Below are 126,810 nucleotides of genomic sequence, written 5' to 3'. Positions count from 1 at the left end.
TAGGTGCATTTTAAACATCATACACATGTATTAGTAATACCGTGCAGCAGTAAATTGAATTGTGCTAAACATTACAATTTTTATTTCATAAATCAAAATGATCAAGAACAAGTCCTTTCTAGTATAAATACGATTTCTTATACACAAAACGAAGAGCCATGCAAGCTTGTACTTGTAATACCTTAGGTAGTTTTATTTTCTAACAAACAGACAGACTAGTCCGTTGTGCGCGTTAGTATCAGGTATATGTATGAAAAAGTCAAAAACAACTTAATGGTTTTCATGTTCTGACATTCCACATGATTACACTGGATTTGCTAATTTAATTTGGTTATTCGATAAAATTGTTTTCACTAATATGAAACAATTGTGTACCAACTCAAAAAAGAAATACTTCAAAGGCTAAATAATGTTACTTTACAAATCTTTTCTTTAAAAGAAGAACTATCTATCTATTTCAGGTATTTATAAAAATGATAAATCTGCAAAAAATACAGTTTGATAAATTTCTAATATTGTAATGTGAAATAGTATACGTATTTCTGATGTAAGGATCTATATTTTTGATAAAGAAAGGACGGAACAAAATTGTTGCAAAATTTGATCATCGTTGAAAGCTTAAACCGTTTCTTCTTGTTAGTCAATCGCTTCTTGTCGGTCATTCTGTCCCATTTCAGAGTCCTTTTCCATACATTTTTTTCGTTATGGATTGGCGAATTGATTTCAAACTTCCATTGTAGCTTCATAATGATGCCTACAGATAATATGAGTTGGCTTTCGTTATTTTTAATCAAAATGTATTTAATATTACGTAATTAATGTTTAAATGTGACTCTTATTTTCGGTCGGGCTTGTGCAGGACTCGATCAGTGCTCATTGCAATAAAAGCGAAATAGGAGATGAATTCCATTACATACTTAGCTGTAACTCGTTGCAGCAAGAACGCATTCTATGTTTATCAAATACTTGTATCAAAATAAATAATGCTATTACAGTCAAACTTCGTTATCTCAAACTAGATCGCTTTGTTTAAAAACTTCGAGATATCCGAGTATTCGAGATATCAAGGGTAAATACTTAAAAAAATAAGTGGTTAGGACTTACAAATCACTTTGACGTATCTATTGATTCGAGATATCAATGTTCGAGATATCGAAGATCAACTGTAGTTTTGAATTTATAATGTCTAGAACATAACATTTTTCTTTAATGAAATTACGTGCTTTTATTAGAAAAATAAAAAAAAAATGCTCCCCTGGTTAGAACCCCCCATACTTCATATTTGTATTAACGAGTCAAAGTTTATCTTGTACATGTTTTATATTCTCTCTCTCTCTCTCTCTCTCTCTCTCTCTCTCTCTCTCTCTCTCTCTCTCTCTCTCTCTCTCTCTCTCTCTCTCTCTCTCTCTTTTACGTATGCGATGCTGTGACGTTTATAAGTAAGAAATATCAAATAATGTATCATTGATTGTATTCTCTGTGTACCATTGTACAATGGTGTTGAGATTGAAATAAGTGAAGGCGAAAACAGAAGAGGGGACTGCATTGTTCAGATTCTACCCTAATGGACACAAACGAACTCAAATGGACGTAAAGATTTTGAAGAAATTAATTTTAAAACGACTTGTTTTATTACATGTACTGATCGGGTTCGTCGTTTAAAAAAACGACAGTTGTTTTAATTTTTTTTAGGGGGGGGGGGGGGGGGAGTGGTGTTGGTTTTGGACAAGTACTGTTTATGCAATACTCCCAGAATGCTTGTTTTTACAGGCTTTAATACTGTTTCAAGTATTATGAATTTCTGGATATATTATTTTAAAGGGGCATGGTCACGATTTTCGTCAAAAATTATTTTTTCGATTTTAATGTTTACGATGCTTCAATAAGGCATTTTTAACATGCAACCAAAATTTGAATGTCATTCATTGAGTTATAATGGAGTTACAGAGCTTACAGTTCTTCGCTATGTAAACAAAGCTTTTGTTTACATTTTGAATGTTGAAGTAAAAATCCCAGTTTTAGAACCTTAAATGGATGTGTTAAACCTTAGGAGGTGTTTCTTAATGCTTAAAATGAATAATATAATAGACAAATCAGTTTGAAAAAGATTTTTTACTGGTATATTGAACCTAAGTAAACAAAAACAGGACACGAGCATTGTTTACATGACAAAGAATTGTGAGCTCAGTATCTTGCTTATAACTCTATGATTGGCTCTCAAACATTTGAACATTTGAAAATCATTTCTAAAACATTATAAAAATAAAAACAGAAAAATAAAATTTGACCAAAATCGTGCCCACGCCCCTTTAAAGAACAATTCTATTTTTATGTTTTGATTAAAACTTATATCGCACAATATCTTGTACTATAATTATATACTAAACCAACTGCATAACACTATAGGTATAAATATCCCACGATCTATAGAATTTTATGTCCATGTATAACAAATTCGTGGTTAATATAAATGGAGATGATTGAATGCAATTTATGATGCAGTACATTGCGTGCGTACTTAGCAAAAAGATTTATCACGGGAGATATCATGCAATATCGATCTCCATGACTGCATATACTGTATATGTGTGACCATGTACTACCAAAAAATAGTAACAGCCATTTTGTAGCGTAGGGGATTTCGTGGTGAAAAATCAGGTTTTCATCTCAGGTTTTAGCCAACTGGACTACGGTGTTCGACAATGTTATAAATAATTTTAACAATTTTATTACATGTACGACGTGTTTCAAATTTTCATAAGACACGTGAATTTAAAAAAAAAAATCGCATTCCTTTACTTTTCGTTATTTCATAACGTTGAACTTTTCATACATTGTACTTCACTTCAATTAAAAATAAATTGGTATATGTAAACGTTTTTTTTGTTACCTATATGTATGTATCTATATAAAATCTATATTGGCTTATGCGTGTCATTATCTACATGTATAATGAATCACTCTTTTATTGAACATATGAAGATAATTCTCTGATTTTTCTTTCATACTGACTCCGAATCTTTGTTAATACATATATAAGCCTAATGCGCGAGGGTGTAGCAACCCTTTTGTTTTGTTTCCGCAGTTCAAATATTAGCATGCAGGCACGTAGCATCGTTTTTGAAAGTGGGGGGGCCAGACCCATCCAAAAAATCTTGACAAGCAAAAAAAACAAAAAACAATAAAAATAAAAAATTTAAAGTTTCCAAAAATCTTCAAAATCCTAATCCGGGGGGGGGGGGGGGGGGGGGGGGGGAGGGGGGTAGACTCAACTTTACTTCAAATAAAAAAATTTCCCTACCAAAATTTTTTTCCCTTCAAATCATGGGGGGGGGGGGGGGTTACCTTCAATTTGACTACTCATTTCCTAATTTTCATAAATTTTTTTTACTAACTTCCAAAAAAGTGGGGGGGCCAACTCCATTATAATTCATTTTTTTATATGTAAATTTTAAAAAATTTGTTGCTGCGAGAAAAAGTGGGGGGGGGCCAGGCCCCCCCTGGCCCCCCTGATGCTACGTGCCTGAGCATGTACTGATATTTGTCCAATGAACCAATAAATGGTGAATCCATCTTTGCGACCAAAAAACAACAATATAAGATTTGTATACTCAGATTGCAATTAAGTAAATGATTTTGGCGACATGCATGTGAAAGCCTCCATTAACTATCGATCATCTAAAAGTTCCTCTGATTAATCATCATTCCGTGTCGTAGGGTGTCCTTTGCAACTGTTTTGCAGCAAGTAAACACGACGCCTTTGATTTACTGTAAATGGACTGCACTTTCGCAAATTTGATAAACATCAAACTTTACTAGGAACATAATTTTGCAAGCTTAATGGGAACAGTTATTTGATTTTGTTTTTCATTACTTAACACCAGCCATATACTTGTAAAGAACGTAAAAGTTGCTTTTCCTTTTTCTTTTCTTTTTATTTTTATAGGGGGGTTTTATTTACTATCGGCTTTCGGAAAGATACAGTTTTTTGTCTTTAAGGAAGAACAACACAATCCTAATTAGAGTGCACATAGAATGTAGTTAGCTGTTTAACTGTGCACTCTTGTACAATTCATGCTAATAGGTGCATATATCAAATATTAGAAAACAAAAATGTATACCAAAGCTAAGCAAATACATAACTCCATGAATTCACAAATGAAAGCGCTGGTAAATAAATCAAGGGTTGAACATTTTGATTCTTGTCACATTCAGTTTCAGTTTTCAAATTACGCGTCCACTTATTTCTAGAGATTTCAGTATGGTCAAGTTCATAGATGATTTTATTTTACGTCCCATTCACACTTTCTCAGAGGACGTTAACGGACGTCTAACGAATAAAAGTGAAATAGCAGTGACAAAACGCAATCGGTTGATTGTCCATTAATAAGAGTAAATCCGATCGGTGTTGAGGATCCCAGATCAGTGACAAAACTGATCAATCGCAACTTCTCGGGCCTTTCCGAGCCTGCCGGAAAGCCCCGAGAATTTGCGATTGCAAAACGGATAACACCGAATCGTTTACAGGAAACGTTCCGTGAAAAGGACGGTCAACGAAAGCCCCGCCGTTTGAATAACGCATGAGATGGTTTTCAAATGACAGACTAACGGTTGAGAACCATTCCGGTTAATCCTTTTACCGGTCGGTAATTGTCCTTTTGTGATTCGGGCCCAACGGACATATGAACGGACGTCAAGGAAAACAGACTGGTCAAGAACAGGAAGAGATCCACATGGGTTCCGTACATGTACAAACGCACGAAAACGCACGACTACCGTACGCGTTTTAAATTACGATACTTTAAGCTGAAATTCTAGTCTATTGATGTACTTACAAGAGCTCTGAACGTGCTCAAAACTTTCGTTTGAATGGATGAACTTCATCAGTCTTCCCATAAATTGAACTTATTTGAAAAATAAGAAAAGAACAAAAAACAAATGCAAAAGAAGACATGCGTTTAGAAAATGTTGCCATCTGTTTGACGAACTTTTGTCGATGAGATGTAACTAAACCTTATCAACCACCCACATTGATGAAACGTGCAAAAATAATACATGTGCGTTTACTCAATCATTTTTTGAGCAGGTTTATGTTAATTTCGTCAATCCGAGTACATTTATCAATATTATTTTGAAAATGTTTAAAAAATTGCAGAGGAACTGACATCTGTACATGACATAAATAGCTAATTCAGTGTTAATTGATACAGGAAAAAAGCCATTCCTTAAAATAAGCTCTTTTTCAAGTTTATTGACAGGCACTTTTTGTCAAATAAAAAAAAAATACAGGAAACGACATTTACTGTCGATAGACATCAAAGTAGAAGTACCCGGATGTGGTAGCGGGCAAACAATTCAGTTAACTCTGAACTGTTCTAGTCGACTTCCCGAGGTCATTCCTACGTAAATAAATTCTCCCTTGAACCAATTAGAATTGGGCCGTGATCAAGTTCAAGGTAATTAAATACGGGAATTGTTCAAAGCATCAGTTGACTGTCCTTTTGTGTAATAAAATACACCTCTTTTTTATTATGTAATTTTATTTTTACAAATCTATCGTAAATCCTCTTCGGACTTAAATGAACTGGATCACCCCAGCCGTATTTGATCACCTCACAATACTCAAAGAACGTTCCTTATACCTTGAATAGTATTTTAAGTTTTTTAACGTCGACAAAAAACTCAAACCTTTTTTTTTTAAATTTACATATGCACGTGCATTTATTTACCGATGGTCCTAATTCTGCATCATTGTCAATACATTTAGAATGACTGATGGATTGTGATTCAGCAAGCCTATGCTTCAGAAAGGTCTGCTATTTACATCCATTGTTCATTATCCATCTTTCATTAACCGTAACGCACTCTATTTAATTTTGAACCCTGACAACAGAATAGGCCATAAGAGTGGCATCGATTAAAAACACTGTTTCAAACTGTGATGATTTTCGCTTTGCATTATTAACCAGAGTAAACAAAACGATGTGAGGGAGACAGATAGCAGCTTTAAAAGCATTTTTAGTTTAGTTTTTTTTTTTAATTTGAATTAAACTCGCGCCATTGTGGGTGTTGACTTGATATTTCTTCGTTCGTACGGCCAAGTATTTCGTATGAACGACGAAGTATCTCGTAATTTCTACTTCGTAATGCTTTATAACAACTCGTTATCTCGTAATAGCGACTTAAGTCGTACGCAGGTCTTTTGTGCGACTTACGACTTATTATTTCGTAAGTTCGACATAGTTAAAAATGTAGTATTAATATGCAAGCAATGTACGCTTCCGCAACGGAAAAACATCTCGTTTTTCTCTTAGTATTTCAGTATACAGCAGAATGATTTTTTAAAACTCAGAATAAAAAAGAATCATGTTTGGATTAACAAAATACATGTAATCTGATCAAATTGTACCTTCGTGATAAAGAAGATTGCGGAACAAGATAGCGCAACAGCCTTTTGGTTTATTCGCAAAATACAGCTCATTCCCATTAACATCTATTTTGAATAATACGATGATTTTGCAAAACCACAATTTTTAACTTTATTCAGTCTGAATACTTTAACAAACACAAGGAAAAAATCTTTTGCCTTAAGTTTTGGTGGTATCGAACCCTCAACCTAAAAAGGCTATTTCTATAAGGTTACCCAAGAGTCTGGTACTCTAAACACTGAAGCATTTCAGTCACGATAAAATTCTTTTAATTATATCAATATTAAATGTGACTTTTGACGCAAACTTACGAACTTGACTGTATTATTTTCTTGAAACATTAAATTGTTGGGATACACAATGATATTTCTAATATATAGTAGAGGATACAAAATGATATTTCTAATGTATAGTGGGTCATAACTCCAAGTTTGTAGATTGAAATTGGTTCGGTTTACACTAAACCTTAATTAGACAGTGACAATTATATAAAGCACAGACCTACTCTATAAGAGAGACATTGATGTTCTAAAAAACAAAATGACATTAATTGAAGATTTTGGAACGTACTCACCAGGTTATTCATTATATTCCAAGAACTAGCACAGAACCTATTTATTAAGAATTAAATATCGATGTTGTGTTAAAAATGTACATCGTTTGAAAGAAATTTTAAGATTTGTTAATATTTTTATTTTTTCATTTCTTATCAATCTTAATGAAGGTATTTTAGCCGTCGTACACCATCTTCTTTACAGTTAGATTGTGTACCCCCAAAAATGCCACTAGTGGTATTATATTCAATATTTAATGCGAACAAGGTGTCATTTTGAAATTTAAATGTTCAGCAACTTATCCCTACGCATGGTTTTGAAATTAAACATTACATCACTATAAGCTATGACCAGATTTAGAAAAATAAAGTATTTATTATATTTCGTACATCAACTCATCGCCATATTGGGATATGGTTAGGGATACTACGATGCTTAAAACTTAACATTACGTACACAAACACCCGGTCAATACCACCCACAATTCTGAAGACTAGAGGAAAGGAGTTGTCTCTCTTTAGTTTGGTATTTGAGACATCAATGCAATTTGCCATATCCGTTTTGAATATATACCAGCACGTTCCCAATTGAAAAATGCGAGGAAAATGGTTTAAGCTAGTGACCGAAGTTTTCTCTTGAGATAGAGTAAAATAGCTATATATAATAGCTATATAAAGAGGTGAACGTAAAAATTCTATATATATACCGTATGACCAGCAAGGTCAGGAAACGTTATAGAAACGGAACAGACATATTTCTGGGAATCAATTACTTGGACATCTATTTCATTATTGTCTCTGGACAGAGGCCATAGATTTCTGTCAAACCTTATTTTGTCGTCTCTATACACACGCTTTGATTTTAAGTAATATGTAAGTGGTGTCATTTGGGGAAGTGGTATGGAACATTGTAAGAGTTGCTCTCTTATGGAACGCCTCAACTGCCTTATGTAGATAATCTCCATAATATGATGATACTTCAACATTACATGATGGTACTTTAACATTACGTGCTGATACTTCAACATTACATGATGGTACTTTAACATTACGTGCTGATACTTCAACATTACATGATGGTACTTTAACATTACGTGCTGATACTTCAACATTACATGATGGTACTTTAACATTACGTGCTGATACTTCAACATTACATGATGGTACTTTAACATTACGTGCTGATACTTCAACATTACATGATGGTACTTTAACATTACGTGCTGATACTTCACTATGCGGTGGTTCTAAAAATAGGGAGGCGTCGCCTCGGGATCGAAATACGCTAAAACTCAAAACAATGTCTGTAGAGGTATAGAGTATGCTGTAAAGTTTTTAAGACTGGGCTGTTTCTCTGTTTCAGATAGGACTAAGGTCCATTGAGACTAATTTAGATCTAGATACCATCATGTAATGTTGAAGTAACATCATGTAATGTTGAAGTATCAGCACGTAATGTTAAAGTACCATCATGTAATGTTGAAGTATCAGCACGTAATGTTAAAGTACCATCATGTAATGTTGAAGCATCAGCACGTAATGTTAAAGTACCATCATGTTATGTGGAAGTATTAGCACGTAACGTTAAAGTACCATCATGTAATGTTGAAGTATCAGCATATTATGGGGATTATCTACATAAGGCAGTTGAGGCGTTCCATACTCTCTGCTTTGGGCGGTATTCATTTATTCCAGCGCTATTTTAGAGTTTTGCAACATCACTGACGTTTTGTATGACATGTGCGAACCAAACCACTTCGACATAAAAAAAAAAATACCATGGAATTGGTCATTTCAATGTTATATGAGTACTCAGGTTGCGTTGTTTTAGCGTTGGAACAACAATGTTTCCAAAAGTGGAACTACATGTACATTAAAAGTCGATAGAGTGTGAGATCTACATGTGAGAAAGATCATGATCATTGATGGCATCGAAAAAAACCCCGTTAAATGACCACGAAATCAAATCCAAACTAATAAAAATCAAAGTACCGAAGTACTGAGTTGATTTTATCGAGTGTTATTTATTTAAAAATCAACGATATGTTATTTTGCACGACAAGTAGTATCTAATCTGTATTTGAATTACGCACACATTTATAATATGAATTTTCGGATTTTTTCGACAAGAATTTCAAGAAAACCCTATATGAATTATATGTTGTGTTGTATTTAAAGATAGAATTTATTCCATCAAATTATGTATCAATAATCGAAATATTTCTAAAAAATTGTAAGAATCCAAGCAATATTGAACTCTAGGCTCGTTCAACCAGACGCTCGGCTGGCTTTGTTAATCTCCAACAAGCAAGAGAGAGTTTGTCGAAGATTTACGGAAACAGCTGAGCGTCTGGTTGAACGAGACTACGCTGAACTCTGGCGTAGGAATACATACAACTACAAAATAATAAATTGTTCGAACTGTTTAAAATCTGACTATTTTCAGGGTATCTATACATAAGTTTCCGTGAAAAAACAATGCTTCAGCATACATTACATCTTTTCAGCGGTGATGATTTGTGCATAGGTCCAAACACTGTTTCAGTTTTGGTTTGCCTGCGTAACTGCATAGGAGAGTTGATGAAAATCAACTCCCAAAAATAGAAATCAAGGCTATGAGGAAAAAGTTTGGCAAAACAAAATATTTTATTTTGCCATGTTCTAAGAAAACTATAATTACTTAAAATGCCGCCCCCCCCCCCCCCCCCAAAAAAAAAATTAAACCATCTTCGCAAGTCAAGGGTTTTCGGTCCATTCAGAACAGGACCAAAACCATTGACTTGAATCTAATACAATATTTCAAGAATTTCAACTTTACAACCAATTTTTTATTTTAATTTTACTATTTTTTTTATTTATATAATGCAAATTGATATCACGATGAAAGAAGACAGAAAGACAAACAGACAGAAAGAAAGAAGGAAGAGAGCATTAAATACTTCTTTTGTTAAAGAGGATCTTTAGGAGCTCAACCACTTGGGCATATCAATAATCGTAACATACTATGCACACTTCCCATTTTCGCGTCTCGTCTGTCTAAGGTAATTGCTTCCTCAATGAGTCGATGATTGGTGACCTGATGTTGTCATCACAAAGAACTTGATGGCGGACGCATTGAAGGAAATACTTCCCCCCTGAATATCATTTATTTCATTGCAAATTAAAAATATTATACATTTATTATGTATAACCTTCTTGAAATTATGGTAATTTAAACATGAAGTGTATCCAAACATTCATTGAATAATTGGATTTTCTTATGAACGTGATGGAGATATCATTTACAAATCATATGGCATTGTGTATATCTAATTAGTTAGCTAAGTAAAACACGTACATCTGAAATCTCAGATCAAATAAAGTAATGCAATGTTCATCTCAATGATTAACTTAGTCCAATCATGTTTTGTGGCTTAATACAATTTAGACAGACACTAATTCCGAGAGGAAAAATCTAATTTCCTTCTTACCTTAATCCGGCAATCACAAAGTTAGCCAGTCAAAAGAATATAAAATGGATTCTGCTATCATACTCCAGACGATTCAATCAGATGTCTTTTTTTTTAAATCACTGAGTATGGTTGGGGATTTTAAGGAAATTTATCATTCATGGATATCGGTGTGTGGTCTATTGAAGAAAGCAGTCAAATATATAACAATCCAGCGTTGATTTTTATATTCACCAATGGTGTGCCGTAATCAAATACGGATGAGGCTTGCACAGAAGTCTAACTTCCTGACAATTATTTCGTAAATGGAAGAATACTGTTCAAACGCTCCCTGTAACTGAACATCATCGGCTTTATATGTTGCTGCTATATACGATTCCATCGATGCCTTAACTAGCTAGAAAGTCTATTTTTACTTTAATACCTAGTCTTTTTACCCTTCGACGTAAGCCGGCGACATTCATTTCAAAGTCAATACTGAGAAGTTTATGGCCCGAGTTTCCTCTTTATCCTACTTTCTATTTTAGAGATCTCTTGTATCCTGAGCCCAAATTTGTCCAACTGTCAACCTTTCTCTTATTTTTAGCTTCATGTTGGGAACTAATTTTGTCTTTTGCTTTAATAAGTGGAAACCACTTTTGGCGCTCTCTCTCTCTCTCTCTCTCTCTCTCTCTCTCTCTCTCTCTCTTATTTTTAGCTTCATATTGGGAACTAATTTTGTCTTTGCTTTTAATAAGTGGAAACCACTTTTGGCGCTCTCTCTCTCTCTCTCTCTCTCTCTCTCTCTCTCTCTCTCTCTCTCTCTCTCTCTCTCTCTCTTATTTTTAGCTCATGTTGGGAACTAATTTTGTCTTTGCTTTTAATAAGTGGAAACCACTTTTGGCGCTCTCTCTCTCTCTCTCTCTCTCTCTCTCTCTCTCTCTCTCTCTCTCTCTCTCTCGCTCTCATTGTCATCAGTGATATATATCCATGTTGTTGTTTTCTGCACACTCAGCAAAATTATTTTTTGGTTTCTACGGAAATTTTCCAAATAAAAATGTTTCAATAGACACTTTATCTTTTCTAGCATTCATCTTTTATTTTATATAAAACGTTCAGAGTAAAACCACCTACTGACGTTTGCAAAACATCTTTTGAATTGATTTATCTTTTATGAACCATCCCATTTCGTGGGACGCAATTTCCTTTTCAATTAAAGCTCATTTTTGTAAATTATTACAATAGTTTACTCCTCATTCTAGCATTCGTTTCCAATCTTTTTTTTTTCATTTATTTCACATTACAGATCTTTGGTATATAGGTTACAAATGCAACATGTTCATACAAAACATGAATTTGATATAAACGCAATTTTTCGGCCTACATACACGTAGACATATTCCTTTGTTTGAAAGACTGGGTAAATTAATTTCTATACGTGTATAAATGCAACATTTGTAAGCCCGCTATCGTTCATAAAGGGAAGAATGGCGATAAAGGGCCAATTCCTAGCACGATAATTGCTGCTAAATAAAACCATTTCTGTAATCAAAAGCGGGTAAAATGACCTCTGAAGAGTGCAAGGTCCCTAGAGTTTGCCTAGTGCTTTGTCATGTTGTAAATTAATTTTTTGAAAATACTAGGTGGATGTAAATACAAAATTCACAACATGACAAAATGTAAATTTTGTATTTACACCCATCTATAGTAAATTCAAAATTTACAACACGACAGCTCTCTCTCAGTCATTTATGACGTCATCAATGCACTCATTTTAAGGCAGACTATAAGGTAACTTAACTGGTGGTCCGAACCTCTTCCTCTCTAAAACCTAAAACTTATTAAATTGACATAGTAATTTAACTCAAAAAAGGCCTCGGACCATTTTCCACTCCCCCTTATCAAAATCAAAAAAATTCATCAATGACGGAGAAAAGCATTATTTCTGTGTCTGCGCATGAAAATGATTCCGTATATTCCAAGTACACTGTAAGTAAATATACAGCGTGGTCTCATAAAATGTGAAGGAACTTTTTAAATTAGTATCCCGAAATCGATTGAAGGCGGCAGATCGATTATTGGGTGAACCAACTAGCCATTCTCGTGTCAGTTGCATCTAATTTTCATGTTTCAAACTTCGCAACGCGGTGAGGGGGTTCCATTTCCGGAGGCGGGGGTCCGAATAGAGAACCAATTTATTAGGCCTGTTAACGTCAGATAATTCAATTCTGGGAAATTGGACCAGGCCTAGCCGATTCTTTCCTGTTTTTAGCTAGACTCATGTTAAATGTTGCAAATTAATGCTTAGTACAGATTGCATAAATCACTACACTGTACGAGACTTTCGATACCAAATAAGAAAACAAATTATATATTGGGACTGCAGCATTTTTTAAGAAATTACAGTCCACTTTAACGAGGCTAGAAGATCAACATATTTGACATGAGCATGATTTGTTTAGCTACACACCATCGATAGTAAAAATAAAACTATATAATTTAGTTTGAAATTTGAATATTTTACAATATGTCTATACAGAGCTCTTCTTTTTGTGGAGATTAATATAGTCTAAAAATGGCTGTGACCATCTAGCCCTCTTGATTTAACTGTTCTTAAATTAAATTGATAGAAAGTCGATCTATACGCTGAATAAGAAAGGTAACTCTAAATTAAACATTTGCTAGATACACGACCATAAACCATCATTATGTATCATAGTAAAATACTGATTGAACGGATATTATCTTTAAAAAAATTAGATACATTTGGGGACCGCAAACTGTTGCCGAAATAACAGCAGATCAAAAAGTATTCGTACAAAATTCGAACGATCTAAAGCGATCGTTGACTTGTGCGATGTTAACGCATTAAATCTTGTGATATATCTTGCGTCTATATATATGCGACCGTTGTAAGCGAGTGTTGTAAGATAATGCGATATGATCGCACTAGTGATCAGGCTTCGGGGCAACCAACGCTGAGATTTTCTCAAACCTGAGTATTTCTCGCCAAACTGTGCCACCAAATAATTTTTTTTCTCAAACTCAGGCTTGTCTTTGAGTTTTTTTCTCAAATTTTTTTCTCAAACGTGTGTGCCACCAATGTTTTCTCAAACTCCTTTGAGAAAAAAAATTGAGATTTCTCAGAAAATCTTGAAAGTGCATTGCGATAATTTGGATCGCATTCAATCGCATCCGAATTGTGTGCATGCCCACTATTTTAGCAGACTTGATGCAACCACTAAAACGGATGCATATGCTACGAATGAGAGACATCGTGCAACGTACATGTGACATGCATGCGAGGCCTCGTGCGAAGCTAAAAAAATCCGATCGCAAAGTTTTGTAAAGTGCTCATGCACCGATTGTGAAAGGGCCTTTACCAAAACTATAACATTTTAAAATTGATTGAAAGTCATACGCATGACGTTTGTAAATATTTCTTTTTATAGTAAGATACTTTTCTCTACAATTATGACAAATCTTATTATCATTATAATCGAGGCGATTTTATTACTTTAAAATGAAAAATATTTTTTTTGGCCATGCAGGTGCCTGTGATTGGTTGACGTATTAATACAAATGGAAATTATTTCCCAACTGTGTGCTCGTTGTTCTAGATTTTTCTTGAAAATCATGATAGATAATTTTCATTTGATTTGTAAACATATCTACGGATTACCGTATTTCTTTCCCATCTATTAAAGTTAATTTTAAGAAAATAGAAATTCATGTATTTTGATACAAATCGGTCGAAACGAATTGCGATTAACCGATTAGCAATTCTGCAATCGATCGCCATTCCTATAATTATTACATGTACTTCTAAAATGTTTTTCACAACTAAGACTTTGATTTTTAATATTATTTCTTATATTTTCTACACAAAACAATGAATCCAAGAGAGCATTAAGAATTTTCTTCACACTTCTGTGTCCAATTTCAAAAGACGTATACCTGATTTTGAATTTCGTCCTGGCAGAAACCGGAAACTGAAAACGAACAACTAAGAGATGAGCCGATTAGGGCGGATAATCCAATAATCTGTTATGTTTATATCTGAGCATGCGTTTATCTACATGTACTTACAACCTAGAGATATCATATTGGTATCTTTGTCAATAGCATCAGAAGGAATTATAGAGAAAAGCTGAATTTTAATTTTGAGCATCCCTATCTGTATTCAAATTTTGCTTTAAAATGCATTTTTGAAATAGTCCGGTTTTCCGTAGTGTGAATTTCACAGCGGAAGAAAAAATGGTATTATCTTTGAATGTCAATTTCTTGACATCTAATTTGTTTCAGATTGATATAGGGTATTTGATTATAGTTCAACGACCTCGCAAAATATCCCAGCCGTTACACTTGACAAATAGTTACATCGTTTTAGCAACATGCAATTTGCAATTTCTACGTTTCTCGGAGGAATGGCCTTGATATGATATTCAGCATAACAAAAAACCTATTAATAAGCAATTTTTGTTGAGCAATTTTTTTTTATTCTCATCTCTTTCTTCTTTCTCAATGCAATACCAGTTTTGAAAACATCCGTTGCATTTTAAAAAGAGCCACAAATAATTTCGAACAACGTAAGTTAAAATTCAAAGAAAGTTCTAAAGTTTTTGAATCCTTGAACTGATTGCATACAGCATGAAATTATTTAGTGTGTGTGTGTGTGTTAGTGTGGGTTTCTACAGCGATTAGTTTAGGTAAAATATATATATATGTATGATACGGCGTGTGTATGTGTCTACGGACCCATATTCTAACTGACTACAAAAACAACATACGACTAGTAACGATTTAAAATAACTGTATGTAGCCAATTTAGTTTTAGTCGAGTCCATAATTAGTGAGAAAAAGACTCAAATACAACACATCTGGACTTTTCACTGGGTTCAATGATCAAAATGAATTAATAAGCGATGCTTCGATATATAGTACTCTTTTGAGACACCCGCTATAAGGTAAGGGTTAGTGAACCTAGATCGAAATGAGAGAATTGTGTTAAAATGGTGTTTGTTGGAGAACAAACATGCACGTACAGCATGGTAATTATTCTTCGATGATTTATTTAGAATTAATTCTCTTTTCTCTTCATATATAACTATTTATCCGGCATTTATTTTTATGCTGAGCAATTTCAATCTTTTCAAAAATACGAACCAGTGGCACAAATATTATAGTTATTTTTTTGCTGACAAACATTTATTACTAAAACAAGATGAAATTTGCAAAGTATCGTTTTTTATAGTCAGTGTCGCTATAATGGAGTATTTTCTTCTTCCACTCTATCACTGCATTTGTGTGATTGTTACACTGATAGGTCCACTGCTCTCAGTTGAAAAGAGCTGACTTTGCATCGCAGAGCGGCGGTCCATCAAAAACTAAGGGTCCCGTGTCGACAAAGTCTGCAGAGGCACGATAATTGGTCCCCTTTATCTGGAGACATTGTCAGCAGCATAGATTATTCAAAAACAGACCATCCATCTAAATGTACCGGCATTTACGACTTGCACATAAGCGGCAATTATGACGTCTGCTTTAATCAAATGATATTCACCAAACCAGATGAGATAACATGTATTTTACAGAAAGCAATCAAAGAAGAAGATCCGACAAAACACAAAACGAAAAAGAAGCAACAATTAACCTAACAAACAAACAAAAGAAAAGAATACAAAGTAACCTTATTTGATTTATTTCGCCAAAAAAAAGAAAGAAAAATAGATGAAAAAAAAAAAACGAAAAAAAACCCAACAAATCCAAAAAAACCAAAAAAAAAACAAAAGAAAAAACGTAATTAAATAAACGTCTTTCATGAATGCATAATTCATACTTAGGACTTTTGGTGTATCATTATGTAAAATGACGTAAATATTTTTGCTAATGAATACTAGTATGTAAATTAAAAAAAAACCTTCAAAAACTCAATTTAAAAATGAAGAGTGTTATTAAAATTGACAACAAAAGATATCAATTCTAATGCACAAAAGAGGGACGCTTCAGTGATGAAGACCTTTTCCGTACTCCAGTTTCTCAAGTTCTTAAAGTTCCGCCTCATGTACTGTAAAACTTTTTTTCAGTATGTAAATACTCAGCAAAATTTCTTTGTATTTATGCACCCTTAAATATAGAATAATTTGAAAAATCAAAAATAAAATGATAAAAAATATTGTAAAAGATATGTCTTCTTAAAATAGTGCGGAAAAGACAATACCGATTGAAAACAATCACCCGTGACGAAAACCTCTTTACAAGTTATATTACAGCACGTGCTTTTTTTTCATGGCAACTCTTTGCAATTGATATTGTAGTCTATATAAAGAGTCGCGAATGTAAAACACTTAAAATGGGAAGAATGGCCATACATGTAAGTGAGGAACGAGTCATAACGGTTGAAATGCTGGTGTTTGGATTATTCTCATAACAGGATGTAATCTCTTTTAATTTACTGCCAATTTCGTCTTCGACATTGTTCTAAATATTTGGCAAACCGTATAAAAAAAATTAAGATACATGTAATTTTCATCTGCTACAAATGACACGTTTTTGTTTCTTCCACCGGCAACCCAGAACAATCAACCTTCCTTCTGCGTAACAGTATCCCCATAACGAAAGTTAATTCAATGATATTCCAGCGCGAGTTAATGACCTGTTATAGCTTAATATCACTGCAATAAATATTGAACAAACTTGGGAATAAATATTTTTCTTTAAAGCCTTATACGATATTTCAAAATGCATTTCATTACAATGGACATACATCCTGACATTTGGTAAAGTCTTGTTTCAGTGACGTCTTCAAACTCCATGAGATAATTTGTCATTCAACCATTCGTCGCGCAATAAATATTGAATAGTCTTTTATTGATACACTCGTCTGATAAAAATCCCAGTCAAATGACAAGCCTTTTCTCTGGTATGAAAGGACATAAAAGTCTACGCATGGTTAATCATTGAAGCATAGCACAATCTTGGGAGTTCTTGTAATGTCAGAATCATAAAAAGAACAGTGTTGTGTCAATAACACTGTGGTAAATTTTTGTTAATCCATTTGCGTAAATACATGTTCATTGAAAATTCAAAAGTTTTCTAAGAAAACAACTGATACAGGCATAAATTATTCAGATACTTTCATCTCCATGACAGATGAGAAATATAAATGGGCTTCACAGTCTAGGCTTTGCAATTACTTTTTCACTGAATCTTGCTATGTAGATAGGTACGTAATTTAACCATAAGCCTAATATTAACTAACACATGTACGCATTTGACTACTTTTATTAGACTTGTTGTCAAAAAGCGATTCAGGGTGGAATAAGCCAACAATTTTAATTAACATATTACAAACAGTTAACTATACTGGAGACAACGGCCATGCAATTACACAGCGCTCTCGTTGTCTTCCTGTGCTTCGGCGGATTCGTTCATCCCCAGACACCTGCTGATCTGAGCCGACTTCTGGTCACCATATTTGATGGGTACAACAATAGGATCCGCCCCATTCAAAACCAGACGGAGCCGATCCTTCTTGACATCAGTATGTACCTGTTCAGCATCAACGAGGTGGACGAAGTCGAAAAAAAACTTGTGACCACCGGGTATCTTGAGGTGAGATGGACAGATGGTCTCTTAAAGTGGGACCCGGATCTCTGGAACCGTACCATTTATCTCACCGTGCCTCAGGTATACTTTTTCATGTTTGTACTGTAGAAAATTAAGGTGGACATTTCCATGTTGTGGCGTATTGTTTATCGAAATAAACAATAAAACCAAGTGTAATTATATACATGTAGTTTCTTTCAAAACATTGTCACCTAATATGGTTATGCAGTAGTTAGAGGGTTTACTACGAATCTACGAGCCTTGAGTCCGAATTCCGCTGGGGGTTTTACAATCTTTACCTCTCAAAATATTTTTAAAAGCTATTTTTTGGTTAACTATAGTAAAATTTGAAAATCTAAACCGGTGAACGTATTTCAGTTATAATGTACTTTAATCCACATTAATATCGACAACTTCCGAACATCAATTCTAAAATTTGCTCTGTATAGGTTTTGAAATGTTCAACATTCACTACTTTTGGTTACAAAATTAGTTGATAAAATATAAAGAAGTGCAAGCGTTGGATTTAAAATTGCCATCCCAATTCAAAACTTTTACTGAATTTTAACTACGCTATTTCTTAGTATAGGAAGGAAATCGTTTAATTTAAAAAATTTACCATTTAAGATTAAATAACCAACAAACTTCATTCCTTCTTTATAGCGGTTCTGCATTTATATCACCATGAAAACGCGGTTAACTTTCCAGAGTAATCATAATGTACATGTGATTTCTTCTTTCTGACCTTAAAGTATTTCTATTCAATCAATTTAGGATAGTATTTGGAAGCCAGACTTGGTTCTGAAAAATGGTTTTACCAGATTTGAAGAAATGGGAGAAAGCTTTAACTATGTTTTTTTGGCCAATGACGGCTCCGTTATCTGGAAACCGTACGAGGTGTTTGAAACTCGCTGTTCCATTGACATCACTTACTTTCCCTACGACACACAAGTATGCAAAATAACATTCATAGTCTGGACCTATACCGTCTCAGAAGTGGACATTGAAAGTACATCCTATGGGATAGAATTCTACGAATACGAGGAAAATAGTGTTTGGTCTATAATAAAGACAGACTCTTTCCTGAAAACATTATCTAGTGAATCCGAAGTTTCCTTTACCATTACTTTACAGAGAAAGCCTCGATATTACATCATCAACATAATTCTACCAATCGTCTGCCTTGGCTTTATGGGTGTACTGGCGTTTGTGGTACCCGCAGATGCAGGGGAGAAAATGTCGTACTCGGTGACTGTATTTTTATCATTCGCGGTATTCCTGACCATAATCAGCGCTCAATTACCGGTGAATTCAGAAACTTCGTCTTTTCTAAGCCTGTATCTTATTTTTCAAATGATTTTAGGTGCACTTGTCCTCGTCATGTCGTCAGTCCAATTACGACTGCATCACAGGAAAAGCAACCAAAATATCTCCAGATTCTTCGTTGGTGCTGTCATGGCTGAGCGCTGTTTGAGATGTCGTAGGAAATGCCATCATTCAAGAAAAGTGCAGACATGCTTTGTTGAAAAATACGTTGAAAATGAAATGCTACATGAAAGCGGAATCGAGTGGCATGACGTCACATCCGCAATCGATTTCTTTTGCTTCTGGATATTCCTGATCGTAAATACAGCTGCGACCATAACGCTTTTTCTGGTCATTTCAAGACCTTAGTTAACTGATAATCTTAATCCTCAGAAAATCGTTCAAATTACACTGATGTGACGAGACCTTTTCACAAAACACCTATTTAGAACGTGTCTTTGACAATTACCATGGTGTGATGTTTAACAACAAATTAAGCAGCGATTCTTGTCATACAGAGATCAATTATAATATGGAAAGTACATGACTTGTATATTCGATTTGCTTGAAATAATGTGTGGGTTTTTGGTTTTTTTTTACATGTATTTAGATGTAAGTTATAAATTTTAAAATTCATATCATTTTCCTGTTCTATTCACATTTGAACAACTTGGCATAAAAATAGTCAATATCTTGCCGAGATTAGATTTTTGGCGACACAGTGGCGTTGGATATCACATGCTTTATTATATAATGAATGTAACCTACATTTTCAGTAATAATGTAATATACAAACAACCCACTCAATTAAGAAGTACTTTTAGATTTTAGATGCACTTTTTTCAGACGCAATCGATTGCGATCCAAATTATTGCAATGCAACGCACGAACATTAGTACAAACGTTTACAACGTTTCGTGTACTCGTAAGAGCGATGTACGATTTATAAAGATCGTAAGATGAATCGCAGCTGTTTAAGCGTGTTTTGTGCAACAACGAGACTGTTGCTTAACCTGTCTGATGTAATCTTGCAACGTTTTACTGTCATTGCAAGAATTATCGGTTTCAATGTCCATGCTTTGCCACTAGTATATACTGGATAAATGGTAATTTTCGCCCCGTAATATTATTCGCTTCTACTTACGGTTTTGCCTCGTCTTGAATTTCCCCCAGAAATGTTGCGGTAAAAGAGAGATAATATGAGACACTTGAATTCGCCAAGTCTTAATACACTAACTGACCAAAGGATCGAAATGAGCGGAAAAAAAACCGGGGGTGAATAGCTCACTTATACAATATTCACTGTTATAAGCATATCTGTTTCAGGCCTAATTGGCCTTGATTTTGGTTGTTGCTTTTGTAATCTTCTTGGGTGGGTACCCTATCTTGCATTCAACTATTTCTAAAGAGCTTTGGAAACGGGCGGTATATATACACCCTCTGAATCATACGAGCAATCGTTAGATGAAGCGCATGATCGAACGAGCTCCGCTCATCTTGTCGCATTGGTACACGTTCAATCATCCGATCATCTGGTCTTTCGTGCGATTCTATTGCATTATCTTACAACACTCGCTTTCATTGTACAACAGTCGCATAGACGAAAGATATATCGCAAGATTCAATGCGTTTACATCGCGCAACGGTCGCTCTGAATCCTGCGAGTTTCGTTCGAGTACTTTTTCATATGCATTGATTTTGGCAACACTTTATGAACAATATCTAATATTTTCGGTCGCACGAATATTTTGTCGTTTCTGCTCATGCGCCAATTGTGAAAGGGGCTTAATAAAACTAATATAGATTGTCAAGCACCAAACAAATATCTTTTAGTACAGTCTTTTTTATTGTCGTGTATCAGCACTTGATGTTTTATTTCCTTACATTATGCGCAAATGAAATTTACTCTCTCTCCCTCTCTGGTTAAATAATTAAGAATAATTATTAGCGAATAAATTCTCTCTCTCTCTCTCTCTCTCTCTCTCTCTCTCTCTCTCTCTCTCTCTCTCTCTCTCTCTCTCAGCATTTTCTTTAAAAAGAATTTTCTACATGAAAAAAAAATCAAAATTATTAGTCCCTAATAACATGTACAAATAAAACATGCGGTTGCCTATAGCGCATACATAACAAATCCATTGTATGACTGTTATTCTACATTATTATCATTTTCAATGATAACCTGACTGAACTAATACAATTACAGTTGAACTTGTCTTCTACTGATATCTCCAATACAATAGAAATGTCAAAGTGGTTTACGAGTATCAGCTTCTTTTCTTAAAGTATTTTACCCTTGATATTTTGAATTCTTAGATACTCGAAATTTTTAAACAGTCCTGTCTAGTTCGAGATAACAAAGTTTGACTGTACTTGATTATGTTTACTAGATGATGAATTTTTTTCTGTTCAGTATCAATATGTTTAACATGGTATAAAAGGAATACATGTATGAATCAAATGTATGCATGAACATTTTCAAGTAAATCAAAATCAAACTTGTTCAATTTAACAAAAGTAACACATGTATATGAAAATAAAAGTATTTGAATGAAAAAATTTCATGCATGTATGTAGATCAGGAAAATAATAAATCATTCAGTCTTTGGTTCCTGTTTCCTCTTGGACTTAATCCACTTGATGGCTTTGAATAATGATCCCAGAATAGGTAGGCCAATGGGTAGGAAAAGAGGAATATAGATGGCAAATCTGTTCAAGAACAAAAATTCTTGTACAAATATCTGAATACCCAAGTTCATGTTCCTCTCGTTTCATCAGTGCCTAATGATATGTCAGTCATAAAACCAGTGGGGATTTATCCGGTCCCAAATAGTTTGGGAACAAATTAACTGGTTACAGGAACAAATTATCAGAAGAGTGGCAGTGTGTTGATCATTTAATCTTTATCTCGGCTTACCTGTCATGGTTGAACACTCTTTATGGCATTCAATCATTTAAATTATTGATGATTTGTAAAAGTTCCTTGATCAATAGGTTATATTTGTTTTGTAAAAAATCAACAACATGAGGTCCCCCCCCCCAATTCTGATCTGTTTGCATTAAATTAACTTTTTTTTGGTGGTTTTTGTGCCTACCAAGAGCTGGAAACTGAATCTGATACATACTTTTGATCTTCTGGAAAATACAGCAGTTCTAGGAGGGACGGATCGAAGAAAGCTTTCTCTGCAATGAAATGAGAGTTAGAATAAGATTCAATATATAGATACAGTAATGGAAAGAAAAGCATACACAAGATACATGTAAATAATGACAGAGCAATACATATCCATGTATATAAAACCTTCCAAACCCTATACATCGTGTACTAACTTTCAATGCATTAGGTTTTTTTGTGTGGTGAGGGAATTGTATGTACAGATTGGGTGTAAAAAAAATTATACTAAAGCTACAACAATGTTATTGATTCAGGGTAACAGGCAGCAGCATGTACCGTATTTTAAATAAATGTACATTGTCAGAAACCCATAACCAGTCATATTCTCAACAAATGTGGGCAAACTTATTGAATTTTTAAAGTTTTCATGAATATTTATCATTCTCAATCCACAAATAGAAGAGTTAATCTCTTGGGTTCTTAGAGATGAAAAACCAACCCAGATATAACTTTTTTTTTTAAAGTGCAAGCAACACTGCAATGGATTAGATTTCATTCATGGAAGTGTGCCAATTCAAAAAGGGGCATGAATTATTCACGATTCAACTTATTTTGTGGACAATTTTCTAATTTAAGATTTGTTCACTTACAGTATAATCAAAATTCAAAGTCACCAGCATATAACATGAATAAATGTATAGATATTTATAATATCTAGAATGTCAAGGAATGAATTATTATCCACTTCTGGATAAAACTGGGCAAAGCCTGATAGAAATATGCACCTGATGAGGCCAGGGCCTTCCGGGACTGGGTAAAAGCCCGGGCTATCTGCCCACTGGACAGGTGTCTGTGGGCCTCTTTTATCCCAGTCACTGCATTTTCCACCTGTATGAAATAAAACTAGATCCATAGATTACAGAGATAATAAAGCAGAAGTGTGAGAATGAATGGTTGGTTAATACCATATTAGGCATATATCCGTTTTTTTTCGCGCGTCACAAAATTTGCGAAAATAAGGAAAATGTGTAGCATTTTTAATTTGCGCCAGTCATTTTTTGCGATTTAAATAGTTTTTTATAGAAAATAATACAGAATATAATTTCAGTGTATTCAATAATTTGCGAATTAAAAGACATCGCGAAAATAAAGCGTAAATATACGGATATACGGTATAATGCAATGCATGTGCAAAAAAACAAAAAACAAAATATCATTTATGAAGGGATTACTCTTGACCAAAAGAGAAACATTAAAAATAAATAGAGGGACTTCAATAAAATTTGTCCATCATAAAAAAATTTAAAACAACCTTTGAAATTTTTGAAAAATTGATGTCATTAACAAAGTATAATTCCAAATAATTTATTAAATAAACACAAATGATATAAATTGTGGGAAGACCTGCAATAGGAAATTCTCGGGCCTTTCTGGCAGAGCTCGGACAAGCACCTCGAATGTATAAACAATATCATATGTTAGATATCAAGATCTATTTAATATAAGTATCGGCTAGACAGCCTTGTATGTCGCTTCTTCATTATATTTTAGGGTATATCATTGACTTTAATGAAGTCTAACTCACATTTCAACAGATCGTAAAATGTGTTGCGTTTATATCAAGTTTTATAAAAAGGGGGGGGTTGTCATGGATGATTATGTAATACTGTAAATTCCTTATTTTACGCGAGTACTTAATTCTGCAATTCCGCTGTTTTGTATCAAATCACAAGAATATAAAATCGCGATCACCAATTTTTTGTTATAATTTCGCTTCTCGCGATTTTACGCGGAAATTAATTCCTCGCATTTAATTAGGAATCTACAGTACATTCAGTGTTTTATGGATGACTATGTAAAACATTCAGTGTTTTTTTGGAGCTCCGCAGGAGACCCAAGAAGCTGCAATTAGGGAGACCTGCTGTCCTATGTCATCCTGTATGACAATATTGCTGATTCCTTCCAGGAGCGCGGTCAGGGACTGCAGTGTGGATATAGACGTGGCCAAGTTCTCCAGACATTTCTTCCTCAGCCAATTATCCAGCTCCTGGTCAACACAGAAAAATCTGACTTCAAATTATCTTCATGTTTATCATACAGATGGCCAGTTTAAAATGACTATAATTTCACAAATTTTATTCACTGAGGGAACAGATTTATAAACAATAACACAGTTTGTGACTTCTCTACTCTGAAAGACAAACCAAAACGGCAAAATTTTACCCTTAAAAATTATCAAATTTTTACATTCCAACATACAAGTACTCGGTCAAACACACACTAACAGTTAAGATTTTCATAAAGACATTGCCACAACCAGTTAGGGGGATCACTGCATGACACATATCGATTTATCATGATGTCTCAAAGGAGGGATGTGACATTCAAAAATACAGCTTCAGCTTCAGTTTTCATTGACGAGATAAACATAATTTTGTGGACTAAAATTGGTTTCTAAGCAGATCCATATTTAACGCATACATAAAGATCTGCAGATCTTCTTACCCATTCTCTAATTACGTCATTTCCTACTTCTCTGACTTGTAGGTCTTTCTTGACCTGTAAAATGAGAAAATTTCTTGATTATAATCACTTCATCTACAACAAAGTGAGTATATTGAGGAAGGTGCAGCACGCCCTCATAAGAGAGCATGCTTCTAAATTTGCGTCAGATTATGAGTCAGATTAATATCAATACACAGCATTTGACCTTAATCCTGACTTTTAATATAGTCAACCCCTATACTCTATCCCCTCCAACTCAACAAACTGGAAACTCTACGAAAATAATACATGTGTACTCTAAACACAATAAAATGTTGCTCTTCAACTTAAAAATATTATGATGGATTAATGGCAATTTACCTCTGTGGGAGTTATCTCTATTGTTAAAGGATCAAAGTTCCTTAAGTAAAATGTACCTGAATGTTGAAGTCCATGAGGAGTCTGAGTTGAGTTAGGAACACCTCCATCAAAGTCTTCATGTCTACCGTCACTCTGACAGGGAGGCTGGAGTTGGGAGGGGGTGAGGGCAGGTTCTGGACCACAATCCCTCCCCACTGGGGGCTCAAAAAGGAGTTGGTCTTCACCTTCTCACCTTTTAATCAGAGACATGTGGGGGAAATTAGCAAAATATGTATATCTTTACATGTAGGTATTGGAAACAACAATTTTCATGAGAGGAATTTGCATTTAGACTCAATATTTATTTTAATTGAAAAATCCAGTTATATGTTTACTTGTAAACTGGTACTGATTATAAAAGTGCTCTTAAGTTAACTTTAATAATCAATGTAAAATATTTATTAAACTTTTACCATTTTTAAGGACAATGTGTAAAGGGTGCTGGTCCCTGCTAGGTACGTATACAATGAAGTTCAGCATGGGATTATTGGAGGCATGTGACCCTGAAAAAGTAGCAATGGTAATACGTATGAAACTGCCACTTTGAATTTGTAAAAAGATTGTTTGATACACAAAAAATTTGATGTTCTATCATACATGAAATACATGTGTTATTGCGGATTAAGTAAATACTGTGAATTCAGGTGTTGCTCCCTTTCTCTCACCTAGATTGGCTTCCAAAGGATTAATGGTGTGTGGTAAATCTGTCTCCTCATAGTAGAAACCTGAGTTCTTTTTGTCCTTGTGTGGTTTTCTTCTGAGGCCGGTGAAAAATAACATCTACAGTGTAAAGACGAGGGTTGATCTTATTCTGAATTTGTCTGCTTGTATATACTTAACAGATCACCTGATGCCTAGACTTTTATAGTTATCTGAAAATAGCTACATACCGGTACAACTTGAAATATCTACCGGTACTCATAGTTGACCTGTGTCTAGATATCTAGACTGAAGATATTAATAAATATCTGACCTGTGACTAGATATCTAGACTTAAGATATTTATAAATATCTGACCTGTGACTAGATATCTAGACTAAAGATATCTATAAATATCTGACCTGTGACTTGATATCTAGACTGAAGATATCTATAAATATCTGACCTGTGACTTGATATCTAGATTGAAGATATCTATAAATATCTGACCTGTGACTTGATATCTAGATTGATGTAGTCTGAGAGCTGCTTGACCATAGGACTCAGGTAAGCTAAAAAAAAGAAGAAGAAGATATGCAGGACTGCCTGGTCTATGAAAACATAAATTAAAAGAATTTCTGATGCAAATATAGCAAAATATTAGGAGGGTTGTCTGGATGGTATAAATAAATATAATGCAAAATTGAACAAAAATCTGTAAGATCTTCAATACCTTATGCTATAACAAAGATTGAATAATCTATGAAAATAGATTCACATCATAACTTACAACTGGTAATTTTCACAATGATCTAATTTTTGTAGGTTTTTTTTACAATCACTTTTTCATCGCAAAATATCCAATTTGCAGAAATTATATCCGGTATTATTTGCTATAAGCAAAGTTATATATTTTTGCAAATTTTGTGACACGTGAAAAAATGGATATACACTATTTAGTGTGTTATATGAATTGTAAATTTCAGTGTGTTAAATGTACCTTCCACTGCCTCCTTGATTGACCAATCAATATCCAGGATATCAGGCTGGGGGTTCACTAAGGTGAACAATATGTCATAGCCTTGGTGATAGCTAAGAGATCTCATACTTGCTTTATCCTGTCAATTCAACATCAAATTCAAATTTGAAATAAAATGTGTCAATTAATATCCAACATGTACATGTAAGATCCATGAATTCGTCCGTTTTAAAAATTCCCATCACACAAAATGACATAATTTCAATTCAAATCTGTTGTTACTCAAAATAACTAAAACCAAACCTAACAGAAATACATGTACAATGAACAGTAAAAGCAAATTAACAGATGGCCAAAGTTTCTTACGAAAACAAAATTAAACAAAAAAGCTACAAGATGACCAAATAATTGGTAAATAGCTGCAGTATTATGCAAAAGTATTCATTATCAAATGGGTTAAGGTAGTTCATGATTCATAATCTGTAAACCTGTGATATACATGTATCAGTAAAGTTAACATTTCTATATTGATGACAAAAATGCATTTGTGTTAGAAACACATCTTAATCATACCTTTGGTTCTCTGGCACCCAGAAAATTCTGAAAGGACTTCAGCAATGCATCCTCTCTGACCAACACATTATGAAGGATCTCTGTGACCTCAGCTGAAACTGTCTTCAGATCTGAAAGTTACATGTACCGGTATAAACAAATTATGAAAATGGCTGCCATGCATTGTAAAAAATACTAAAATAATATTCATGAGAGAGAGAGAGAGAGAGAGAGAGAGAGAGAGAGAGAGAGAGAGAGAGAGAGTCTTGAGTACCTCTTTTTCCAGCTGGTAGATATACTGCCCTGTAGTTCCCAATGGTTGTCTGTTTAACCACTGCATTGTTTACAGGCATCAAAACAATCAGGTATTTGTTGACAGAAGACTCCTCCCCATGGAAATATTCATCAAGTGCTAAAATGCCCAAAAAAGTATCATGTTACTGTAGATTCCTGATTAAACATGAGAGATTAATATCCATGTAAAATTGCGAGAAGCACCATTCAAAGATTTTAAAATTTCGCTTTCGTTTTTCTGCAAGAACTGTTGTAAAGAAAGAATTTTAATGCAAAAATAGTAAGACATCGTGAAAATGAAAAATAACTTCAAAAATATCACTGTCTGTGACTGACAATATCAACATGACCAACGAAAGTCTTTAAAAAATATTAATGATTTGTATTGATAGAGAACAGTTAAATTTTTCAGTTATCAATACAATTAGCTAAATATAAGATTATTAAATTCACAATCAGTGCTTGCGCTACCTGCTAATGTTTTCAGTGAAGTAACGTCACTTGATTGTTGTTCTGCTGCCTGTCGGACTGCCACACGGTACTTTGGGAAAATAGCTCCAACTTTCCTGTCATCAGCTACACATATTTTTGAAAACAGAATTTAAAATATTTTACAAGTTTTCAAATTAATTAGTCCTTCACAAGTCCGACAATTAAAAAACAATTATCAATTTGATATAGATCTGCATGGTTTGGCTTATCATTTTATTTTCACTTTTAGAAAGTATGTTTTGCAACATAAAGACGTCATCATTTATTTTTACCTAAGTTTGCCTTCAATAGCTTGGACAAATCTGTCAGATCTTTGTCGGTCCATGACTTCTCCAAATTAACCACATCAATGTCAATAGTAAACTGAAACTGAATTAGAAATCTTGTCATTCTAGAAGTAATTAAGACTTCACAGAAAAAAAAACTTTCATTCTGTAGTGTACCAATTTTTTTTATAAAATAAACAATAAAATCAACACCATATCAATTTTAGTTGACAAAAGATCAGAATATTGACCTACCGTAATAATTTTTTAAAACAATCATTTGAATCTTACAGAGTCTAGTTCATGTACCTGTAGCAAAGTTTAGTTACCTTAGTATTCGATAGGTCCGCTATATCTGAGTAGGGCAGATTGACCCGGTACACCTCTGTTGTTTTCCACCACAATGGTATTCCAATTATGAGACATATGAACCCAAAACTCAGTGCTGCTGTATGCTGAATAGATTTATCTAAAAAAAAAAAAAATTAAATCTGACAATCATTAGCTTGCTCCCTAAGTTCTTACGTTCTAATCATAGGCACCTGTTTCTATGATAAAGTTTTGCCCATAGTACAATCCATATAATAAGAAAATGTAGAGTACCATAGGCGCTCCCCATCTAAATCAGAGTATCAGTTAGATATTAATACATGAACCATAAAGGCAAAAGGCACGCAAGTGATGCAACTACTGCATTTTGGTCAATTTAATCTCGGCTGGGAAAGGTCGTACTCCACGTAATTTGGAGTTAGATACATTGTTTTATTATCACACTATTAGGCTTCAGCGCTGAAACAAGTATCTGTGGCTATGGTGGTTCTATAAATATAATTTGGCCTAACTGATCAATTATTGATCAGATGTTCTCGACTTCCTTTCTTTAAAATCTTTCTTCATATAATAAACCTTCATGTTAGAAGATATTGTTTTTGTAATATAAGCATATCTTGCATCATATCAAATCATCTATATTGCAAGCAAAGTGGAAATACATATACCCTTTTCTTCTGATGCTTCTTCACCCGGCATGTCGATTTATCGGAAATAAACAAAAGCATTTATCTATCTTCTAAACTGGAGAGTTCTCATTGAAAATAGGATCGGGTTTGTATGCATTGTATACATTGTATGAAAAACAATATTTGATAGTAAAATTGCTCTATAACTAAGAAATGAGTGAATGATAACATTTTGTGTCATTTTACGAATCAATTTAGATTTCTTACTTTTACTTTGAGTGGACGCGGCTATAAAATTTTATGACTTTGCTTGTTTTGGTTTTGAAACGACCCCTAGAGTTGTGTGTTTTGTATATAGTTCAAGAGAATGGCCTCGACTACAGTGTCCAGATTCCGAGAACTTGGAAAGAAAATTGTTGCAGTCGGAAGAAATTATAAGTACGATGCTTTTTTAAAACACTTCTTATCATTTTTTTTTTTACATTTGAATACACGCCCTCCACCAGGTCATAATATGGCATGTTTGGAATCCCGAATCCGATCTGAAAAGAGTTCGGTCTTGAGATTCAAACTTACATCTACATGTTCGAAGTTTTTCAACAAACGAACTCTGGCAGAAGTTTGTCCTGTAGTTAAATAGGCAATACAATATAGCATTGAATCATGATTTTTTGAAGTATACACTCTCATAACTGCAACGGTGTGTGCATACAAATTGAGTAACGCGCGCTAGCGCGTTCTGAAAATTTGTATGCACACACCGCTGCAGTTATGAGAGTGTATACTTCAAAAAATCATGATTCAATGCTTATATTTACATTTCTTAACTTCTTGCCTTGTCTGCAAATGTGATTCATACCTTAAAATTCCTATCTTATCCGAAGGGTAAGTTAATATTAATGGAAGAGCCACAGTAACAGCCGCAAGCGTAAACTTTGATTTTCGCTTGTGACGTTGCAGTTTACAGCGTTTAACGTGTGTGACGTCATAATAAAACTCGTCAATTTGACCTTTGACTTCTTGTTGCATTTAGAGGCATTTGAAGATCACAGAATTTAATGGAAAAACACAGTAGAATGTAAATATAGCGCTTTAAACATCTTCACGAAGCTTTTGCTTACAAATAAAAAAGAAAAAATGAAATATGCAATGAAAATACGACATTTTCAGTGCGGGATACAGCTTATGTCGTTTGCTCTTATGATTAGATGTTAGGGCTTAGTACACCCCAATTATTCAACTATTTATTAAAATATGTCTTTTGGATTTGAGTGAAAGAATCTCGACGGGATATGTGACATTCAATTAATCACGGTGAACTATTCCGAACTCCACCAGAATGGCCCGAAAAGTTGTGCTTGGCATTCAATAACCAATCAGTTGGAAGGTTGGGGGAAAACGCGTTATGACTTTGTCACCTTAAACCATAAAAAACAAAATCATATTTAATGATACATACAGTACACACATTTATAAAGCTTTGTATCCATGTATTTTATTAAGGAATCTTCTTCATTGACATTTGGACTGCAATTAGAGGTGGATTCGTCTTCTTCTTTTTTAAGCCGGAGATACTTTGAAGTGAACCCCTACCCTCTCTTAAAAACGTTTTTAAAAGATCAAGTATGTAATTAAACAAACAAACAATTCCTTAGTGACAATCTGAGGGGATGGATGGAGATGGGAGGGGGTCTTTATCTTGGTAAATTAAAATTTCAAAAGTGCAGTGCCTTTCATATGTAATACTTTCCGATATTCATTTATTCTTTGTTTTAGCATAAATACACACATCTAAACGATAAATGAAAATTGTGATTATTATTCAGAAGTACATGTCAGTTCGTAATTTTTAAATAGTAATCCAACTTCTCTATTATTTTACATATTTTATTTTAAATACCAAACAATGTCTTAATTCGTGCTTTTGTCAATTATTAGATGTACTGATAGATTCATATTATTAAAGATCTCCCCTGTCTCCCTCAGGGAACATGCCGCTGAGCTAGGGAACGCCGTCCCGACAAAACCTATCCTCTTCCTGAAGCCCACCACCTCCTACGTCACCCAGGGACAAAACATTAAGGTACATGTACACAGACAGTTGTCGGTTACTTATGACAGAGCTTAAAAATGATGGACAATGTCCAAATGAAGAATAACGTGGAAATTATGTTTTCTCTTCTAATCCTTTTAACAATGCTCAACTTTTGGCTCAGTTTTAAACTGAAATCATTTAATATGATTTTACTTTTCACTGATTCAATTTATATTTACATGTATATCATTATATAATTGCATATGAATAAACTTCAAATATGCAATGTGATTTGAATAACCATGAAGCTATCTCAGCTCATACACTAAGAAGTTTGTTGATTAAATTATCATTTTTTTTTCATCGTAACAGATTCCACCAAACTGCAAGTCTCTCCACCATGAGGTAGAACTCGGCATTGTGATCGGTAAAACTGGGAGCCATATCACAGAGGACCGAGCCGCAGACCACATCGGGGGCTACGTCCTTGCCCTAGATATGACCGCTAGGGATCTACAGGTAGGTCAGCACGTGTTGTGATAAAGCTTATGTAAGTAATCACATTTTGGAGACGCGATTCAAGAAAGGATAATTAATGTCAATGAATCAGATTGCAGTAGAGGTAGACGAAGAGGTCCGAATTGCTGAACTATTGTTTATATGAATATTCATGAGATATTCTGCAAAGAAATGTAGCATTGAAAGGAACCTGAATGTTAAAATTCTTCATCTTTCTGTTATTGCATTGATCACTGAATGTTTTTAACTTCAAGAAAAGTAAATCGAACGTACATGTACTACATGAATTCCTTTCGAGATTGTTAACGATAAGGTTCTTTTTTTTTAATAATGCTACATGAACACGTATCAATGAAAAAACCCATCTCTTTTTTTTTGTCATTTTCAGGACGAGGCTAAGAAAAAAGGTCACCCATGGACCCTAGCCAAAGGTTTTGACACTTCCTGTCCTATAGGTGACCTAATTTCCAAAGACAAACTACCGAATCCAGAAAATGTTCAGCTGTGGCTAAAGGTCAACGGTCAAACCAAACAAGATGGCAACACCAAAGACATGATCTTCAACATACCCTTTTTGATAAGTTATATTAGCAAGTATTTTACGTTGGAGGAAGGTGACGTCATTTTGACTGGTACGCCCTCAGGTGTAGGGCCAGTGGACAAAGGGGATGTAATCGATGCCGGGATTGGAGATGTTTCTTCCTTTAGATTTCAAGTTGAATAAAATTAAATTTTAGAATTTTGTGAGTTTGTGTTATAAGCATCAAAATTGTTAGAATCGAATAAAGATGTATTTTATATATCAAAGGTCTTACGTGTATATTGAATATTTTGTATGGTATTGATTTGGTCAACGTACACCAAATGAGTGTTAATTTTTTGTGTACGCAGGGAATCAATTTGATTTGTTTTTGTAAGGTTATATTCGTTTACATTAGATTAACTGCATGATCATATCACAGAAAGTCATATATAGTTATAGATACATTATATTAAAGAAGACTTCTGAATTTATTAACGCTTTTTAGTAGAGACCTTCCATTTTGACACAAATAATTATTTTTTACGTCATCTACGGATATTATAAAATTATTTGCAACGACATTTTAAAATTTTTCAAAATACTTTAATTATCTGGAACAATTATACTCATGTAGACAAAATATATGTTTTGTTCGTTATCAATCATTCTGTTAAATTTCTGTGAAATTTAGGTTATACATGTACATGTTTTGTAGTTTAAGGTTCTTCGATCCTCAGCATCAAAGTAATTTTTTTATCATAAAAATGTTATTTTTCTTTCAAACTTTATAAATGAAATGAAATAAAATGAAATTTTTGGATGGCATCCATTCGTTTTGCAAAAATATTGCAAATTTGCCTACGATAGATATTTTTAAAAGCATTCAATGCTTATATTTATATTTTCATACTGATGTCTATTTGTATGAAATATTATGTATCGCAGCTATATAGCCATTATTTACGCTCTTAGTCTTAACATGTCATAAATTTGCGACAAAAAATATAGTGCCAGAAACCTTGTGGAGAAAAATCTTTTTTAGGAGTAGATATAAATTAATGATTGTTTTTAAAAGTACATATCAAATTGGTTATGTAAGATTCAAAGTTTCATTTAATCTTACAATAATGAACATACTCAAAACACGTGGAGACGTTTATATTTGTGCTCATGGCGCACGAATTAACAAAGTGTATTCATAAAAAATTGAACGTCGCAGATTTCCAATGCAAACATAAGAGGAAATATACACTGATAAATGAATAAATGTAATAAATAATAATGGAATAAATAAACAAGTTGGGTTTGAAAAAAAGTAACGTTGCATCGATGGCTCGAACTCTTTACCAACATGTAATTGAATAGTAGTTCTCCGTGGATCCACTACTCCAAGCATGTAGTTGAGTGAGATATGGTAATACTAACACTATCTAGAATACTAATTAAATTGTCCGTATAAAAAGTCAGATTTATGGTACGAATAAAAGAAAAAAAATATGTATAAAAAACGTTTAACGACATCGCTTACATTAGCAATATTCATAAAAATCACTTTTAATTAATGCACACTCTAATGGAAACATGGTCATTTAATAGTTTATGGATTTATTTTTTAATCTTAAGCTATTAAATTGACGAAAGCTTTTTATTTTAAAGTAACCATTAAGTAGAGTACTCTTGATGTTAAACATGATACTATTTACAACTGATTGGCTATATAAAGAGAAAGTGTAGCGGACAGTTCATTTAGTCTTCTTCTGCAGTTTGATTATGAGTATCCACTGTGCAATCCTGTTGCTCATCGCAGCCGTTGCTGGAGTATCAGCTGCAAGCAACCTTAACGAAGACAAACAATTGGTCGATCGGGTAAGTAAATTTTGACCAATTTCAACTCTTATATTGATCACAATGGTTTTTAAAAACATAAAAATCTACTTTTAACATTTCATTTCAGAGTGAAATTCCGCCCCCCGGAAGTTGTTGTAAGTATATTTTTTTTAAAAACAGTAGGGTGATTTAACCATGCATCGGACACATACCTTGGATCGGACAACTTTGTTTATAAAAAATACAAATAAAACCATTATAACAAGAGCTTGGACTTTGGGTAGTTGTGTTAATCGGCGATGTGACGTAGGTCTGTCTATTTCATTGCTTGCCATTCAGTCATGGCTCTTTGAAATCAACAGGATTTGGCTGGCTGTTGAGCGAAGACTACACAATCGGTGTACATTTCGCTTGAAACCAGCATCATTTTAACTTGTTTTGACGCAAAAATGGATAGTTACATCCTACTGAAAGTCCAAGGCCTTGTTAAAATGGTTCTAAATGTGCATGCGCTCATATGTTGTTTCGTATATTCCTGAATTAGAACAAATGAACTTTATCATTATTAAGAATTTGACAGTCACATTGTCAAAGAAATAACAATATAGACATCGTAAAATGACATCAAATACGCCATTATTGAAAATTTAGTTACGAAGATTTTACACTAAAGCATTATTTGAATGTTGTGCGTTTGATTGTGAATTAGTGAAAATGCACTCTCTGTGTAACATAATTAGAAAGAAGTAAGTTTTGAAACAAAATTTGATTAAAATAAGTCCAAGAAATTTGAACAATTAATGTCAAGGTCATTATTGCACCATATGTTCATTTCACCATGGATCGGACGCAAATTAACCATGCATCGGACAGTTTTCCCTGCATGATTTCTTCTAATAATATGGAGATTATGTGCCCATTCCTTGTGATATACTCTAAATGTGAAGTAAAATAAAAATTTAAAAAATAATTGAAACAAACATTTTCCTCAAACCACTTAAAAATCGAGTTTTACGGACACACCCTTTTAAGTCCAAAGTTCCTGTAGGAGCTGGCAAGATAAAGAACCCCTTATGATAAATATTCCTTTAAACAAAAGCACCAGTCTAAATTCCTATATGTAGATTTGAGGATTTACATTAAAAGAAATATGAATAGCAATTGAATAAATTAATATTTCCGAACATTTGTATTTTTGCATTAAAACCAGAAAATGTTGTTATTTTTAATCTCTACTGCACTGCTATAGCTGTCCGATGCTTGGTAAATATTGTCCGATCCATGGTGAAATAGTTCAACGCTTCATTAATTTGCTTTATTTTCTACATTTTTAACAATTTCACAATTTTTTCTCCAATAATTAAGCAAGGGGAAAACCTGTAACTTTTAAAACAAGTTTTATTTATATTTGGACGATATTTGATGCGTGAACAAAGGGAAAAATCCAAAGGTGTCCGATGCATGGTGAAATCACCCTACTAGTCTTAATAAAAGAACAAAACAACCCCCTTCCTTATGATAAACTCTTAGAAAAATTCCTTTGGAAATGATAATTTTTATCCAAAAAATAAAACCGGAATTTAAATCCAAACAATATCATTGCGGGATGAAATTTTTCAAAATTCAAAAATCACTCTAGCTTTAGATGATGTGCCTCTTTTAAATAGTAACACAATACAATTGGAGTTATCCTTTAAAACAAAGGGCGTTCTGTCTCTAACTAAAAAAAAACCCCGTTTTGATCGTATGCCGATTTCATTTTACAATTTCGTATTTAAATCTATATTTAATATATATTTATGCAAATGTACATCTACATTGTTTTATAACCATTACAAAAATCTACGTCAAATTGTGACCAGGCCCCACTGACGGCAACTTTCCTCAAGTCAATACCAGCCCTCAAGTCTGAGGGGTGTATTCGTTTGCTACCTCCAGAACTGGTCCCGAATATCTCCAGCAGATCTCCATTGACTACCTGCTATTTGGAAAGTAGACAATGTAGATCTACCGGATATCTCCATATTGCAAACGAGAAAATAAGGATTACTCTTGCAGTTCTCCAATCGACCAAACGAATACACCCTGAGCATTTTTGACCTCAAATATATGCATTTTTCCTAAAATGATTTAAGTTGAGAACTGCGTTGAATGAATGATAAAAAGAGAAATTGGTGACGGTGGGGGCAGATAAGGAAGACGAACAATAAAAAATATTTGCAGAATGAAATATAATATTTGAACTTTTATGAAGCACCGTGTAGTGGAAATGTCTGCCTGTATGGTGGGATTTGTCACGTGGACGGAGACCGCCCTGTCTGCTACTGCACAATTATGTCGGACACGTGTGCGGCATCAAACTAGGTAATGATTTCTATATACTAGTATATTAAATTTTCATTCTGCAGTCTTAGACTAAAGTCACTGTCTTTTTGTTTTGTCTTGTGATGTAAAACATCGAAAAAATGAAATGCTTTTTAAAATGTGTCTCTATATTATGTTGATGATTTCATATTTCGAGTGTACTTTTATGAAAAAATTGTAATTTTATAAATGGTTGAAATTTGGACTTAATCAAGTCTAAAAATGCTTCATGATCCAGAGAGCAGATATCATGTACCTAAACTCATGGTCGTTTTGTCAAATCTTTTATATCCTGCGTTAGATTTGGTCATGTTTTCATTCCACTTTATATATTATCATATTAATATCAAATTCTCAGTATATACCAGTATCATTTAACATGATTTAACATATAACATGTATGAAATATGCTATGAAACTAATAGTATTTGTAGTACATAAGAGACCATGCCATGACCTTACACCATGAACGAATAGTTACATGTATCTAAAAGCTATGATTAAAAATATTTTTACAGATCATTCTTGCAAGACACACGCCTGTGTCTTTCTCAAATCGTTTGAGAGTGGAAGAAGCCTGGGACAATGGATCCTGCACGAAACTGTAAGTTGTAAACACAGACAATGTTTCCATTTGATTTAATTCATTGATATTGAATAAAGAAATTATTTTGTTGGAACCCGACTACGTTGCATCCAATAGAATCATGATTCAAGACTGTTTGATGTTATTACACCATCACGTAAAGTTGTACCATTTATACCACTACTGTAATTATAAAGAAACAGACACAATCAATTGATATCTCTTTGTTCTGTCGCTCGCATCTTCTTGGGCCTCTCCGACAGAGCTCGGTAAAACAGTCGGACTCTGCCGAAAATGCCCGAGAAAATGCAATTGATAAAAATACTTGTCAGAAATGTGGCATTCTTACGAAATATAAACTGTGAGTTACGTCCTAAATATCTCGATCGGTATGGTGCTGGTTTTGAAAGACAGGGGACCCGGGTTCAAATCCAGCAGATGTATTAAATGTCTCTATTACATATTTTTGTGATTGAATGGTTCAATTTTAGAATCATTTTTTTTTTTTGGTTAGCATTATGTGGCGTCGAACCAGTTGATTGCTAAGTTACCAAGAGGAGGAAAGACCGTACTGACAACGGGTGAAATTTACTGGGGTGAGTGCTAGCAGGGTATTTCTTTTAAAGTTATATTTACTAGTGTTATATTTGCCAAATCACGGATGTTTAAGACTTCACCCTTTTTTATTTGCCCGTACACAGTTGCACTTATAGAAAATTAAGTTCGCCAACTAAGAATGAAAGAAAATGGATAAAAAAATGAATAGGGAACATTTTCCCGTTACACAGTACAGATTTCCGCTAGTTATAAATTTTACATTAGTGAAATGGCGATGACATTTACAGCTTCTTACCTTTGTAGGTTACAAAAAGCACAATCTTTTCTTCCGTGTGATGTTCTACAATGCATTACAATATGTACCAATCCAGGCAGACAAAGTGATAGTAATTCTACAACGTCCCTACGCCGAGCCCCAGGTCCTGAGAACTTTGGAAAGACCCCAGTTTAAGAACCATGTCGTATCAAATCAGTTCTGTATAGAGCTGCCCAAAACCGGAGACCCCAAGTTTGCAGTAAGCTCTCTCTCTCTCTCTCTCTCTCTCTCTCTCTCTCTCTCTCTCTCTCTACTTAAGAAAATACATATACACACATAATAATTTTAGAATTAATAACTTTTCTAACAGATTTAATTGTAAAACATTCGGAATAAAATATTTTACCTATTCTTGTCTGAGAAGGATAAGTATGATGAATAATTTAAATCATCTTAACTTAGATATAATCATTCATTTAGTCAAGAATTCGGTTTTCAAATACACAATGAAATAGATGTAAATTATATCTGAGGCGTGGATCTAGATTTTCATTCCGGGGTGTATTGGGGGGGGGGGCAAAGCCTATTTTCCCTACAGCCCTACCCTTTCTTCATACGTACATGTCAAAAAAAACCCATCCTACATGTTTATAAAACTAGATTGATCAATTTCTTGCAGATATCTTTCAAAATTATTTGTGCCTCTACGAAGTGTGCAAAAGCTGTCGATTACCAGGACATTACCCAGATTTCCCTGATGGGGGTCACCATACAGGAAACCACATCCGGGTGCAGTCATTGAAAGTGTTTATGGTTGCTTGATGTCTTAATCCAATAAATGAGAATACAAAGTACTTTGTGTTGAATTTTTGTGTGTTGTGTTGTGTCGTGTTGTAAGAGTCAGGACAAGGAAAGAAATTGGGGAGGGGGTGGTGGGGGTGTCGAAGGGGAATTGAACTTGAATCTAATGTGTAAATTTGATGTGCAATGATATATATATAAGGCGATTTCGATACGACAGTATTGAGAGAAAAAGTGTAATTTCCAATAACTAGGTCATAAAATACAACAAACTGAAAACATAGGATTAGAAATCGTTAATCACAAACTGACAAAGTGACAAGTTAAACATTCCAAAAACGCAACGACCCTAAATAAATACAATATAAAGAGAAAGAAATAATCCTCAATAAAAAAGGCTAGGGAATTTCGTATGTTGTATACATGTACATAAAAAAAAATGCTGTCAAAAACAAATCAATTTTAAAGTATTTTACTCGGTATATTTGGCAAAAAAGGTATCAAATTGCTTAAGCCTTTTACGTCATTTATGCACAGAAGAACAAATCAGTTCTCTTGTGCTTTCTATTTCCGGTCTGATGGTATTTTCTGATCATAAAATATCCAAGTGTTTTGGAATGATGAAAATATTACAGGAAAGGTAACTGATGAGGAACCACAATGGTTGCCATTTTTGCCATAGCTCACATTATTTACCGTCTTCCTTATAAAGAGTTGATATAATTTACAGTCTCCGGGTTGTGCACTTCCTGTGCATTATGATTGGTAGAATATAGTTACATGACGTGAAAATTTACATTTATTACATTGGTTGAAATACTGCTCGGCACAAGGGGGATAATTTTTTTTACGTACGACTTAACAATTTTCGTAGTTTTCAAATCTTAAAAAGTGAGAAAACGGAGAAAAAAAGATGAAAATAAAAATTGCTATAAATGAAATTCAGTCTTTAATTTTTCAGAACAACTAGTTGATAGCAATATTCTATAATATCTATTGAAATAATTTGTTCTTTTCTTTTTGGGTTGTTTAATATGCAAATGTAAAAAAATGTATAATTTTGATACGGCATGGCTAAAAACAAGTTTGCATAATTATTAGATATAGGATAAAACTCATATCAGTAAAACATATGTTGAGTGCAGTGGTATTAACTTTGATTTTACTAAAATAATACGATCCTTCCTTATTAGGTATCTTTTTTTACTCTCAACTAACAAGCACGTTATACACATTTCTCAATTTTAGGCACGCACGCTTAAAAGTGACATATCAAAAGATTCCACACACCATGGCATATACAGGAACACGACATTTAATATACGTGTATATAAAAAAATTGAATTTCCTTTAATAACTTATTGCTGTTAAGATCGAGTTTGCTCTAAATACGGTAAGTTTTTTTTTAAACACTGAACTTGTAATAAACTTCATATAGTAAATAAGTAATCATATCGTAAATACAATGTAAGTAATGCAGTTTCACTGCATTGAATTATGGGGGGAAATGACCAGAAGTAATATACATGTAACGACTTTCAGTTTGTTATCCCTGAAAGGGTTTTATCACCTCATGGGAAGAATGAGATTGTAGAGAAATACTAGTATGCTTAACATTGCGAATGCTTACTAAGTGAACATATTTTGAACAGAAAGTTTTTGGTATTAAATGCATTCTCACATGCACTGTCTTGGCTCCTGTATCTGCTCATGATGCTACGACTGTACACATACTGAACACACGACCCTTAATGCCGTGAAAAGAACATTTTTGAGGGAAAATTATCCAACTGCAAGTAGTTACTAAACCAATTACATGTATATCCCAATACAATATTCTTATTCTTTTTTTAATAGCTTGATTCCAATTGCAAAATTTATCTTTATTTATGCACAGCAGATTAAGAAAAAATAAACCCTTTTAATATCCAATTAGTCCTTTTCTAGCTCTTTTGATGTCACCGGTTGAAAATAAGAAATCTTGAAAAGATATTCATTCTGGCTTCAATTCGATTCAAATTAATATTTCATTAATTAAACAAATGTATCATTCACCAGTTAATCGGCTGTATAACCTTCACATATAATTATTCTTTTCATTGAATGACATTTCTTTAAGCCTAAGCTGCACTCTTCAGCTGAATGTCCTAGCTATTGATTCCAAAAAATACCAATCACCATTTTATTTACAAGTAATTTCGTCTTTGATTTGACAAAGGCGAAAAAGTTGCCTTTTTTCATTAAGGTCGGTTCCCTTTTTGGTTATTGCGAAGTGCAAAGCTTAAAGATGAGTGCATGCATATTCTTGCTTGCCCCATTCTTGCTTGCCTGTTACATACAGTTTTCGCGTACGCCATTGCCGAGTACGCAATTCGTTTTGTGATCAGCATTCCATGCGCAATTCTTACATTTTGTACCTTCAAACTAGAATTTATATAAAAAAGAAATGTTTCTGAGTGCTTTTTTGCACAGATGTTTTATTGTTATATTTTTTAATTATGTATATAATCCAATTTTCTATACATCTCTTATAGAAATGATATTCGAGTATAAAAACACGATGGCATCACTACTAACATTTAGTAAGTGCTTTTATTAATTACATGCTTGATTATCAGTTTTGATTGCTAATGTAAATAATTTACCTCATAATTGCTAAAATGCAGATCAACAGTAATCTTAATAGGATCGCCTTTTAAATTACAACGTATATTGATACTAATTACTAATGTAAATACAAAAATATATTTATTAAAAAAAAATATTCATAAATTAAAGTAATTACCCCGCAAACTTTTACATCGATAAAAGCATTTGTTTTTAAATAAAATCGATAAAAATATAAGTTTTGTTTCAACTCTCTTTATAAACTTATCATACTATCAGAAGAGGTCGACCAACGTAAACATGCGGAATTTTATTTTCGTTTTAGCTTTTTTCCATTTAGCTTTTGCAGAGTTAAGCTCTGTCGATATTGAAAAAGTTTTGCAGAGACGAGAATACGGAGAGGCATGCGGTATGTTATTCTTTTTTTTTTTTTAAAGAGAGAGTCAATTCGTGAAACTAATTAATGAGATTGTTCGGTCAACAAATTAACCGTCAGATCTACCTTTAATTTCTAGATATGATTTTTTTTAAAGCTATAAACGTTTATTTAGTGAAGAAAATCCTCCATGTAGTTCAGCTTTAAAGTCTGATTTTTCCCTTTATATATTTTTGACAGAGATCTTCATTTCAATGAGGTAGACAAAGTAGAAAATATGGCCACGTCCATCCGGCCCCCTTAAATCAAATTTATTTTCTCATTAACGTCATTAACGATATGATATATGATGGATCTTTTACATTTAGGTGAATGTGACAGGGTTCCGGATTTCTGCGGTGGGAAAGGCCTGTGTCTCAACACCCACAACCCACGACTCACTCACTGTCAGTGTGAGAGAGGGTCTTTTGGGCGCCACTGTGAATTTAATGGTACGAATTCATGAACAGTGAACATTTTACAACGTAACCAAACCACGTGCCTTTAACAAAATTTCTGTGCGAAAATTATGGAAGTCCCTTAACAAGGCCTCAAGATACTGCATATACAATTTTACACTTTAATTATATGTACTTTTTATTCACAGAAAATTTACGTCCATTAAACTAAAAGTAAATTCTATTGCTTTATATAAAATTTGGACACTCCGTGGACAGCTGGCTGCAATGAAAAGCAGAAAACGGAAATATTCCAATAATTAACTCTTAATAAATGATTCAAAATATTCGAGCAAGTAAAAGGAAAGATCTTTGGCAACTTTAGAACCGACAAGTTTGATCAAATTCCCTTAGCATGTTATTTGATTTACATAATTATATCTAGTTAAAAGCTTTATTTTCATTGCTAGATGATTGCTTGGGACACAACCCATCTTGTTTTTTCTTCAGTAGAATGCACGGACCACACACAATAAATGAGCACAGCGTAAGACTTAACAAAAAAATATTAAGATAATGATGATGGTTTTTTTTATAGAATCTAAAATGGTTAAAATGTCTCTTTTTCTTTTTTTATTTTCATCAGGGAGCTTTTAGTGTTGAGACCGCAAAAGATGGAGTATTCATAGGAAGAACAAACCCCGTAATGATATGTAAGCCAGTTTACTCTAATAGACAACCAATATATTAGTTTCTAGTATTGCCTATAGGTTTAATCTTTAATACAAATCTATGCAGATTTTCTAAACTTTCGAAAGGCGCAGTTAGATGAATATCGATGTCTACTTGAAGTAGTTTTGATTCTTTTTTTTTCTTAGTTAAACCACGTCGCTTGATCTTGACTTACATAATGGCGGCCAATGTCCATGATTACGAGCCGCAGATCGTCTTCTGGAAACCGCACGATTTTGATACGATGGAAATCATGTTCAGAGGTTGCAGAGATAGAGCAGACGGAGTCTGCGCGTTTGAGAACGAGGCTGAATGTTCCCGACTCAGTGAACAAGACCGCCAGGATCGCTGGTGCACAGAGAAAAAGTTCGTTCATTACGCCTACTACCCACACGATTACGCCAACAAAAAGAGAGTTGTCTGTATTGATGTGAGCCCGCAGGGAGAAAGACGTTTTATGGAAGTGAGTGTACAGTATTATTTTTAACGATGAATAAATCAAAAGTTGACATAAAAGAATGTAAGATCTGCTATAATTATGTATATGAAAAGACTTTAAAGTGGCATTAGAATGGTTCAATTCTTAAACATCGTTAAATTTAGTTTTTTACGTATCGAACCCTTCTTTTCAGTTTGGTGTCAGAACCAAGTGCAACAACCCAAGGGGCTGTAACCTTCACGGCACGGGGTCAACCAGTATCAAGTTTTCCTTGAAGCTTGAGCTCGGAACATGTCAATATTTTGAGCATTAGATATGTACAAAAAATGTGTGAAAAAATATCAGAATAAATGATTAAAAACCAAAACAGGATCCGTGTATTATTAAGGAGGCATCTGATTGGTCAACAAATTACCCATCAGATTTTCCTCAAAATTTGTGATATGATTTTTTAGCTATAAACTACATGTATTCTCTATATTGTTATACAAAATTATACAATTATTTCTGTTTTTGGGGTCAATACGATGATTTAGCTACCCGAGAAGTACAATATTTATCAAGCCGGATGCGGAAGTATTAATTGTTTTAATATATGATTCAGCGACGAATTGATACAGACATATCAAATTAAATGTTTTAGTTTGAAGACATAACCGAACAAATTGATAAACGCAATATTTCATTGGATGATCTATTGTCGAATGTAGAGAAAATCAATGTTATATTGACCTCTTAGATCACGTGCAGGTGAATATATTAACATTCTATTTTTTTCTATATAGTTGGATATGAGCCAATCAGAGCTAGAAATCAGATTCATTTTAACAAGAGCTTGGACTTTGGGTAGTTGTGTCAAACAACAATGTGACATAGGCCTGGCCATTTCATTGAAGACCACTCAGCCATGGCTCTTTGAAATCAACAAGATTTGTCTGGGTTTTAAGCTAAGACTACGCAATCGATGCATATTTCGCTTGAAACCGACGCAAGGAATAGATAAATACGCCCTATTGAAAGTCCAAGGTCTTGTTAAAATGGTTCTAATCAATCATATAATAAAATATAATATCGTCTAAAATGGCCATGACGATGCATTTTTACATATCATGAATTGTCACATTGATTGGAGTGGATCACGCACACATATACATTCGACTGAAACTCTCTCACATCCACAAAACTTCAATTGTAGTGTTATAGTCGAAAGAGTTCTAATTTAACTTTATAGCGAATCGTGTTATTGGTGGTAAAGTTGTCCGCTTTTAACTAAAGTGGAAATTTTGTTTAATCCACGAAAATCGATGTCCTCGAAAAGTGATTGAGGTGGTATGGGACACCTGTCGATATTGGCGTGAATAAAAGTACATCATAGTCAAAAAATTTTCACAGTTTTAGAATTTCCAGTTTATACACTATTTGACCAAAAACATAATTTTAAATTTTTTTTGGAAAGGTCAAAAACGTGAAAGGCCCAAAGGGATTCGAACTCATTCCTTACAGATTTGTAATCAACGCTCTAACTCAATGCACTACGCTCTTGGAAAACAAATTCGAAAAAGAAATAAAATGAAATTATACATTATACATACCATAAGGTTTTTACTTTTGTTCAATTAAAAACCACGTTCGCTTGTCAGAACTAAAATTCAACAGAATGATATCTAGTAACTATGATTTCATTGGGTAAGATGTAATGAATTTTTAAACTGCTCGTTTTGAAGCATTTTAGTATAAAAGTATGATATTCTACAAAAAAAAAAGAAGAGATAATTTAAGTTATATCATTACCGTATAGAAGTTATCTCCCCTGGAACTTGTAATGCCTGTATTCGAATTCTATGTTACAGAAAAACTTTTTTTTAACAACAGAACGACCCGTCCATTTCATGCTCATCGGATGATAAAAACCGGTAACATATTATACCGTACATTCGTGGGTTATTTTCGCGTGTCACAAAATTTTCGTAAATGGGGAAAATGTGTAGCACTTTTCATTTTGCGTGAGTCATTTCTTGCGATTTTCGAAGTGTCTTATAGTAAATGTGCAGGATATAGTGTCTACGTATTCAGTAAAATTAGATCATCGCGAAAACTGCCGGATATACAGTAGTTTAGTTCCTATCTTTGTCCGTTTATACCTCATAGCTCATATGTTAGCTCGAATAGTTGAATCATTTTAACAAGACCTTGGACTTTCGGTAGGACATAACTATCTATATCTTGCGTCAAAAAGTTAAAAGTGAGGCTGGGTTTCAAGTAAAATATGCACTTATTGCAAAGTCTTGGCTCAAAAGCCAGACAAATCGTGTTGATTTCAATGAGCCATTGCTAAGTGGCCAGTAATAAAATAGACAGGCCTACGTCATATTACTTTTTGACACAAACTACCCAAAGTCCAAGCTCTAGTTAAAATAGTTCTACTTTATATTTAGTTCAATTCAATGAAACAATAAATATTCTTTTTATGTGTTTCATGCGGTTTCATGGATGAATGTACCAAGCATTTCAGTAAAATACACGAAACTGCGGGTTATTATAAACAATAAGCATTTTAGTCTCTTTTTATACGTATAAAGTAAGTATATAAGTACGTTCTTTATTGTTATTGTCAATGAGCACGTTAATTACACCGAAGAAACAAAATATACATGTATATATGGTTGCTATAACTTCTTGTAAGTCTGAAGTCAGTCCGAGCAGTTCGTGCTCTCAAAGTTGTTAAAGTTTTGATTGATTACGAAGTAATATATTATACCTAGTCAATGTCAAATTTGTGAAACAGGACACCAGTAAATGTAACCATTATTTCCACAGATGTTTTAATTAACTTCTGTCAACAAAGCAAAACAACAAACTAGCAAATAAAGCTCCCAAAACGGGAAACACCCAAGATTTCAACACCGAGTGTGAACGAAAGACCACTTCTTCTGATTTATTATACTGCATCTATCAATAAATACAAAACGACAGATGGAACTCAATCATCTTAAATATATTAATTAAGGTTTCTCCACCCTCGATGTTTTTATGGTTTAATCTGTGTAATTTTTGTTTAAGTTTGATGATTAATATGCAAACAATCAAATTAAAGTTAAATATTGGTATGTTGCAAATATTTTGTTCATGCTGTAGGAGCTAACACAAGTACACTCTCAGGACAGTTTAAGCAACGACTGCTCTCTTATCAAACATCACATTTATTTTAACTAATTTCGATATAATAAAGCAATTCTTAAAAGAAATTAATCGCAATCCTTTATTTTAAGTATTTTAACATTTTAAGGCCATTTAAAATTGCCAGTATGAAAGCTATCACATTTACAGTGCATTTTGATACGATTTTTCAACCATGAATAAGTACAGTTTAGCAACATAAAACGTCTATAACTTTTGAAATAATGGTTCAAACTCACTGAAAATTGGTACATTTGTAATTCATTATATATCCTATCGAAATCTGCAAAGAAATGTTTACCTTGCCAGGTAAAAAATTATGAATTGTGGTCTCTGTCAAGTTTGCCTATATACGGTTTTATCAGTTTTTCATTGAATTCAGCGATTTCAACTCAAACTACTCTCTATGAATTGTTAAACATTGGTGTCATTTCACTTTACATAGCTTAAAATGTGTTAAACACAAGTATAAATCAAGAAATATTGGCAAAACTATGCACCACATAACACTATTATTATAACCGATAACGGTAAAATATTCCGGATTGCTCACAATGACGTCACACGACAATCGAAAGACCTTAAATGAAATCACTGATTTTATTGATGTATATACGTTTAATTTGAATCAGACATTCAAATGATGGTACATGTACAGAAACAAACTCTGAATGTTAAAATGGCAAAAAAAAGAAGATTTTTTATGTTCGACTAAACAATGCTACTGTCCTTTCTGATATATTTCATTTTATCAAATAAAATATATCAGAAAGGACACTACTATTAAATCTTTCATTACTCATTTCATATATTTTATCCGTTCTGTAAGTTTATAATGTTACTAACGCAGCGCAATTATACATGCATACATACCATCAATTATCAGATGACATTGTAAATATAGCAGGGACTTTAAATCATATACCGATATTATGGATATTAATGGATAATGGATAAGAGATATTAATGACTAGATCGTATCTTAATAACTTGCGTATAATTATTCAGAGAGAGAAAAAATTGAATCCAGATAAACACTAAGATATTCAATTAAAGATAAATGTTTTTATTTATGCTAACTTGTTATTTTCTTGAAATAAATATTAAAATCAATTAACTGCATTAGGGAACATCAATATAACTTAGTGGTAACAGACAAAGTCCATGTTTTATTATCGTTCCGAGGGTTGAGATGATGGTGTACTTGATCCCATGCCTCGTTTTGATGCTTCCTCTTTCAGCTGCATCAGAGTCGGAATATTTTTCACAAAACGAAGAAATTTCCAAAAGGTCGACAGAAACGTGTAATAGTGAGTTGTCTTTTTTTTTTTTAAGTTTTCCATAACAATAACGTTCTATTCTCATTTGTGTAATTTTTACATAGGCTTGATACATACTAGTGCATTGCCTCTCTTTCTAGTCCTAGCATTGAGCTTAAGATCTAGTTTTCACAAGTTATAGATGCAGGGATATTGTCATGTTGTAAATTTTGAATTTACTGGGTGGTTGTAAATACAAAATTTTGCAACATGACAACCCATATTTTTAAGAACAAACCACAAACTATTGTGCTTTTAAATTTTGAACAATATCTTAAACTGGCTATTTTAAAATCAGTTTGATATACATCAAAGAACGAGTCATGAATTTGTGTATTTTTCATCTTTAACTTATTTTGCCTAGCTCTTTTGACCCTAAATTTTTTAGAATTACTTATGTATTGCAAATTCTGTATCAGTGTTTCTATTACCAATGATCACCAGACAGCAGTGTTGGTTAAGTATGTTTTACAAAATTAACCATATTCTCATTTTTCCAAAATTTTTCTTTTCTGATGAGTTGTCAATAAATATATCTGTAGGTGTGTGCGCTCGATATCCCTATTTCTGCCATGGGAGGGGGCTGTGTGTTGATGGAAATACTACTTGGACGGTACAATGTTTATGCGACGGCCATTACTGGGGGAGGAGATGCCAGTTCAACTGTAAGACACATCAAGCACATGTATTCATCGATATCGTATATTGCGCTGTAAATTTGTTTATTATACTGTCAAATTAACCTACTGATTTATTCACATATTTGTTAAAAGAAACAAAAACCTTTACTTTGAAATTATGTGTACAGTTTTAATTTTGTTTAAATTTAACAGCTACATAACTAATGAGATTGATGTGCAAGGAAAAACGTGACAAGTTTCTTTGATATTTTTTAATATTGATACGATATGAATTTTTGAAAATATGATCAAGTATTTAAATAATGTATATATAATATTCTGAACTGTAACAGGGTTCTTTTAATATTTCTAAACATATGTTTTTCTACTATTTTCTTTAAGCTGAATGTGAACATTATGACAATGAAGAATGTTTTTTCAAGAAAATAATCGGAAAACATTCCCTATTCAACGTGAGTTTGATAGACCTAAGCATTGTTTTGTAGACTAATAATGTCCAATGTAATAAATAAATGTCATTGACTGAAAATGTCCAATGTAATAATGTCATTAATTGAAAATATCCAATGTAATAATGTCATTAACTGAAATTATCCAATGTAATAATGTCATTAACTGGAAATATCCAATGTAATAATGGCATTGACTGAAAATGTCCAATGTAATAATGTCATTGACTGAAAATGTTCAATGTAATAATGTCATTGACTGAAAGTTTTCAATGTAATAATGGCATTGACTAAAAATGTCCAGTGTAATAATGTCATTGACTAAAAATGTCCAGTGTAATAATGCCATTAACTGGAAAAGCCCAATAAAGTAACGACATTGACTGAAAATCTTCAGTACCAGTAACACCGCCTTACTAACATGATTTGATATGAATTTGCAGAATAAGATTTGGTTTCCAGACAATACGAAGCAAGGAGCAGTAATTACAATGGAAAGCAAGAATGTAGCAATAAGTACGTATAAAAAGCTTATCATTTAAAAATGATGAAGTATAAATAGAGTGTTATTTTGTCTAAATTGATATTAAAAAAACCCTCTTACTACATTGTATATAATTATCTCCTATCAAACAAGAAGCACTTCTACTAAAAAAAGACTAAAAAAATTTCAAAAGAGATTTAATACGTATGAAGAAAAAAATGAAAAAGGACATTCTGGCATTTTATTTAACTTATGTCATATAAAAATACATTATCTGTATATTTGAACACTGGTAATACTGTTTCGAATTTTGATAAGTTATTTGCTTCTAAGCATAAAAGAGTTTCAGTCTTTAAAATTGTGCGCCCACAAATTGACTGCAGAACTGTCAAACTTTTTTGCGTAGTGCTTCTTTAAATCGCCCTATCTAACACTAATCTGTCATGTTGTAAATTTTACATATACTGCCACCCGGTAAATTCAAAATTTAAAAAAAAATGGCAATAGATACAAAGTTTACAACTTGACAGGAATCTGACTCTTACAGAGGACAATTATCGCCTGGTGTTGTCCTACTCGATGTCGGTGTGGGAGACCGATTACAAAACCCGCCATCCGGTCTTTAAGTCTCCGCGAGAGTTCGACGCCATTGAGATCAAGACGAGACTTTGTGGAAACGTGGGCCAGACCCCGCCATGCTGGGGAGATAACTCCGGACCACACTGTTCAGCTCCCCCGGACAGCAGGCCGTGTGTCTGGGCCTCGCACCTCGTGTACGCTTATCACGTGACGGACGCGTACTCCGACGACTGGCAGAGAACGACGTGTATAGATGTCAGCCCTAAATGTCAACACAGGCACTATTTTCAGGTGGGCGGTTTTCATTGACCTTAAACGAGCTTTTTTCGCATTTTAAAGGAAATAACCTGGATCTCGCAAAATACGCGAAATTTTTTTTGTATGGATTTAGTTTTGAATATTTGTTATTCTATACATGTATTTACTTATCTGTTTATTTTGTTTTTAGTTTTGAATATTCATAATTCTATTCACCTGTCTTTCTGTATACTTTTGCTATTTTAGTTTGGTCTGAAAGCCAAATGCAACAACAAGAATGGTTGTAACACTAGGTGGAATAACTCTTGGACCAAGGGCACAACGCTGTATCATTTCAGTGTGAAGGTCGAACCTGGAACGTGCCAAGACAGGGAAGGAAATCATTAAAATGTTCAGATGCTTTTGCCAAATTAAAGTATGTGAATCAATAATGGTTTTCAATTTTTTTCATGTTGCCTTTTTTATAATTAGAACCATTTTAACAAGGCCTTGGACTTTCAGTAGGACGTAACTATCTATTTCTTGCATCAAAACAAGTAGAAAATGACGCTGGTTTCAAGTGAAATACAAACGGATTGCGTAGTTTAAGCTCAAAAGCTAGACAATTCTTGTTGATTTCAAAGAGCAATGGCTGAGTTGCCAGCAATGAAATAGACAGACCTATGTCACAATGCTGTTTGACACCAACTACCCAAAACCCAAGCTCTTGTTAAAATGGTTCCATTAAAACTGAATAAACTTTAAACAACTTTATCGGATTTTTAATCTTTAAACAGAGAAAAGACGAACAACAACAAACACCAACGGGGATAATTGCAACAAAAAAATCACATTTTCATTATACATATGTAATGAAAATTGTTATCTGTGAAATACAGCTACAATTTTTTCTAATATAGAACCGTTTTAGCTAGAGCTTGGCGTTGATCAGTACGTGACAAACTCCGATTTGATGAAGGTGGGGTCTACTTGGTTAATTAACCGTCCAGTCATTGGCTGACAGATGTGAATACAGTGATACGCAATTGACTTTATCCAGGGCTGTCTATTTTAGTTGAAACAGCGTCATTTTTACACAACCGAGGAGTTCTTGTATAAGGGGGGGGGGGGCTTTCCGATTTTGACAGTCTATGAATATTAATGAGCTTCTTTTAGCGAATTAGAATAAAGAAGGTAAATATTTGACAGCTTGTTTTGATGAGCAAACTAGATAGTAACATCCCATCGAAAATCCAAGCTTTTGTGAAAACGGTTCTACATGTACATAAACTAAAATATTCGTTTTTTGGCTACAACAAATTATCTGTTAATGCATTGTCTGAAAAAGCAGTTGCAGAGCTTAGAAGATTGACTTTTTAGCTCACCTGAGCCAAAGGCTCAAGTGAGCTTTTCTGATCACAATTTGTCCGTTGTCTGTCGTCGTTGTCGTCGTCGTTGTAAACTTTTCACATTTTCATCTTCTTCTCAAGAGCCACTGGGCAGATTTCAACCAAATTTGGCACAAAGCACCACTAGGTGAAGGGGATTCAAGTTTGTTCAAATGAAGGGCCACGCCCTTTTTAAAGGGGAGATAATTGAGAATTATTGAAAATTTGTTGGTATTTTTCAAAAATCTTCTTCTCAAAAACTATTAGGCCGGTAAAGCTTAAACTTGTGTGGAGGCATCATCAGGTAGTGTAGATTCAAGTTTGTTCAAATCATGGTCCCAGGGATTAGGGTGGGGCCACCATTGGGGGATCAAGTTTTACATAGGAATATATAGAGAAAATCTTTAAAAATCTTCTTCTCAAAAACTATCAGGTCAGAAAGACTCAGATTAAAATGGGAGCATCCTCATGTAGTGTAGATTCAAGTTTGTTCAAATCATGGTCCCCGGGGGTAGGGTGGGGCCACAATTGGGGGATCAAGTTTTACAGAGGAATATATAGAGAAAATCTTTAAAAATCTTCTTCTCAAAAACTGTTAGGCCAGAAAAGCTCAAATTAAAATGGAAGCATCCTCAGGAAGTGTAGATTCAAGTTTGTTCAAAGCATGGTCCCCGGGGGTAGGATGGGGCCGCAATTGGGGGACAAGTTTTACATAGGAATATATAGAGAAAATCTTTAAAAAATTTTCTTCTCAAAAACTATAAGGCCAGGAAAGCTCAACTTTGAGTGGAGGCATCATCAGGTAGTGTAGATTCAAGTTTGTTCAAATCATGGTCCCCAGGGTTAGGATGGGGCCACAATTGGGGGATCAAGTTTTACATAGGAATATATAGAGAAAATCTTTAAAAATCTTCTTCTTAAAAACTATCAGGCCAGAAAAGCTCAAATTTGAGTGGAAGCATCTTCATGTAGTGTAGATTCAAGTTTGTTCAAATCATGGTCCCCGGGGGTAGGGTGGGGCCACAATTGGGGGATCAAGTTTTACAGAGGAATATATAGAGAAAATCTTTAAAAATCTTCTTCTCAAAAACTATTAGGCCAGAAAAACTCAAATTAAAATGGAAGCATCCTCAGGAAGTGTTGATTCAAGTTTGTTCAAATCATGGTCCCCGGGGGTAGGGTGGGGCCACAATTGGGGGATCAAGTTTTACAATCTTTAAAAATATTCTGGGAAAGTTTTCGGTCCAAAACTCAGTACTTAGTGTGAAAGCACAGGTTATGAGATTAAAGGTAGATTTAAGTTTGATGAAACCATGATTCCCTAGAGAATAGTGGGGCCACGAAATGGGGAGGGGGGGGGGTTATAGGAATAGAGAAAAATCTTCTTACAGGTACAACAACAAAAGGGGCTTGGTATTTACCAAAAAATAACAGGTGTATAAAAATTGGCAGATTTTCATATATTTTTTTTAGCAAGATCTACTGTACTCAGTTGTCAAGATATTTTGATACTGTAATGCTAATTTGATCAGAATTAAGGCAATTGTTGTTCAGGTGAGCGATGTGGCCCCTGGGCCTCTTGTCCTGTTAGTCTTACATATCATGCAAGTATAAACTGGTATTCAATCCTTCAATGTCTATTACTACCTAGAAATAAACTCATTATGAATTATACAAAATTTAATTTCAAGACTACCGTGACATGATCTAATATTTCCTATTTTTATAACAGTCTTTGGATATGTAAGTTTTATAAATGTATGAATATTAGTATATGATGTGTTAGCCCATCGTTTAGTTCTGCTTCTAACCTAGTTCATATAAAATGACTAAGTCCGATTTGGTGTTGAACAGCGATTTACGTGTAATTTTTACAAGCAACTCTCAGTCTCTTTGCTTCTCGGTATCAAATCTCTTCTAGCATCTATTAACATGGGTTAACTTTACATACTTTCATGTTCACAAAGAGAGAACAATTCAGATTGGTTCACCGGCCATATGGTATTATCGCAAATAGTTACATTACAATTATTAACAATTAACATTCCACACTGGGCATTCATTATATATGTTTAACCTACAGCAACATTTATATACATGTAGATTAGACCCGCGGCCGATTCCTCCCCGATTCATTTGAACACCATATGGTCTGTTTGACCAACACAAACTAACTACTCATCATAATAAAATTCAGGCTCTAAACGTAATTAACTTAAAGCTGCTTGGTCCGATTTTATATCAAATTTTATGCACGCTTTTAAACGATGGCTATGCTTAGTATATGTATAATAATAGACATTGCAGTAGTTTTACCCGTCAATTATGCCAAATTTCAGTGAAGAAAAATACGTACAAAATTTGCTAACAAAACAAACGACATTAAAAGGTACCGCGTTATTTCGCCTCATGTTAAATTTCACCCCTGACGACGAGACGGGTATGGTTGTATTACGACTTTGACATCGCTCTAAATAAAGGTCGAAATGATCAGACATATTACAAATAAACATGTGTACGTTTTGTTCGCTAATATTTCCAAAGTCTGCTTTCTTTGCAATCGATGCATAGCATGCGGTTTGAATAACCCCAATCATTCGGGGGACGAAATCAAGCGGTTTCCTTTTCTAAACATTTCCGTGATGCATTTTGGTTTGTTTTTTCGTTTGCCCAAAGAGAATTTTTTTTTATTTACTTTGAATATTTTTAACTTTGAAAGGAGACTGATTCTGCTGGTGTAAATAGGAGAAAGTCCAAAACTTTCTAAGATAAATGATTTGTATGAAAAAAAATTTGATACTGTAATTACAAAAAAATCGGACCAAGCAGCTTTAATTTCAGCCTCCAAATCCTGACTTTTAAACTGATGATAATTTTAGCAAATTGTTGATAATTAGATTTAATATTCAAATTATGGTTCATCGCCTTTTCAAGTACATTGACTCATCTACACATATTTAACAATACGGCCAAGACAGCTATCTGGTTACAGATGTTTCTACGTCACAGAACTTTTTGATATTGTACCTCAAGACGGCAAAAAATCTTTGTTTTTTCAAACAGCTATATCTAATTAATGCATATATAATTAATGGATAAACTAATCCTAATAAGCCATCCTTACACATGCTGTTAATTAAATTAATACACCAACATTGTTCCAAAAAATTTATTTTATTTTATAGAAAATATCACAGCAAAAAATCAATAAATTTTTTACATGTTTTATAAATACAACAGTACAGCTAAAGTACATTATATTTAGAATACTGGCTAAAGTATAATATGCGGTATAAAGATCACTCCGTGGATCCTGGATTTCTTACGTACGGGATTTGAACACGATATAATTATCACAATACGCTGTTAATTAATGTCAGAAAACTGGATTCTCGTCCTTTTCAAGGTCGCAACTCAAAATTGATATAGACCAAATAGTACCTCACGGGAACAGATAGTTGAACATTGGATGTAGAAATACAATGTTCATTTCCTGAAAAAAAAATGATAAGAAATTGTTCAGTTCATTTCATTTTTTTTTTAAGAAATACGTTTTATCTAAAGTATCCAAATTCAATGCAGATATGGTTTATTCACGTTTAAAAATTAATTTTTGATATTAAAATATGAAAATAATCAGAGAGGAACTACCATCCAATTCTCCGAAAAAATAAAAATGATGAGAGATATATATCATTGAATCAAATTACACAATAATACCCTCAGAACAATACGAAAAAAAAAAATAGATAGTATCCACAAAATCCTCTTATTAAATAATTTCTATCTTTTCGATTTCTGAAATTCTAATATCAATAGTAGTGTGATTTTTTCTAAACGTAAAATAAATTACCCCTGTATGGCTTAGTAGAAATGCCGTCCTCTATAACCTCATAGTTGGCAAACCTCTCGGGATAGTTGCTGACGAAACAGTTGGATGGGTTCTGACTTTGGAATTGGACATCGAGCTCCGTCGATGGATTGGGTAGGTTCCACTGAATTCGCCCTTTAATGCAGTCTGCAGGTACGAACAAGGTTTCTCCATTGTTGACCTCGACTTCAGCCCTTCATATACGAGAGAAATATCAGTAAATTAGATAAACGATTAGGTTTTTTAAAAAATAAAATCAGAAAATTTTACAAATTTCGGATATATCAAACAAAATTATTTTTTTTCATAATTTATTTTCTTGTTTAATAAGGGCATAGAGGTATTAAATATTACAATACACATCTAAACATAAATGTTCTTGCGTTACATTCACGAAAAAAATAATTCAAATATTTTACCTGATGGTTCTGATATCGTTGCAAAACAAAGTTGCAACATTTCTTCGGGCCTCTGCAACAAAAACAACCACCGTTAAGAGAAGTAATGCCTGGAGTTTGTTGGCCATTTTGTCGTTCTTTACTGTTCCGATCGTTAGTGTCGCAATGTGTGAAGCTTTGCCATATATATATACACCACTGAATCATTGAGTACCTACGTTTTCGCCTAAAGTGATGTAAACTTATTGCGAAGACGAGGATCTGGGTCAAAAGAGGTACCCCACAGGGTTCTGTCGTATAGACTGCCCATTATCATCATTGAATTCTTTTGATTCCAATGAAATTTTTTTCTTGAATTCATATTTAATTCAGATTTGATGGTATAAAAAAATAATTGTAAGTGACTAACTCTTAATTATTAAATCACATTTGAACACACATAATTTTAAGATAACCCCCTTTGTTGAAAGAAACAAATTATTCGTTGCTTGGTGTTTTATCGGTGTGATCTTTTTGTAAAGTATAGGAAGGAAAACAATAAGGAGGTTTTCCCGTCCTTGTATCAAGTGATGCGTGATGCACTTTGATGTGACCTACTTGATGTTTAAGAGAGTGACGCACTAGTTTCCGAAGATGTCCGAAGATGACCGATCGAGCCATATAAGGAAATCTTCATTTGACCGTTATACTATCCCCAAAGGATATTTTTTTTTTAAAGAAGGGGGTTCATAGCGTCCAGAAACTGTATATTTCCGGTCTTATGCTAGACAGGATTGTTTGATAAATTCTAGACGGATGACTCAAAACCAATTATTAATTATGTATCAATAACTATTATAAGGTATTTTTTTTCAATAAAATTCTCTCTTTCTTCTAGTTCTTCTTCAAGCAAAACCATTTTATCGTTATATCGTGTTAGTACCTAATTAATTCAACTGCTATACGATTGTTTACTCCCAAATATAGATAAAAATATAGCAATTTAATAGATAAACAGAAAAGTTCTGAGGAAAGAGCCCCCCCCCCCCCCCCCCCGCACCATTAAAAAGAAAGAGGATCATACGTAAAGTGATTAATTGTGATCATTTTTGCTGTTGTTGTTGTCATAGTACTGAGATTAAACCTTAAAACGGCATATACATTGATACTCTGTGATAACGATAGAGAGAGGAAGGGGATACATGATGAATCAAGATTTCTGTGGGGTTTTTAATACCACAAGTCCTTCAACTCTTTTCAAAAGCTTGTCGACCACAAACTCTTTATCGTCATCCTTCAGTCATATTTATTTTATTTAAGGCGTATACTTAATTATATGGAGAGAGAGAGAGAGAGAGAGAGAGAGAGAGAGAGAGAGAGAGAGAGAGAGAGAGAGAGAGAGAGAGAAGAGAGAGAGAGAGAGAGAGAGAGAGAGAGAGAGAGAGAGAGAGAGAGAGAGAGATTGGTTTGCATTATATTTCATTGCAATTTGATAAAATGTCATCGAGATCAAACGCTTTGATATTCCAATCCCAGCAAAACATAAAAAAATTTTTCTCTCAACACATACCAAATACATGGATAATATAAAGACGCGACAAGTCACAGTCATAGAAAATCAGAAAATGAAAGCACAAAACATAGGTACTTAAAAATATAGTAACAATGAAACATCGTGTTTAAAAGCTTCGTGAATTGTCACTTAGTGTTCTTTTGTATGACACAGATATAAGATAAACGAAATATTGGATTTATCTTGAATTGTAATATAGAGCACTCTGCTTGTGGTATTTGATGTGGTAAAATCATTTGTTTGACGACAGTTGTTAAAGTGTGCATAATATATAGCCTAGTGTGTTCTATACACATTTTTAGTTATGAAATTAAACGTTATTTTGATTTATGCATTCAAAACTGCTATAAACAAAACTCTGTCAAAGAATTCTCTCTCTCTCTCTCTCCTTTTTTTGAGAGAGGTTGAGAGGTTGATGAGGAGGGAGGAATGGGGAGAATAAGACACCTACTATTGGACGTGACTCGGTGGTCTTCCCTGGGACATAAATAAAAGATTAAAATTGCATGGTTCCCTACATTTTAAACTGGCTTTTTATTCATGTTTTACTTTAGTTAGTCGCTCCGACTAAACGCAGTCGAATTTTTTGATATATATTTACATGTACATGAAATGAGTATTTTCCTCTCTATTTCTTAAGAAATCCGGTTTTGATTCATAGCTGTATAAAAACTGACAGAGCTCCATTTCTAATCAGATTATCGATCGGTTGAAACCTTTAACAACCTAAATAATCATTATGATGTCATACTCAAATTGCTACATGTACCTTCATATCCCGCATGAATCACCAATGAAAAATTTTATTGTTTAAATAATTTACATTCCAAAAGTTCTGATGGTTCGATCATATTTTCATATTAATTCTATTTATTATCTATTTATTGATTTTTTTTCTGGCAATTCCCTCTTAATTACTTTTACATGCTGATATAGATATCAAACGATCTCAAATTTACTTTTTTTGCGACCAAACTCTGAAATATTTGGTCTTATTTCTTAGGAAATGTTCGTAATTGAAATACTTCAATGAGAAACATTTATTCTTTTTTTATATATATTTTAAAGAAATTCAATAAAAAAACCACATTTTATAGAATCTGCATAACTGAGAAAGACTCAATATCATAAATTTGAAATATTAAAAAAAAAAAACACGCTCACACTCAAATTTCTTTATTCGAAAGTGAACACAATTAAACTAAAACAGATGATCGTTGAACAGATAATGGCTAAATCAAATGTGACTACGTTTCATAATTGGGGTAGCATTTCCTTTCTTCTTTTATCTGTGGAGGCAAAAACAGATTCCTTTAGCTGACACGGCTAATTTCGTTCATTATTATCAAGAAAAAAAACCCTGAAGCATAACAACACATACCTTCTCTCCCGACATAGTTTGTCTTCCTTGTAGCTTTCCCAAAAGGCAGGTGCAAAAACAATTAACTCTGCACGAAAAAATCATTTCCGAGCTAAGCATCCCGTAAGCTTTAAAAATCAACATCATTAACAGGTACTTAACTTTCAAATTTCTGTTTTCAATCAAATTATCGGTCCATCGCTAACAAGCATAACTCTGCGAGCCGTGTATAATTTGAAGCAGCATGAAATAGTTCTAAGATTGTGGTGATTGATTCATACAGATATATGTCAAGCTTTCACTTATCTTTTTTTTTTATTGAATATTTGATAAGCCAAGATTCAGTTTTACAGATGATATATGTACCGTTTTCTTTTAAAAATTGTAAATCGCGTGTCACCTTCAGCCAGCGCATGTGTGTTTGCATACGTTGCATTCGGTCCAACTTCTGGCGAAATTTTTAATTATCGTAGTTTGACAAGAATACAATTTCTCAATAAGCTGAAGAATTTTTTTCTAAACTCCTCATCTACATATCTATAATCTTTTCATTCACCGCCGTGTCATTCAGGTGAAAAAAAAAGAGTTTGAACTATCAAACGCTTTACTGATATGTGTCGGCTGATACGACCAGCAAGACCGTACAGATGCAGAAATCTGGAATAAATTTAAAAAGTCAATTTGCATTAGTTTAAACGCTCACTGCGCGTGTGCGGTATTTTGTCGCTTTTTTCTTCAACGATAGCATGATATTTGAAGTATTTCATCAACGTACTACAATAAACGATGTTTTTTTAATTCTATGTACATTCACATGTAAGTAAAAATGCATAACGGGTCACTTTGGCAGGTGTAAAATGTTGCCATTTTTATTGATAAATTACTATACTCTGTCCCGAGTTTTTGCTTCCACCACTTTTTGCATGATATTTCAATAATAGTAAATACCTTTGTGCTCAAACTACGTTCATCCATTAATATAAAAAATGTCCAGATTATCTGTTTTGAAACGCCCCCTCTACCCTTCAGGTTTCAATTCACATCCCGAAATTGAAAGTCTACGGAGATTTTGCATTGCAACAGCCATTAATAAGCCCGGATGATAACGTTAAAAAATTGCGCGATGTATTCCGAGTGTATTCCGAATGGAGAAAAGATGTAAACATTCCCCATTATAAATCTCCGTAAGGAATCTGTTTTCGTTCCTGTGAATTTTTCTGAGTGGAAAGGGATAATTGTTCAGTGAAGATATCTTGGATAAATTCCCTTTTAACGATTTCAACTGTATTTCTTTCACAGGTACATATGTAATTTTATTAAAAATCATCAAAAAGCGATGGAAGCAATAACTTGGGACAGACTATAGTATTGCATTTAATTCCAGCGGCAGCCACAACAAATCTTGCGATTTTGATATGTTTAAAAATAGTATAGTATGATGTATAGTATACAATAGCTTAATTTTGGCGACTTCAATTTTGACGGGTTTTAAATCAGTCAAAATTATTGGAGCTAACCAAGTTAACTCAGTAAATGGTTGTAAGGTGGTATAGTAAATGTAATGGTATAAATGGTTGACTGCAATTCCACTTTGATACAGTAACTACAGTAAAATGTTAAATAAGAATTATGGGACACGTAAATATACATTCTCTCTCAAACTTTAAAAAAATGTCAACATTTTCTTTTAAAAATTCTACAAAAATTAGCTCAGTTTTTTTTTCATTTATTACTAGTTTTTCAGTCAGCAAATTGTTGTATCATTTAAAAAGACGCTACGTGTACAAGAGACCTCAACATTTATATAGCAAAAGATGTAAAATCTGGTAAATGCTTGAGTAGTCAGTGATTTAAACACGTAATCCAAAAATAAAAGCAAGTGCACGCGCTCTTGCCGTTGCTGTCAGCATGGTTTTGGTTCATTTTTTTTTAAACAGAAAAAGGAGAAAAAGCTAGACACCGGCAGTGGTTCTAACAAGTATAGAATCGAATTTAGATTTTGCCGAAATGTAAAACACGAAATTCCACTCCCCGTTACAACGTTTCGAAACTATTCAGTTATGTAACAGAGTTATGAGTGAATTACGATATCTGCACCGTACTTGATAGTTTTTGTTCTCTCTCCTCTCACTCTCATCGCAGACCTATCTGTCTATAATTAAATGAGTGAAATAAATTTATGGCTTCCCTTTCGACATCTGGTTGGTTTTTACACGCTTGTCCGAAATGCTGCATTAATCAGAAAACTATCCGAGCTAGGCAGCAATTGCAACAATATATTATTCCAAAGGCATTTAATTTTACGATGAATATATATCCTTCAAAAACATACGATTCGTATCAGATTTTGGTTTCTTATAATAAAGATGATAAATGTTTGTAAAAAAAAGTAAAAAAAGAATGTATAAAATTCTTCTTCCTTATTAATATTAGATTAATTCTTAACTTTTCAAATAATGGTCTTCTTAATTTCACCGACTAATATCAACAATTTGAAAACAAAATATCCACTAAACTTCGCATGTAAAAAATAGATGGAGGGAATTAAGTTTTTAAAAAAAATGCATATATGAAATGCCTACTTTTTTATAGTATATTAAATGACCACAATATGCAATATTAGACGGTTATGAATCATATATTATAAAAAAAAAAATAAAAGTTTTTGATTACCAAGCTAAATACGAGACGAGAGCGTAATGAACAAGGATTGTTTGCCGAATCAATATAAATGAGTAAATATTCCGTTGTGTGGGAGAAGTCTACATTCCTAAATACTCGTCTACGCCTGTATGCTTCCCTCTGTTTCTTAGACACAAAACCCCATTGGCATGACACGTGTATCTTTGTTAATTAACCTGCTCTCAATCCCATTGCCAAGTCTGGGCGGAATGACATGCTGGGTTTCATGTTATAGTTTGGGACCATCTAGAGTTCCAGCTAGCCACTTAGCTTTATGATGATAAGTATTTTCCACCGATTTTCTTAAAAATGGACGGTTTTTTTTTCCAATTCGTTTGCAAAGATTTTGCCAACTGAAGGTTTGGATTTATTTTTGCTTTGATTATTGCATCAAAGCGGTCAAACTCAAGGAGAAAAAACTATGAAAAAGATATAACTATGTTGATATCTTTATTAAAGCTAATTTATATGTACATATAAATAATTCTCTGGAAAAGCGATAGCGGATGAAATTCTGTATGTGCCAGCGATCGGCAGCTATTCAGCCTCTAGGGTACGCACAGCGTTCATTGCAGCCGCAGCATTCTGAAAAAAAAAATGTTCATTTGAATTTTAAATCTGAATAAATCAATTCAAATTAAACTATACTAAAAACTATAATCTATACTACTATATTAAAATAATAGACTCGAATTTTTAGTCTTTAATACCGAGAAATCGGAAGAATACTGTCTTTTGTTTTATATATTTTAAACATCTTTGGTACTTGAAGATTACCAATTTGTTTTTATTTTTTCTCAGTTAAGCTTCGCTCATTAATAATCAACGAAAATTCCTCAAAAAATCCCGGAAATCACCTGGATTTTTTGGATTTTACAATCTTGCACTTGCGCAATACATTCACACTAACGGGATCTTTAGTTTATATTTGTTTCCACAATATCACATCTGCCTGAATAAACTCAGAAATGATAATACAAATACGGGTAAATTTTCATTGGACTTTTGCTATATATTTTGTTCATATAAATTAATGATTTCTTATGAGAGAAAGTATAAAATAACAAATATACATTTCAACTAAGCATTTACTTTCATCTTCGTGATGACAAAAAATATTTGATTACATGCAAAAATGTTACATTATATTTGTTAGGAGAGTGAAGATAGAATATGTTTTATCGTTAAAATGAATAATGTTCTACAGACCCAGTTTTACAAAGAATATACATGTACGTTGGTGAAAAGGTGTTGAGTTCTTCCATTCTATGGATTAAAATTTTTAGTTGAAAGGTATTTGCAGTCTCAAAAAGGTTTGTTGTGATGTATTTGACTGTTATTTTCAAGGCAACATCATTCATTAACTTTCTCCAAAATCGTTCCAGAGCGATTCTGCAATTTTCTGCTACTTTACGGGTATAAGTAAGGGAGGGGCTTTTCCCGAGACACAGTTAGGTTATTCAAACTAAGGAAAGTGTAGTGAAATTAATAGCATTATTGTAGGCTTATAGCTTTGTTATGTAAATGTCAACAATAAGGTGTATCGATGTACCTATTTCTAAATGTCCGATATGCAATGTCAACCCGTGCACGCACGGGTCAAAGTCTAGTAATAATTAAAAAAAAGATACTAGTATAGAAGAAGATTTCAGTAAAAATTTATCAATTTCCCAAGAGGAAATGTAGTTTTGATGTGTAGAAGTAATAATAATTCGCCTTTGTTTGTTTGTTCGGTTTTTTTTTGTAAAAGTCTATTCCCAGCCACCGGCTTATTTTGGACAAGAATATCTTAATTCTTTTGCTTTGAACTTAACCATCAATAGGCAGATTGTAAAGGAAACAGTCTGACTCATGCGCATTGTGGAAATATTTACAGGGATTTCGATTCATCAATATTTACTTTTTTTCAATGAAAACATAGCTCTCGACTTTGTATGTACAATGATATTAATATCATGAGAAAACGTTTAGGGAGGAGTAAAGTTTTTATAATGGAACTGTTTGAGCCACGTTCTTAATTTGTAAAATTTAAATATAAAACCTTCATTTTTAATAAAGTTCCATTTAACCATCTACTGCTTTGTAAAAAAAAAAATAATAATCATGATATTAAAGTTTACGATAAATGTTGCGAATTATCATATTTGTAACTGAACTAAAAAAAAGATTCTAGTAACAGATATACATATAGGTGATGCAGAAACAAACAACATTCCGCTGTCGTCACTTGCATGCTTCTTGCTTGACGTAAAATGTTGGCATGTTCAAAGAGAAAGTGAAAACGACAGTTACGACTTTCATAAAACTTCTAAACTTCCTAACGCAAAATTTGTGAAGTTTGAAATGAAGTAAAAAGAAAAACCAGCGTCCTTATCTCACGAGAAACACTTCGAGAACAAGAATAGTGATTGATTACAGGGTCTGGATGCAAGGCATAAAAGTTCAAGGTAGAAGAGCTGCTTAGTTTGTTGTTGTTCTGCCAGCACATTACGAGATTTTTACTCACTCCGCTTTTCTGCGACTCGGGAAATAAATATCGGAGTAAGCATCACGGAAACGAAGCTTTAGTCTATGGGTACATATACATTTCCTTGCCTTCGTCACTATTTGTTCGTTTATGTTGCGATATAATTTGTTTTGACAACTTTGTTGCTTACCAACGAAAACAGGTTTCCTGGCAAACCAACAGTCGTTGGATATTGATAAAAATCGCAGTACGTCACACGACTCGCATTTTCTGGATAGAGATCTATCAGTCACATGATATCAAAAGCGCCAGAAGCAAATCTGGTCAACTTATTTTCTTCAAATATATATCTAACTTAACGTTTCCGCAATTACATATTTTTGCTTGGCTTAAAAACAAGATACATACATAAGGAAAAAAAACACCTCTCACTCCATCCCGCTAATGACCAGTTTGATGTGTTTGTACATTGCTAAAAGTAACAGGTTTGATAAGATAAGGGTATATTTTTTCTGAGCTATTTTCCCGTACTATAAAGAAGTAGTCTTGCGGTGATCAGCATATGAAAGTATTTCATATTTATCTCGATCTGACGTCGATGAAGCCAGTTGCTTTTTCCCCCCTGTATAGATCTGGTTTGCTGATTATAAAACAGATGAATGACCACTTGCAGCGCTGTTCAATTTTCAGATACATCTGAAAGCTATATTTACACGTGATAAAAAGATATCAGAATTAGTGAAAAGTAGAGCCGGGCTTCCAGAAATCACGGAACTTATCCTTTTTATTTTGATTTCAAACAGAATGCCATCGATATTATAACGGTGTGCTTTCGTGGCTGCTAAGATTGTTAAAAGGGTTAAACGCAGAAATATTCTATCTAACTGTTTTATCATTGTTTAATGTGAATAAAATTAGAACTATCGTAAACGATCCTTTCCTCGATTTCTATTATCTACAGAATCATGAAACTATGTTTCCTTTGAAGACAAACCACACACGCAAGCGCTGAAAATTTAATGTTTTACATCATTAAAACAAACCCTTTTTAAAGGTTTACTAGTATTTGGAAACAATTTGAAGAATGTGACGCTCAATTGCAATGGTATGACATTTTGTAGTTTAAGTAGATTATAATTGTTTTATTTTCTTTCCAAGAACGAATACTACTTTCCAAATGAATTTTTAATAATGTACGAAATTATGAAAAGTATATTGAAAACATGCGTCTGTTGATCAAACATGGTTTTTAATACTGCTTTCTGTTACAAGATTTTTTTTTCAAAAATTACTTGAGAGAGAGAGAGAGAGAGAGAGAGAGAGAGAGAGAGAGAGAGAGAGAGAAATAGAGAGAGAGACTTACTTACTTCACACTAAACTTCTTTCGTCAAAGACCTGCAGATTCCTTATAGTTTTTCAAATCACAGCAGTCCAAAAATATAAAACATATCTATATCCCAACTATAGCCATATATATAAGCAAGCTAAGTTTTTACAGAAAAATGTAATATACAAAGTATAACTATGGAACTGTACAACAGTCTATTTGATGTGGTATTCTAGCATAGTAGAATATTTGCTTTCATCCTCTCCGAAGTTTGCGTTTAACGTAACTTTTTTGTCCTTTCCGCGATACTGATTAAGATTACACGTGCCTTCGAAAACGGGACCGCCTTTGTTCTCCAGGTGGGTCCATTCGTCATCAACGACCACCGCCACCTGTTTAGCGTGGGGTATCAGGACCCGCCATTTGACGTGGGTCAGTTTAGTAGACTCGCAGAGGTTCAACGGCTCATACAGGTAGCAGCCATCCTTCCATTGCACATATTGTTTCGGAAAGGGAAAACATGGGTTTAATGTTTTGGTGCAGTGAATTAGGTAGTTGTAAACGTTCGGCAATGACTTGCTTGGGTCTGACAACGGGAGGGCGTAAATCTGAAGCTTGTACCAACCCGGTGAGGGAAAGTGGAGGAGGAGCTGAACGACTCCATCCTTGATCTGAGTGAAAACAAATTCCGAGTAGTCCTTTTCATCCTTGCAAGACTGAAGTTGGTGAGTAACCTTGATAGGTCCTCGGTGTTTCATCTTAATTTCGTAATGATTGTCTCTAGCCGTAATAACGGGGTCGGTATGTGACTGAACGCTTAGTCCCAGCTCGTTAAACCGTTCTTGGGGACCAAGGTAGCCCTCTGGCATCTCTGGCTGAGGATCACAGCTCATCCTGATTCGCAGACCAATTTGTTGTAAGAAAATAATTTAGCAAGAAAGAGGAGCACACAGAGAAATGCGGAAGCGAATTCTGATGGAAATCTGCTTAGCGTTGTCGCGTTAAATACTATGGCAACTGCCTACGATGTTGGAAGTATTATTCACCAATGAAAATTCTTCGCTATTCTGGTGTTGCAGTTTCTGGAGATACTATAAATATAAATAAAGTATGATTCCCAGCATCAAGCATTTGATGAGAAGAATAATAATCAAATTCAATCAAAGTGCATTCTTTGCTTGTATCATAAGGTTCACTGTCGAATATGTTGGTTTTTTTCTGATGTGGCTGCAATTGCAATCAAAATATCCCGAATTTCTTTGAAGAGAGAAAGGCACAGATGGAACACTAATCTGTTCAATTAAAATAAGACGTCTTTGTTGAACGATTTGTAATCTTAGAACATGGAATGGTTAATTCAGAGGGTTATTTACTTTTTTTTCTTCTCTTTTTTAACACACAGTGATGATTCTTGTTCTTACAGAAGAAAGGTATTTTATGCCTATGTGCACAGCTTCAGATTGCTGAACAATTACCATTCATACCAATCTGTTGCATGCCGTTTCCACCAGGAAAAAAAAACCTGCGAATGATTGTGGCAAGACATTCTTTAAAATCCACACATATTTTCAAGCAAAGAAACAAACAAAAAATAGACCCCGCAAACACAAATCTGTGTAGTATTCCAATGAGTTTAATAAGTTGTAGAAAGTTGCATGTTCGGTCCGTATGATATTTAGCAATTCATAAGAGATGAAAACCAGAGACGATGTAGAAAATATCCAAAAAGGTACTTTAGTGTGATTTATTCATTCAGTTACTCAAAACAAAATGCAATGCATGTATGATTTGTAAAAAAAAAAATACAGTAAAAATGCATTTTTGTTTCTTCTCAAAATGATCAGCTTTTAAATGGGTTATTTAATAACTCTGCACATAAAACAGATAGCATCAAAAATGTGTGTTTCTTCTGACTTCTTGCACAGCAAATCTTATTAGTGTGTCAAGTCATGTCAAATCTGCACCTTTGGATATTAAAAAAGTATATATCATTCAAAATTGTATTAAATAACAAAAGCCGTATAACTGTAACTCGTTAAAACAAAGTCTTTGTTTTGGGCATCGTCTTGACACTTTGAAATTTTCTGGTGTGCAAGAGAAACAAGCGCTGAATTCCCTAGGACTGATGCAAATGCGTACAGGAACCATGTACTAGTGCTTCAAACTGTCAAAATGGTATCGATCAATCATTTGAAAAACTTCTCAATTAAAACATGATCTTTTAAAGGCCTTTGACATATATTTGGTCCCTGTAGTGATAAATAGTAATGCCCCCTTAGTAAATGGGAATTCAGTCCATCACAGGTAAACTTCCAGACCAAGTCATCGTCGAAGACCCGCGGCCAGTCTGGCTTACCTTTACTGAAGGTCAAAAAGCTTATGTAAGACTGGTCGTATGTTTCTGACGATTTGTAGGTGAATTATTGCACAATGGATAAGTTACATTGTCATAGGACTCACCACCAAGTAGCCACATGGGATTTGACCTTAGTTTGTCGTCCTTACCGTTACTGCCTTAATATATATAGGACCAATGAAACACACGGTCGTTATTAGCATTTCATTCAACTGAGCAGTTTCATGTATATTACATGTACATTATCAATTTTTAAAGAATTTATTATCTTTAAATAAGTTAACATTGTTTTATTTATTAAATTGCGTGATGAACAAGCGCTATATTTGATGTTAATTATGAACAACTTTTTTTTTAAGAAAACCTCTTTTGATAATTCTTTACAAAAATATTGCTGCCTTTTGAGGACCGTTGATTTGATATCTCAACTTTGGTTCATGTACTATCCTGTTAGCAGTACTAGTGTACTAGTATTAATGCTAAAGTACATTTTGACCCCTTGAAATAGAAAAGTACGGGAATCTCCTTAAGCCCTGAAACACACAGTGTAAGCGTAAGACAATACACTAATTAATTATGTCAATCAGCGCTTGCACTTTTGTAAACACACAGAAAGTAAGAGAGGAGATGAGAGAGTGATTAATCATCCTGTTATATGCACATCTTGTGGTATTTTATCACAAAATACTTACTTGGTGCATCAAAACATTTCTCTCCAGCGAGGATCTGACAATTCTTGTACCTCAGCTTATCCTCTGAAAATCTCGACGTGTAACTGTCAGTTATGGGTGGTGTGTACTGGAGCAGCCGTCATTTTGGGCATCCGAATCCTGATGGATTCACTAGCTAGCCCTTTTATCATTGTCATCTACGTTCCAGAAAATCAACGAAACAAAAATACCAACAAATAAAACCGTACCATCTATTAGGAGCATGGATCTTGTATCTGCTCTCAAACATAATGTGTATTGTTGTGTATTGCATAATGTGTAAATATGCAAGATACGAGCACAAAATTTAGGGAAAGAAACAATCGAACAAAAATGTACGGATTTCTTTTCTCATGGATGCGTTATATTTCTGACATCAACATATCGTTTTAGCTGATCACATTGGTTTCTCACACATTTTTCGTAATTTGAAGACTGTCCACTAAACTTCAGACAAAACTGACGATAAAACTTTTCAACTTTTTTGGTCGTTGTTGGTTTTAATTATATCTCTATGAATTGAAAGAAAAGTGGTAATTCTGGTCTATACAAAGAGTGAGAGAAAGGATATAGTACGTACATACGCGAAATAAAGGTTTATTGGCATCAAGCAATAGGAATTCTAATGAGACTGATGGTATTTACATAAATCATATTGTCAGCTTAAATTGTTTTTCATGACGAAAAAACTATCTAAAACAATAAACAGCTAGCAAGTAAACCAATATTAATCAGATTGGTCTTATTACCAGTATTCTGACTTAACTTTTAAATAAGTATATAGTAACAAAACAATGTTTTGCTCTAGTATCATAATTACCTGCAATGCAAAACACCTCTCTGGGAAAAAGAACTACAACTCTAACATTTAAATATTCCCTTATTACCAAAACGAACAAGGAGTACCCACGTGTCAGTTTTTAAAGTTAAACAAACTATAAAATTCTATTGCATAGTTAGGGATTATGCGTACGATAGCCATAAAAATTTGATTGGGGTCATATATTTTATGGTTGGTCAACAAGGAACTGCGTCTGGTATGCTTTTGGCTCTGGCTGGGATAAGGTTAAACCAAAGTCGGATTCACTCCCCGTACACCCAAAAACCATGATAAATGTCACGTATGTATCAATTTCAAAAGGAGACAGTAGCAGATTTTATGTATAAAGCGTACTTATTGACATTTGGTGTCGATATCTCTCCAATAAAGCAAATAAAGTCTTACTAACTTTAATTCAAGAAAAAAAACCCCACTTTTGATGTTATCTCTGACAACCTGTTTAGAGCACGTGCACTATAACAGGTACAAGTAACATGTTAAGATAAGATTGGTCATTGTGCATGCATCAATATAACATCAACATAGACTTGCATAATGAGCATTACCTAAGACTACACCCCATCTTGCTTAAACTGTGAACGATTTAAAGAAAAAGTTAATAAAGCTAGTCAAGAAACACTTCTCTTGAAATGGTGCAAACTCCGATCGATTAGATTTTATAATGAATAGTAAAATTGTCTTTTGATACAATCGCTAATGAAAAGACCCAAAAAGGCTGATAATAAAATGTTTAAGCCTCCTGTTTAATATGGTATTTTGGGTTACATAAACAAACAGTTATTATTATCAGTTGACATGCACTGTAAAATGTGAAATACCGAACTGAAAGAGATGAATAAAAACTGCTATTACCTACCTTTGAGGTGGCTACCTGTAAAGCATGATATGTGTTCATCGTTAACCAGTTTCAAACACTGGATAATATAACAGATATAGTTAAGAGCAATATCCCTGAAGTAAAAAGAAATATATAGTATTTTAATTTTCCTTAATGAAATCTTTTTTGTTATATAATCCTTTGTCATTTTCAGCTTGGATCCAAGATAAACCACTTTTAAATTTATAATACAAGCCAATAAGTTACCTTTAAGTGTCCATTCTTAAAAAATAATGGATATAAAACTGATCATTTTTAAATATAATGGACAGCGACGGGTTAAACTTGTTGGACGGCTACAGGCATGCTGGTAACAAAATAAGACATTACATTTGCCACTAAAGAAACAAATTTATATGGGAGTGACATATGTGGGAGTGGCAACGAAACCTCAAAAGAAACTTTGAAATGCTAGTAAATTATCCCCTGTTGTAATTTGCAACTCCATTTTGTAGAACCGAGATTATTCCAATTGATCCTATAAATTTACATGTACGTGTGATCACAATTCACAACGTAGATTTAAAAGTACTCTCATCATATGAAATTCTAAAGTTAAAGAAATCTTTCAATTATCCAGACCACAGCCTTTCTGAAAAAGGTTTATGTTAAATGAAAGAAAATAAAATAAACTTTGCCTTTCCACCTCCTCTTCATTCCTAAAAAAAAATTTGCATACAACCCTGTTAAGGAATTTTGTTTTAGTTTGGCATAATCACTTTTATCAAAAAATGCTGTTATCTGTCACAAAATATCCAACCTCCATATCCAGAATATCAAACGGTGTCAGTATTTGCAGTACTTAATAAATTCCTTAATTTTTGTGTAAAAAATACGCTTTCCCCAACATAGAAAGAAATTTTGGTGTTGCTTAGTTTAAGAGTGAAGGAATATGAAATTGTTTAAGTCAGCTTTTTATCTATGCTATATAAGACTGGTTTAACTGTTACAATTAAAAAAAGATATTGATCGTCTTTGTTTCGAGGTTTACTAATTCAGTCTTAGAACAAAAGACTTATTGTTTTAAACTGTTTATTCCGTAAAACAAAACAAAAATGAAGACATTTTTCTGTTTATAACATTTACATAATTAACCATAAAAAAGAGTGAGAAATAAAATCTACCAGATACATGTAGATAAACACATATATCTGAACACATATACATGTATATCGTTAATTTAAACAGTTCATATTAATGCCAAATCACACGACGATCGATTAAAGGGATGATTTGAATACATAAACAATCATAATAGCAGCTGTCACTCGAATAAAATATCAATTAAAGTCTTAATATTTAAACTATTTAAGTATTTTTTTCAAGAAAAAAGGTTCAAAAGCATATTTTTTATGCATAAATCAAATTTATTTAAAAAAAAAAGCAGTTTAAACTACAGTCAAATTGTGCCCCCTCCCCGGAAAAACCCCCAATCAAAACCTAAGGAAATTTGAAAATAAAACGATAACTTACTTTATTGTGTATATTCCTATTGGCCTTCAATGAAATTTTGCATACTTAGTCTTTCCTTTTAGATTGTAAACTTGTTTTTTCCTCGTCTAAATGTACTGCATGTTAGCTTGGTAGCTAACAATTAATGATATCTGTATTACTGCATGTATGTACATAGATATATGTTTTATTATCGTGCTCTCAAAACAGCATAAACTTTCCACCTTCTATTTGTCATTTCCGATTATTCCTTAAACACTTTTAAACGTGCAAACCAACTACCAATTTCATGATTTAACCAAAAAGTTAGTTGACCTATTAAATACAAATTACTAGTTTAGCAGTGCATTTATACTGAACAGTTTTTGTATTTTGATTATAAGACCGAGAAAATCTTGATTGCAGAGAAAATGGTATTATACTGTTGTTTATTATTATTTTCTCTGGTAAATACAAAAATATCTTAATAGCAATGGGCCAAAAAAAAATCCTAATAAAAATAAATTTGACAGTATATTGGATATGCAATGTAATTGAGTGCACCACCAGAGTTACAGTTAAATCGTTGGGGAATTCGATTAACAAAGAAAAATACGTAATTTCAGAATTTCACCCAACAAATGATCTTCAAGTATGTGTAAAGAATAAACAGTTTTATAAAACATTTTTCATGAATGACGAATGTTCAAATAAATTATGAATACCTATCCTGAAATCTATTGACCAACATCTCCGTCCGTATTATGGGATGAGCATACATTCAATGAATCCCACATTGGTTCTAAAGTTCTAATCTTTGACTAACGTATGCTGACGTTTGAAGGTGCATTTATTTTAAAAGTGGTGATAATCAGACAGATGAACAAGAATGTTATCTTGAAGTCATTCAAACTTTGTTTAGAGGATTATTTCTTCTACAAACCATTTTCACTATCCCTCAGGAGAAGAAGTGCGTAATGAGAGTTATTCCTTAACGCTCGGAAGTCTTCAATATGTCTGAATAAAATTATGGGAAAAAATATCATGTTGAAAAGTTTTAAGCATGCGGATCTTCTGGTTAATTTGTTGACACCAAGCCTCCTTGATTTAATTAGTTTGAATCTTTTTTGCATGCAAAATCAAAACAAAACGTAGAAAGAAGTCATTTCCATTCCCTTATAAACATGTCTTGTCACCCACCCACACGCAAACACATTTGACCTGTGGAAGCGTAAGGTACAAGAAGAGCAAATAAACTGAAAAGAGATATCCATTTTACACCTTCTTTTTATTATTAAATTCTTGCGTTGTTTCTGAAAATTCACCTTCTTTTTACAATTTTATTTCAATGTCTGCCAAAAAAAAAAAAGAAAGAAAAGAAAACACACCTGCCTTGGAAGTTTTTTTTAGAATTCTACCAGAATCGATTTGCATTGCATTTACAGTAAATGTACAGAAAATGTACGTCACTTTTCCTATTCAATCTATAACTTACTGGGAATCGAGTAGGGAACAACACACGAATATACGTTCATTTAAATTCATACATAAGAATACAATTCTTACTCGTAAGTTTTGCAAGACGTCGTGTGCAAGTTCGTTTAACAAAATGTAAATAGATCAATACCAATGCAAACTGATTGATAATATTCTTATATATGTAACCATCTAACTGAATTTGACCTTTGTACTATATCATTTCAATTTCTGTTTTTCTTATTAAATAAATATGGAAATATTTGATAGCATGTTATTTATCGAACCAAGCTTTTTTTTTTTTTTTTACCTTTTTATCAAAAATATCAACTATTGTAATAATTATTCTTATCATTCATATTTTGTCTTACAGAATTAAAGAAAATATACTTCCAAGGAGTTGAAACCATTTGATGAATGGCCAATGTCTATTTTTAACCCTAGAATCTATTCAAAGTATTTATAAGAGGATCACGTAGACTTTCCTTATCTTAAAAGTAAATATTGATAAAGTTGTAAATGTATACACATACAGATGCCTTACTTTGGTTTGTAAGGGTCGCATGCACTAAGTTAAGAACATTTGTATTTTTTCTGTGTTTAGACACTGTTATGACGCCATCATTTTGTAACGACCATCTACAAACTTTCCTTTGGTAGTACGATATTAGTGAGCTAACCATCGGTATAACATTATATTTAACGTACATGTAAGACTGGTACTATGCAGATGTCCTTAAACATTCGACTGTCTCAGGTTAATCAACACAGAAATTTAAAGACAGCAAGTTCTGTACGAAAAAAATATTAGCTTTCGGGTTCTTTTGGGCCTCCAACTATTTGATTTTTATTCACTCAGAAGTATTTCGACAGACATTATAATATATATATTTAATCAGACCCCCTTCGTCGCAAAAATTTACAAATTACTCAACTCAGAGGCTGTGTGTTACCTTGAGGAAAATTGGTAACGGCAAAACCTGATCTGATATGAGAATAATAGTATATTTTTTTTAACTTTATAACATCTTATCAAAAAAACTTTCTTTTTGCTGCTTCGACAAAATTACATTTCATTTTAGTTTCAATGCAATGTAGGTCTACTCTGAAAAGAAACACAGGAGAAATCCGCTTTGAAATTATTTTTAAATTGACTTTAACACCCTTTAATCAGAAGCAGGGTACCATAAAAATGTTAAGTTTATCACCATATCATTAGAAGCATTTTTTCGTCATTTTTTTCAAAATCTTCTTAACTTTTTTTTTTCTTTATGACAAATTTTACAGCATGCTTGAATCGTCTATTTAATATATCATTCAATATGTATATTTTAAAACTATGTTTCGGCATAAATTGTGTTATAAAACAAACTTCAAAAATAGACAATTTAATGTTCTGGGATTGCAATAGTTGCATATTAGTTTATTTCACAAACTCTACCAGATAAAGAATGTGTACATATTTGATATAAAAAATATAACAAAACAAAAACTTTTTTTCTGATTTTCTTGAAATCCGTTAATCTATGGTGACCTGTCATTCATATAAGTTGTCCTTAGTGCTTTCTAGTCAAAAATTGATGAGTAGTAACCATTTTTTTTCTCATAAAAATGCAAATGCCAGTTGGAAATTTTTTTATTATTTCTTAAATTGTCATCAGTCACATATCTGCCTTAAATTGTATATAGATCTGATGATTGATTTGTAGACCACAAAGTCTACGTAAGGCTTCTTTCATCACACAATTTAAAATGAAATAAATATTTCAAAGGTCTTTTGAAAATTATCGCCATAACAATACAAGTGTTTCTCTTCATTGCTATGATATGTAAAAATATCCTCTCAAATGTAATTTTCATTATTGAGAGATGTTTAAGCAAGTTCACAGAATGTAAATAGTTTTAAAGAGGATTAGTAAAATTGAAATTAATAAAGGGTATTTACATTTTTTCCCTTTAAGAGAGCTCGATAGTCATGGCCATGTTAAGACTCTTTAGATCTTTTAAAAGAAGGGCTCTTTATAAAACTAAAAGAAAAATACCCAAACTTGAAAGTGAAATATATGGATTTTTCATTTACTAAATAAAAGTTTATATTCTAAAAAATTATTCTCCTTTTTTTATTGGTATAACATGCAAATAATACTTCTTCAATTTAGCAGCTTTCTTATTGATAACAAAATGGTAGGTAAAAAAGACTTATAACTTTAATAAACATTGAGTGGAATTTTAAAACACTTGACACTTCAGAATTTGAAGAGACAATCTCGTCCAGCCAAGTGATATATTTCTAAAAACTTTACTAGCCCCCTGAGAAACCAGATTGACCAGACATACACACAACAAACAGTTTTGTCAAATTGTCTCTAACGGCAAGTTTTTTTTTTTTTTATATTAGACGGATAGCTTTTGCAATGTAATAAAATGTTCTGTTGACAGATAGCTTATTGTAAATTTTAATCTACTACACAATCTTTTTGTCAACTTTGTAAAATGTATCCAAACAAACTACCCTATGCTCATGAATTTTTGGTAAATTTTCATCTCATAAAGGTCTTAGAATTTCTTTCCATGTGTGTTTTTTTGCTCCAATTTTTCAAATTACAAGAGATCATGAATTTTTAAACTTTTATCAAACACATAAAACAAGTAGCTAGCCATTTAAGTTCGAAGAAAAAGATCGACTAGAAATACAAAATATACCATTATGAATTGTAAAGAGCAAGGAAAATGAATATATTTCATACAATATATATCATGATGAATTGTAAAGAGCGAGGAAAATGAACACTTTTCATACAATATATATCATGATGAATTGTAAAGAGCGAGGAAAATGAATAATTTTCATATACCTAAATCATTGCAAAATTGATATAGACAGTAGCATTTTACAACAGCTGCAGATTACAAATAGCTTATTAAACATCAATCATGTTATCATATGTATCCTGCACGGAGTTCTAGAATATAAAAGATAGGGGTTGATCTGTATAGTTTTAGGACATTTTATTACGTCATTAAGGTTATATTTTTTTAAAAGAGGAGAATGTTTATTTACTCTTGGAAGCAAATACAGACATAAATAAATTAAAACAGAGTTGTCGAATAGGGACGTTCATAAAAGATTTTTATAATTCTTCACTGAGGAAACACCCAGCTACCATACTCTGGAAACTGATAACCGCTTTTATAATAACTGGTATCATTTAATCCCCCTATTAAATAGGCATCGTAAATCTTGAGATATCCCAACACCCCCGCAATATTTGAAATGTTTCGTCGAAGGTCAAATAAAATCCTTGGCGGGGAGGCCTTTTGTAATACCGATTTGTTATATTAGAATGGTGATTCTTTTTCAAAATTGGCAGGCACTTCGATTCTTTTGACATTAAAATTAATTTCACAGAAAAATTTATCGAACGCGTGTATTTTGATTCAATTAGTGGTACATTGTTTAATCACTTCTGATAAGAGGGAATTGATTTGAACACATAAAGAGCAACAGTTTGGGTTTGTTTGTTCTCCAATGAAAATATCAAACACACATTGAAGCCCCTCCCACTTAACCGTATAAGGGAATTTCGGCCGGAAATGTTAGATACAGAGTATAAATACCGATAGTCTCGTTTGAATAGTATGTAACTCGTGAATTACACGAAAGAAATAGTATTTTTGCCAGTATTATAAACATAACGATGAAATTCTGGAAATTGTCTCTTGTTATTATTGCATGCCTGCAAGTCACTTTGTCCTCGAAATCATGGAAAAAACTTAGGGCCATTAAAAGACATGAAGGATTTCGAGTTTCTTGCTGTTATATTGACATCTTCTGCTCTGAAGTATGTATAGAAAAAGGAGAACGACCAACTTACAAGAGAAGTATTCCTGGAAGAACGTCCCAAGTTCAAAGAAGAAAGACTCAAGATGAAATTCGAGAAAACAGCAGAAAATTACTGAACTTGATGCAAAACGCAAAAGAATTTCGACGAGTTTGGAAAAAGTGGTATGTTTTATTAATTTTTATTTTTATTAATTAAGCTTGTTTGATTTCATTTCTGTTTAAAATTCTTTTCCTTTTTAAATTGTCTTAATTTTGATTTGATGTGCAAAGTTCTTAAATTTATATACAGAAATAAAAAAAAATGCTATCAAAATTAAATAAGTAATTAACTTTTGTGCAGATGTAATTTAAGTGTTTAGAATTTTCTTACTTAAAAATGCATACCAGAATGCATTTTGTTACGATGTCATTACATGTGTATGTGTAGTATTTTGTGTGTCAGCATACGTTTTACATAACCAGTATGTGATAAAGTGCTGGTTATTGTCTTTCTTTACAAGCTTACCAAGTTGATCCCTTTGGGCAATAGTTAGAACGAGTTTATAAGTCATTTGCATTATTTTACAAGTGATCTAGAGTATTTTTATTTTTAAAAATATCTAACAAATGTAAAATATATTGCTGAAGTCTGCAGTATAAATAGGTAACATTTCGTAACACGTTGAAAGATAATAAACTCGAATTGATGTAATCATAGCTAAAAATATAAAACGGAATTGCCACATGTTCTAAAAAGAAACATTGAAATCAATATTTCAAGTGTCAATGTTTTAATACATGTAGTAACATTTTTTGCATTATTTACAATTTTTCTAAGCAGTTTATAAATAGAGTTTAATATTACGCATATATATTAATGTAGCAATGTTCTTTTATTTATCAAATTTAAATCTAAATTGAAAAAAAAAACAACATTCACACTTCAGCAAACAATATTTTGAAATATTTTGATATGCAAGTGTTTTGATATATGTTGCATGTATACTCAAAGGATTTCTAATTCGATTTGGGTATTATAATCTTTTTATACATAATTTATAAATAATAAATATGGGGTATGTGGATATTGATTTCCTTTTTATAATAATCTGGCAATCTACTTACTAAATTAATTTTGATTATTTCTTTGGTCTATTTCAAAATCAAATTATGTTGTTATAATATTAAGAATTTTTTTTTAAATGCATATTATAAATCCGAGTTTTTTCTCACACGTAAGAAAACCCCAAATCAAACATGACATGCAATTTTTACATCGCAAATAAACTTCAACTGCACAATTTGAAAGATGTAATAAAAATGAATATACTGTGCATTCATTGAAATATGCATGATGTTTTAAAATTATGCAATTTCCTTTTTTTAAACTCAAGTTTTATTTTTTGTTTAAATATTGTTTGTTAATTAGGGTTTTATTGTTTTTTAAATATTGTTTGTATGGGTACTTGCATGGTTTTATAAATAAAAATGCAAAAAAAAATCCTTTTAAATATTTTTGACTTCATTTAGTCCTAGTTACACCTTATTTTAACAATCATTTAAAAATGACTCTGATTGATATGGTCCTGTCACCATCCCAGACAGTGTGACGAAACAACGTTGAATATTTACGTCACATTACAAATCATTGCATCACTACGCGCATTGAAGTTGTTATCAAAATTTAAAAACTCCTCGAATTCCGTAATAAAATCAATGCCTTCTTAAAAGGAGAACAAACAGAAAGGGAAAACTTGCTGCCACTAATCCACAAAGGCAATCGACGAAACCTTTTATTGAATCGTGGATTAACTGATGAGTTAGTAAACGTTAGTGACTCTGGAGATGTTAAACTCTCGGAGAAATGACACTCTAGGGCGTCCACACTATTTACTGGATGACCCTTTCAATCCATCGCAGATAGGCAGCTTTTGTTGACATAGTTAGCGACCATTTGTCATCACCCCCGCACATAGTAACCTTGGCTATTTATTGAGGGGAGACTTTCTGTTTGCCTTTTAAGAGCCGAACACGTCAATAAATGAATCTGGCATTTACCTTTGGTGCCAAATTACTGTCTTTAAGAACAAATCTGCTAGTGTTACCTACGATGTCCATTTAAAGGGGAATTTATCTAGCAGTAATGGTAACATGGTAGCTATGCTGTATGTGGGTGATTTCAATCAACTTAATTGTTTCCTCTCTCTCTCTCTCTTTACAGGTTGGGGCGATTCGCCTTTTAAAGATAGTAAAGGATACTACAGTCAAAATGAGCAACAACTGTCGTGCTGATGTTTTGAACACAGGGTACCATGCTCTCTCTAGATAGCTTCCGTCACACCATTGACAACTACTGGATTTCACTATTGCTTGTCTGAAATAGTGCTTACTGGTCGAAGACTCTGCTCTTCAACAAATCGCTTTCCAAGAAGTTCGACGACCAAAAAAGTAGCGGCATTTCTGTCCCGATCGCCAATGCTTGCTGTTTCATTGTATATCATATTCATTTGTTGTTTTGATATTTTTGCATGAACAGCGTTTACATTATTTTTCGTTTTATGATATCATCGAGCTGGCTCGAGAATTTATATGGCTGTTGATCAGCGAAGTTTTATTTTGTATTTTAAATACAGAATGAATTATTTATTTGATTGTTTGTTTGTTTATACTAATAAAAAATTGAATAGTTAAGAGTGATTTCTTTTTTGTCTAATGATAATTAATATAAAAATACGTTGATTTTTTTTTTTTACAACGAACACACTTCAGTAATTATCGGTCTGAATATCTTTTCATATTTTAAACAACGAACGCATACTAGTAGTCACACAATTGCTCATAACCTTGATGTTAATAGGTGAATTTTGCATAATCTTATTTTTTTTTAAAAATATATCGATAAGTCAAAGTTACTCACAACCTAACTTGGTTATATCAAAACATTCTTGAGAAGTTAACGGTAACATTTACATCTTTCGCAAATATTAATCAAGACAAGGGAAGGGGAGATGGTCATTATTTAGAAAAACGACTTCACAGATGGTTTAAATATATTTCAATGGATTGATTTAATAATAAGAATTAGAAAACAGACTATGCTTATGTTATTCCTCTCCTTGTATAAGCAGGCCAAGTTACAATTCATTAGTATACATTTTAATATATAAGTCACAATTTAATAGGAGTATGCATAAAAACATTCAAATAAAAAATAAAAAAAAAGGAATTTGATCAAAATATTTGATTTTCCCCTTACTAGAGTTTCAAGTTCAAATCCAACACCAATATTATCAGTTAGTTTATTTACAAGTCTATTTAGTTCAAAATAATAATATGGACACTGCATAAATTACTGTCTTTTATATAATAACCACATTTTTCACATACATGTAGCTGTTCATCTGATAAAAATGACTTTTTAAGTACGAATTAAGATTTCTAGCTTTATTTTTAAGTTGCTACCGACATTGAAATATTTACAAGAACTCGTTCCTCCCAAGCTTTTAAGCTCTTTTTTTTAATTGGAAGTGAGAGAGAGTCTTTACATCGTCACTAAGATTATTAAAAAGCTTAATAGTTGAAGGAATTAAAGTTCTTGCAAAATGATATTTGCTTGATTTTTTCTACATAACTGCTGATTTTGAGTTTTACACGATAAAAGAACCTACAGAATACTAGTATATTGCCTGCATTACAAAGTCATATCAATTATATTAAATGAATTCGGATGAGAAAAGAAAGAAAAGAAAGCCGCTCATTTTTTTTTCTTTTTTTTTCCAACAATGTTGTGTTGTATCTTTGAGTAATATACCATATAAACGGTAGCTGAGATCTTGATAATACAAGATTGTACATTGCGGTTTTCTTACTCTAAATAGCCTTTTTGTAAGATTTTCCTCTTAAATTTTAAATGCACATGACCATAAATGGGATAACAATACAACGTACATGAGTTGTAGTAATTAAATAAAGCTTTGTATAACTTGTAGATAGAAAACAGTGATAAGTCAACATGGTCGTGGAAGAGGTCATAAAAATCTTCCATTGTGTATGGTATTGTATTTATCAAGGACCTTTCTGGAATTTTTTCCGTTTAAATTCCAATATGTCATCTATGATTGTAAAGACTCCAGATTAAAAAAAAGAAACCTCTGTGGCATTCGGACCAATTATATCATTTTTGGGGATATTTATCATTCTTACACCCACGTCAATACTGGACCAACTGTTAAAGTAGTGTATTAATCAGAATTGACCCTAAATGTAACGTCCATCACAACCAAAGGAACCATGATGGTGTTGTTATTATAGTATTGGCCTATTGGTTTATCAGTCTTCTTCCAGTGTTTTGCATGTCATTGATGAATTCATGGTCCCTTCCACTGGGTTACAAAGGCATGAATGGAGTCATAAATTCATGTAGATTTCGATTATTATACTAAAATGCTAGCTTTGTTGTACCATTCTCTTGCTACGGTGAATAATGTTATGTTTCTACTTTAATCATTTGAATACTGTTAAAAAGGTAACTTTTTATATATTTCAGCTCGATGCTTGCATGACCATGTACTAAAGACAAATTTAAAGAAATAAAAATTTTATCATATTGTACCTGACAATAATAAAGAACTACACTCTGTCAATTAGAAAAATGTGTTTCTTTTACTTTTTCCACAGAGGTTCATCAAACTGAAAAAGACATCAAGTGTTTACAGAATATGCTCAAGCTTCATTTTTGCTACATGTGATTTTTGAAGTTTTATGAACATCTCGTGCAACCATTTTGCATCTTCGCTTGTCAAGGGTGAGATACGTTTGTGGGTTGTTCTTTTTTTTATCTGGTGAATGATGAGAAAAGTCAGTCGCTAGGTTAGTGACAAAATGATTTTGAGACAAAAGTTCGTTAGATTATGTAATGAATATTAGTAACCATGGTAACTGTCAAACCAAATTAAAAGATGTGGGAGACAACAAACGAATTTATGAGTCACCAAGATTAAAGTAAAATCAGCGGTTAGTATAATACTAAATATCAATAAAAATAAAAGGTGTCTTAATATTTTTATAGATGACATTGATTAATAATTATTTATAAAGAACAGGTGATAATCAATAAAAACACATTTGAACAGGTTACTCATATTAAATATGCCCTTCTCTTTTACCGACCTTTCACCTCCAGGAACGTCTTCTGTTTGTCAAATAGTCCCACCAGCCATTCCCAAATAGGCGAAAAACACCTCGTAAGAATGGCGAAGGCGAATCTTTGGACGAGGCTGGATCACCGGAAGTGAATGATGCATGCATTGAATGTGTGAACCGCCATATGTTTAGAAATGTCATGATAATGCTCGTATTGACAAATTGGGTAAAATCAAACAAAAAACGCAAGTTTTGATCTTTAGTTGTTCATTGGCGTACTTTTGAACTTCAACATAAATTGGAAAAAAATATTAGACTTAAAAAAATCAGGGTAAGTGGAATTAAAGGTGATATAATACAGGTAGAAAGAGGATAGAGTGTCCTTCTGTGTCTTGTCTACGGCAAAACCAAGTTATCAAATTTGTTCCACTTGTACATCTGTATCTTATCGCAAAAAAGCAAAACCTCACAACCTCGGTGTTTCTCTGACTGCCAGAATTTGCCAATTCCAAAAGTACTGCAGAACATTCTTGTGAAAACAGTTATTAATATAATCCTCTCTTCATTTTCATTTGCCCATTATCGCAAACGCCGTCTATTTCAGTGGTAGAATAGACGAATGGTAATAAGCCTGGGCCTCATCAGAAGTACTGCATTCTATCATAAATTACTTCCAGCATCTCTTGTATTTGAGACGGTGTTTGGTCTTTAACCCGTGGTCCCTCGTAAACTTCTATAAAAGACAAAAAATACACGCTACTTTCATAAATTGACCAGATAAATAAACTTTCGAAAAATTCTTTCCCAAAAATCGCATACATTTTCTTTTGTATGCACCTGTTTTATGTTTTACCTATTTTGTAACAACGGGAATGAAGCAAACCCGAAACGCTTGCAAAGCTAATGAATCCTTTGATAATAAATTTACCTTCGGGTTTCAGGAACTGGTAGAACTTTAGCCTGGTCTTTGCGTCGAGCTTGACATTTTGATCTGACTGAAACTTCTGAAGTTCTTGGCGCAATCTATCCTCCTTGTCTTGGCGTCTAACCTCGCAACTCAACATCGTGATCCACGATGTGGAAAACATCGGAACTCCAACGATTCTACAAAAAACAAAAACAACAACAACAACATGAAAATGTAAATGATTACTTAGTACATGTATACCGGTACCTATTAACATCAGCCTTTCATTGATTAATTAAATAATTCGTGTGGTTTATTCTTTACAAATTATATTAGGCCCATATTATGATGAACAGTTACCATATGTATAGTTAAGTTTCGCATACATTGATCAATTGTACATATCAATGATAACATTGAAAGATTACAGAAATTATTATGAGTAAATTTTAAGATATCTACATATGCATACCTTTTCATAAAATCTTTAAACATGATTGATCAAAATAAATGATGATCAAATTGAAAATCCCAATGTACACAATTCATCCTAGCCTTTCACTTTATTGTGACGTCACAATCAACAAAATCGACAAATTTTTAATGTTACGTCACAATTATTACGCGTCGCGTCATCATGCTAACAAGTAATGGAAGTAGGCCTATTACGTATTAGGCTCATCCTTTTGAGCTGAGTCTGTTTTTAATTTGCTTGCTGTTTAGTCATGTTCAGGATTTTTAAGGCTGAATAAAATTAGTTTTCTATTATTAATTTTTGAAGCTAAGATCATGCATGTATGGCGGTAAAAATGTTCATTTGTAACATATGTACACGGCCATTTCGCATCCAAGTTTACATTATGTTTTTTAGATGTACGTGTTTTTACGTCTTTCTTTTTTCTAAATATTTCTACGAAGTATAGTGCTTGTATAAAAGAATTTTAAGAGTTCTTAAGATATTTTATGCATATTGAAAATTTCTGTTAAGTTCGCGAGAGTTATCTTTCCTGCGGTATTGTCAAAGTTATACAGCATCTTCATAAATGGACACAAAACCAACGTCGCCGGATGTAACCAATAAATTTATTTCGCGGTAAAATTTTGGGAGCGTCATTTTAATAGCGTGGGTTCTCATTTTCTTTCAGGACGCTGATCTCTAAGCATTGAAAATTTTCAAAGCGATCTTTAAAGCGGTAAGGTTTATATTTTTGTTTTATTTTACTTATGGAGCCCAATAAAGTACTTAATATATTGGGTCATTCTATTGTGTGCCGCTTTCAACAATTCCTAGTAAGTAATGAGGTATGGAGGGCAATTGTGTTAAAAAATCCAGACAAGTTAGCATGTAATTGTGAATATGCTATCGTGTTGGTGTGTGAGCCTAAGTATAAAAGTGTGTTATTCTGATCGTGTAACCTTAAAACTCGGGTATCAACATGTAAGATTTGACTCATTTCCTTCGTATAATGCACATTTTGCAGCTTTATTGTTTTCATTAATTAATCAAAGCTTCAACTTTGCACACTTTCAATCCGGAGTTTCTGCTTTGTATCTTCAGAATCGACAATAGCACATTTGACATTATACAAATTGACAAATGTAAAGTCTACAAGTTTGTCGAATTTTGACATGACCTTATATGGCAACTGCCTTGCTGCGGGGAAAAAGCATGTCGTAATCGCCGGAATGAAAAAAACCATAATATTCAGCTAAACTATTTTTCTATCGAAAATACCTGTATTATATTTAGAAAAATTAGGAGGTAATTGAAACTGGACCAAACAGGAAGAGGTTCATGAATATTATAAAAATCGTTGCCGATTTGACAAATGCGCTAATTTCAGTAATATAATTCTCGTGGTATTAAACGATAAGGGTTAAAAAGAAATGATATCATATTTCACTAAAATAATTTGATATGAAATATAAGTTTATGCGTACTCTTCTCTAGAAATTAGACGGATCAAGAAATTCCCTAAGGGGGTGAATATATTTTGAGCGGCATGGGGTTCGGGGATCGTCGTGAGGTCCCATGTAGCTCCATTGCTTCTGAATTCTAAGAATTTTGAAAGAATTTTTAACCAGGTTTTCGAAAGGAAAAATTCGGTTATTGAAATTTAGTGAAAATGGCCGACGGGCGGATGGCTGCCAAAAGGGAACCTTTATCGTACCGATAACTCCTCATACAGTTTTCAAGATAGATAGTTGTTCTCTTGCAGATCATATTATACATATATCAGAGGTATGCAAATTGCTAGAATTTTGATTTCTGATAATTTGTGGGGAAAAAACCAGCTGTTGAACTTAGTCATTTTTGGCAACAATATTGCATATAGAGTACCCCATTTCTCTGGATAGGTAGTATTTATCAATTGACAAATGGATTATGGACACTGTTCACACAAAGGAAAACTCGGTCTGTTGTCACATTGACAGCTTTTCTCTTTTTATTTTTCTGAATTGGTTAGAAAATAAACGACTTGCAAAGATTTGATATTTTTTCGCGGAAAAAATGTATGTAACTATACATGTATTTATACTTTTTTATAAATATCAAAATGATTTTATTGTGCAAGTAGAAGATAAATAACAAAACAACCTAAAACTCTTATAAAAAGATGCTTTATTATAAATAATTAAAGAACAAAGTTTTGTGAAATATTGAAAGGTTTTGAAGAAATAGTAACAAAAGGGTATAATTGGATTTCTGAAATGAAGGAACGGGGTGGGTCAGATGAAATTGATCGTTTATGAACTGGTAGAGTTTTTAAAATAATCAAAAATATTTTAAAATAAACTGTATTGACGATCATTTTACAAAACTAAGTACCTGCGCTATGGTAAACAGTACATCTTCACAAGCGACTGTAAAGCTGTATTATATATAATAGCTCTCCTAAAAAATTTTCATCATCCAACTTCACTAAGTGAGTCTGTATTGAACCGACATTCAGTTTATATTCATATCCCGTAATACCGGTTATTGCTTGAAATAAAAAAAAATGCCAATTTTCACCTGTATGATAGGCTTTTTTCCCTATTCATTGCCGACAGTGCCAAATGAAACATTTTTAGAAATAATTTTACACATTCTAATTTCACGACAGTTAACCTTATCTATTGAATTTTTTAAATATTTTTATAAGGGGGTGGGTGGGTTCGCTTCTTATGTCTCATATTAATCAAAATCTCAAAACCAATATCTTAAAATATTGTTTTTTTTTCTTCTTGGTAACTTTGCATCTCAGTTATTTAATTGACCAACTTGTCGACCCCGTGTAATTTTCCGCCGGGGGGGGGGGGGGTGTTCTTGTCCCAACTTTGTGGTAGAGATAAGGATGCTTTTGGAGATATTTTCTTTATTCAGCCGAGCTCTATACTTAAACAATTTGTTGCATGTACTCTAATAAATATTTACATGTATATTCAAACAAAGTCATTATATGTATTTTTTCCAGTTCTAAGAAGATATCTGAAGCCGATCGAATTCTTCACTTGCATCTTTTTATACATTCTCTTGATATACACCAAGCTCATAATTTATTTTTCCGAAAAATCATACTTCCTAAGAAAGGTTGTTATCCAGAGATAATATGATTATAGGCCTACCTAATATATTCTTTTACTTATTCCGTCCCTATTCCGGCGATTACGGCATGCCTTTACCTGCAGCTAACCTTTTCTATCGGTGACGTCACTGTTTCCATATATGGTCATGTTAAAATTCGACAAACTTTTGTCGATCTGTAACATGGCAGCCGTGCTATTTCAGAAAACGGAAATACAATTGCAGAGACTAAAGATAGAAAGTGTGTATTACAGTGCCAGGTTACATGTAGATTCTAGATAACGAACAGCATTCAACAGCTGCACCTGTGGGAAAAATGAGATTGAAGGCCTGCGGGGTAAACTCTAAAGTGTTTATGTCTGAGTTTTATAGGTTATACGATCAAAATTACATCCATTTATACTTAGGCTCACACGCAAACACGATTGCATATTCGGATTTAAAAGTTTATAAGTCTGGATTTTTGAACACGATTACCCTCCATAATAAGGATGTTACGTACTGTGAGGATCTTGGCCCAAGAGCAAATCATAGGATATTTTATAGATGAGTGGTAGGTCGCACTTTTTCGGGCATTCTCCACGAGGATGCGAGTTTTATTGGAAAAGTAAAACATCGTAACATAACTCTAATTGTTTCATATTTGTTTAGCCTCCCTAAGGCGGATCTCATTGCACTGGAATTAACACAATTTACGTGTGTTTTCATGAGATTTTTCATATTTATTTTTTGCCTCCCTGAGGCGGATCTCATTGCACTAGAATAAACACAATTTGTTTGTGCTTTCCTGAGATTTTTCATATTTGTTTAGCCTCTCTGAGGCGGATCTCATTGCACTGGAATCAACACAATTTACTTGTGTTTTCCTGAGATTTTTCATATTTGTTTAGCCTCCTTGAGGCTTGTCTCACTGCAATAAATTTATTCGTGTTTTGCTTACATATTTAATTTTTTGTTCTTTTCTTCCCGAGGTTTATTTTATTACATTACAATGTATATACCACACTTTACATGTATGCATTGTTATTGGATTTAATTTTTACATGTATTTTCTATTTATGTTTTCCTAGGGTCTGTCATTTAATATTTAATAAGCTATACAATAATCAAAAAAAAATTATACACACAGAGAAACTTTTAAATTAAAAAAAAAAGTGCAATTTTAAGTATTCCGGAATTTTCATGTTTTATCATATATTTCCCGATTCTTTTCAGACCGGATGTTGACAATTGTTTACTAAACAATAATTTTAGTTATTCTATCGTCATCAAGAATAAGTATGCCACCAAAAAAAAACAAAAAAACAAGCGAAGTTCTCGCAAAACCATCAACTGTCTCAAAACAAAAGAAACGTAGGACATTAATGAACTTGGAAGCGGTTTCGCCAGCTTTATCCCCCGATGAACTGGAAACCATCACAGCACAGTATTCTCTCTTGAGAAGTGGATGTAGGCTATGCAGAGGAGTCGGCAATCTTATCAATAAATAATTACCAGAGTCAAAATAAGTAAAAACCAGCCATGAACTTCGAAGCGAACAGGAATGCAACGTGATTTTTCACAAATCTGCTGTCGCGCCGATCAATAACAAATCAAGAGAACTTGCGTCAAACAACTTAACTCTATCTTAAACTTCGGAAAATTCAACCCCTATGGCTCTTCATCGGCGAATTATTCAGATTTCTGTCAACATTCGATCTACCGAGAATCCATGTAGTGACGTCACATTCACCCCGAGACTGCGCAGATTATAAATAAATATTATTTAAATTTAACAGGTTTTAAAAAATCATTGAAGCATTTAAAAGGTCCTTAAAAATCAAAAGATGATTTACGTTAATAAATCAAGGACAATATTGGCTTTGTTTTATTTTTATTTTATAGGATTTAAAAGTAAATGGGAGCTAATTACTGTTGGTGTGCGGGAAAATTTGAATTTGCTCGAATTGCTGAAGTTTCTTTCGAGCTGCTGCCGAGATATATCGTTATGTTGAACCATTTTGCTGCTGCCTTATGGTAAATGGTTTATGATTTCTATAATAACAAATAATTTTTTTTTATATTATCATGATTTAATTTATTTATAGCCATGGCATGCCAAGGATCACAGGAGTTGGCAGTCTTATCAATATATCAGAAATAAAGTAAAAAAAATAAGCAAAGCAAGCTCATGAGCAAAGATTTTTACCCTTAGGTTTTGATTTATTATGACTTTATTTCTCATTTATTGATAAGGTTAATGACACATGTGATTGACTATTTTATATTTTTTAAGGTACATGTGTATACACATTTTATCTGAGTTTTTTAATGAAAAATAACAATCACAGTATGTCTGTGTTGTAAGCATAAATCCTACACTTCGCCACTCAATTGCTGTCATTTTAGAAATACATGTTATGATATACAAAAGACATGATGAATAAATAATAAATGTCAAATTATGTTTTAACGATGAGAAACACTACTGGCTGCCACCAGTTCTTGTCGAGTATCATTCTCGCCAGTTCATTGCGACGTAATTTTATCAACACATATAAATATATACGAAAACTGACGTCACAACGTACTGGAAAGAAATGGTACTCGGCAAGAACTGGTCGCATGTCAGTCATTTATATTGTAGGCATATATCAATATGCAAATTTCTCACATACACAAAAGTATTACACAATCAAAACTAATTTTGATTTTACCCAATACAAGTCTCTTCTATACTCTAAGACTTCTTTGTTGACCTAGGAACGTTTTCTTCTACCCCTCTCTTGACCTATTCCACGACCCTTTCCTTGACCTTTTCCACGATCCTTTCCTTAATTTGAACAACTAGTACAAAACCAGGTTGAATTATCTCTGGTAAGAAAACTCTCAGTGCCCTTTAAACCGACACATTTGTAGTGGAACCAACAGTTACACTTGTCACAAGCAACACTTTCGTCTTGCGTTAATGCTGGATCTCATCTGCATTCCAAATTGCATAACTGGCATGTGTAGATTTCACATTCCTCTGTACATGTATCAACAGTGACTTTTGATTTCTTTGCTGATGCACTGTCCCTCTCACCCAGTGCTTGAATTTTAGTTCTCAGTGCCAGCTTTTTTTCCCTAGGAACTGTTCTTTTGAAATTCCTTAAGGCACCAATAAAAGAAATTCTCACAAAGTGCTCGGTTACATCCTGGAAATGTTCCATAATGAGGGTCGTAAATGTCTCATTTTCTATCTCATTATCGTTTTAATTTCCGAACAAAGAAATCCATTTCTCTGCTAAGCTGTCGTCTGTATCCACTGCATTTCTGCATTTGCTATGGAGAATTTCATGATATAAATGAAAATGTTCTGGCGTCAAGTTCTTCTGTACAACAGAATTTAACTGAACAAAAAAAAATTGTATACAGGGTCACAGACAATGGTGAGTCCTCTAGATGGGCCTTGATTGAATTCAATCTCTGCCATACTGTCCTGATTACTGGTAACATCTTGTTCACTTATTCGGAAGTTTTTGAGGAGAGATTGTGTCTTATATTCAAGTTTACGAATAATTGTGTTTTTCTTTGAAGTCTTCCCCACTTTTCGAAGTACTGACTCAAGAATTCTCTTTCCAATTCTCTGGATACAGGCTCCTGCTGCGATATAGTGAATTTTTCCTTTCCACACAGCTGATCAATCTGAAGAAATTTCAATTTTTGTAGTTTCTTCTGTCTGCTTTCTAATAATGGTATCTGATTTCTTTGAAATTTCTTTGTCCATCAACCAAAACAGAATTTTTGTTGAGAGATTCTTTGTTGCTTGTCGAAAATATCTGTGAGAAACAGTGTTTTCAGAGAGGAAATGTTTTTATCACTGGTACAAAATGCATTTAACTTGGAGTACATTTGTGTTCATTGCTGTGAACACTTGGATGTTTCATTTAACAGTCCATGGACTTTGAAATACAGAAAAATTATAATTTTTTCTGAATGAATCCGACTGAAAAAAAAATTCTGTAAAATTTGCCATAAATGGCAGGGGCTCATGCTCTGTGATGAATTTCCCTATCTCCCAAGACAATTCTAGTTGTGGTAATTCTTCACCATGGTAAGAAGTTCCTGGGTCGGTCACTATTGTCAATGTAGAAGATGAATTCGGTCTATCATCGTTGTCTTCTGATGCATTATTATCGATACTTAAATTGAGACTGTGTTTACCGCAGCAGAGCATGTTGTCTAAGAAATCTGAGAAATGTCTATCATAAAATTCATACACAACGTCTGGATGTTTGGTGTAAGCAGCTTTTCTATTTAGATTGACAATACGCAGTCCATCTGTACTGGTGGCTCTTCCCACTGCTACTCCCATCTGTTCAGGTGAAAAAAAGGAGTAGGAGTCGATTTCTACAAATCGAAGTGTTTGTCCTTGTGCTCGATGCACTGTTAGGGCAAATGCTAAAATCAACGGTATCTGTATTCTACATGCCAAAGTTTTCTGCTGTCTTGTGTCAAATACATTAAACCTTGTCTCTGTTACCTTCACAAGGTGCCCGTTGAAATATACGATTGGTGGACTTCCTCTCTCCACTTTGTGAACAATTCTTCGCAGTCCATTCACTAAACCATTTCCAATGTTCTTTAAAAGATAACTTTCGCTCCCTCCTTTTCCAGAAGATTCTATGGGGCAATATTTCTTTTTAGCAGTTTAGTGTCACCAATAATTAAAAGACTGTAATATGAGCATTCTGTTTTATGATATACATATATAATATTAAGATATTATGTAAGTGAACTATATTATATCTTTCATATAAATAGTGCACACCATGGCCAGTTGTTATTAAAAGCATATCATAACTTAATGATCATTTCCAATTAACATATACACATACATATTTTTGACATACCCTTACATGTACATATATTTAAAGTGCTAAAGCAAATATAAATTTGTCAACCCTGTACAAAATATTGTGAATTACTGGTAATTGAATTAAATTGAACACTGATTCATCTATATTTCAAAACTCTTTCAGTATACCTTCATCTTTTACTTTAAAGCAGAACATTTCTCCGGGCAACTCCTCCAGGATATCTTGGTTAATAACACATGTGTCAAAATTAGTCCCAAATAGCTTGGTGACTTCTTCGTCTGGAACTTTGAGTGGCCTGTCTAAACTGCTTACAAACTGCATGGTTTCTTCTGATGGAGATCCATCACAAAGCTCGTTAACAGCTCTGATCAGCAGAAACTCACTCTGTCGCACAACCTAAGTTTATATGAAAAAACTTTCTTGCAATGAAATTTTAAAATGCTATGAATACATGTACATGTAGGCTCAACTCTGTGTATTATTTATAGGCCGATACCTCTTTCATATTGATATGGTGAGGAAAGGCTAAGTAGAATCTACTGCTTTGAAAGCAGTAACTGCCATCGTCTTAAGTTAGGAACAGGTGGCAGTTGCTTAAAGTCTCCACATCCTATGACCTGCAGTTATAAAAAAAAGTTACAAACTTAATGTGACAATCTCATCATCTGCATCATCATAATTACACCTAATAATCTCATAAATTAGCATCAGCGCTATAATCTTCTATGCCGAAATTCATATTTGATCATTAAATACTTTGATTTCTTTCTTTAAAGTAATTCCCTTTGTTTATTTTACATACTTGTATTCCTCCAAATACACTGTCAGTCTTATTTACATGGCGACAAACAAATTCTACCATGTGGAACACTTTAGCAGACAGCATATACTTATTTCATCATTTATGAGGCACTGTGTCTGTTGAATTCTTTTTTTCGCCTCTGCAAATTTGTCATCATTGTTCAGAAGTTCTTCAAGTTTGTCATGAGTAAACCTGCCATCCATTATTCCGGCCCAATGATGGAGAGTTGTGGATTGGGAACCAAGCTGCAAGCTGGTCATCCGTGTGGTTGCCTTTATGTGAACACTAAGCTCCTTTATAATTTTACTACAATATACAATAATTACAGCTGTTTGGAATTACACAATACCACTAAACATACATGTATATGAGATATTATTCTCATATCTCTTTTACATCTCATTGCTGAAACAATAGTTTAACCACCTCTCTCCAAAAATGAACACTGATTATTTTACAAATAAGCATGTGCATGTGAGGACTTCTTCATACAGAATGCTGAGATAAGTGCACCAAACACAGACGTCCTTAGTAAATTAATGATGAGACTTTTTGAAGCACAAACCCAACAAATATTTCAAGAGGGAGAGAGAAAACTTATTTTTCCAAATCTTGGCCCTCGTCCCCAAAGAAGTCAATGTGAAGCCAATCTTTCTTTGCCTGACATGTGAATCCTAATGCAAACAGTACCAATGTTTACATTTCAATTTCCTGTTGATGTGGTAATCAATGATGTACAGCAATATTGTACAGTTGGGTGTGAAACAAGACACCTGGTTGAAATTTATGAATGTGAAACTCTCTGCTGGATTTCCCATCCAATTAGTCAAGCAAGCATCAATGGACTGATACATCTTGTTGCAGCACTTTCATTATGTATAGGTGTGCCTAAAGATAAAAGTCATTTCTCACCCAGCTTTACAGAGGAAACACTATCAAATTCCTTTAGTGCTAACAGAACCAGAATTATGAGGTAAAAAACCTGTAAACAAATTGTTGACTGGCTAGCCAAAAAAAAAGTATTTGTAAAACCTGCAGTGACTCAGTTTATGCCAGAATGAAAAAAGAGAAGAAACACAAACCTTCTGATAACATGGAGAAGACGAACATAAAGAAAACAAAAAAGTCTGTAAAGCTCCAACAAAGACGTGCAAAGCTCCTAACAGCGATGGCAAATCTGATGCTCACCAGAGTGATGGCAAATCCAACTCTCCACACAGTGATTCCAAATCCAACGTCCCACACAATGATGGCAAATCCAACACCCGACACAGTGATGGCAAATCCAACACTCCACACAGTGATGAAATTAATTGCGTTGATCCCGAGACAGCGAGCATTGTGTTAGATGAAAGTAATCACAAGGACATGGAAGAAATACTGAATTTTGTGATGAAAACAGATATTCCTGAAAACTTTGTATTTCTTTTAAAATCCCAGTAAGAAAACTGCAGAGAAGGTTTGGATATTCATCAGAGAAGATAGGGTCCAAAAATTATCAGCTTGTGTTTGACTTTATATATACGCTCACCTCAAGCTTATAATGACATAAGGAAATCCAATTTTCTACAACTCCCCTCTAAACGTCTCCAGCAGTACTACAAAAACTCAACGAAGCAAATTCCGGGATTCAACGAAGCCAACTTAATTTGGATGAAAAAGAAAATGGACAGACAGAAAGTGTCAGAATTTGGTCGACATAGGGGCATAATAATAGATGAAATGATTTGATCATTACTAAATCTGGTGATACTTGGAACTTGGTCGGTTTCATCGATATGGATACGACAAATAACAATATTGAGGTCATCTCTTCTGGAAAGAGGAAAATCAACCTGGCAACACACGCCGTTCTGGATTAACTGGATTCAGGTAAAAATATTCATACAATAAATAATTTTACATTACTTAACCTACTTATAATTTGAAAACAACTTTCTTGTATAATGCAACATAAGTTATAGGCAGATATACCACATAATTTTATATCTAGTACGTAAAAATTGGCAAGTATAACTGACCAGATATGAAATTAACATCACCTATATATAGATAACACCAGTACAATTAAGGAACCAATTAATTTTTTTTTTCTCACACTTCCATGTTTTATAGGTGGCCAGTTGTATATTTTTGGTCTAATCCTGCGACTGCCCACCAGTTATACAACACTTTTTGGAAATGTGTGGAACTATTGGATGATTTGAATGTTACAGTGGATTACATTATGACAGAGGGTGCATCCACAAACCGCTTATTTGCTACCATGTTGTTTCCAGGGAATACCAGCGATTCCAGTTAGGTGATCCATTACTTCCACCAGCATAGGATGTGCTTCATCCAAGATATCATGCATGTTTTCAAGAAGATTAGAAACAACATTGAATCGAGGAAGCTGAAAAATCGAACAGTCCCGGGTAGATACCTTCACCTGAACGAAAGGTGTATAGTATGGGGACACTGGGAAGAATGTTTTAAATTCAATTTCCAGAATGGATTTTCTATACACAACAAAGTTACGGAGGAGCACATCAATTTAACTTCTCAAGTAAAATGAGGAATGAGCTTGCAATTCAAGTGCTAAATAAGGATATGCTTTACTTAATGAAAGCATACCAAGCAACTCTCAACAAGTTTCATGTCAAAGCTTTGAATGGGTTGGACAAATGTATATATATATATATATATATATATATATATATATATATATATATATATATATATATATATATATATATATATATATATATCCTTACCCATGCATGAATAGTATTTGTATATCCTGGCAAATATTAGTCCACTTTTAAAGGTATAGGAATGCACTTTGCCACTTAAAATTGTCACCCTCCCTCCTTGGGGTCTGAACTTGATTAATTTGAATTAATTAATTACATGGTGCTTTCAGACCACAAGGATTATGTTTTGCATAAATTATCTAATCAATCACATCATTGATTACGTGAGTAATGGGAGTTATGCATTATTTTAGTTGTAAAATATTATGGCATAAATCAAATACATGTATTCATAAGTTTATGATTAATTTATAAACTTATCAATCATCTATAGTTATTTTTCTGAGCATTTCAAATCAAATTTAGTTAAATAATAAAGTCACAAAAGTGGTAGAGTGCAACATACCTATTTGTTTTGTGATGTTTTACTGTACAGAGATGAAGGGCTCAGGTGGTTCAATTTCGAGCAGATAGAGGTTAATTATTTAATGGGAATATGCGTGGAATAATGCTATATGCAGGAATGGTATATTTTGAAGATTATTGATTATGGATAAAGAAATTTAAATAGTTCTATTGCCACGATCGGGAAGCAATTACTTAACTTTAACTTTCTACACCGGTTACAATACCTCAGTAGCAGTTGAAGAACAAGAGGAAATACTTTGATTTGTTTGTTATTTTTCTTAATATAAAAATATGCACGTCAAGAAATTTGAAGGTTTGAATTATAATAATATGTCTTTTTCCCCTCGTATTCCATTTGCCAATATTTGTGTTTGGGTGTGTGTATGTGTTAACTCAGTTGCTTATTTCAATCATAAAAAAAGATTCAAAACACGTTTTCACTGTTCTAACCAACAAAACTTAAAAGGATTTGATCTATAATCATTTTTAAACAACACTAATGTTAAGAAACTTCTAGACACATCGTATTTATTGTGAAGTAACAATCATCAATTAAACAAAATTTCAACATTTTGATTTTTTATTGCTCGGTTATATCATAAGATAGTTTTATGATCAATTGTTTCTATGGAGCTATTATGAACCTATTTAAAAGTGAAAAGATACAAAACAAACAATTAAAAGAAACAAAAGTAAACAAAAATTTATAATACTTTTTGTAAGTTACTGGTGTGTAACAGATCGTTCGAGATTATCATGTTGGTAGTTAAATCTTTCATAGGATTCATCTATTTATGAAATTTATTTCTGAGAAAGAATTCATACTTATTTGTTTTACTTTTCAATGTTTTGTTTCTTAAAAGCCGTGGATTTAAGATTTCAGCAAACAACATGAGTTTTACCTGCTTGCCACTATGCATTTTCCCCCAACCAAGCACTTTGTCTTGTCTCCTTATCTTGTTCATTGTAGGTCCTCGTATTTGACTCGTTTTTTGTGAAAGAAACAATTGGTTTATTCACGTTCTTTTGATGACTGTGTCATTTCAATTTTATATCTCGTAAGATCTTGACGATAGCATTGAAAAAAAAAATTTCGTTTAAGTAAATCATGTCGTTTAATTTTTAGCGTTATGCAGTGTGTTTCCTGTGTTGAGTGCTAGTAGATAAATTTGTCTGTTTTTTATCACCACGTCAATGAAGTAGTTTGACTCTTAATCGATTTGTAATTGATAAAAAGGGTAGAAATAGATCACGTGGTGAAAGAGAGATAATAAAACATGCGTGATAAACCTACAATGTAAATGTTTTTGCTATCTATTTTTTTTTAAAGTTTATATCAAAAATACCATCTTACTATTTGCGCAATTGTAAAATACAGTTAATGTAAATACATACCTATGGTATCAAACTGTTCTGCTGAAAATTAAAAAAAATCAACGAAATTTCATTCGTATTGCTTCTTGTCATTTACAGATTAAAAATGAAATATCAACATGAAACAAAAGAAAAAAGATCAAAATATTTGAATTTAGACGAAATGAAACAAATTTAATTCAGGAAATGCTTTAATTCCCGTCTTAGATTATACTAGTCAATAGGTGGATTTGCATGTCTTAAACTACAACATGCACCAAAAAAAATCAGTAAGTTGCTAAATATAACTAAAAGGTAAATACCATCCTCTACTTATATCTATAACACATAAGGTTTAAACCGCCATTTTGAGTCCCTCTTTTGATTATCCTTCCAATTTTTTGCATTTTCTCCTTTCCCTGAAGTAGAGGCAGAGTGCTTGTACGACATTCCTGACTGTCAATGGACTTAAGATATTAAGTTAAACCGTATTATTGGTGTCTTGGAGGTAAGGTATGACTAGTAAATTGCGTAGTTTTGTACACGATATTTGTTGTATGCATATTTGTTAGCAAGAATACAAATTTATTTTTTGGGGTAAAATATGAAAGAACTTTATCCGATTGCTACATAAATTCAGCTTAATCGAAAAATAGTTTCAAAATCTAAGATTTATTTATAGACAGACGTGGTTTCCGTGCATGGCTATATTTAGGCGCATAAAGGCGATAGTCTAAATATACATTTGGAAACTCCCTTTCAGACTATTTTTAGTGGTAGGCCTTGAGAGTCCAAACCACATATTTGATCCTAACTAGACAGCTGCATTCTATAATGGAATTATTCAATGATTTATCTAATTGTCTTAGTATCAGAAATATACTCTAATCGGACAGCTAAAGTTTTTAACTTAAAAAGGACAAAAAAATCTGGTGCTTTCTCTAGTCTCTACAAGGATATACCAATTTTGAAGATGTTTTGATTTAGAAATAGAAAATTAGAAGAGATGGAACACTGTCGGTTTGAATTCAACCAAGGGGCAAGGATTCGCTCAGTGAAATCTGATGACAGAAACAGAAGTTTTGACTCTCATACGAGTAAAGCTTCTTCTCTTCAGCAAGACGATGATAGGTTTCCATCGTACGTGCAGTTGTACAAATCAATGATAGTTAAATGTGTGGAGTGTAGTCACTTACTTCCTCGAATGAGGGACATCTTCGATGATCAAGGTACTAATTTGTCTTATCATAGCTGTAAAAGTGGTCTTTTTTAAATTGTAATTAACAATGTATGCTATATATGTATTTGTATGAATTACGTTTTTAAATTAGCGTTGTTAGTAAATGAAATTAAAAAGTACAATGTGATAATATAACAAAAAATATGTATTAAAGCTGTTTGGTCGTATTTTATTTCAAATTTTGATTACGCTTTTAAACAACGATTATGCTATTTATGTGTATAATAATAGACATTGCAGACATTGCAGTAGTTTCCCCTGTCAATTAGGCCATAATTCAATGAAAAAAATGATGTACAAAATTTGCTTTAAAAAACAAACGACACAAGGGGGTGGCGCATTATTTCGCTTTATGTTAAAATTCGCCCCTGGCGAAAAAAATCATACTGTTCAGGCAAATACAAATTAACATAAGTATATTTTTTTTCGATAGTATTTCTGAAGTTTGCTTTGTTTACAATCGATACATAATATGTGAGGTGAATAAACCCTAACCGGATGAAGAAACCAATCGGTTCCCTTTACTAAACATTCCCATGATGCATTTTGGTTTGCTTTTTCGTTTGCCCATAAAGAAATTATTTTTATTTTTTTTTTTTAGGAGAAAGTCCATAACTTTCTAAGATAATTGGATTGTATGGAAAATTATTTGATGCTATAACCAAAAAATCGGACCAAAGCACTTTTACAAACTAAGCACACATGGCTTTATGGCTTATACTATATAAATATATAGCATAAAATCACTGGACTGTTGTTATGAGACAAACACACCAAAAAATGAAGATATTTTAGAGATTTTATTTTGTTTCTGCAAAATGAAAGCTTGTTAAAAACTGACCCTTCTTTCTATAAAACCATTTTCTAAGATCAAGAATAACATATGTACATGCTATCTCGAGAAACTATTAACAATTAAGTTATTACATTACTCGTATATCTTTTAGTGCAAAATACTTAAAATAATTAATATACTGTTCTCAATATAAGCCAGATATTAAAAATCAAGAACTAAAAGCACTTTGAATAGCATGCGTAAAAACTATTAAAAAACGCTTTTGAATATAAATTATGATTTTAGTATTATATATCTATTGAAAGTTAAACAGTTTATTCTCCTTTATCCCAAGAGTCTCTCTCTCTCTCTCTCTCTCTCTCTCTCTCTCTCTCTCTCTCTCTCTCTCTCTCTCTCTCTCTGACATATTATCTTAACGGAAGTTTTACTGATACAGGAGAAAGGCGAAAGATTGAAAATAAATCAAAATGTGATGGACCAGAGGCTGGCATGGAAATGTTTTTGGAAAATTTGGGAAGGAAAGTTAACCATCCCGATCGATGGTATCGCTTTGTTGGTGCTTTAAAAGATGCAGGTACACTTACCGTTGTCATATTATAATAATTTTATTACTGGTCTCTTTGGATGAGTATGAATAATCAAAATTTTTAAAGTAAAAAAAGGGGGAAACATCATGTTACAAAAATACAGTCTTGCTCCCTGAAAAATTGATTTAAACCAAACAAAACTTTTGCTTTCTATCGGTATGGATCTTTTCTGGGGATTAAAATAAGGAAATTGTGATTTTTCAACGATAGTGCAATTTTCTTTAATATACATGTATCAATAAAAAAAATCAATAAGAAAATATACATGCTGATTTGAAATATTGTCACTAACGTTTTTTATTTTACTCAGATTTCATGTATGTTGCAAAGGCTTTGGAGAAACAAGACATAATCGACAAGGAGATCTACACAACGCAGAGACGCCTGATTGACGTTTTTGCGTGTGAGCTGTATAAAAAGTTGAAGCCTAGCGAAATTATTGTTGATTTGTTCTCAAAAAAAGTTTTGAACAAGGAGATGTTGGAAGCAGTGAAGCTTGAGGAACAAAACAAAGGAGAATTATCGGCAACGATAGTTCTCATTGATAATATATGGAAATGCAACGAAAATTGGTACTCACTCTTTTTAGAAGTCCTCTGTAAGCATGAATACAAAGATTTAGTAATGGAGATAGATCCATCGTTTTTGGAGGGTAAGAATTTTGATATCCTTTCAGGTTAAAGTTTTAAAAGAGAGTTCGATCATGTAACGTAGCAGTGTTGTCCCTTGCTTATTTTAATTAAGTTTATCTCAAAATTAAATGAACATGTATACAGTTTTATATTAGATAGCAAACTAATTCGTTTTGAAACGACTGGATAGTTCTAGCCATTATTAGATAAATTTAATATCCTTGAATAAAAAACATCTGTGTATTTTAATCTGTTTTGGAATTTTTAATCTTTAATATAGATTAAGACTAGATAAAAATACTTCATATAATATTTGGTGGATCTAAAGGAAGGTTTGTTGACTACCAGTCTTATAAAAAGTTGTATAATTTTTTTTAATAATTTTTCCCCATCTAGTCACCATTCTTGCACAAAATTTCTAGAAAATTTTCTTTTGAACGAACATCTTATATGAAAGTAATTAAAACATTGAAATAGGGTACTATAAAAAATGCATAGTAAACTGCAATAATTAAGTAAAGTTTAAAGTCAGTTGCCTAAAGAAACCAAGATTTTTAGACCATAAGTGCTTTAGTTCATCAATGAATCATATGCAGTCATTTTTACATAAGCTTCCTTTTTCATAATAATGATACGATATAAACAAGTCAGATAGAGGTTACTAGTAATTGATACTAGTATCTTGTATATTTTAAGTTTACAAACTGATTTTTTTTTAAAGCAATAAAAATTTCCACTAATCAGAGAATGAAATGCTTTTTAACAAAATATTTAAATCCGTCCGTCATACATGATTATAATATACGATATCAAACTTGATTTTAAACACTTTTACCGCTAGTGTTTAAAAAAGCTGTAAAGTATTCAATTTTCGCAATAACCTTATTGATATATCTTTCATAGGATATCTTATATCTGCATGTAATGTTAATATAAATACTGAGTATTCTTATGTTTTCTTTTAAATTGTAGTAAGTGAAATGAAGAATCAAGAAGGCTACGAAAATAGTTCAGATTTCCTAGAGATAACAGAAAATGGTAATTCAAAAAAACCCAAACAAATTGGTTTTTTTTTAAACAACTTACTCTCTATCCCAACAAGCAATATTGTTAATGTATTATATTTGGCATGTGCGATAGTTTTTGAACCAGTTGGCGTGAATTTGAATAAGCGTATTCTTGAGTGTGATTATTCTTATACATAGATATTGGCATTTAGCAATGTACTTGATTTAGCAGAAGCCGCATCCTACCAAAAGCGTTAAATAAAATACACAGCCAAATGTAATACATTTACAGTATATAGAATAGAATTAATATTTCTTAACAGGAAAAACAATAATTCTAGTAATTACATATTAAATATGCATACACGCTAGACTGTATCCTAAATACCAGCCCTATATTTACCTTAAGCAATTATATACTGTGGGCTTAAAAAGGCATGCTTTCATGTATTATTTAATTGTTTTGTGGAGCATCATAATGCACACAGACAATTCTACCAATTTTAACTAACGCATATGATCTATTATACATATCAGTACACAAACAGACCCATTTAAACCCAAACATCTAATGAAACAGTAAACGATAAATGAAACATAAATTTGCAACAGGGTCATGCATTCGTGGTATAGTTTCAATACCATTTAATGTTCCTGTCTGTGTCGGTTTTAAAGAAAGAAATGCATCTAAGATAGCACAAAAGAGCTTTGAAATTGTTTTTTATCATATTTTCCAAATATACAATAACAACGACGGTTTAAAACAAAAGCCGTTACATTTAATCCGAGACATATATTATACTCTGTCCCAAGTTTTTGCTTCCACCACTTTTTCTTGATATTGATAATCATAAATACTTTTGTGCTCAAACTACGTTCATCCGCTAATATGAAAAATGTCCAGATTATCTGTTTTGAAACGCCCCCTCTACCGCTTCAGGTTTCAATACACATCCCAAAATAAAAAGTCTACGGAAATTTTTGCATTGCATCAGCATTGCATCAGCCATTAACAAGCCCGGATGATAACGTTAAAAAAATGCGCTAGATATCCCGAGTACTTCCGAATGGAGAAAAGATGTAAACAATTCCCATTTTTAATCTCTGTAAGAAATTTGTTTTCGTTCCTGTGAACTTTTATGTGTGAAAAATGAAAATTGTTCAATGAAGATATCTTGGATATATTCCCTTTCATCGATTTCAACTGTATTTCTTTCACAGGTATGTGTATTTTTATTAAAAATCATCAAACGTGATGGAGCAATAACTTGGGACAGACTATAGATATATAAGTGTACACGGCCTTATTTAAAATAAAATTAGAAGTGATAACATGCTATTGAATTATGGTCATTATAATCTTGCATATATATATATATATATATATATATATATATATATATATATATATATATATATATATATATATATATATATTAAAAATTCAAGATTTAAGAATATATTTTGGCCGCAAAATAATAAACCCCCAAACATTTGCCATTGTCATTGGAGAAGGGGCTCAAAATGTTATAGTCACAATATATTGAACCCTAAACAATTGCTTTTGGAGAGGGAGTACAGGTATGGCCGGAAAATATTTAACCCCCTCTTTTATTTAATTCCCATTGTAGAAGGGGTTCAAAATACATGTATTATGGCTGCAAAATATTTACCACACTCATATCTTTAAACATTTTTGTACTCTCATCAATACTTTCAGAAGTAACAGTGGTTTATAATTTAATCGTCCAAAAATTGCAAAAAAAATATACCTTGGGACTTCAGTTAAAATATTTGATAAGATTTTCATTTGAACTTTACTGTTGTTAGTTTGATTTAAATGTGAAAATATTCTATGAATTTAAGCATCATATTTCGGGTTTTTTAAACTAGGAACTTTAGAAGCTGCTGAATCTGTGACAAATATAAGTGAAAACTTTCCTGAAGAGAGTCTGGACGAAGAATGCATAAATGAGTTACTCCGGGAAATTGCTGAATCGCTAAAAGAGCCTCCTCTGTCTGAGAGAAAGCCTGTGGAAGACGACGGAAGCCTGCCGTTAAAAGATGACTTCAAAATGTTAAAGTTGACCACTGATAGTTCGCTGGAATCAAAAGAGCGGATTTATTTGGATCATTCTGATGACGAAGAAGAAAGTGTTAATCCAAAAGAGGAGCTAAAATTAAGAAGTTATCAGATGGAGCTGGCTAGGCCGTCTTTGGAGGGCAAGAATTCCATTATTGTAGCTCCCACAGGGAGTGGTAAAACCCATGTGGCACTATGTATTATAAAGGTAAAACTATGAGACACTGTATATCACCAAGACCATAAAGCACTAACGTTTGCCATCTATATTATCAAGTTTTGATACAACGAATGTACACTTTATATAATACTTTATATAAAAAGTTAAGGTAACATACAAAATCCAAAATGTTGTTATTTTTAAAAAAATACCAAACAACAAAATGATACAAAGTACATGTTGTTTAATTTTTAATTATGAAATTTCCTTAAGTAGCAATATACCTTCAGCACGTGCTTCTAAGGTTTATATCTTTCAGCTTATTCGTTATGCGAAAGTATGCTCTACGTACGAACAATTTCTTAAATGAGGCAAGCTACTTACAAACAAGTTGTTGGACAGGAATATCAAGAATCTCGACTAAAATCATCCTCACGCAAGTTCTATGGTCGATGAAAATGACATTGTCATCAAGTACAATGTTTCAGTAAGAAACATGCTGACTGAGGTTTTTCATATTCTTTAGACCATTACACATATACTTATAGATCGGACTTACTACGGTTTCTTCTGTTATTCATGAACTTGACAATAAGCGCACGGCGGGTGCGACCGGTCGGTAGGGGATGCTTACTCCTCCTAGGCACCTGATCCCACTTCTATCTATTTAGAGGCCCGTGTTGCTCTGCTTTTATGAATTAATCTAAATCGATAGCACATAGTTAATTACCTAAAGTTGGCCGTTTTTGCAATTTTTTCATTAAAATTAATGACAGATCATTTTAGCTATCACAAAGTGCCCTGTCAACAGATCTTAAGAATTCAATGTTTCTTAGTTATCCTTTTCAAACTAAGTCTTTTTAAGTACAACGATATATTTATTTACTACGATATTAAAGTTTGATAAAGTAATCAAAGCAGCCACATTGCAAGAAATTTTTATTGGAATTTAAAAAAAAATCCGTACAATTTATGACTTATCAATTTTCAAATTATCTAGTGACTCATCAATATCAATAAAATTATTCATATACACACACACACACACACACATACACACACACACACACAGATATATATATATATAAACATATATATATATATATATATATATATATATATATATATATATATATATATATACACCCGCTCAGAAGTGGCTTCCTCTGTTTACTTGTATCATTCTGGCTTCCTCTGTTTACTTTTATCGTTCTAGCATCTTAATATTTTTTTCAAAAAAAAATTCATGATTTAGATTTTATTTCATATAATATTACAAGATATTTTTTATAAGTACAATCATGACGGCACAGGTCTAGGCACAAATAGTGATATTCCAAATTCTTTCCCTAAATTAATATTGTATACTTAATATGTCAAATTGCCTTTCACTTGATTTTGTTATCGGTTGAAAATTGACTTACATCATATCAATTTTGGTTGGATTTTCTTTACAGCACCACATGGAGACTATCAAGTCTATCAGACATCCAAAAGTGATTTTCCTGGTGGAGCAGAGTGCTCTGGCCGAGCAGCAAGGCAAGCAGTGCATGACCTATCTCCCATTCAAGGTCAAGGTCATCACTGGGGAATCCCAGAGGAACGAGAGAATGAAATCCTTGAATGAATGGATAGCAAGGTATGATTGTTATTTTTAATGATTCCTGTTAATATTGTTCTCATCTCGTCGTCATCTGCTTATTTTGAGATTACTCTTTGTGAATCACACATTTCATATTATTCTTTACAAAGCTCTAAACTGTTGTGAATTCTTCGTTCTTTTGTTACGCGAGCTAATGAATCATTAACATTTTAAACATTATTTAGATAGAAGGCTGATCTTTAATAAGTGTGAAGATAATGTCAGTTCTTTATATATAAACAGGCGTGATTTGCTGGTGGTGACAGCCCAGATTTTGTTGAATGCTCTCAGAGATGGAATTGTGAGTGTGACCGATTTCTCTCTGATGGTCTTTGATGAGTGTCACCATACCAACGACAACCATTCCTACAACATGATAATGAATCGGTACCTGGACCTCAAGTTACAGGACAGAGAGAGGGCTAAAACCTTACCCATGGTACTTTATCAAGTATCTCTTTATAAATAATAAATTATGCCTTTTTATTCACCTGTGATTTAAGTTTCATAACATTGATTTCAAATTTTAAAGTCAAAAGTTCGACTAACGTTATTGAGATATTAAATTTACAAATAAATATCTTTGTGATGCAATTTGCTTCGAATGTTATATAATATATGCATAAATGTTTTAACGAACAATGATTTTAATGGTATTTTAATTTTTAATAATATAATTACGCCATTTATTCACAGTATATAATTCAGTTTAGCTATTGAATTAGATAAGTTAATCAGCATTACTTCCAAGTGATAAATCTTTGTTGTTTTTGAGATTAACATGTCACTATTTGTAGGTACTTGGATTGACTGCTTCAGTGGGTGTTGGAAGAGCTACCATGATTGTCGAAGCCAAAAGACATATTGAGAAAATCATGGCAAACATGGATGCTGAAAGCATAGCTACTGTTATTGAAAATACAACTGAACTGGAAAAATATGTAATCATACCTAAACAGAGTACGTATGAGAGATATTTTATGCGTTGTTTAATATGTATCTTTTTTAAAAGTACTTTAATCACCATATTTATATTTTTGAGATTTTAAAATCTTAAAAATAAGTCCGTGGCTGAGCCATTCGACAGCTGTTTTAAGTAATTAAAAAGGCAAAACAAGATGTAGAATCTCATATTTATTGCTTTTATATCTTTTGGCAACAGGTTTAGCCAGTTTTGGGCAGAAGCAAGCCAGTTCAAGAAATGTTAACTTCTTAATGTTTAATTCTTATCCTTAAATGTACAAGTTGGCCGCACATCCCCTTAACATTGAATATAGGAAAACATAGATTTAATAAAGAAATACACAGTTGTGTCAGAACGTTTACTCTTTTTTTTTTAAATTCTATATATTTTATTGACAAAAACAGTATATTGTGCCAGAACTTTGTATCTCTAGCTTATGTATGCTATACATTAATAAGCTTGCAAAGTGCATGTCAATTGTAACAAAAAAAAATGAAATTTTTCTTCCAGAACTGTGCATAGTGGAGAAAAGAGAAAATGAAAACTTTGGAGACAAACTTAAGCAGTTGATGGATGATATTGAAAATTATATAAAAAATTCGGAATGTATGATTATAATTATGATTTACTAATTTAAATATGCACTTAACATAATATATTAACACACTTATTTGTGATTAATTTATCCTCGTTCTCAAAGGTAATTAAGATAAAACAAATTTGAAGAAGATGTAAACCTAGGAAAAACTGATAACCTGGGTAGTAAAAAAAACAACATTGTAAAGTTCAGCATAATTGGTTAAACAGCTTTACATTTACATAGCTGAATACAATGATCTTTGAAGTGACAGATAAATCTGGTTTCCTGGCAGATCTAGAACAGGTCAGGAAGCCCGAGACAGTGCTGAAGCCTCCCCTGGAGAAAGGCAGTGACCAATACACACAGTGGGTCAGTATGCTGTGGCGAGAGACGGCTAAGATCAACAACAAAGTGGTAGTTAGGTTTTTTGAAACCTGTCGTAAATATCTAGATGTAAGTTCTTTATTTTTATAAAAAAAAAAGCTAAACATTATCAATATTTTATTTAAACATCTTATGTTTTCAAATTAATTCATCTAATTTGAAGACTTGATCATACTTTTTGGTTGGTCATTGTTATATCTTCGGTGTTATTTTTTCACTCTGGGCAAATTTCAACCAAAGGACATAAAATAGGTAATAGTCTGGATTAAGATAGTATTATTATACAATAAATTCAAATTAACCGGAAATTTGTTATGTTTGTAGACATGAAGTTTATATCAACAAAGTCACTGTTCCACATTGCTGACTTTTCAAGGGGGTGAAATATGCTACATATAGGAAATATATGCCAGCATTGTTTGAAAAGAAAGTCACGGAAAATAACTGCAACTGTGAAAAGTGGCATATACATCAATAATGGGGGAATTTATTAAACAAAAATGTCACAGCTGAAATAATAATTTATCTACTATCCAGAGAAGAAAAACAAGTCAAATATATTGTGACGGTATTTAATTTTCTAAAACAAAATAATACTCATTGTTTAAAAAAATTTATTAATGTAAGATGGTTTACAGGATTCGATCCCTGGACTTAATATTATCGGAATATCGGTTATGTTTGTTACTTACTGATTAATCAATATGTTAATTATTTTCGATCACGTAAATCGTTGACATTAGGCACTGGTTTACAAATGATAATGGCTTCTCATACCGGCCGATATTATCTATCTATACTACTATATTAAAATAATAGACTCGAATTTTTGGTCTTTAATACCGAGAAATCGGCAGAATATTGTCTTTTGTTTTATATATTTTAAACATCATTGGTACTTGAGGATTACCAATTTGTTTTTATTTTTTTTTCAGTTAAGCTTCTCTAATTAATTATCAACGAAAATTCTTCAAAAAATCCCGGAAATCACCTGGATATTTTGGATTTTACAATCTTGCGCTTGCACAATACATTCACGCTAAACGGATCTTTTAGTTAGTTTATGTTTCCACAATATCACATCTGCATGAATAAACTCAGAAATGATAATACAAATACGGGTAAATTTTCATTGGACTTTTGCTTTATATTCTGTTCATATAATTTAATGATTTCTTATGAGAGAAAGTATAAAATAACAAATATACATTTCAACTAGTAAGTACTTACTTGTGTCTTCGTGAGGACAAAAAAATATTTGATTTCATGCAAAAAAGTAACATTGTATTTGTTAGGAGAGTGAAGATAGAATATGTTTTATCGTAAAAATGAATAATGTACTACGGACCCAGTTTTACAAAGAAAATACGTGTACGTTGGTAAAATGTGTTGAATTCTTCCATTCTTTGGATTAAAATTTTTAGTTGAAAGGTATTTGCAGTCTCAAAAAGGTTTGTTGTGATGAATTTAACTTATTTTCAAGGGAACTTCATTTACTTTCTCCAAAATCGTTCCGGTGCGATTCTGCAATTTTCTGCTACATTACGGGTATGAGGGAGGCATTCTAACTGCGGTGAGGGCCTTTCCCGAGACACAGTTAGATTATTCAAACTAGGGAAAGTGTAGTGAAATAAATAGCATTATTGTAGGCTTATAGCTTTGTTATGTAAATGTCAATAATAAGGTGTGTCGATGTACCTTTTACGTAAATGTCCGATATGCAATGTCAACCCGTTCACACACGGGTCAAAGTCTAGTATGTTATATATTTTCTTTAGAAACCTTAAAATAAACGACAGCATGAAGAGAGAGAGAGAGAGAGAGAGAGAGAGAGAGAGATTATAGTACCAATATTTTAATTTTAGACTACTCATTTATCATAGTTTCCATTATTTCTTTTTACACGCATATTACTTTAATGTATAGATCATGCATTTAGCTGTTGAGAAGTCCGTGCTACCTGTTTGCCTCGTTTCGAAAGCAACCGACCGTAACTTTCTCGACTTTTATACATGTATATAGCCCAGTGACAGAGGGGCAATGAAACTAATATGGCGACTGAATACTTATCAGCTTTAACGTTCTTAATCATTAATTGTTTTTGTTTAAAATTGTATTGAATATAGTAAAGCAAGTATATTAGATTAAGGTGTTGTATGTTGTACTGGTGATCTAGTTGTTCATTTTGTCCATCTTGCAATGCTGGTATTCAAATCTTTTTAGATATTTGTGTGTCTTTAGCTCACCTGAGCCTAGAGCTGCTGCTATCACTCAGGTGAGCCATGTTGTCAACAATATGACCAACATGCCTCTTTTTATGAATAAATGATGTGATAAACATAAATAATGTTTCATTAGTATATACAAACCTCTTCTTTAGCTCTACAACAAGGCGTTGATAATCTATGAAGATGCTCGACCATCTGATGCTCTCGCATACATTTTCAAAGAGTTTAAGAAATGGAAACACACAGTCAAAGCTGATGATACAGAACGCAAAATGAGGCGTATGTTTGACGGTAAGTATTCATGAACCTATTTCTCGTCTCCGCTTTCCTGTTCCGAAGATAATTGGTGAGAACATTACTGTTCTTTCATTTCTGGGAGAATTTAGAATAATTAACACCAGAGAAGTGGTTTTATCGATATGTTGCTCTGTGTTTTGTCGCTAGCAAGTATATTGTTTTTAAATTTAAAGAAAGGCGTAATTGTTGAAAATCTAAAATATCAAGTCAATGTTTAAATGATAAATTTCCGTTGAATTGAGTTTTCTTTATTGTCACCTTATAAGATGCTTTAATGTTTTGCAGAAATAAAATCGATATTGGAATACTGCAGTAATGGAAATCCTAAATTAACAACTCTGAGGCATATTATTGGCGAACACTTTAGGGAGAATCCAGGTGCCAGAGTCATTGTGTTTGTGAAGACCAGGGAATTGGCGAAGGCCATAGAAACTTATATGAATGAAACTAAAGAACTGAGTATTCTAAAGCCGAAACAATTCGTTGGTGTTCAAGCCAACAGAGAGAGTGGAGGTAAGAGGGCAAATTATAGAACATGGAAGGATATGATATTTCAATCCTAAAAGAGAATGATATTAGAAATCACAGTGGTTTTCATATGTCGCTATATGGGTTAATGACAATTGTTGTTCATTTTTCTGCTATTTAAGTCGGAAAAGGAAAAAAAAATATATTTTTTATGAAAAAATGACAACAACAAACTGTTAACCATCTCATAAAAACAAAAAACGAAATACAAATTCAAAGCAGAGCAACACGGACCTCTAAAACAAAATTGAGGTAGGTTTAGGTGCCATGGAGGCGTGAGCATCCTCTGATGACCGGTCACACCCGCCGTGTGCTCTTTGTAGTAATCGGAGAAAAACGGAAAAGTCCGTAGACAATTAGGTGAATAATTATGGTCTAACAATTAGTATGAAAAACGCCAGTCAACTTGCGACCTAGTAGAAGATTGTATTTGCTGACAAGGTCGTTATATCGACCATAGAACTTACGAAAAGATTACTTCAAACGAGACTGTTGATAGTCCTGTTTTATCAACTTGTTTGTCAGTAGCTTGCCTCGCCTTAGAAACTGTTCATACGAAGAGCATGCCCTTGTGTATCGAATTAATTGAGAAACAAAAACATCATATGCTGGTGATGAAGGTATATTGCTACATAAGTAAGGAAAGTTGACTATAAAATTTGAAGTCATCGCGTTTATCATAAAGTTTTGTTGTTTGGTTACCATCAATGTCCATGTCCAGTAAAATATCCAAATATGTAACAGATGACGCAGACTCAGTGGTGTCTTTTATTTTAAGTTCACTGCAATATATCGAGTCGATATCGAATACAGAAATAGGTCTGCTAACAATGGGGCGCAATATGTACCCATAGGAATTCCAACAGATTGTTGGAAGACTTGATTTCCAAAAACTACATAGATGTTGTCTATCAGAAACTCAAGCATCTTTTTAATGTAATGATATAATACGACCCCAACATTTAAGAGAACAAAGTATTTGCAACTCGTCAATATTTTTTTGAATTGAGAATTGATAAAACCTGTCGCAATGTTAGCATGATTAAGCGTTACCAAAACTTACCCTCCGGTAGGAATTGATCTTAAGACGGTCTTATTTGAATCAAGTGTCATCTGAATATATCTATTTTTTAGGTATTTCAATATATAATCCGTTTGTTCTACAGTACCGATCAGACCCAATCTAACAGAAAGTAAACCCACACTAAACCCTAGGTTTACTTTCCAAGAGTAAAGCCCAAGTAAACCCAGAGTAAACCCAGAGTAAACACAGAGAGTAAACCCCGATCAGTAGTAGACCCCTGAGGCAGACGCTACATGTATATTTTGAATATACAAGGGGTGGGAATTCAAGGCAGTAAGATAATTAGATGAAAAAGGGGGTCTGCTTCACATTTCAATGTTTAAAGACGACCCCGAAAGCAAACTGCGAGTAAACCCAAAGTAAGCCCTAAGTGGACCCAAAGTAAAATTAAGCCATATTTCAATGAAAAAGGTATGTACAAAATTTGTTTTAAAAACAAACGACACAAAGGGTATCGCATTATTTCGCCTCATATTAGAATTTGTCCCGACGCCGAGGCGGCTATGATTGTTTCAATTGTAAACAAAGCAAACTTCAGAGATGAGATATACCAGTAGGTGAACCAAACGTACACAGGTTTATTATTGATTTGCCAAATAAGGTCATAATATTTGGCAAATCAATAATAAACCTGTGTACATTTGGTTTACTTATATCTCTGAAGTTTGCTTTGTTTACAATTGATGCTTACATTTCTTTTTCTAAACATTCCCATGATGTAGTTTGGTTTTTTACCCTTTGTATGCCCTTAAAGAAATTATTTCATTTACTTTTCATATTAAACATAAAACTATACAATTATCCAGAAGATACAGAACCGATCAGACCCAACCTAGGCCTACTCAAGGTTTACTAGAGTAGACCCAGAGTAACCCCCAAGTAAACTCATAGTAATCCCAGAGAGTAGACCCCTGAAGCAGATGCACCATGTTTATTTGGAATATACAAGGGGGGAATTCAAGGCAGTAAGATAATTAGATAAAAAAGGGGGTCTGCTTCCTATTTAATGAGGACCCCAAAAGCAAACCGCGAGTAAAACCAAAACAAACCCCGAGTGGACCCTCTAATAATATTACGATATTTCTGATTTTTACACATTGTGGAGATTTTACATAAAAACATAAACATAAAAGCTAATACATTGACCATCTAAAAAAGAGAAAAAATATGAATTTTCGTGATTTTTCCCCACACAAATCTATTTATAGAATGATGCTCAACAAGCACTTTGATGGGCAAATCATATTTTTAAAACGTATGTTGAAACTCGGGCGTCTTTTCATAAGTTCACTTCAGTTGACATAATCTAACATTGATGATATTGTTTTAAAAATACGAAATAAACTCATGAACCCATCTCCCCTGCAAACATTGCTTTCCCTTACCCTCTCCCCTCCTCCTAAAAATATTCTGGGTCCGATCATGTTCGTTTTACATGTAATGAAGAAATCCAATAATAATTGCAATTGAAAACCTCATATAAATTTGTCTATAATATCTTCATTCCTAAATGGTAAAATCTATAATATGAATATTCGTAAAGCATTGAATTATATTTCTCGGTGGTACTTTACAGAGCGGAATAACAACCGCCGATATCGGGCAAACAAATCAACGACAGGTTAAAATATATGAAAAGAAAAAAGAAACGTAAATTTCATGTGATACATGTTCAATTTTTCTGTTAATTACCATTATTTGACAAACATGTATTATTAGCAATAATGTATAACTTATTGAAGATAAACTTATATAATGTTATAACAAGAAATGTTTTTTTGAAGTTTCATTAACATCCAGTACTTTAACTTTCAATTTGGTACAAATCTTTTCATTTTATGTTTTATAGAACTGGACAATATCTTAAAGAGGCAACTGTATGTGTCTCAAATTGAAGTCATAATTAATAATTAATAAATAATAGTAATTAAAAACCTTTAATAGCAAGATTAAACAAATAGGAAATAACCTACAGTCTAAAATTGATTTTATAGAAACCCGCTATGATTTTCGCATTGACATGGTTCAAGGTCACTGCGCACCATTAACCAAAAACTCTTTTTAAGTATAATATTAGCCAAATATGGCTGAGTGAAGAGTATATATTTGCTCTTAAAAAGAGTTTTTTGCTTGATCTGATATGACCTTGACAATTGACCTACAAACATCATACACTCCATACTTTTTTTTTAATTAAGGCACCAAGTCAATGCACAACCTTTGACCATAGACACCCTGTGTTTGAAGTATGAGTCAGATTGGGCTAAAAGGAGAGAAACTATGCCCTGGATAAAGGTTTCATATATAAATCTGCGGTGACCTTAACCTAAACCTAGAAACATGGTTCAAGGTCAGAGCACATCCTTAACCCAAAGACACTCAATCTTAGGGTGAAAATTGAGCCGGATTAGGCCAAGGGGAGAGATGATACACTCTAGACTTTTAACCAACCTTAACCTTATTTAATTAATTATGTTATAAACCCTAATGATACTAAATCTTATATATGCATTACATGTATTAATTGGCAAATATTTATTGAATCTAAGTGGCATCCAGTTGGTGTCACTAAACATCACATGTGTTTTAAGCGATATCGTTATGGAGGGACCATATGGGTTTATTGTGGTATCACTGATAATGTACCTTCATGGTCAATGGGATACATAGGGGTAAAACAGAGAGATAGAAAGAGAGAGAGAAAAGAGAGAGAGAGAAATTTGAATGATTTATTATATTTCTGTTAAGGATAAACCATATGAGATTAGATTACCGCAAACACATATGTAGAGTGTATATGATGATATCTAATTACGTGTGTATTTCAACATGGGAATAGAAACAAACGTTTTTAAAACTTGCAAACATTGCGGAAAGATATTAACTTAGAAATATCAAGATTAAAAAGATTCTCATGAAAATGTAAATTTGTGCAAAGATTGTATACATGTATAACAATGCACACATAACATGTGTTATGATTATTGCAGATGTAAATATGAAATAATAACTGTCTATAAATGCTAGTTAAAATATTTGTGGAAAGTCTTAGATTCATGGCTTCCATCACGTAACATTATTTGAGTTCTGTAGGAATGACAAAAGTGCAACAGGATGAAACCTTAGAACTCTTTAAAGATGGAAACCACAAAGTTATCATAGCCACCTCAGTGGCCGAGGAGGGCCTGGACATCCTGAAATGTAGTCTGGTGGTGCGATACGATCATGTGACTAATGAGATTGCTATGGTGCAGTCAAGAGGTACTTTTCTTTAAAGAATTATTATTCATTCAGATATGTTCATTTTCCTATTGTGTCTGGTCCAAAATATAAGAGCGATGAATATGTTAAAAAATTTGAAGATAAGACTGTTCTTGTTTGTTTTGTGACAGGATGTGTAGTTTCAAAAATCCACACATGGGTAGAAAATGATTGCATTGATCTGTCTCATTAAGAAACATGTACATCATATATTAAATATATTCATTCACAAATAATTTCCTAAGTTAGTAAACCTATTATAAGATCTAAATTTCTTCGCATATTTAAAAATATCATTTTGTAAACAAAGATCATATACATGTATTAGTTTTTGTATAAGGTTTCTTTCTGAAATAATTTCATTATCAAATCTACATTTCATTTTATATTTGTAAATTGTAAAACATACAAAAGATATAAGATCGTTCAACATAACTGTAAGAATATCATTATCTTTATAAAAACCTAGGACTATAGTTTTCCATGTTAAATTCTGCAATATTATTTTCATACATTTAATTTTAGAGTAATAATTTGTTTCCCAGTTGAAATCTATTGTTTTAAGATCAAAAAGCTTTCCCCACGTTGATTCATACAAAGGGTACAGAAATTTTGTATTTACAAAGTACCAGTATATCATAACAAAAATTGCTTTTCAAAGAATGAATAAACTTTACAAATTTTTTAAAGAAATTATAATAATAACAAGTATATTTTACATGTTTTGCAGTTGAAAAGGTTAATAGTTTTATAGATTCCTTAATTGCTTGTTTAAGCATTACATATTCACATAGACTGTAATTTTTCTTTCTCAATTTATTCATAAAATAAGAAATGTCATAGATCTTTCCGTTCTCATCAAAAATGTCTTTAACATAAAGAATACCATTTTTTATCCAATTTACAAAACAAATAATCCGACCTTTATATTCAAATAATGAATTACACCATATACATTCTGTCAGAATTTCATCTCTTTTTGAATTACAAAATTTCTTCTCTTTTTTACATAAATAAAAAGTAGAGAAGACTTCACAATAAAAAACAGGCAAACGTAGTATTTTACAAATTTTCGTATCTGCCATTTTGATAATTTCAAATACGGATATTTTCATTTCGTGTAACATGTCATTGAAGCTATCATATGTTATACTACATTTATTTGTTATTCTTTTGATCCATGATGCTTTAGCTGCTAAAATTTACTTTCGATATCTACAATATTGATCCCTCCTTTTTTAATTTTCCCAATCAGTGTATCTCATCTGTCTCACTATTGAATAATACAGGTAGAGGAAGATCAGAAAACAGCATTTATGTAGTTTTAGCCTCAGAAAACAGCAAAACCCTAAAAAGGGAAGAGGGAAATCGAATACGAGAGGCCATGATGAACCGAGCCATCTACAAAGTACGAGCGGAGCTAAGCACAGACGAAGAGGCGGTGCTTCGTCGAGTCCGAGAAATCCAGCAGGCCGAGAAGGTCACTAGGGATGTTGCTATCAAAAACCGCAAGGTTGCCCAAGCGAATTTGGGAGCATTCGAGATCACTTGCAACTCATGTCAAAACATGATCTGCATGTCTACTGACATCAAGAAAATACAAAACAATCACCACGCAGCTTTAAATGAGGACATTTTGGAGAATGTCCAGGTTAATTGTGCTAAACCATATTATGAAGATGATTTAATAAGTTGTGGTGCAGGAAAAGTACACTGCAAAAACTGTGGGGATTCGTTAGGAAATGTAAGCGTCTATAAGAAAGCTCAGTTCTGTATTTTGAAATGCGAGAAATTAAAAATGATTGACAAAGATGGTAACAGTGATTCCAGAACAAAGTGGAAAAAAGCTCCATTTACAGTCCCTCCGCTGACCCAAGATGACTTTGAAAGGAGAATTCAAGGAAAAAAGTACGTTTAGAGTTGAGCTGCTATTGATCATAAGACAAATTCTGATTTTTGACTTAACCCACATTGGACAAAAAAACTAAGTTATATAGAGCACATTTACAAACAGTGCCTTCGTGTACTATTATGCAGGCGAATAATCTTTATTGATGTTCTGGAAAAATAAGTGATTTTGTATTATGTTTTATTTGGTGTGATGTTTAATGGCTCTATTTACTGTAAATTTATTATTAATTATAAACATATGTACAGTATAATTATAACTATGACTAATGTGCCAAACTTTATGAGTAAAGAACATGGATGGTAAAAATGCTTCTTGGTCAAATGTGAAATGAAATTTCAAATTTTAAATAATTATATATAACTTTCCTGCTCATACATCAGATTGATATTATAATTTTGAAAAAAAATCGAAATGCATGCAATCGGTCTGACACTTTTTGAAGATGTCGGTGTCCATACATCAATTTGTATCAATATACAGAAGAACCTCGATGGCTCAAATATAAGTTCTTGATATCTCGAAGTGAAATCACTGTAGGACGTTGACCCCTCCCCCTTTTTTTTTTAAAAGAAAAAGTAGATGTATTGGTATTTTATTTAATTTGTTGTTTTCTTGCCTTTCTTCTATAGATAATTTGTCCATCTTTTTTTCGTTTGTTTTTTTTTGGTTTGTTTTGTTTGCTGGTTTGTTTGTGGTTTTTATTTTGTTTTTGCTTTTTTCTGGAGGAGGAGGGGGGTGGGGGGTCATGATTGAATTCATGTTTATAAGGTACATGTATGGTGTTAATTGTATAAATTTGTTATTCAATATTTATTGGAACGGTAATAAATTGTGTATTTAATTGTGTATAGTCATATATTCTTCAATTCATGTAAGGGTAATTTAATCGTTTTACAAACATAACTTTTTCCGTATGTGTTCCTATGTTTTAATTAAATCATATTAAGTAAAATTTACGCGATTAAGCAGGGCGGAGGGAGCGAAGCGATCTGGCCCCTTCTTAATCGCATAAATTTTACTTAATATGATCTAGCTTACTTTGAACATATCCCACTTTTTCATTGGCTGATCAAAAGTCTTGTGCCAATCAAATATCACATCTCTTTAGTTTTTGGCTGTCCAAGCTATCAATCTAAATGTGATGTCGCTGTGAACATAGAAAACATCTTAACGATTAAAAATATCACTTAATAAAATATTTAGCGATTGCTGTTGGATGAAAAAGTGGGTTATGTTCTAAATATCTTGAGAGTATATTTTATTTTCCTGCGAATTTAACATTAAAACTCTCTCAATAACGATACAACTACATGCATGTTATGTATCAAATTATTTTTTTCTGACTCGGAGGCAAAAAGTGTTTTAAATAAATGCCTAAAATTAGTAACTAAGTTATATAATGTATTAGTTTTGGGTTTTCAACAACAATGTAAACGAAAAGACTGAGAGATTCTAGAAGATAATATTCAAGGAAATCTATTGAAACACTTAAAAAAAATACTGTAGGTATCAAACATAAACATGAAAAAAAAAAATACTGAAAGTCATCTTCGCTAGTCAAGGGTTTTCGTTCCACTCCGCTTCCCATAAATGAGGAGCAGAGATTTCGGTTCACTGAAACATAATTATGATGTCCATGAAGCCCTCTACCAAAATTGTGAGATTTTTTATCCCTTGGTTAGGGTTTCAGGCAATTGGTTATAAAACATTTTCTTTTGTACTTTTACAGTCGTGGGTGATATAAATTAAATAGTTTGTTATTATGTCCATAATGTCCTCTTAAATTGTGATTTTGTAACATTGTACACAGTCACCCATAGTAAATTCATTTGATTCATTTACCTTCACAGTGCTTTGATAGCTTAAGAGGATTCTTTTTTAGTGCAACTTCAATCACAAAACTGTGCCAATGCTATTAAATATCAGAACATTCTCAGACAGAAACTTTAATATTTTACTCATTCACAAGTAACCATAAAGGCCTACAGGTCTCTTTTTGCCAAAAGTTTACAATGTTTGTCCCCTGGAGCCAGGGAATAGATAATCCGAGATTCCTTCGATTCTTGCCCCCCCCCCCTTTATGAATTGATAATTCAAAGATTGAATTATAAAAGCGGGGGTAACAGTCAGAGGAGTCTTGGATTATGTTTAGACTACAAATGAAGCTTAAAGGGGCAAGGTCACGATTTTTGCCAAATTATATTTTTCTAATTTTATTATTTACAATGCTTTAAAAATCCATTCTTAATGATCAAATGAAATTTGAGAGTCATTCATGGAGTTTTAAGAAAGATACAGAGCTCACAATTCTTTGTCATTTAAACAAGGCTCCTGTATTTTGTTTACATAGGTTCAATATACCAGTTAAAAATATTTTTTTAGCTGATTTGTCGATCTTTTTATATTCATTTCAATCATAGGTAAACAGTTCCTAACGTTTAACACATTCATTTTTGGTCTGGAATTTTCATTTCAACATTCAAAATGTAAACAAACGCTTTGTATACGTAGCAAAGAATGTTAAGCTCTGTAACTCGCTTTTAACTCAACGAATGACATTCAAATTTTGATTACTATTAAAAATGCCTTACTGATGCATTGTAAACATTAAAATCGGAAAATAATTTTTGACCAAAATCGTGACCATGTCCCTTTAAAATGCAAACATGTCTTGAGACTTCCTGACAAGTCTGTCTACGAGCTATGGTACTCGGGTGACTGTCAAGGCATCTGAGCCTCTTGTTACTTAAATACTAGTAACTACTCAACAAAAACGCCATTTTTGTCTTTTGTTGTTTATTCTCGTACAGTGTACTATGAAACGTTAGAACATTTTGAATATTTTTATTTAGATTTTTATTTCCTTACTTTCAAACAAGAACGTAGCGAGATTTGAAAAAATAAACAAAAACCCGTACGTGGGCTGGAAGGGTAATCAGGTGGAAGTATTATTAGACTTAGGAAATGTTTGAGTGAGGGTGGAGATACATGTATCTGTTTAACATTACATGATTCTTCCCGATATTTTTCATGCAAATGTAAAGTTTCTTGTAATTAAATCTTGCTAGTACACCAATATGTCAAACGAGCTGAGAGTTTGAAAAAAAAAAAGTTTTTAAAGAATTGTTAACTGAATCGAAATATATGCTTTTTGTGATGATTGCAGCACGGTCTCGTGGAGAGTCTACCTTCTGTATCAACTGGAAACAAAACAATTCCTCGCCGTTTCTTCTGGCCACTCTTAACAGTTCTGCAATAATATTGCTATTATTCTCTTAATTTCCAATTGTCTTAAGCCGCAACAAGTAAAGCAAATACAGTCTGGTTTAATACATAAAAGAATGGCCCCTGTCCATCAGTCTTGATCTTGTTAAAAATACTGCATTCTATCATAAATAACTTCCAGCATTTCCTGTATCTGAGACGGTGTTTGGTCTTTAACCCGTGGTCCATCGTATAATTCTATAAAAGATAAAAACAAATTCAAAAATGACTTTTGAAAAATGGCAAGTTTAATTTTTGGAAATTCTTTTTCAGAAATTGTCTACAACATTTGTTATTGTTTTTGATTCCCAACTATTCTCCCATTCACCATAGTTGACACGAGTGAATAAATTCTAAAGGCTTGCAAGAGAGTGGTGAATAGTTTGATATTAATATTCCATTAAATACGAGTACCTTCAGGTTTCAGGAACATGTAGAATTTAATCCTGGTCTTTGCGTTGAGCTTGACATTTTGATCAGACTGTAACTTCTTAAATTCTTGACGCAATCTGTCCTCCTTTTCTTGGCGTCTAACCTCGCAACTCAACATCGTAATCCACGATGTGGAAAACATCGGAACTCCAACGAATCTAAAAGAAAAACAACAACAACATGAAAATGTAAATGATTACTTAGTATACCGGTACCTGTTAACATCAGCGTTTGATTGATTGATTAAATAATTCGTGTGGTTTTATTCTCTACAAATTATATTAGGCCCATATTATGATGAACAGTCATCATACGTATAGTTATGTTGCCCATGCATTTATTAATTATACGTATAAATGATAACATTGAAAGATTACAGAAATGATTTAATATGAGTAAATTTTAAGATATCTACATATACATACCTTTTCAGAAAATTTTTAAGCATGATTGATTAATGATGATCAAATTGAAAATCACAATACACACGGTATCCTAGCCTGTAACTTTTATTGTGACGTCACAATACAAAATCGACAAATTTTTAATGTTACGTCACAATTATTACGCGTCGCGTCATTATGCTAGCACGTGATGTAAGGAATAGGCCTATCACGTGATAGGCTCGTCCTTTTGAGCTGAGCCTGTTTTCAAAGTAATTAATTTAATCGCTTGCTGTTCAGTCATGTTTAGGGTTTTCGAGTCTGAATAAAATTAGTTCTCTATTATCTTTTGAAGCTAAGATCATGCATGTGTGGCGGTTAATATGTTCTTTTGTTACATATGTAAGCGGCCATTCCGCATCCAAGTTTATATGATTTTTTTTAGATGTACGTGCTTGTACGTCATGCATTTTCCAAAAAACTCGATCTCTCAACCAGCGTTTTTGGTGAGCTATGCAGACTAGTTCTGAAGCTATGGATCCTCACAACGCCAGGCGTGCCGTTGCCACTCATAGCCGCTGTTCCACAAGTGGACGCAGGACCCTGACGTTGGGGGGTGGTTGGGGTTTGATATATGTTCATGTATATTTGACGAGCATTTATTTACTTAAGTTGTATAAAATTAAAGCAATGATTCCAGTTTCCACAAGTTTTACGACCCTTTCACATGTTTTTGCCTGCACTTTATAAATGATTAAAGCATATACTCAGTCTGGCTTGTACAAATTGTGGGCTGACATCGCTTTTTTACATATAAGAATTAAGAATATACATGTATATTATACATGTACAAAAATATTCAATTCATCAATGGTAAAATTTCAAAGCATCAGATTATTTTGGTAATTTTGAATTCGGGTCATGAATTTCAATATGTTCCATAAATTTATTTATTGACAATACCATCATACATTGGCATATACCAGGAAGTCATTAATTGATACAGCAAACAATTAACATACATCCCACTAAGCATATCAAGTACGGTATGTTGAAGTCTTTTCTTTCTTAATTTTCAGAAAATTACACACTCTTCTCTTTTAATATTTGGGGATTTGATAATGCCAAAAATAGTTTTTCCTTCGTGTAACACTTAGCATTGAACATTATCAATAAATATAATTATTAATAGCTAAATAAGGTGATATTTTTATAAAGTTAACTCCCTTTGTAAAAACAGAGTTAATTGACCTTCATCTGAAAAGATCCACCAGGGGGCGCAAACATCTATCCTCCAATTTTGGAGGATAAAATCTATCCTCCAAAAACGGAGGTTGCCTAGACCTGTTGAATATATCGCAGAATTAAAAATTTTCAGTTGAAATGTTCAGTAATGGACAGTAAAAAAAAAAATTATGAATTCATATTTCAATCAAGAGTAACTTATCAACAGTGGAAAAAGTTCAACCTTTGCCTATTCAAAATTTGTTTTCCAAAATTTTATGATTATGCCAGCAATGAAGTCCAGACTTGAATAAAAATTACATTTATTATGGCATAGTTCAGTAGAATTTTTAAATTCGTGACGATGTCAAAAAATTAAAAGCTGATTTTCATGGTTGCTTGTGGTATACAAGATACCTAGTAAGCCTAGGGAATTAAAGCTTTCTATACCTCTGTTGGCTTTTTCATAAACTTAAGATTAATTTTGGGGTTTTTTTCACTGACAGAATCAATAGTGTGTTTATATTTATTTTTTTTAACCAGATACATTTGAAGCTCCAACATCAGTGAACAACTTGAGTGGAAACACCTTGCAAGAGAGTCTGGACTTAGAAGTTGACCAGCTGACCCAGATTTGCTTTTTACATATCAAAATAAAATAAAATCATCAAGTATGTTGAAGTTTTTCCTTTCTTTTTTTCCAGGAAGTTACACTCTTTCCTGTTTTAATGTTTGGAGAGTTGATAATGTCAGGGACGTATATACTTAGTATATACTAGACTTTGACCCATGCGTGCACGGGTTGACATTGCATATCGGACATTTACGAAATAGGTACATCGACACACCTTATTATTGACATTTACATAACAAAGCTATACGCCTACTATAATGCTATTAATTCCACTACACTTTCCTTAGTTTGAATAATCTAACTGTGTCTCGGGAAAGGCCCTCACCACAGTTAGAATGCCTCCCTTATACCCGTAATGTAGCAGAAAATTGCAGAATCGCTCCAAAACGATTTTGGAGAACATTAATATAGTTGCGTTGAAAATAACAGTCGTATTCATCACAACAAACCTGTTTGAGACTGCAAATACCTTTCAAAAATTAATTCATAGAATGGAAGAATCCAACACCTTTTCACGAACGTACTCGTATTTTCTTTGTCAAACTGGGTCCGTAGGACATTATTCATTTTTACGATAAAACATATTCTATCTTCACTCTCCTAACAAATATAATGCAACTTTTTTGCATGTAATCAAATATTTTTTGTCATCACGAAGACAAAAGTAAGTAATTAGTTGAAATGTATATTTGTTATTTTATACTTTCTCTCATAAGAAATTATGAACAGAATATATAGCAAAAGTCCAGTGGAAATTTACCCGTATTTGTATCATCATATCTGAGTTTATTCATACAGATGTGATATTGTGGAAACATAAACAAAAGATCCAATTAGCGTGAATGTATTGCGCAAGCGCAAGATTGTAAAATCCAAAAAATCCAGGTGATTTCCGGGATTTTTCGAGGAATTTTCGTTGATTATTAATTAACGAAGCTTAACTGAGAAAAAATAAAAACAAATTGGTAATCTTCAAGTACCAATGATGTTTAAAATATATAAAACAAAAGACATTATTCTTCCGATTTCTCGGTATTAAAGACCAAAAATTCGAGTCTATTATTTTAATATAGTAGTATAGATAGATATATACGTCCCTGATAATGTCAATAATAGTTTTTCCTTCGTTTAACACTGAGCATTAAATATACAAATGTATCGCAGTATTGTAATATCAGTGGCTTCGGAAGCAAATTGAAAGTGTGTGTCTGGGGGGTTGACTTATCAGAAATCTTGACAAGGAAAAGAAAAAAATAAATAAGGAATAAGGAATCTTCATTGAGTATTATGAGGTGATAATTTTGGTCGGGGCGTGATCAAATCCAATAAATCCCGAAGGCTTTATGATAGATTTGATCACGCCCCGACCGAAATTATCACCTCATAATATTCAAAGAATGATTCCTTATTACTTATATTTATACATGTATAATTTTAGGCCATCGTACGATTAAATATTTATAGTCTGTCCCAAGATATTTATGCAGCACATTTGGACGATTTTTATTAAAAATACACATACCTGTGAAAGAAGTGCAATTGAAATAGTTGAAAGGGATATTTTCCAAGATAATTTCATTGACACATTATCATCTTTCACTCGGAAAAATTCACAGGAACGAAAAAAGATTCCTTGCGGAGATTTATAATGGGGAATGTTTACATCTTTTCTCCATTCGGAATACACTCGGAATACATCGCGCAATTTTTCAACGTTATCATCCGGGCGTGCTGCAATACAAAATCTCCGTAGACATCACATTTTTTAGCATCGTATTGAAACCTGATAAGCTAACAGGGGCGTTTCGACTGAGGAATCTTGGAAATTTTTCATACTTTTGAATGAACATCGTTTGAATCCTGAGGTATTTATAAATATCAAGCAATTAAGCTAAATGTGAATCCAGAATATCTTGGGACAGAGTATAAATATAAATAAACAAACCCCGCTGGCGCCTCAATTTGGCGTCATTTGTATTATGGGTTATATAGTACAAAATTGATACGTAATGTTATCACGGGCAAAGACACTGGATAATGTAAATATAATAAAATAAAGTATTTTGGTATCCCCCGCCCGGCTCCGACGCCCGTTTCTTCAAAATTCGCAATATTTCCCGCCAAATCTGGTTCTTGTCTTCATTTTCAAGTAAGAACCAGTCAAATGAAGAGAAAGCAAACCACCAATCAACGAATTTGACACGTCTTAATATAGATATGGGAATCCCCCTATGGAATCGACACATAAAATTTTGGTGATATTTTGGCCAAATTTGGGTAAGATTCCCATCATTCTTTGACATTTAATTGAATGAAATATTATTGCATAAAGTTTTTAAGAAACGCTTTCTAAATTTGACAGATAACTTGGCACATCAAAGTGAAAGTGTGAAAAAGAAAGCAAAAGGAGAATTTCATGGAAAGTTTTAAAAGTTTTTCGGATTTCTTACACAGTTTAAAATAACAACTGATGTAAAGGGATTGCTGAGTTGTGATTAATTTTGGTATATTCTTACCTGAGAATTCAAACCACTGGGATTGATGAAAGATTCCTTGTTAATTAATTTATAGCTGTACTGTTGTAATTTTAAGAAATATCACTCTCGTGATAAAAATGGCCTCGAGTAGCATTGGTTTTCCCAGCTGTTCTGAACTTGATCCTCAGAGTATGCAGGACAAATGTAGTTTTCTTGGAGAGGGTGAAAAATTAGGGAGTTCTCTGTTCAAAGAGGAGCCGAGTCCAAGAGATGCTGTAGAACCAATTGATTCCAAAAGTAAAAAAGAATTATCCCCACAGACTAGTGGTCAGGCCATGGCCTTGCAGGTACCGTCCAAATTACACCAGGCACCAGCCATTTGTTCCATGAAAGCTGTTGACCATTATCCAAGTCTGGACAATCCTGATTACATGCTGTCCTCCCTGGAGCCAGAAGATGAGGATGAGGTTCCACATTTCATACGGTTGTACAGGCCCATGATTGTTAAATGTGTGGATTGTGTCCCATTACTTCCTCAGCTCAGAGATATAATTGATAGCCAAGGTACACATATTTTATCAGTTTTTGACAAAAGTTTGATGGTGTTCTTATATGACTAATGTACTTAAGTTTAAATACATGATTGCTTGCATGGTGTCTGCCTCTGCTTATAGGCTAAATGCACTTTATCCATGTGTCTTTTGTTTGCCCTCATCAGCCTAACAGAATTTTATGATAATTGAATTATGTGTAATATTGATAAATAATGAAAGTGTTTTTCTTTTACAGGAGAAAGAAACAAAATAAAGAATACTTCAAAAATTGACGGGCCAGAGGCTGGCATGGATTTGTTTTTGAAAGTTTTGGAAAAAAAAGTCAGCCATCGTGATCGTTGGTTCCGCTTTGTTGATGCTATAAAAAATGCAGGTATGCAATACAGGGTTACTTCTTATGGTACGTATATATACCTTTCTTATGCCCCTTATGGAAAAAGAAGTAGATGACCTCAATTGAATTTTAGGTTACAAGGTCAAGGGTCAAAGATCAAATCTTGGGAAAGAAGAAAATACTTGCCTGTTTTAAATCTTGAGAACACTAGATTGGCATACCAGACTTTAAAAATTGGTTCACAGGTATCCTGAGAGAATTTGATGACCCTTGCTGATGTTAATACCACATGGTCAAAAGTCAAGGATCAAACTATATTTTTTTACTTTTAAAAGACGATATGAACTTACCTTTTACTTATAATAATGATTGTTTGATTGCCCTTTCGATTAAGTGTATTTTTAAAGATGCATATGTCATAGTCATTTAAATATATCACATGTTTGACAGAAATGGCATGCATTCAACGTGTTTGCATAACAAAATACTCAGTGGATTTTTCAGATTGTCATTTAATTAATTAAAAGAGGTCAAGTAGAACTTGAAGTTAAGAATACATGGTTTCCTATCGTTTTTAAATTTGCCTCATTAAGGCATATATACTTCTCTTTAGTGCTGAAACGAATGTTCGAATATTCGCGAATGAATAGTAAATTTCTAATATTCGAATGTATATTTAGCATTCGAATATTCGATCACATGTCTAACACCCATATTAACCATTGTTAACTAAGCAGCATCGTGTTATTTCGTTACAATGGAAAGGAGAAGCTGGAAAATTTTACTTTGATCGAAAGAAAGACAAGCCATCTATGACTGCCATGCTTGGTAGAATCTATTACCGTACTTAACCCAGTAATTGACTCTTCCGCCATGCTAGTTTACCTTGAAAGTAAAAGCATGGTTTACATCGAACGGAGACAAACATTCTGGATTTATCAATTCATAATAGACGCTGAAGAAATAATTTGCTTAAATGTTTGAAGGAGTGTGAGCTACGGAGAGTTAATATCGAAAGGTACATCAAAGGTTTTTTTTTAAAATTACACGTCGATATAATTTGTTTTTTTTCTTCAAATAAACAGAACATTTCCGGAACTATAAGCGTTATCAGTTTTCTATTTAATACTATATCAAACATGGCGGAAATATTTGGACTGACTTACGAAGTTACGTTTGGTCTCACACAGGAGTCAGGACTGCAGTATATTATTAAAGAAGTAATAAATCTTTTGATTGTATTTAAAGGAAATTAAAAAAAAATATCAGTATATTATTATTTGCTTAAAAAATAAATGCACACCCAATTCAATGGATACTCATGCGTTAAGTGGCAACTTCGA

At 33.0% G+C, this 126,810-nt stretch overlaps 9 protein-coding genes and 2 long non-coding RNA genes across 13 annotated transcripts in view; 7 read left to right on the top strand and 4 right to left on the bottom strand.

Annotated features, from left to right (window-relative positions):
- Positions 1 to 17,664: 17,664 nt before the first annotated feature.
- LOC109620758 (neuronal acetylcholine receptor subunit alpha-6-like) lies at positions 17,665 to 19,895 on the top strand. Its single transcript, XM_020073798.3, has 2 exons — positions 17,665 to 18,098; positions 18,792 to 19,895. Exons 1-2 carry the CDS (start codon positions 17,790 to 17,792, stop codon positions 19,689 to 19,691), a joined length of 1,209 nt encoding a protein of 402 aa, XP_019929357.3. The 5' UTR covers positions 17,665 to 17,789; the 3' UTR covers positions 19,692 to 19,895.
- A 1,253-nt stretch (positions 19,896 to 21,148) lies between these two features.
- LOC105344525 (GPI transamidase component PIG-S) lies at positions 21,149 to 29,656 on the bottom strand. Its single transcript, XM_066068845.1, has 16 exons — positions 29,559 to 29,656; positions 28,890 to 29,029; positions 28,567 to 28,663; positions 28,274 to 28,378; positions 27,783 to 27,920; positions 27,530 to 27,639; positions 26,978 to 27,095; positions 26,488 to 26,549; positions 26,004 to 26,118; positions 25,752 to 25,841; positions 25,356 to 25,531; positions 24,940 to 24,993; positions 24,353 to 24,481; positions 23,220 to 23,322; positions 22,445 to 22,502; positions 21,149 to 22,028 (listed from the first exon to the last, which is right to left on the bottom strand). Exons 1-16 carry the CDS (start codon positions 29,587 to 29,589, stop codon positions 21,914 to 21,916), a joined length of 1,641 nt encoding a protein of 546 aa, XP_065924917.1. The 5' UTR covers positions 29,590 to 29,656; the 3' UTR covers positions 21,149 to 21,913.
- LOC105344524 (oxaloacetate decarboxylase, mitochondrial) lies at positions 29,598 to 32,817 on the top strand. 2 transcript variants are annotated; one of them, XM_011452306.4, is made up of 5 exons: positions 29,598 to 29,664; positions 29,878 to 29,957; positions 31,506 to 31,602; positions 31,927 to 32,073; positions 32,462 to 32,817. In XM_011452306.4, the coding sequence occupies exons 2-5, from the start codon at positions 29,887 to 29,889 to the stop codon at positions 32,795 to 32,797; spliced, it is 651 nt and encodes a 216-aa protein (XP_011450608.3). In that variant the 5' UTR covers positions 29,598 to 29,664; positions 29,878 to 29,886; the 3' UTR covers positions 32,798 to 32,817. The 2 variants fall into 2 exon arrangements, with proteins under 2 accessions (XP_011450608.3, XP_019929359.3); XM_020073800.3 differs by having other exon boundaries at positions 29,638 to 29,686.
- Positions 32,818 to 34,339: 1,522 nt separating this feature from the next.
- LOC105344527 (uncharacterized) lies at positions 34,340 to 39,039 on the top strand. The gene is made up of 7 exons (XR_010708859.1): positions 34,340 to 34,462; positions 34,551 to 34,578; positions 36,678 to 36,787; positions 37,306 to 37,391; positions 37,888 to 37,969; positions 38,235 to 38,446; positions 38,867 to 39,039. It is a non-coding gene; the product is annotated as an uncharacterized lncRNA (long non-coding RNA).
- Positions 39,040 to 41,859: 2,820 nt separating this feature from the next.
- LOC105344528 (uncharacterized) lies at positions 41,860 to 43,946 on the top strand. Its single transcript, XM_034474997.2, has 6 exons — positions 41,860 to 42,004; positions 42,340 to 42,462; positions 42,879 to 42,955; positions 43,055 to 43,121; positions 43,287 to 43,603; positions 43,773 to 43,946. Exons 1-6 carry the CDS (start codon positions 41,896 to 41,898, stop codon positions 43,890 to 43,892), a joined length of 813 nt encoding a protein of 270 aa, XP_034330888.2. The 5' UTR covers positions 41,860 to 41,895; the 3' UTR covers positions 43,893 to 43,946.
- Positions 43,947 to 47,913: 3,967 nt separating this feature from the next.
- Positions 47,914 to 50,931, top strand: LOC105344529 (uncharacterized). Its single transcript, XM_034474999.2, has 6 exons — positions 47,914 to 48,066; positions 48,618 to 48,740; positions 49,098 to 49,168; positions 49,609 to 49,681; positions 50,197 to 50,519; positions 50,733 to 50,931. The coding sequence occupies exons 1-6, from the start codon at positions 47,949 to 47,951 to the stop codon at positions 50,871 to 50,873; spliced, it is 849 nt and encodes a 282-aa protein (XP_034330890.2). The 5' UTR covers positions 47,914 to 47,948; the 3' UTR covers positions 50,874 to 50,931.
- Positions 50,932 to 55,006: 4,075 nt separating this feature from the next.
- Positions 55,007 to 56,345, bottom strand: LOC105344530 (uncharacterized). Its single transcript, XM_011452314.4, has 3 exons — positions 56,144 to 56,345; positions 55,707 to 55,918; positions 55,007 to 55,346 (listed from the first exon to the last, which is right to left on the bottom strand). The coding sequence occupies exons 1-3, from the start codon at positions 56,248 to 56,250 to the stop codon at positions 55,255 to 55,257; spliced, it is 411 nt and encodes a 136-aa protein (XP_011450616.3). The 5' UTR covers positions 56,251 to 56,345; the 3' UTR covers positions 55,007 to 55,254.
- A 5,804-nt stretch (positions 56,346 to 62,149) lies between these two features.
- On the bottom strand, positions 62,150 to 66,538 carry LOC105344531 (kyphoscoliosis peptidase). Of its 2 annotated transcripts, none has more exons than XM_011452316.4 (2): positions 65,547 to 66,538; positions 62,150 to 62,301 (listed from the first exon to the last, which is right to left on the bottom strand). In XM_011452316.4, exon 1 carries the CDS (start codon positions 66,401 to 66,403, stop codon positions 65,726 to 65,728), a length of 678 nt encoding a protein of 225 aa, XP_011450618.1. In that variant the 5' UTR covers positions 66,404 to 66,538; the 3' UTR covers positions 62,150 to 62,301; positions 65,547 to 65,725. The 2 variants fall into 2 exon arrangements, with proteins under 2 accessions (XP_011450618.1, XP_011450617.1); XM_011452315.4 differs by having other exon boundaries at positions 65,551 to 66,538.
- A 30,563-nt stretch (positions 66,539 to 97,101) lies between these two features.
- On the top strand, positions 97,102 to 116,728 carry LOC136270515 (ATP-dependent RNA helicase DHX58-like). Its single transcript, XM_066068157.1, has 15 exons — positions 97,102 to 97,288; positions 97,768 to 98,009; positions 99,253 to 99,390; positions 99,714 to 100,055; positions 101,008 to 101,073; positions 102,936 to 103,333; positions 104,743 to 104,924; positions 105,171 to 105,366; positions 105,725 to 105,887; positions 106,402 to 106,497; positions 106,764 to 106,924; positions 109,236 to 109,374; positions 109,666 to 109,893; positions 114,086 to 114,253; positions 115,543 to 116,728. Exons 2-15 carry the CDS (start codon positions 97,787 to 97,789, stop codon positions 116,169 to 116,171), a joined length of 3,129 nt encoding a protein of 1,042 aa, XP_065924229.1. The 5' UTR covers positions 97,102 to 97,288; positions 97,768 to 97,786; the 3' UTR covers positions 116,172 to 116,728.
- Positions 116,729 to 118,957: 2,229 nt separating this feature from the next.
- On the bottom strand, positions 118,958 to 120,372 carry LOC136270516 (uncharacterized). The gene is made up of 3 exons (XR_010708266.1): positions 120,287 to 120,372; positions 119,844 to 120,019; positions 118,958 to 119,627 (listed from the first exon to the last, which is right to left on the bottom strand). It is a non-coding gene; the product is annotated as an uncharacterized lncRNA (long non-coding RNA).
- Positions 120,373 to 124,245: 3,873 nt separating this feature from the next.
- The window catches only part of LOC105322988 (ATP-dependent RNA helicase DHX58), a 12,872-nt gene continuing 10,307 nt past the window's right edge, over positions 124,246 to 126,810 (top strand). Inside the window, exons 1-3 of the mRNA XM_034475000.2 lie at positions 124,246 to 124,379; positions 124,465 to 125,143; positions 125,369 to 125,506. Of these exons, the coding sequence (XP_034330891.2) occupies positions 124,717 to 125,143; positions 125,369 to 125,506 (565 nt within the window). The 5' untranslated portion in view covers positions 124,246 to 124,379; positions 124,465 to 124,716. The remainder of the gene's footprint in view (positions 124,380 to 124,464; positions 125,144 to 125,368; positions 125,507 to 126,810) is intronic.

Source organism: Magallana gigas, chromosome 8 (genome assembly GCF_963853765.1).
Source record: "Magallana gigas chromosome 8, xbMagGiga1.1, whole genome shotgun sequence".
Lineage (NCBI taxonomy): Eukaryota > Metazoa > Mollusca > Bivalvia > Ostreida > Ostreidae > Magallana > Magallana gigas.
Note: the sequence above shows the minus strand (reverse complement) of the source record. Positions and strands in the feature narration are given on the sequence as shown.

Excerpts from the sequence above, each read along its gene's own strand:
- LOC109620758 (XM_020073798.3), top strand. The coding sequence starts at position 17,790 with ATGCAATTACACAGCGCTCTCGTTGTCTTCCTGTGCTTCGGCGGATTC. Across the intron at positions 18,099-18,791 it reads TTTATCTCACCGTGCCTCAG|GATAGTATTTGGAAGCCAGA; the intron begins GTATACTTTTTC and ends CAATCAATTTAG.
- LOC105344525 (XM_066068845.1), bottom strand. The coding sequence starts at position 29,589 with ATGCCGGGTGAAGAAGCATCAGAAGAAAAGG. Across the intron at positions 28,379-28,566 it reads GCTATTGAAGGCAAACTTAG|CTGATGACAGGAAAGTTGGA; the intron begins GTAAAAATAAAT and ends AAATATGTGTAG. Across the intron at positions 24,482-24,939 it reads ATGACGTAATTAGAGAATGG|GAGCTGGATAATTGGCTGAG; the intron begins GTAAGAAGATCT and ends TGTGTTGACCAG.
- LOC105344524 (XM_011452306.4), top strand. The coding sequence starts at position 29,887 with ATGGCCTCGACTACAGTGTCCAGATTCCGAGAACTTGGAAAGAAAATT. Across the intron at positions 29,958-31,505 it reads GCAGTCGGAAGAAATTATAA|GGAACATGCCGCTGAGCTAG; the intron begins GTACGATGCTTT and ends TGTCTCCCTCAG. Across the intron at positions 31,603-31,926 it reads CCCAGGGACAAAACATTAAG|ATTCCACCAAACTGCAAGTC; the intron begins GTACATGTACAC and ends TCATCGTAACAG.
- LOC105344528 (XM_034474997.2), top strand. The coding sequence starts at position 41,896 with ATGCGGAATTTTATTTTCGTTTTAGCTTTTTTCCATTTAGCTTTTGCA. Across the intron at positions 42,005-42,339 it reads AGAATACGGAGAGGCATGCG|GTGAATGTGACAGGGTTCCG; the intron begins GTATGTTATTCT and ends TTTTACATTTAG. Across the intron at positions 43,604-43,772 it reads GAGAAAGACGTTTTATGGAA|TTTGGTGTCAGAACCAAGTG; the intron begins GTGAGTGTACAG and ends CCTTCTTTTCAG.
- LOC105344529 (XM_034474999.2), top strand. The coding sequence starts at position 47,949 with ATGATGGTGTACTTGATCCCATGCCTCGTTTTGATGCTTCCTCTTTCA. Across the intron at positions 48,741-49,097 it reads GAGGAGATGCCAGTTCAACT|CTGAATGTGAACATTATGAC; the intron begins GTAAGACACATC and ends ATTTTCTTTAAG. Across the intron at positions 50,520-50,732 it reads AACACAGGCACTATTTTCAG|TTTGGTCTGAAAGCCAAATG; the intron begins GTGGGCGGTTTT and ends TTGCTATTTTAG.
- LOC105344530 (XM_011452314.4), bottom strand. The coding sequence starts at position 56,250 with ATGGCCAACAAACTCCAGGCATTACTTCTCTTAACGGTGGTTGTTTTT. Across the intron at positions 55,919-56,143 it reads AACGATATCAGAACCATCAG|GGCTGAAGTCGAGGTCAACA; the intron begins GTAAAATATTTG and ends TCGTATATGAAG. Across the intron at positions 55,347-55,706 it reads TTCTACTAAGCCATACAGGG|GAAATGAACATTGTATTTCT; the intron begins GTAATTTATTTT and ends TTTTTTTTTCAG.
- LOC105344531 (XM_011452316.4), bottom strand. The coding sequence starts at position 66,403 with ATGAGCTGTGATCCTCAGCCAGAGATGCCAGAGGGCTACCTTGGTCCC.
- LOC136270515 (XM_066068157.1), top strand. The coding sequence starts at position 97,787 with ATGGAACACTGTCGGTTTGAATTCAACCAAGGGGCAAGGATTCGCTCA. Across the intron at positions 103,334-104,742 it reads TGGCACTATGTATTATAAAG|CACCACATGGAGACTATCAA; the intron begins GTAAAACTATGA and ends TTTTCTTTACAG. Across the intron at positions 106,498-106,763 it reads TTATATAAAAAATTCGGAAT|ATCTAGAACAGGTCAGGAAG; the intron begins GTATGATTATAA and ends GTTTCCTGGCAG.